The sequence below is a fragment of the Cyprinodon tularosa genome, unplaced genomic scaffold (genome assembly GCF_016077235.1).
Source record: "Cyprinodon tularosa strain WSP-4 unplaced genomic scaffold, ASM1607723v1 ctg106, whole genome shotgun sequence".
NCBI classification, from domain to species: domain Eukaryota; kingdom Metazoa; phylum Chordata; class Actinopteri; order Cyprinodontiformes; family Cyprinodontidae; genus Cyprinodon; species Cyprinodon tularosa.
The window spans coordinates 1,534,935-1,679,113 of record NW_024037849.1 but is presented as its reverse complement, the minus strand read 5'-3'; the positions used below and the strand labels follow the sequence as shown (position 1 = coordinate 1,679,113).

Sequence of the window (144,179 nt, the reverse complement as noted above, 5' to 3'; positions counted from 1 at the left end):
AGGCACAAAGAGTGTCAGAGGCAGCAGAGATACAATCCATGTCAATCCAGGTCTTGCTATCTCTGTGAGGAGCCTTTTTGGTTGTGTTGTCATGATCTTGGCACTGATGACTGGCTTAATTGCTCATTCCATTCATCTGTCTAACGCTGCTGGGTTGCTCATTGCCTCTCATCTGATCGACCTGCTCCTGTCTCTCTTTAAGGGGCTTGGTTCCAGTAATCTGGGCCAGATTATCCTTGTTCTCTCTAGCCAGTGGTTAGAGTGTTTTATAGAGTTCCTTGGTGTTTTTTATTTCCTAATCCTGACCTGTTTTGCCTCTCAACCACTGAGCCTGCCAGTTCCTGCCTGATCTCAGTGGTGAGAGGGTTTTTAGCATTGCCTTAGTGTTTCTGATTACCTGCTCCTGTTTTACCTCTAAACCTCTGACCCTGCCTGTTCCCGTCTGAACGGTTTGCCTGACCAGACTTCGGACTCCTGGACCTCTGAACCTGCCTGTTCCTGTTCTGATCGGTTTGCCTGACCTGGCTTTGTACTCTTGCATGATCTTCGGGGATGAAGCATCTGGGACACAATGAGTAGCGCCCTCCGCATCTTGTTGGCAGCCCACTGGCTGGATCCTACCTCGTTCTCAGGCTTCGGACTGAACTTGTAAACCGGGGTTAGTCACTCACGTCGATAATCTCACTCCTTTACATTTACATGGTAACTAACCTGTGTTTTCCTCTCTCCAGAGTTTCCTACCTCAGACACCCTAGCCTCTGCTACTGAAGATCTGCAGGAGAGTGTTGGCCTAGTGGTTTAGAGCAGTGCACTTGTGTTTTGAGAAGGTTGCAAGTACCCAGTTTGATTCCCACAGCCTCCACTTTGGCTTCCTGAGGAAAACTGTTAACCCCACACTGCCCCTGGGCACCACACAATGGCAGCCCACTGGTCCAGAGGGAGATGGGTCTAAATGCAGAGAGTCCCATTGTGGGACAATAAAGGGATTTACATTACATTGAAATGAACGCCTTTAGACAAAGTCTTGACAAATGTAGGCTTAATGATCTCCTCTTGCTCTAACGAAACAACAACATTTTGAGGTTTTTTTTTTATACATATAATCATGTAGGTAAGTTTAACCAATGAAAGGCACAGATTTGGTCTTTAATGACTGAGGATCTAGCCAGTTTCTCTGAACAAAAATTAGAATGTTTAGGCAAAGAGGGACGATGAATGCTCTGCAGGTAAAAGTTCATCCTGCAACTGGCCACCCCTCACCCTTCGGTTGTGTTCTAGTACACCTATCAACCATGTGATAATGTGTAATCACCTTGAGGATGTCCATGCAAACTTTGACAGAATATGGACAACTATAATAGAAGAATTACTATATGGCTTCCTTTAAATAATGGCTTTCTTTTTCCCCATTGTTCAAATTTGACAGGTTTTGTTTAACAAAGAGATCTCTTATCAAAAGAGGGCCAGAGCTATGTCTGGATATTTTTCCAACATTATAAAAACTATCAGGGGACCCTTAACCTTTGGGATAAATGTAAGCAAATCAGCAGTCATAAAAAAATGATTTGCCAAAACCTTGAAGATATGAAGCCACAGGTTATTGTCTATACAAAGAAATTATTTATTGCGTAACGATAAGACAGAAATAGATATCAGGTGTCTCTGACTGTGTGAATGTAGGTTTTACAAACTAATCAATGCCATTCAAGTCTCAAAACAGAATTTGTTCAGATCAGATTAACTGTGCAAAACACAGCAGTTACAATGCTGACATGTGTTTGTATTTAACAGGCCTGGATGGGCGGTTAGAGGGATTCCATGGAAAACAATGGCAGCTGAAGCTATTCAAATTGACTAGGGAAGTCTAGGCTGAGTCAGAGACGAGACCAGAGTGTAGAAACAGCCAGAGATGGAAAACAAGGGAGGGAGGGTGTACCTGTAACCAGGGATCAGATAGTGACAGTGGTGCAGCATGACCCACACACTGACCTTAGTGGACAGCTACTCCACGTCACCAGTCAGGAAACAGTGGGAGGAGGCTGCTGTGTAATGGTCCTGGGAGGAAACACACCAAGATTTCAGCTTCTTTCTGGTTAGGAAGCTCCCTCAAGGCTCTGCTTTGAGATGATAAATTATTTGATTGGTGGTGGTGGTGAAGATTAGATGATTGTGTTCACATTAAAAAAACCAAACCGAACGAAAAAACATAAATTACTCCAAGTAATTATTCATACATTCCCAGGTCACTTTATCGGTTAACTCATTAATTTGCTTGTTTGCACAGATTATTAATTTCCCAATTAGATGCTGGATAGAAAATATAAGGTATTTAGATTTGATGAAGACTTTTGGGAGGTGAGAGCAACCCTCAAAATAGAGGAAAAAGTGGGGATTTCAGTCACTTTGAATCCGACACGTTTCTTCCTCTCTCACTTTCAGCTGAAATATTCAGACGGTGGGATAACAACAATCTCCATGCTGTCATGAGTGAGCACCTCTGACTGGTGGTGGTGATATATTTACTGTAGGCGGGGGGAATCTAAATTGAACCCTTCTGGTCCATAAAAAAAAAAAAACAAACTAAGCATATGCCACAGCAGACTAGAGAACTGTTGCTGACCACATTATATTCCAGCCAGATGATGCACCTTCCAGTTTAAATACCTTCAGGCTCAACCTTAGGATGCCTTGATCTCATCCCCTGGCCTCCTCTGTCATAATATCTCAGCTCATTTGGGATGCGTTCAAATTGGAGATTCACTTGATAAATGTGCAGTTTAGAAATCAGCAGCTGTCTGATGCTATCGTGTAAACACAAACAAAACCTGGCTTTCTTGCTCTGTGCTAACATGCTATTCCTAATATATATAGGTAGGTATTTTAGCATTGGGTTAATTTAATCAAGCATCTAGCTGTATCTCTTTTTTTTTGTTTGTTTGTTTTACCATCATCATGTAGTCCATCTTTATCATCTGTAAATAAACAGAGCTTGTGAACTCAATGAACCCTTTATAGCCAGAGTATTTAGTAACTCTGCTGGAGAAGTTACGGCTTTTGCACTGTTATAGTCTGACCTCATTATTCGATTTGGGAAAAAATGCACACTTGTTCATACTGATATGATGCTATTTGTATTTTTTTTTTTTAGCCTGTCATTATTACTGACACTGTGTGTTTTAGTTTTGGTGAATATGATCTGAAAAAAAGGAAAACCGCAGACAAGGTCCTGGTTTTGCACACAAACCTGGCCATTAAATTTGATTCTGATTCTAATTAACTCCCCATGAGTCCCTACAGCAGGTTCTGGTCTTGCCCTATTTTATCAAATATGACATAAAAAGCTCATGAGAGAAAGATTGCAAAAGGTTTCCTGATCAAATTCTGACACCTGAGGGAATTTTAGCGCTAGGATCAGATTTAAATCCTTTGATCATTTAAATTAAAACTAAATGTTTTCTTTATAATTAAAACCTCAAATATCAAGAATAGAAATAAAAAAAATATTACATATTTGAACAAGCATGTTGCCTATTAAATCTAAGTAAAGTGTGTTGTAAAAACCACAACTTAATCGCTGTGCCCTTCTATCAAGACATTATTGAGCATGCTAAAATGGACAACGATGCAAAAATGTTTTTTAAATAAATATATTTATTAATTTGAGTTGTTAGTGAGAAAATATTCCAATGAAATTATTTATGTTTAAAATTGAAAAAAGCAACAACATTATCTTATTTCCAGCGCAAAATATATAATTACTTTATTTTGATTACAAAATAAAAATTCTATTGGCAGATAATATATTTGAACTACTCAATTTTAATACAAATACACTTATTTTAAGAACTAAAGCATCTAAATTCTCTCCAGAAATTAGATATTCCACAGAACCTTGTCTCTATCTTGTTGGCTTTTGTATTTCATGCTTGCTGGATACAATTCATAGTAAAGACTGGATGGTGAGAATTTACAGATGGACAGTGGAAAGGAAACCTCAGGATGTCCTGGAAACATAAAACGTAATGCATAATGTAATTAGTGCCAATGATCTGACAGTCTGTCCAGGGATTAATGCCCTGTATTTTCTCATTTAAGTGAGAGAAGAGATTTTTATCCCGGATGGATGAGTCAGATTCCAAGGCCAGAACTGTGTGTCAGCCACACCTTCCGTGTAACAGCAGTTAGGAGAGGTGTTTACATGTATGCCAAAGTACCAGTACAGAGCTGTAGAGTTGTGATTTCAGAATTTGATATATTGCATTTTGCTGTTTATATGATCACATCAAAAATTTTATTTGCAGAAAACAAAATGCAACTGTATATCTGTGTGCATGTAACAATGTTCATCCATTTTTTTGACAGTATTGAAAATCAATAGCTGATTTATTTCAGGAATGGGGGGCTGGATAGTATTAACATTATTTTTGTTGGTATTTCATTAACTTTTTTTATATTAACCTTCAGTCCTGTGGAAGCAGCTTTTCTCATTAAACCCAGAAAATCATGTTTCCTGTTTCTTATGCAGCCAGCTGGCCATCAGACATCTTGATCAGCTGACTCTGCAGCGTTTAACACGTGGACATAATGTAGATGATCTCTTCACTGTTGCTTTGTGTCTGCATATGGAGTTAGATTCATTCTGGTCTGATGGGAGAAACTCTTTCCTTTCTGCATCCAATTGGCTCTTTAAGCTCTGATTTAGAGTAGCAGCTTTTGTTCACATTGTAAAATGAAAGCAAACATATCCAAATTACATTAAGATTATATTTGTGTTTGTCTTCGTGGAGTTTGCGTCAAGAGCAATGTGGAAAATTGTGTCCAAAGCAAAGTTCATAGATGTGCCTTACAGCAAAAGTCTTCCTATTTCATGATTAAGACAACAAAGCAAAAACGGGAGGCATTATTGATAATGTTTTTTTAGGGCACCAGAGGGACATTTTCTGCATATTTTGTTGTACTCTGAGTTTGACCTAATAGTTTTGACACTTCACAGGCACTAAATGTTGCATCATGAACTCTGTGCTACATTAATTAACTGTGTTGTTTTGCTTGTTTTGATCTCTTCTTTTAATGTAAAAAAAAAGTCTGACTTGTAAAACAATATTAACATAACTTTTCATTTTCTGCAGAGGTCAAATTGATCTCAGTCTGATAACAAATCTCAGAAATGCAGTAAATATTAAAGTCTGACTATATTAAACTGATTAAAGTCTGCTTATATAGTGTGTTTTTCCAGCTTTGACTGTTACTTCATGTTTGCTGGAAGGATGTCACCCCCCTTCTCCCTACCTGGAAGAGCTCAGGTGTGGTCAGGATATGTTCCCCTGTTCCCCTGTTTCTGGAAAGCAGACAGGCGTGTTTTGTGTTTTGTAAGGAGGAAGAAGCTGCTAGTCCTTTGTCAGCTTCCTATATATACACAATGGACAATACCACATGTTGGATTGTGTCCTCATTTATTATCTCTAACTATTGATGGTTTCTAGTTATGTAACATCAAAGTAACTGGAGAGTTTACAGGAATTCACATTCTTCCAAGTTACCCTGCTGCAATTTATAATTACAAACTTCCACCTTCCTGCTAATATTTCTTTAAATGTTATGAGAGCAGCTCAAATTATAATGTTTTTGACTATATAAAAAATGGAAAGCATCAATCTATACTGTAGCTGCGCCAAAATAGTCAGTTACTTTGTATTCATAAGAGTCTCTCATATCTGTGACTATTTTAATCAGCAGCTTATGTGGCCACAAATGTCTAAAGCTGGCTTCTTCTTTTGTTTCCATTTTTGGTTAATTCTCCACTTCTGCACTCAGGCCAGGACTGCAATTAGGCTCGTGCAGGAGTCGTGCCCTCCTTTTCCTCAGACGTGTTTTTTCCGTTGTCCTGGAACACATTTGGTTATGAAGGCAGCAGATATTTTTCTAAAATCTCTGCTGGTATTTTCTGCATTAATGGTTCCTTCACACTAATGGATATAACACAAGCCCATACTGTGATAAAACCTCCGACCACTACAGGGTCATACAGATTCACCATTCATTGATGCTGCTTTTCTTTCCTCTCAAGGCAGGTTTATTTGTCCATCATATTTAAATACCAAGGTTGTTCAAAGTGCTGTACTGTAAATGGACAGGATATAAATAATGAAGAAGTAATAGAGGAAAGGATATTGATGTGGTATTATAAAGGAAAAAAACTGAAGTTGGACTATAATCAACAGAAACAGATGGAGTTTTTTGCTTATGTTTAAACACTACTGTCAAATGAAGCTCTAAATAAATATGACATGACCTCGAAATAACCAACTTTTACAATCTTCAGGGAGTTTGTTTCAGATAATGGAAGCATTAACTAAATATTGTTTCTGCATCTTCATAATTTCTTCTTCTTGGTTAAATTTCTTCCAAATCTCTATGAGGATATTGACCCGTTCAACCTTTGCTGGTCTTCCTACTGAACGGTCCATCTCAAGCCTGCAGACCCAGAGAAGCGTAGGGGTAGCACTGTCAAGATGGGTGCTTCCTAGATGGGGTGGCTCATGGGGATGAAATGACACTTTGTGCATAGTATTCATGAATTAATCGTTTTATGACATAGTTAAAAGCTTGAATAATTGATTTTGCATGATGTAGGCGTTTTTAATAACAACTGCTTTTGTTGTAAGCATCACAAAATAATCTGTTTACAGCTCCAGTTTGAAGTACTTCCTTATATGGGTATTTCCTGTCCTTAAGATGACTCATCATAGAGAAAGCTCCCAGACGATGACACCATCTGTCACATCTGGATCTGTGACTAAAAGTGTTTGTTTGCCAAGTTCATCACTCCACATCTACAAACCTTCGGCTGTTTTGATTTCCCTATGTTCTTACCTTATGACATTCACGTCATTTGTTACAGGTTGAGACACAGAGTTGGATAATAATACTATTCTTTCTGAGCAGAAAGTTTTACATACTGCAATGCATCCTGTGCTCTGTAAAGACAGATACCTTGATTAGGCAAAACAGGAAGAAACATGGACCCTAAAGTCCAAGAGGGATGCAGGGCTGCTATACTCAGGACTTCCTGTTGTCTCCCACCAACCAGCAGGTGCAATATGGAGATATGTGCTAGAATTTTAGAATGCAGACTCCTCATTATGAAGAACCCCTTTCTCATCTTGATGTATCTTAGGGATCAATGTCTGATTCTCTGAACCTGACGTGTGGTATTGGAGAATTTCTGTACAACAGCTTTTGGTCTGCTTCTCCAGCACACCGCTGAAATCCTTTAACAGCAATGATTTAACTCCTGACAACTCTAGTTAAGTAGTATTCATTTGATTCTTATATTTTGGAGAAATAATGCATCCAAATGCTTTAGGATTGTACAACTGAAGTACTGGAGCTGGCAACCTCTACTCTGAAGTGATTGTTCTGACTACTGAAGGAAAGATAGAGGAAACAGAACTACTCCAGGCAGCCTTAGTCTGGAAAGAACAAGTTGTTCGTTTGAAAGTTAAACAAACCAGTATGAATTTTGAAGTTAGTTACATGGATTCAACACCACAGAAGATTTGAAAAGATAGAAATTGAAATTTACTGATCTCACAATCGAGAAATTCACCTCTGCATTTAACCCATCCCCTTGAGGAGCAGTAGGCTGCCATTCAGCAGTGCCCGAGGAGCAGTGTGTGGGTTAAGGGTCTTGCTCAGAGACCCAGAGTGCCAGCGGTGGGGATCAAACCGGGGATGTGCAACCTTCTCAAAGCAAAAGCGCACTGCTCTAACCACTTGGCCAAGACTCCCGTGCTATTGACAAAGCATGTTATTTTCTGTATCTTCAACTACATAGAAATCTGTATCTAAACATCTTTGTTCGTACCATATCTTCAAATTTAAACAGCATGTAGCTTTGTGAACAGTGATGTGCTGCAGATGAGGCAAAATTCTGAACCCTTACCCATGTGGTTTTCCTAGAAATCCCTCAGCTGAGCCCCAACGCATAAACCAAAGCACACACTCACTGTATGCCTTCCTCCTGCCTCCCTGCAAGCTGAAAGCCTGGGCTTTATTCTAAACAGAAAACCTCACTCCATGCACACACTTCTAGGAACCAAATCTGAGGTTTTGACTCTGGAGTTTTAGGGAGGACTGGTACTCCTCCCAGCTACAGCAGCCTCAATATGGGTCTAAATACACTACAGCCTCAAAAATCACAGAAACAGACAAAAGACACCTTTACAGTTGTTCCCCTGGGATTGCTTTCCAAACACATTCCACACATGCTTAATCAGGCTGAGATATGAGAATTCTGCAGGGTAGGCCCAGTTTCAACTATAGACTGTTCATTTGTAGAAAGTTCTCTGTTACACCTAAAGAGGTTGAATTTCCTTATGAATAGCTTTATGTCTTTCAAATTCCCATTTATTTAAATTCACCTAATTTATAGCGCCCACCCATAGCACATTGAATCCATGCATTGATGCAATTTCCCCATCCTAAACCACTAAAAGGAAGCGGAGGGTGAAAACAGTTACTTTTAAATAGACTGAGGGTCGGGCTGTCCTGTGCATAAATCTGTGGCAAAATGGACAAATCAAAGAAAAAAGGGGCTACTATGGAACCCAAAAGCTCTGCACCACATGCAGTATCAAAAACTAGGATTCAGCAAAGAAAAACTGCAAGGATGCATCAGCATCAAGAAGATCATTTGCAGGATTTTAATTTCTGCTTTGCTTTATAGCTCAGAGTCAAGTGAGTGGAATGAGAAAAGAAAACAAATTTTGGCTTGATAGATGCTACTTTTAAAAGTTGTCAGAATGCGTACTTTGCCTCTAAGAAAACAGGTTTCTGCACAGCGTCGTTGACTGAGACAATTTTACCTGCATCCATCTTATCACTATAGCCACCTTATCCCTCTGTGGCTATAGTGATAACGTTTAAGGCTTTGTATTGGTGATGCAGTAAAGTTGCCAAGGTAATAGTGGCATCAGTAGTAAAACAAGCACCCTGAAGTTTTCCACAATCAATAACTAAAAGTTTCTTGTTGGATACCCTCTGTGTGAGGCCCGTGTTAAGGTCTTTTTTTGTCATGAAACAGGAGAGGAAAAAGAAAATTATGAAAAGCAGTTTAATTTGCAGAAAACAGGAGAAATGACTCATGGAAACTAAACTGTACTTCTGCACTGTTGATGTTAACAGCAGCACTGTTGGTTTGTGCTCTTAGATAACCCATTTGATTAGCTGAGCTGGATGGTGTGTGGGATGGCGTTGCCTAACAACGGGACTCCCTCCACCTCTGTTTGTTTTAAGAGGGAAGCAGCTCAGCACGGGCGGTGTTACGGCTGACCTGGGAGCAGCTCCATAAGGCGGGGATCTGCAGGATAAAGGCAGCTCTGTGGGGGCGTCGCTCTGCTGAACAGCCTCACTGAGACTGAAACAGTGACCAACTGTTGTTGGCATCGAAATGAAGGGGGCGTCATGTGATCCCAGAACATGCATGTTATCCTCCGTGTGAACACAGAGCTGTGTGTTACAGTAATGAGGCTAATGGATTGGGAGTCACATGGTCTCGTGACTCTGACTGACATTGAGGACTCTGTCTTTGTTCCCAAGATTGAGATGTGTGATGTGGGATATTTCTGACTGGCCAAACTACTCCTTGGCCTTACTTTTATCTCAAAGGTCAAAAAATAACACGTCCACTCACCACGGGTCATAAACACTCGAGACACACTCAGTAAAGAGGGTTTGTTTTAGATTCAAATTGAACTTAAAGGACTTTTAATAGACTTTTGTCAGGCTTATTGCACTGATTTTGTGTCTTAAGGGTTTCAGCGGTGAATAAATCTCTAAGTGACATGATGTGAATATTAATAAAATAAGATAAACACTACCACTACTTTCTCTGAATAAATATATGTAAATTAAGCCTAGTCGTTATAACTCTCTGTTTTTATATTGACAATTATACTCCGTGCAATTGTTCTTTAAAAAAACAAAAATAATACAAAACATTTCAGTGAAAAGAAACAAGTAATTTCCTGCCAACTTTAATAAAAAACATCAGAAATTTAATTTCTTTTTCTCTTTCAAAGTTTATGGTCGAATATAATTCGCTCACCATAAAATATAACATTTTAATTATTTTGCAAATGCTGTTAAAGAGAATTAACATTAACTTACTAAGTTAGATATTTGCACTTTTCCTCACTTTTTAGTTTTAGCTAGCTTAATTTTTCCAAATGAAAGATAGACAACTTTAAAGTAGCCCTTCAAATGTTGAAGTGATCAAGCAATGATGATACTCTGCTTCTGAATGAAAGAAAGTTTTTGCCAGACCGCTGCAGAAAGTCAATGCTCATTTCCAGTTCTGTTACATCTGAAATATTTTTCATTTAGTTAGATCACATGCTTTTTCTGTTTAGTTACATTCAGGTCTTAGGTTGACTTCATACTGGCTACGCTCAGATAAACATCATCCAATGCAAAACATGAGGTGCAGTAATGCATGCTGGATGCATACTGTATGGGATCTGCTCACGCATTCACACAGCCTATCCTCTTATTTTGAAATGTACCGGACATTTAGACGTCTGTGCAGCATGCAATTCAGCAAACAGCACCTTAAAGCCATATTTTTAGTGGATGTACAGATCATATTTGGGGTGGAGGATGTAAAACTGTTAACATCTACCATGTGCAAAATTATAATTGTTTTAAATCTGAAAATCAACTGCAGCTGAAGGTTAGTCGTCTTTTTGAAAACTGATGAAGGGCAGGCGCAAACTAACATGAAAAACTTTTCGTGGCTTTTGTGGCTACAAAGAAGGCAATGAAACAGTGGCAGACGGTAGAGAGAGTAAACATATTTGGATCACCAGAAATAACAATAGTAGATTAATAATAAAAAAAAAATACCTCTATGGAGGATGGCACAAATTAATGCACCTGGATGGCTCCAAAATGATCAAAAATGAATAAAAGAAAAAGAAGAGACCTTTGAAGATCGCCCGCAACACGACAATGTATTACATGTGCAAAAAAACATTTAGTGACAGTTATTTGGAGTCTTTGCGATTAGGCCAAAAGTGTACTTAGACACAGTAGGAGCTAAAAAAAAACAATTAAAAATTAAAGAGCCATATTTTAAGCTAAATGTTTAAAAAAAAATTATTTTTTAGATTGTCATTACACTGTTACAAGTGCAGATCAACAAAATGATCTCTCGGTATTTAACCCATCCCCTTGGGGAACAGTGGGCTGCCATTGTGTGGCACCTGGAGAGCAGTGTGGGGTTAAGGGTCATGCTCAGGAACCCAGAGTGTCAGTAGGAGTGAGTGGGCCTTGAACTCAGAACCTCTGGGTGCAAAGCACAATGCCCTAACCACACTGCCAAACTTCCCTATATTCAAGTACCCTACTGTGTTTTAGCCTTTACCTGGCAGTAAGTTAGCAAGAAACACATCTAAATTTAATTTTCACAAACAAACTTGATAAACCAAAGTCATAGAAAAAGAATAGTAGACAAATAAAAAGTGGTCGTTGGATCAACATTAGGAGTAGAGAATATTTTCTCTTTAAAGCCACCAAAGGGTCATTTCTACCCGTTTCCTCACCTGTTCCCAAATTGTGTCTACATGCCTTGATCAATGATTAATTAGGCTTTAGGTGAAACTCCAACAAAAAATATTTTCATAATGGTGCAGCTGAAAACAAATGACTAACACATTTCTTTCTGAATGAAATCCTTATATATGCGAGAAGAATTTATTTGAAGTCAAGAAGTCAATAATTTGTAGAAACAACTTTAGATGCTGATACATCTGCGGGACCTTTGTTTCTACCCCTTTTTGCCTAGATGTATAGATTACCTGTCCTGCTGGAAGGTGGACCTCCACCCCAGTTTTAAGTCTTTTGTAGCCTTTAACAGGAGTTTTGACCCGGTCTGTGCTCCATCAATATTTCCTTCAACTCTCAAAAGCTTCTCTGTCCCTGCTGAACATAAGCATCCCCACTGCATGATGTTATCACAAACATGCTTTACTGTCTGTTGATGTTTTACTGCTTAAGTGTTCAAAGCTTCAGGGTGTTATGACGAACTGTTATTTTTCCAGATAACACAAATGCAGGAATGCTCATCTGAAGGAACCCTGTTGATTAAAAAGGCATGTTTTCTTTAATAAAAATAATCAACAGTCGCTTTTAGTAATTTTCTGTTGACATTGGTCAGTACACAGACATCTGGCCAAATCCTTCAGGTAAACATTTACCGGCAACATTATTCAGATTGAAACTGAGGGGAGTTTACTGGATCTAGGTGTCAAAGTAATTTCTGTTTTTCATCTCTGTCACTCTGAAAACAAACCGTCAGAATTATTCGTGAAAAATTTGGTTGTTTTCTCATTTTTACTTGTGATGGGGACATTTGAAGTAAAGTGGTCATGAAAGTCATCTGACTGGACCTTCAGTGGGTTGAATGTTAAGATCTGATGACCCCACCATGAAATTGTGACACATGCATGTTGGCGGACAATTGGGGTTTCTGCATCAGCTCTGAGTCAGGAGCCGATGGGTCGACGGAATAGGACACAGAGCTGGTATTACGTAATTTATGTGATTGGTTAGTCACGGTGTCACATGCAGCATCATCAATGTCGTCCTCTGTGTGTCTCTGTGTCTATGAAAGTAGACAAAGGGCTGTCGGGACCAATTACCCCCTGCTTCTCCCCCCTGTGGCTGTTTTTAGGACCATGGAGTTTCAGATTCAGCTCCAAGTCTCTATTCAGAGCTAAAAATGGAGGCAAATTGGTCATGGATTATAAACAAAAAATCACTCAGAGAATACAAGTGAAACAAATAGCTTTAATGAATGCTGTCTTGAACAGCAGAACTACAAAAGAATGAAGCTTTGTCAAATTCTAAATTTACAGATCCAACATCATAAAAACAATGTTCTCTTAAATAAACCAAAGGACAAAAAATGTATTTATATTATTACAGTGAGAACTACATAAAAAAGGGAAACAGCTTGCTTTAAAAAGGGGAACTTGATTGATTGTAAAAACTGCTCGTAAAAAACACATTAAATGACAGGAAAAGAAAAAAAAACATACCAGCTTCAAACTTAGAAATATTTTTCTCTGTTAAAGTTCAGTACAAATAAATGTTTTCTTTATAACATGTAACTTGAAATTGAATTGATGACCCAAAACAGAAAGTTGCGCAGAGAAGCATCTTTTTAAACTGACTCTAACAATCTCTCTAATTCATTGAGAAACTCATTAAGGGGATTAACGAGTGGCGTCCCTCAGAGGGTGTGTGAGTGTGTTAATGAGCTCCAACATCTGCTCTGTGTGTATCTTTGTGTGTGTTTGGCTTGTTTCAGTGTTTGCTTTTAAACATATTGAATCTGAATTTATTGTCTCAGTGTGTCAAAGACCTTATAATGGCTTGATAAAGATGTTTTAAAATAATTTTCAAGAGAAATAAGGGAGAATGGCTTTTCTTTTTGAATAAATGTATTACTAAATAAAGTTGTTTTTGTTATCGTTGTTAGAGTCTGATGGGGGGTTGATGTCTTTTTCTTGAGTTTGTATTTTGATTTCTGTGTTTCATACGGGGCTGTACGTGGGTAGCACTGTTGCCTTGCAGCAAGGAGGTTCTGGGTTCAAATCGTGCCCCTGGGTTTCTCTGCAGGGAGTTGAAATGTTCTCCTCGTGCATGCGTGGGTTCTTTCTGGGTACTCTGCCTTCCTCCCATGTTCCAAAAACATGACTCTTAGGTTAATTGGGGTCTTTAAATTCTCCTACGGTGCAACAGACTGGTGACCTGTCCAAGGTGTACCCTGCCTCTTGCCCATAGTCTGCCGGAAATAGGCACTTGTCCCACTCTGACCCTTGCAGGACTAAACAGGAGAACAAGGATGGATGGATTTTGCAAACATTCAACACCTTTTTCTAATTTTTTTTCTTGCACTTATCATTATTGTTCATGTTTTGGTCATCTAATCAGTCTCCTCATCATCTTAGCTTTGTTCTCCACACAGCTAACAGAGATTTTGATGGCTGTTCTCATCTGCTTTGCATGTCACAGGTCTCACCTTAAAGCTCCATGGTGTGTATATAGTATTACAGTTAAGTATCTGGGAAAAAGCCCAAAGTAAAGTTCTGAAATTAAATTAAGGAAAGTACCATTACAATGAATCTAATCTGAACTTTGAAACAAAAGTTCTAGATAAAAGCAATGAAATCCTTTTAGGATGAAAAATCTAAAAGAAATGTCCAACTTAAGCCTTTTCTGGAGAAAAACTGTACCTGTCCAGTTTTGTCTGTTGCTGTGGTAACAAAGTAGAGTAGATAGAAATAGAGGAAAATGTAGAACCAGTGGCTCTGACCTTCATAACTTAAAAGGGTTAATCAGCTGTTAATATTGTTGTTGTTGTTGTTTTTCTTTTTTGACAAAAAAGCTAATTTTCTACTAGATCTAAATTAAATGGCTTATCACCAATCCTGTTTTACCAGCACTTTGTTTTGGATTTTTATTGGTACTTAGAGGTTTGTGTGACAGACTTGGGTGGAGTTTATTTTGGAATCACACCCTGGAAAATATTTCATTGTGACTCAAACTGTCAAAAGTGCCCCTTTTAGCCTGACAGCATACAGAATGAGCAGAATAACAACTGGGCTCAGAACCAGAAACACTTTTTTTCTGTATTTGACTAAGTCAGAGACCACTAAGCATTCTTCCACTAGACGGACCCATTCCTACCCTCCCACGCAGCAGACCAGGGAATCCCAAACAACTCTCTGTTGCCATGGGAGACGCCTCCCTGCTGCTGCTGCTGTGGTAACCCTAAGGTGAGTTTTTTCACACATGTGTAGTATGTTGCGAGTTTTTCCTCTGGCAGTTATAAACAGAAAGCAATTCTCTGTGGCCTGTAACTGACAACTTCAACCTTAATTTGAATTTGACTGAGTTAATTGCTTTAAAGCAGGAGCGCCAGTGCTCTAAAACTGGGCCTAATTAAACTGGCTGGACATAAACAAACACCTCTGGTTGCTGCAGTGACCCCAGTGGTCTGTTCCATGAGCTGAGCCTTCCAGAGTTACTGTTGCTAAGCCTGTCAAACACACCACTGCATCCTGGGAGCATAGCTGGTCAAAATAACAGGAGAAACCTTTCTAATCCTAAATCCTTGTAAAAAAAAATATAAAAAGAGAGAGAGTCTCCAATATGCATTACTCATAAGCTGCTGCTTTCTTTGGAAACTATTGTTTCTATTGAATAGAAGGTCATCAAAGCAGAAAACGGGAGACTAACGTCACCTCTGTGTAGCTGAGAGGGGGGCTTTCCTTTGTTTTTTGGCCTGTTCTCCCAGCAAGGAACCATAAAAGGAAAGACGTTTCTGGCAGGGAGGCCGCTGTGCTTCTGGAAAGTGTGCCTCAGATAACATGGTGTTTTACTGGAACTGTCCACAGTGAGGAGAAAGAGAGAGAAAGATACTGAAACCGATAGGGAGCAGATGAGCTCAAACAATCCAGGAATGTTAGGAATGTCAGGAACGATTCAGAGGGTTCAGAATTCCCCTTAGTCACCATTCAAACAGGAAAAAAAACTTCTATAATACGTGAATGCATGATTTAACAGGGATGGATTTGTCTTCAACCTGCTCATATGTAAAAGTTTTAATAACATCCTTACAGTATGTTATTTGATTTAACATCCCCACAATAGTACTGCCCTTAACTACTAAAATAAAAAAGGCCCTGATGGATACCAAATTCATTTCAAATGTTGATGTTGCACACCTTGCAAGGAAAAGTATTGAGTGAAATTGGTTTTCAGAAATGCCTTATTTATGGATAACATATATTTGCAATTATTTCTCGGATTTTGGTTCATATGTATATACTGTAAAAAGGAACATAACATTAGTCAGGATGTACCAGCTCTGTACCGTAATTGTTGCATTTCCCTTTATGGCTATACGGCATTGATACCAGTCATTGTAGGAGACATTGGAGTAAATTAACCTTAATGTAATGTTCAAAACTCCAATGTGACATGATTAGTGCTTCAAAGGATGGGTGGAATGTGGTCATAAGGGGCAGAACATGGTCAGCAACGGGAACCCGGGCAGGATTTATACAAAATGTAACTGTTACCAGGGCCCTTACCACTAGAGTGATAGAGTGATACCTTGGATGGTCTCCTGCTGCTGTAGCACATCCTCTTCTGTAGGTTTTATGCATTTTGGATTCAGTGTTATTCAAGATAACTTGGCTGAGACAAGATATGATTTAAACTACAGTTTTCTTTGTATAATGCAAGTCTATCCAACTCTCTACTGAACTCTGACTTCAACAATATATTCCCAGTTTATGGAACTTTCACTCATTGAATAGATATTTATTTGGCACTATTCTGATGGATCATCTTTATCGTGCCTAGATACTAAGATATGCTGAATTTCTGCCATGCAACTGAAAATGTATTACTTGTGTTAACAAGCAATTGAAACATGAATTGAATGGATGTACAAATATATTTTCATGAAAACCTGCCTGATATCAGCTTTTATAGCATTTTTCTTTCTTCTTTAAACATTATATACATGCGGTGAGTGTTAGCTTAGTGTTTAGAGCAGTGCGTTTGTGCTCTGAGAAGGTTGCAAGTACCCGGTTCAATCCCCACAGCCTCCACTCCGGGTTCCTGAGCAAGACCCTTAATCCCACACTGCTGCTGGCGCCACACAATGGCAGCCCACTGCCGACCAAGAGGATGGATTAAGTGCAGAGATACATTTCTCCAATCTGAGATCAATACATTTCAATTATTATTATTGAAATAAGATAACTGTTAAGCATTAGTAACTGGCGGAAGAAGAACCAAATCTAAGCAGTTTCAAGATTTTTTTTACGTATCTGTACTTTTAAACAAAAAGAAAAATTAGTAACTATAATATTGTAGACTGCTGTATGAAAGACAGCCATGCTGTTTTATAGTTAACCTGTGCTAAAACCTTTTTTCATGTCTGGAAAGCTCAATCATCAGGATTCTTCTGCTATGTTTATTATTGAGAAGAGCAATGGTCTTATCCTAAATAAAAGCATCAATTATTGTTTCAGGAAAAAAACTTGGCTTTTTCTTTAGTTCTTGATGTTTTATCTGTGATTTATTTTTACTTCCTTTTAAAGGCTTGGCCAGATTATCTTAATGTTTGTTATTATTTTTTCATGTCTGATGAGAAAGAATGATTTTTTTTATCTTAGTGAATAATAAAATATTCCATGTCATTCTGCACATATAAACTATGACAAATGTGTATACTGCACAGTCTTCATACCAGGATTTAATGATTTACCTTATTGAACCTTGTGTTTTGTTCCTGAGTGTCTTAAAACATATTTGTGATTCCAAAACCTAAATATACTCGCATAGGTACGGCAACAATGACATAACATGCTGGGACGGAACATTCACTGGATTCGGTTCAAACAAAACAAACAGGCCTGAAGGAAACAATGCAAGAACACGAACGAAAGTCAAAGTCTCCTCCTCGCTTCATGAACTTTCCTCCACTTTCCCTACCTGTACCGCTGCCTCTCTGTGTTCTACTGAAACACTAACCTGAGGACGGGTTGTCCCGGAAAACCGTCACATGTCATCTCACAGGAATCCAGAGCTGCAAGCTGATCTGAGAGCAGCTGGCAGGATGCCCAACTACAGCTATCAGGTCCCACAGGAAGAGGCAAGGACACCAGCAGATGCCATCGAGCTGCTTCCCCTGACACCAGGCTTTAAGCAGTCATTCCACTACATACCAGAGCTTTCCTCTTATAAAACGCATCTACTGATAAGCTTACTTTTTTTGGGAATTTGATGCAAAATTTCAGAAGCTGACAGATTTCAGCTTTAAGGACGCTGTTGCTTTCGTATAACTATTGAACCATTTAAGAATAGTCTAAAACCTGTTAACCTCAAATGATTGGTTATTTGGTCTTATTAAAGGTGCTGTTTACCAAAGTAAATTGCAATGGGGTTTTGCAGAAGATGCTTGTTCATAATGTTCTCCAAATAATTCTTCTTTGTGAAATCATTTACAGAGGTCCGAACACTGAAGGACTTAATCTTCCTTAGGAAGTACAGTCTGTTCTGTTCATTCTTGTAGATGGCTTTACAGTTGTGTCTTCAGTCAAGTTTGTTGTCCAGGTGAAGACTGAGGTATTTATACTCCTCTACAAACTCCACTTTTTTTCCCATTGATGCTAAAAGAATTTATCTTGTTCCTGTTTCTTCTGAAATCTATACAATCATGACTAACACCCTGTACTCAGCTTTTTGTTTATTTCTGATGCACTCAGCGACTGCAGTCACTTGAGTATTTCTGCAGATGACAGGACTCTTCTGCTGGACATTGGATGTGAACAGAGTACCTGACCCTTGGGATGCATGCACAATAGCATGTTATTTCTCTTTTTCACTGGTAGAAAAACCTGTTTAAACCTGAGAGGAATCGGCTGTTTTAGTGGCAGTGGGAAAAGCTCACTGATCCATGTCTACCGGGGTCAAACGAGTCGGCAAGCGACCCTTGCCTTGGCTTTGATCGGCATGCTGTGGGAATGCCAGAACTGGGTTGACACTCTGAATTCTGTGATGACTTTGGGTGCAACATACAGACGTCAAAACACTGCACCAGTCGTGTCTAATCTAACAAGCCAAAAGAACTCTGCCGAAACCACTGTTTATATTCGATAACCATGGTGCAGCGCTGGTAAGAGGGATTCAGACAGATAATAGAGTGAAACAATAAAGCACACTTACTACGCCCTGGCTCGTTAACATGTTGCACTCGATTGTTTATTTTCCTGATTTCTGATACACTGGTCAAAGTGTCAAACAGCATCAACGCTAACCCAGCGGGACCAGACACACAGCCGTGGGGTGACAGAGAGACCACACCGTTTGCTAGCAGGGTCAGACCCAGCTTTTTTGCCAATGGGACAGAAGCAAAATGTCAATTGTATGCAGGTTGAAAAAGATGCGTAAACCCAGTATTTTCAAGTTGAAAAAGGCTTTAGGGACTCGAGCCTTGTTTCACAAACGGTGACAGTTTGTCAGATAGTCTTTGATCCAGGTGATTGTTGTTTCCTGAGTTTTCTGGAGTTTCTCACAAAGTTATTTAGGCTAAATTGTGATAAATGCACTGGGGTTTCCCAAGAACATGGTGCTGTCTGTCTTGCCTAAATTACAGTGGATTTGTGGAGGTGTATATTAGCATTTTTAACTCCAACTCCACAGTGACATGCAAACTGCAGAGGATGCAGAGATGAAAACAAATCTGCTGTTACTTATATCTTCATAGCACTCAGAAAGGTAGTGCTTCTGCCAAGGCTTAACCACTGTAACCTTTCACTAGAGTTTAAACAAAATATGCATTAATGCATACAAATAATTTGAAAGAATAACTCTGAAAGGGTATCACTTTTGTTTGTTTCTTTTTTGCTTCTTCTTTCTAAAATCCTCTTTACATGTAAATAACAGCTCCAGCAGCCTTACACGGTGTTGCATCAGAGTAGGAATTTTTCCACAGAAACCCTCCACCCTCTCTTTAGAATTCATAACCGTTAAGATTAAGCCCACTCCCAGTCAGTGTGGGATTTTTTCCCGCCTCTCTGTCTATAGTCCGTTATTTTCTCTCTCACTAGTCAACAGACTATTCTCTCTGCAGCTCAGAGCTGCCTGTTACTCTCTGAAGAAAAAAAAAACAGTTTTCTCTGGAGCTGGGCCGTTTTCCTGTATACTCCTGTTGCATCACTAGCAGGGAGGAGTTGCTCTCACCTCTTACATGAGATCGGTGTGGAGCCAAAACATGTGATCCTGCGGGCCTCTCTGTTCTGACAAACAACAACCAGTCTGTACAGATTTTGTACTTCTCAGGTCAGAGAGAGTGGAACGTTAAAGTTGAAACCAGGCTGCATTTTGGACATACTCCTAAGCAGCCAGAGGGTGTTTTTGTTAGCAAATGTGCTGCCTCGGACAAAATGCTAAACAAAAATTGCATAACAATGTTTTGCAGGTGCAGCACAACTATATATATCAAATATGCAGCAATATATCTCCAGCAGTCTATAGCTGAATGGAGGGTTACACCCTGGATCACCAGTGCATTGCAGATAATATGCAAACCTGATTTTTAGCGTTCTGCAGTGAAGTAAAAAATATAGGGTTTAAAAAGGGTTTCATAAGGGTTAACCCCTTGGCTTCCTTCTGGTATGCAATTACATATTTCCTTTTCATCAGCTCATTGGAGTTTAGCAGAAAATATGGTGTGATTAATTATTGCACTAATAATGATTGCCTAATATGCTCATCTGATTTTTGGCAGTAATTTAACACAATAAGAAAACCTCTATGTTTATGCAGATTGAATAAATCTCTTCATGTGAATGAAAGCTACAGATCCAAGTACTTTTGCCAGTTTTGCAGCATTCTTTTTTAACCCTCAATTTTTTAGCTTATTTTTTTCCCTGAACTAGACAAAATTGGTTCAGATATGTTTTTGGTTTCTAAAATTCTTTTGCATCAAAACAGAAAAAAAACATACATTCATTCTGTCTGCAGGAATCTAGGATTAAGATATCACAGGTTGGGTTTAGTGCTTTTAACTGTGAAACCTCCGGTCTTGTATTCAAAAAGTTTCTCAGGGAGCTCTTTGCCTGAAAATTCCTGGCAAGGAGACCCAGCTTACAAATGGCTCAGACAGTTGCTGAGGGCATCTCTAAGCAAGGAGGGAGCTGAAATGCTTAACTTAGTCTGACACTGTCTTCTAAGAGATGTGATGATTAATACAAAAAAAAAGAAACAAATACAAAAAATCACAATCACATTCACTCCTAGTTGTAAATGGAAAAAAAATCAACCAATTTTAAAACTCAGACATGGATTAAGAAGTTTTGATTATAAAATTAAACAGCATCAAAATGTGTCAATCCTTTTTTCTTTTCACATTTATTCTCCATGTAGATAATATTCTCCATCTAGTTAATATTAATGGGATCATCCTCAGAAAATCATTTTACTGTAATTGGCTTCTTGCATATAACATTCTGATTTGGCAAAACAAGCAACATAAAATGAAAAAAAAAAGGTAGGAAAACTGAAGTGGACAGAGGAGCAGCCCTTCTGTCTTTGCGGGAGGAGAATAAAGGTGTGTTGAAAAGTCATTTTGTTCAGAGTGGGAATACAAGGAGATGATATCTACATCACCATGTAAATCAGCACCTCTTTTACATCTGCAGCTCCAATATAAATTAAATGTAACTGAATTAAGTTTGTCCAACTATTTGTTACCAGTTGAAACAATTAATTTATGCTGGATCTGCATTCTCTTTTTAGAGTGTATGTAGCCTCTATTATATGTATAATATTGTTCTTTAGCTTGACTGTATTTAAGTATATATTTTATTGGCTTTCCCAAAGTTTCTTAATGTTTATCCTTGAGAATATTTTAAAGTTTGCAATTCTATTATAATTTGGCAGTAAGATATTGTGCTTTGTGAATAACTTTTGTGATATCAAAGCTAAAATTCGAACCTCCGATTTGCTCTTACTCCATCTCTGTTCCGACCAGCTTCACTTTGCACTCCTCCACCGTCTCAGTTTTTATATTATGTCAGCTCCACTTTGCTCCCCTGCGATGTGAAGCTCAAAGAAGTTCCAAACAGCCCAAATCATGCATTCAAAGCCTGTATGTAGCGCGGAAGTCATACCACAACAACTCCTCCCATGGATTTTAAAAATGCTTAAAACCTCACATTTTGTCTTTGGGGCATCCAGGTATGTAGAGTTGCAAGTCAATTGCCTGCAGAGATGCTATTTGTTGCTTATATTAGCGCTGAGTGTTTAATCGTTAGAGTTTGATTATCCACGTTGATATGCTGCCCAGTAATTTATATACTGTGGGGTTTTGATAAATTCCACTATAGTGAGGAGTTTCAGTCAAAATAACCATCTTAGTAAATCATTTGGAAAATCTGGATGATGTCATCATTCAGTTTCCTGTTGGAGCTATGTGATTTCAGGATGTTTACTGCACTCCTGCTGCAGCATGCGAACAAAAAAAAATTTATTGTTTTGTCGTGCAGCGTAACTCACAGCTGGGCAGAACACAGCAGATTTTTTTTTTTTTTTTTTTTTATCAGTAAGAGCTATTTTTAGTCTCAGGATTTAGGAATGAGGAAAGTAATACATTAATTTGTGTTTTATCTGATATTTTTGGTGAGCTAGTTCCCTGAATTACCTCCAAATCGAATCACCAGCCTTTCCCTCATCTATCCCAAACTCCAAATATACTAATGTCTAATCCAGAGTATTTAGGAAATCACAAATAATATCTCAGAAATCTTGAAATATGTCTACTCCAGTTCCATCTCCCATGATTTTTGTGCCACCATCTCCATAACATCCATGATAGCAGGTCTCGTTACCATCTTATAAACCACCTCTTCACCTCCATCCACCATCTGTCTTGCCTCTATTACCTGTCTCCTGCAATATTCATTAATTTGGTGACAGCCCATCAGCTCTGTTTCTAACCTGCTAGTTTTGTGCTTTATATTAGAAAAAAGAAACAATGACAATGGCCTCTGTGTAATTTAACCTCAACTCTTTTTAACCAGCTCATTAATCTCATCAGATATCACAATGTCATCTGCAAACATCATATCTGCAGGAACTCCTCCCAGACCTATTCTGCATGTATTCCTGCTGTAAAAGGGAAGGTTTACAGAAAGGGATGAAGAAAAAAAGACTGATGCCTGATGGGATCAAACCTTAAACACATTTGTCACTGCTACTTCACACCTCAACTTTTATACATGTTGTATAGCACTTCGTTATATGAGGGCAAACAATGTTGATTCAATTTGAAGAAAATCAGTGAAGATAATAGAAATATTTAAAATAATGATTTTGTCTTTGTTTGGTTTAAGGTTGTGCATTTCTAGTTTGTTGTGTGTGTGTTTGTGGTTGTGTATGTCTTGCTGAAAAAAAATATTTCAATGATATTGAAGGAGGCCAAAGAAAGAGGAGCTTCCGTATCCACTTTCAATGAGTAGGAGCCTCACATACTTCTCTTCCACACCGATTTCCTCTGTTCTGCGGCTTTTTTCTTAATTCCCTAACATATAAGCTTTTTAGATCAACCCAAGTGAAATGCATCTGTTTCACCTGACAAAATTTGAAAACAAGATGACATAATTTGACTTAAAGCTGCTCATTTGTAGTGATTTTGTAGTACATATGTCATTGTTCCACAGGTAATCCTTCATACGTTATTATAAACTGCAAATTAATCACCTGGCATTCTGATAAACGAGAACTTTTACACACGTATGTTTCAAGGACAGAATCGCATTCTTCTGTAATGTGTTCTTTTGTTTCTTACAACCTAAACTGTGTTCCCATAGAACACACAGTGCTTTCATTTGTAAATGATAATGCCCTGCGGCACCCACATGTGCATGCACGTCATGTGCCTGGTGAAGGCACTGGGTGTTCTGTGCAATTTATCAGAAGCTAAGTTATACAAGTACTTTAGACCGCAAAATTAAACTGCAATAAATTCATGATGGACTCATCTAGAGGTGGTTCAATACTTTTGAAAACTTATGAACATAGACAAAATGTGCTCTGTGGACCAAAGTCAGAAAACATGAAAAGTAAAAAAAAAAGTATCAAAGTGCAGCAAGTTTAATCCTGCTTCCTTATAACTGAGGATAACAACCCTATTGTAAGAATTACAGAAACCCTGAGAAAAAGATGAGCTGGACAGGCACGGTTATAATCTTGTACTTTTAATTTATATATTTTATTTTTTACATACTGTGGTATCTAAATAAAGTGTGATTATGAAATAAGTAGTAGAAAACCAAAGAAAAATTATTTGTATGTGCACAATAAACAAATTAATCTACTTTGGACAGCGATGCATCTGAAGATTTATTCTTTAATATAGTTGGGATTGAATGATTTTGACGAATATAAGTTCAAACTGATCCTGATTCTGTTCCCTTGAGAAGCATCACTGCTGCTGACTTAGTCTGTGTCTGCAGAGATTTGCAGACAAGCGGCAGCTGGCGAACCGAGGACCAGCTAGCAGACTCTGATAGGACATTGGAGGGGCGAAGGGTGGGAGTCTGAATTTGGGGACGCCCAATTAGGAACCAATCATGTGTTTTTAATTAAGCTGCCTGCATCAGTGTGCAGAAGACAGCTTGCAGAGCGAAGAGTGGATTCTATAGATTGTTTGTGCTCATGCTTCATTGTGTTGGTGCCACCTTTCTCTCCAGCTCTGAGCAACAACTCCAACTTACAGAGGAAGATGCTCTAGAGCTTTTTTTTGTTTTTAGCCTTTCACTCGTTTGGCCATCTGCTACCAACAGCAGCTCAGCTGTAAATTGTCCTTCCCCTTAGATGATTCGTTATCCTATAGACAGAACAAAATTAGAGAGGTAAAAGACCTCATATTAACAATATTATCCTTTAAAGTTTTACTCACTTTACTTGATTGACACATATCGGGAGACTGTGTTTTTCTTTTTGTTATGGAAAACAGTCTTCCATATAAAGATTCATATAACTGTTTTTGATCATTAACAGCAGCTGTGTTTCCATTATAATGGGATCAAAACTATGTTGATATTCTGCTAATTTCGAAAATGCAAATTTTTTCCGTTATGATTTTTCCATTAAAAAATAAAAACTATTAAAAGTCACAACTCTACATTTTTTCAGGCAATAGCTCTTGAAAACACCATGGAGGCAGTGGGAGTAAACACGAGATATATCCATGTTTCAGCCACGGTTCTAGTGCTCATCGTCACAATCTAAATATATAAAATTCTCCTCATAAACCCAGATGTGCCAACCATCATCCTACAATGTCTTTGTCTTTTTAACAGGCATTAAAGTTCAGCTGCAGGTCAAGTGGCTCGTGTGATGTGAAAACTGTGTTTCCATTGCAGAGCCAGTAAGACCAAGACGTGACTGAGGAGAAATGACTGTTAAGCGCAAACAGGTTCATAAGAAACTATGGCGTCACAAATCCAAGTGATTTATACATTATGTAGATTATGGCTTAAAATGTCAAAGCTTAACAGTATTATTAGTGTGTCAACCTGACACCTCTAAGGTTAGTGAAGAACAGGCTTGAAGCAATGCATAGGAACGCTGCAGAATTTCCAACTAAACACTGATACCATAATTTCTGTTAGCACCAGGATGTTCCTGAGAAGATCTAATAGGTTTCTGCTTGTTTTTACTTCCACTGACAAGGATCTCACACACTAGTTTCAGAGAATACCACGGTTATCTTTTTTTGCGTGTCTTGATTGGGTTGCATACAATTTTTTCCCAAGGGAAAGCTTCCAGGCGAAGATCTAAATAGAAGATCTTCAGCAAGTAAATGTTTTGTTATTTCTGTTGTCGTATAACACGTTCAACTATACTTCTGTATAATTTTCTTCATTTTGTTTCAGCTCTGCTTTAATTTTTTATATATTTTTTACACTGCCTGCTAACTCAACTTAATTTTTTTATTTTTATTTTTTATGTTTTTCTCTGTTAGTTTACTTTACTAAATTCTTAGTAAATTCTTATGTCAACATTTTTCTTGATGTATGCATAACACATTATAACATATTGGTAATGGAGTAAGAAAGTTGTTTAATATGGGGGAGCTGTTATTCCAGCCACTAACAGCCATTATTCTAGCTAAAATAAAAACAGAAAACAGGAGGCAGATAAAGAGGAGTCATACCCAAACACACAGTATTAACCTATTTGGCTGTGATTCACATTAAACCTGAAGCAGTATTCAAAGTAACATCATTTCAGTATTTTAATATCTCACATAAAAAATTTGTTAAAAAATTATCTCTTCAACAAAGAAAGTGAAATCAGAATATCTTAAAGCTACGGTAAAGGATCATTAAAATTTTTATCTTTGCAGAGAAAAAAAAATGCTAAAATGTTGTATACTTTCGAGCTCTACTAATGGATATTTTACTAGATAATTAAAGAGAAACAGGAAGCACTTTGTTGGAATGAGCTGGTGAAGATTCCCAGTCATCCAGGTCATAGTCATTCCAGTGTATTGTTTTTTAAACTTTTACGGAATTTGTTGGAATGACTGTCCAACTTCCCTGAAAAACAAGGATTGTTGTGCAAATGTGGATATGTGGAACTGAACCGGTATGTAACCTCTGCTCAACCCAGCCATGGTATCTGATGAAACCATCCCCCTCCTCATCCACGACGTCGTGACATCCAGAGGTCGATGTTTAGGCTGCCGACAGCTTCCTTTTTACTCTTCCTGAGCAAACAAGAAGTGATTACTCCCTTCATGAAGACAGAAACTAAAGACCCTCATCACCTAAAGCTAAGAAACTCTGCATTTATCATCAGTGTGTTGACTTAAGTTCCTTTATTGATTGTTTCTAAGTATTAATGTAGGGCAAAAGAGTTTTTTCTAAATCCCGTGAGACATCAAACGTCTTCCAGCTCTGTCTCATGTCTTTATTTCTTCCCGTCTTTGTCCTGATAAGAACTGAGCTCCATGATCTTTGCTCACACTCCTTCCAGACATTTATTGTTATCCTGATGTGAACAGAGACAACATTAGCCTGCAGCCTTCCTCACACTGAATCAGCTCATACAATAGTCTTTTGTCCAAGAAACAGTAGACATTTCCTCTTCTCCTTCATCGTTTGCACTCTGCAGGACAAATGTGCCTATAGAACAGGACTCAGTGGAATAAAAGTTGAAAATCCTCAAGGGACACAATGTCCCTCTGCATTATTTAATCATTTTAGCCTAAAACAATTTAATTCATTAACAATCACAACAATGTTTTATCCCTATATTAACTCATAGGATGGATTGGTTCTTCTGACATATCACAGGTACATGGAGAGGGTGTTGATATGCACCAAGCATTAATAGCAATATTATGAGCAGAAACAATCATTGGAAGGACTGGATCGAATATTCAAAGCGAAAACATGGACAAAGGAAATGCTTTCATTGTTCTAGGGTTTTTGCTGGTTCTCATTTTGAAGATTTTTTGGGGTAATAAAGATAAAACAAAATAGGTCTTTTGCAGCCAAATTTTGCCTAAGGACACTAAACTGAAAACGCATGCAAAGAAAAAACAGAGAATCTTCCTTGTATAATCTTACTTGCAAATCTGCAGGAGCGTTATGTTCTCTGACCTCAGTTTCCGATTTGGTTTTCTTCTCCATGACAAAATTATCCTGAGAAAGACCTGTGTTTGCATATATTTGCATGGAAACCACAGGGTGTGGGCATCTGGGTAGGTCCTGTAAAATCAAGTGCGAGAGTAGAAACACCTACGGTTAAAATGAAGCAGATTAAGGAAGCTGTATATGATCGAGGATTTTTTATTTTATTTCTGTGTATCCTCTGGGTTTTGTAATCTCCTCTTTTTGTGTTTGAAATTTTAAGCATTCTTGCACACAAACCCTGTGAGGCCTTGTGCCCGAATACTCTTGGAAGACTCCAGCGTCTGGGAATAAATGCTTGCATGTGACGTTCTCCAGGATCTGGATCAGTGTCTGTTTACAGCTAGACCGGTTCAGACTGTCCATTTACGTCTGTGCAAGCCCCAGAGCGAGTTCTGCTGCTGGTTTCTGGAAGGTCAGACCGACTAACAAGGACTGGCAAAGTCATGACAAACATTTCCACACACAAAACAAGTCAGACCGTCAACAGGCTTCTGCTGATGTCACACCTCCATCCCTGCTGAGATCATCACACCTATGGAGGTGTTCCCTTACACTTGGGCTGCAGGCAGCACTCCTTTCTTTCTTTTTCTTTACAAGTTTTATTTTAAGTAGAATAAATGAGTACTTTTTCTGAATTATGTTGTTACTTGTTACTCAAATTTTTTTTATGTTTATTCCAGTATTATTTAGAACAGCAGACAAAAGGTCCAAAGAAACTTTGTGGGATCTGCAAACATCCAAAGCTCAGGTTGGATGATAATGTAAAGATTTTGCTATTGTTTCACAGAAGCCACCACATTTCTGTTTGAGTTGATTTCATGTGGTCAAGTGGCATTAAACATAGATGATGTGCTCAAAAACTGGCACATGGTTGGTTAAAGGCCTCCTATGACACAGTTGCATTTTCTGTAAAATATCAAGAGGAATAAAAATGAATAGAGAAAAAAACCTGAGTATAATGTGCAGTAGAAGACTGTGAGTCTTCATCTGAATTTGCACACTTACGCCACTCTTACAAATGCAGCCCCTGTAAAAGAATGTCAAGAATAAAGCTAGTGTTTTCTTTTGCATGAACAGAAAGCCTGATCAGAGTTGAAGATGGGTCGTGCTGAAAAGAGGCAACATTGTGGAAGAAAACACACAAAAGACTGAAAATGACTTTAGACTGGATAGAAGTTTACCTTTTCTTAGGATAACACCTCTACATTAGCAGCCAGAGCTACAACGCTTTATATCTAAGCATATCTAAGTATATGTCCAAATGACTCAATCAAAGTCTAGTTAGACTTGAGAATGGATGGATGGATCCTCCCGAACTTAGAATCAGTAGCAATTCTTTTCATCCAGTCTAACTAAGATCTTTACAAAGAAAATTGTAAAATTGTCTGCATGTACAGACCTAGTAGAGACATTCACTAAAACATTTGCAGCTGTTGGTCCTAGAGCAAATGGTCTCTCTAAAAACTATTGACTCAGGAGGACTGAACACAGATGCATGGGACCTTTTTTTATTCATTTATGCAAACGTTTCACATTTCTGTGCCAACTAATAAATATAAACAGTTTTCTGTTGCAACTCTATGTCTTATTTGTGCCCCCTTTATTGATCAAGATGAACTATAATATCATCTGGCTTTTATGACAGCCTGCAGACCACAAGCTCCAGAAAGCCTTGAAAACTGTGCTTAAACATACAAAGGATAATAAAACACAAGAAACACTAACTCATTTAATGATGAATTGTGGGGTGAAACTTTTGCACACGCCTGTCCTTACATATGTGTTTTTAATCAAAAAAAGAGTATTGTAAGTCCTTGTACGTGGAGCAGCTGCTATAGATAATAACAGCCTGTTGCTGACGCCGTGGAAAGTTAAAAATAGAAACAAACGTCTGTTCCGTCTGTGTGGCTAAAAATAAGACTGCAAATATTTGTCAAGCCTGAGGATGTAGAGTACTGAGCTAACGTGCTAATGATGGGAGGGAGCCCTTTAGGACCTCTGACTCATGAATGCCTTCATACTGCCGTGTCTTATTGAGCCCAGCCTGCGAGCTGCAGACAGACAATACAAAAGAAGATTGCAAGTGAGGACATCTGAAAGGTCAGAAGTTAGGAAATGGTACATGGAAAGGGTTGGTAATTCTGTTGAGGCTTCCCTGAATTTTAAAGCTGAATTTGCATGGTGGTGTTAAAAAACTATAATAACCCAAAGTTCATATAGAAATATATGATCAATATGTAGTGCATAAATTCAAATGTGGGGAAAGGAAAATTTCTAATCATATCTACAGTCATGGCAAAAGGCTTTGCTTCTGGGTATTTCTGGGTGGGGATCAAACCACTTTATTAACCTTATTAATCCTTATCAGCCATCCTGCAAAAATTGAGGATTTCTACACTTTACTGCTATGTGTGTTAACACAACGCTGAACTGAAAAGAAATAAGCAATACCATCATTATAATAGCAAGGTTTGAGAATTTCTATTTTATTGTCATTACTGTCACGAGTACAGAGCCACGAAATTCATTCTCTTCATTTAACCCATCCCCTTGAGGAGCAGACGGCTGCCATTGTGCAGTGCCAGGGGAGCAGAGTGGGGTTAAGGATCTTGCTCAGGGATTGCTTGGATTCCAAGTGCAAAGCCCCAACCACTATGCCACCACCCCAGGATTTTCCAAGCTGATGTCCAAGGCAGTAGTTAATTTGTTTCAAAACAAATGGAAACACCCCAAACACACATTTCCTTTCTTTTTTTTCACAAGTTTGCTTAAAATTAGAATTTTAGTTTAATGGAAACAGAAAGTGAGAAAAACATGGTGACAGGTAGCTGACTGCTCAGAGTTTGCAAAAGCTGCTCAGAACAGCAAAACAGAAGAGCACCACAACTCAAAGATCTGCAGGGGTGTAAAGGGCATTATGCTTGACGCATATACAAACTGCATGGAAATTTATATTTTGTTCGGCTTTCCCCTTATTCTACCAGGCCCTTTTGGAGGGGGGTGTATGATAATATTCAGCATACACAGCAAGCTGACAACACCACACTACAAGAGGAAGTAGAAAACACAATTCTTTTCAAAACCTCTTCATGATATTCAGGAGAGACAGTCATTTTTTTTCCACTAATCTTTCCACATAGTGGTGAAATGTATGGGCTACACCATGGGATGTCTATAGATGCTCATATTTACGAACCCTCACCAGTAGGAGCTGCTGCTCACTTGTCATGTTTTCTGCGCATAGTTACACATTTTCCTAGGTGCACGGTAAGGAAATTCTGACTGCACGGATGCCTCGGGGTGTAAGCTGAAAAGTACGAAATTTGTGACCTTATGGACATGTCAAGCATAAACCAAGCTTAAGGACAATCAACTATCTCAGTCACTGTTGACTTACATTACAGTAAAATGAGCCCTTTGAATTTACCAATTCTGTCAGGTAGCAGTCAGCTTGGAGTGCCGGGTATCAAACTGAAGCTAAAGGTCTTGTTTAGGGACCCAGAATGGCAGGCTGTGGCGATTGAATCAGCTACTTGCAGCATTCTCAATAATCAAGCACTCTGTCTTGGCAGGCTATAGGCACTTACAGCAATAATAAGTATGCTGGACTAACTTTCCAATATACAGTGGCGGCTGGTCAAAAGAGAGCGCTAGGGCACTGCCCCACCCACCCAATGACCTTGATTAAGAAATTCTATTATAGAATAAAAATATTTCTAAATATATTGATATATATTTTTTAGATGTGCAAGATTGATATTTAATCTGTAATAACGGGTAAAGCTGTTTCATTCGTTGTCATATTGGAGATGTATTTCCGGCCTGGGGCGCAAAAAAGTTTGACGCTAGACTCTTGTTACAAGTTGTACATGCACAGTAGCTCCTTTGCAATACAGAAGTATAGAAGAGCTTGGGGCACAACTGAGCCGCGCTCTGAGTTGACAGAAACTGACGTCACAGTCGTAGAGCGGCTGATTGATAGGTTGAGTTGCGGAAGTGACGTCTCTTAAAGCAAACTTACCAAGAGAAGCTGGAGGTAAAAGTCTTTGAACCTGATCAGTCGAACATCAAATTTGAAACACACACACTTTTTCTTTCTCCAAGACCTGGTTTAGTTACAAAGCTTGGTTAAGTGCATGCAGCAAGGCTAACACTTTATTCTGTTTTCCCTACCTCCCTTTTTGAAACATCAGGATCTGACCCAGCATGGCTAACGACTGGTAAGACTGATTTAAATCACTTTTTAGAAAAGGCAAAGAAGCATGAATCTAGGATTCACATGGAAAATAATATAATATAGTGTACGGTTTTAGGTGTTTTTTAATCTGCATAGTTGCTCTAAAATAAACACATTCTCAGAAAATCAATAGTTTTTATATATTAAAAAGATTATATAAAGCTGAATAATAGCCATTATTAAACTGGTACATTATTTCTTTTATGTTTGCGACACAATATCTAAGCAAAAACAATGCGTTGTTTTGGGCTACTTTATAAAAACTCGAACTTAATACTAATTGTGACATTTTAATTTGAAAAAGCTTCCTGGATGGGAAACGAGACATTTTTAAACTTGGAAACAGAGTCCAATGGATTGGGGTTTTTTTTACTCTTATGGAATCACAGTACTGGACCATGCAAAACACAGATTTCCCTTCACAAAGCCTCAGAATGAAAACATTTTTGTACAAAAAGTAAACAGAGTAAACATCACCAGTTAGATATTTTCCACTGTGGCAACAAAAGGACAACCACTTGACTTTTAATGTTCCAGCCTCGTTGACAAAGTTAGTCACAAGAACCTCCAAACTGTTTGTGTGTGCAGTATTTTATGTAAATGTACCTTAAGTCATTGTCATGTAACTTTGTGACAGCCAGGTGCATGTGATTCTATCACCGTAAAAGTAATAGGGGTAAAAGTAATAGGGGAGGTTTCAGGTATATTTACTAAACAAAAGGTCTTGTTTAGAATCATGGTTTGAATTAACTTTAGGTTATGGTAATGAATACACTGATAATGGTCAGGATTAGTGTTAATGCACTCACTATAAAGTCCCATTATTGGTAGAAATCCAAACTTGTGTAAACATGTGAGGTTACTTGTGTGAGGCAGTTCTTGTTGTCATTTCGCTTGAGTTGTCAGATCAGGTGTAAGAATTTCCTGCTAACCTTTGACCTCCTATTAAACATTAACTATCAGACCACCACCACCACCGGTGACCTCAGCTCCAGCCTGGCATGTAGGGAGATCAACAGGATGTCATGAGGAGCGCAGAGGTCACATGCCAGAGAATTGAGAGCATTTTTTCTTGTTGTGCTGTCTCTTTGCGTTTCACTGATAACATTTCAATCAGAGCAAGGAAATGTTTGTGTTAATATTTGTTTTGAATACACATATAATTTCAATCAAAGATTAAATATTTGTTACATTAAAATAAAAGAAATAAAAAGTTTTTCTATGAGTGGACATCCTAGAAAAGTGGAAACATGCAATTATGGTCACCAGTACAATAAGGATAGGTCCTTTAATTTGCAAATAAAAGTTTAGTAAAATACATAACCAATAAGATACACAATTATTTTCATAACTGACTGATACCATGTATGTCACACACACACACATCACAGAAAATGAATCATAGAAAATCTAAAGCCTGCTAAATTTCTTTGCGGGATCTAAACGGGACTTGCTCGGCTCCTTGTCTGCTGCTGTTATGGTTGCCTAGATGGACTCCACTCACTTGCACTGCTCTCTGTCACCAGCATAATATTTCATCACATACTCAGAAGGTAAGCTGAGGGACTAGAGTGGGAAAAAATAAAGAATTTGTCAGACTGTTGGCTGGTGTTTAATAGCACACATTGAGCTCACCATGGTAAAGGTGTCAACGGGACAAAAATACTGCAGACACAAAAGAAAGGAGAATCCAAAGCATCAGTCATTTTTACCCCACAAACTCCTGAGACTAATATGTTCTAAAATATTAAGACCAATGTGGTGCTATTGATTGTGCACATGGAATTAATGATAATTCAATTCATTCAATTCATTAACCCATATAAATGACAATTTAAATAGTAAATCATGCCAACAGGCTGGCAGTAAATAATACAAACAAACAAGATTGGCTAAGATAGGTACGTTTTTAAACATTTGCAAGTTTTAAATAATTTTTTGTGTCTTTTGTTTATTTTAAGTCTGAATAATGATCTTTTTGAGAAATCCGTTTTCATAAATCACTTAAAAATAAAAGGAATTACCAACAAATGTTTATACCATGGAGGAGGAAGATGAGTTCACTGTTTTTTTGTAGTTCTCATTGACCAATTAGTTCACAGCATATTGTGTAGAGAAGTTTAATATTTAGAGTATATATTAAATGTTCTTTATTACACACAAATATATCACTTTAAACAGCTAGTGCTACAGTCATGTTGTCATACAATATGTCTTTAAGTAGTTAATTATGCAATGACTAATTTATGCGCATATGGGAGTTTATTAGAATGTTCTAATTGTTTGCTATATTACTTTATATCCAGCTATGTTTTACAACAGATTTTCCTTTGCTAATGAAGAATTCTTGGCTTTATTTGGACAAACGGATTTCTTGATCACCCATTTCCTGTAAACCGTTGCATAAAATATAACGCAGACTCCTTAAATAACATTAAGTAGAAAGATGAGTTTCATACTGTTTGAAGAAAACTTTTTATTTTGTTTTGTTTCAAATCATGAGAGGCACTGTTGCACTGCTTAGCTTAACTACATGTATTAATTAGATTACCAATAGGGGAGCACTATATCTCTCTTAGACTTCACCTATATACTATCTCATGAACCCAGCCTTCTGCAGCTCAGCCTTTGCTTAATGACAGCAGCCACACAGCAAGCTTCTGTTTCTTCAAGTTTTCCTGGTTGAACATTAAAGTGAGCAAAAACTAAAAATAACCTCTTAGAGACCACCAAGCACCACCACATGAGCCCCCACCCGTCCCAGTAGACCTCCCCTCCCCACACACTACTACAGCTCCCCGAACTCAACTCAAAAAACTCACTTCAGCCCCTTTAAGTTAAGCCAGGCCCACCACAGACAACTCCCTGCATGCTGCTACCATGCTACAGGGTGGGTATCATACCGCAACATATCACAGCAGACCCATTCCCTCAAGGAAACCTCAGAGCATAAAAATAAACAGTTTTAACACTTGATAATCCAGTTACAACTCAGCCATTAAACTCACTCAATGCACAAGAGCATCAATTTATTCAACTTCACTGCATTTACTACTAAGCTACTGTTACATTTCATGTCCTTGATAGATTTTAATAGTATCCATGATGGCACAATGTAAAGCTGTGTTTTATTAACATTTGTAATCAAGTAAAAAGGTTGAAAAAGTTCTTCTGAAAGAAAAACAATTTCAAAACGCATTCCGTCTTGGATATTGAGGTAACTTTTAACATTCTGTCCCCTGCTTCACAGTTTTTTTATTTGCATTCAGGATTCTTCATTTGTAAAGCATATTATGTTGCATTTCAATTCTCCTTACCTTACAGGGCTCACATGGTAACCAACCAACGCTTACTGCACATAGAGAGTTCAGTGGGGATGGCTTCCGGTTCCTCCATTTATTTATTGTCTACACCAGGGATGGACAACCACAGCCCTTAATGGCCTTTGTCCTACAACCTTTATATACGTCCTTGATTCAACACACTGAACCAAACAGGTGAATTACCCCCTCAGTACTTTGCCAAGTTTTCATGAGCTAATCATTTAATTCTCCGATCTGCAGGACTAATCAAATAATTACTTAAGGCGTTGCGTGGGAAGGGGGCTAGAATGTTAGCTTAAGGCTGGGCTCACTTTTGCAATTGAGTTACATTTGATTTGTCTATAAGTTAAAATGATGTTCCTATCTCACATTAAGGGTGGAGAATATATAAGCCTCAATTTTGACATCAAAGTAACAAGAGGTTAAAAACAGTGTCATTTTTATATGCAATGCTATCAGAGCAGTAAAAAATAAGGCAAGTTGAGCTATGAGATTTTCCCCTTTTTAAGTTAAGTTTGGTGGACAGATCAGATGAAAGCGGCAGGCTGCTGGATTGCGTGTAAACAACTGCAACGATTTTGCATGCAGAGGAGTTACGCAGCCCCACAGTTCATTAGAACTAAAACATACACAGAGCGTGTTGTGAAAGCACACATGATGAGGCGTGTTAGAGCAATGAAAAAAAAAAAGTGCAGATAGCGTGCAAAAATGAGCAGCTCATTAGAAAAGAGAAGCCACAATAAGCTACAGCTGCAGGATCCTGGGTCCACCACTGTTCCCTGGTCCCTTAAACCAGAAAATGTTCCTGCCTTAACCTTAAAACCACGTCTCAACCTACAACCATCCCACAGGAGGTCAGACCATATCTCTTCCTCCTCTTAAGGTTATATAGGTACATAAGTCCTAACAGAGATATAGATACACATGCACAGGCCTAGAGTGACTCATCTATGTTTCATCAATCAGTCTGCAGAGCAAACAGACACTCTCCATTCAAAAGTTTAATCCAAAAGCTCCCTCTGTGGATTTCAAGCTTCGCCCTGCAGCCAACAGACGTAAATACCCCACCACACTGAACCACCGACCCACACATTCACGCAAACACACAATCATAACCGAATCCTGACTCAGGACCAATCCGCACTGCTCTAAATAGCCCCAGTCTAAATGTCAGACCAGTCTGACGCCAACTGCAGAGCTGAGAGACCGTCAGGGAAAAAAACAGGACCAGAACGGAGGATGCTGCTGCTGCATCTTCACGCCTGCAAGCTGTAAGAGCCAGGAAAGAGATAATGTCAGAGAAGAGCTCAAATAAGCTGAAGTTCACATGAATCATGCAAATATATTATGCTTTAATCCATTTTGTGTCTTTATGCACTCCTTCTGAAAATATTGAAGATCTCCAAATGAATAAACTACTTCTGTTAATTCCCGTGACACATGCAGCACAGCCAAGGTGTTTTTACAGCATTTTCTCAAAATCTTGTGCTATGAATCTGTGCAAAGGTTATTATAATCACTTGTGTTGCTACTAAGAAATTATACTTTATCAGATTGATTTCAGGCTTAAATTTGATGGGTGACAAATATGACGATGAGATGGACTTCCTGCTTTGTGTTTAATTTTTCCTTGATTCTTTAGCAATACAGACCCTAAAACAATCTGTTGTAGTTATATGGTGTTGTTAACATTTTACCTAATTGATCGATTATTTTAGAAAACATGCAATTAGCCATGCAGAAACATGACACCCGTGATTCATGTAAGAATTAATTCTAAAACATCCATCTCCTTTATTGCCCTCCACATCAGACCTAACTATAACCACCAAATATGAATATTCATCCTCATTACATCTATTGTCTAAATCAGGGGTCACTGTTAGTTAACTTTTAGTGGGTGAATAACAATGTAGGTAAAAAAAAAATGCAATCCACATTTCCTATTGGATAAATGGCCATAGTATTTGGATTTGATCCAGTAAGGAAGTAATATTAAATTATTAACATCTGTTGAACTTTATCACAAACCTTTCACTTCACAGCTAGTAGCTTATTTGTTTTTATGGGACTGATCAACTTAAGAAAGTACATGATTTTAACTGGGAGTAAAACTATGCATATGTACAAGTAAAAATCTAAAATATATATAAAATTTAACGTTTTTATCTGTACACCTTAATAAAATTAAGAGCCACTGATTGTCTTCAGAAGTAGCATTATTACCTCATATTTGCCTAATTATTGAACAAGGGAGGAAGATGTAGAGAAGTTAAGTTCTAAAACAATATCCCAATGTTTGAACGCCCCACATAGCTCTGTTGACAGGCCTGACTCTCAGCCATGTACGCCTCAAATATTAGCTCTATAGAATACCAGAACAATGATAGTGTTGAAAGTAAGCCATCAAAAGTCCTATTTGCACAAACTATAGGATACCTCAAACATCTTAAAGAAGCTGATCTGTACATATGACAGTAAGATGCAAAACACTATTTTTTTTAAAAATAAAGTTGCATATTATTTGGAACATACCCCTAATGGTGAAAAATAATGGTGGCACTTTCATGTGTGGGGGATGCTCTTCTTTCGGAGGGATGGGGAAGCAATCCTAGAGTTTATGGGAAGACTGATGAAAAAAGGCTGAAAGATTGGAAGAGGTTCAGCATCAACCAAATAATGCATTCATTGTGAGGAACTAGAGTCCACATGCAAGGCAGCTACAAACATATACCTGAAGATGCATGCTGTTGCAGCTGCTCTAAAAGGAAGTTTAACACCCTTAATTTCTTAGAAAAAAAAACTAGAAGGAATGATTCACATTTAAACTTCCTCATATGGGGGTAAATAAATGAACTCCCAAACCCTTTTGGCTGCACTTTAAAGTTAAGAGAGTAGGTGAACATTATGGGTTCAACACAACATTTTAAAACCATCATTAGGAAATTATAATGTTCTAATATTATGTAGGTTATGTTCAGAGAAAAAGTTGTGTTGTGTTCAGGTAACCTTCACCTAAGCTGCAGGTGAAGACTGCACTAATGACTGTCTTCTTCATGAGCTGCAGTCTGGCGCTGAGTCAGACCTTCGTTTCCCACATGGGCCCACCCAACAATGTCTGCAACAAAACACATGTCTGAGTTGCTGAGAGGCTTCACTCACCCAGAGCTGCAAAACAGCTATTAAGAGGTTTGTGGTTTTACTGCAAATTAGCCAGAATAGGAGTAGTAACAACAAAGTGATGTCCATTGGCTGAAAGATGTTTTAGCAGATCCCTTCATTTTTAGTACATGTCATTGGTCACTAAGCAAAAGAAAAGATGATGCAAGGTCAGGCTCCTGACAGGTCCACTGACTTTTTTAAATTCTTTGTCTTTTTTATGTGCTAATTGATTATTAGAAACTAAAAAAAACGTTTTTTTGTTAATTTAATGTTAATTTATTTGCTTTAAATGGCAAGCTGCCAGCTTGATCTGTGTGTATCTGGCTGCTGTGTTAAACGAAGACAGCTGATGATGGGTGTGCATTCAGCAGACTGGGAGTTCTGGGAGGTCGGGACCTCTGCAGCCTCTCTGTTGTATATGACTGTTTCACACCTCTTCAGGTAAACGATCCACAATTGTGGGTCCAAACAGAGGTCAGAACCCCTGCAAACAGACCCTCCATGGGTCCTGAGGACATGGAGATTTGCTGTGGCCCCCCATAAGCCCCACACACAGACTCCTCCAGATCTGCACAAATATCTCAACCTAAAGATAAACCAAAACAATCCAAGCTCATGGTGAAAGAGTCGAATTAAAGCAGTTTTTGTCTTAATTTGCGCAAGTTCATGAGTTTAACAACTTCATGAAAGCAACATTTTACCTACATTTTTATTCAATAATGTTTAATTATATTAGATTTAAAAGGTGTTTCTGAGACTTTTAAATCTGTCCTGCTTTAAGTAACTTTCTTTTTGTACAACAGGCATTTAGTGCATTAAGAAATATCAATAAAAACTCCACAAATGTTTAAACATGTCATTATTCATGGGGTTATTGGGAGGTAAAGTGTGTCCCAGGGTCGACACCTCTGTGTTTGCAGTTTCTCAGGCACGTGAGGTGTGAATTTTTCCTGGAGCGGGGTCTACAGATGGAGAGAGAGATCAGCCGGGTCAGCTGGAAGACCCATTATCCAGGATCAGGGGTTTGTCTTCTGCAAAACATGAGAACAGTCCGATGTCTGTCCTGAGAACTATTCAGCTGACGACGTGGAGGATGCAGATATAAAACACCAGCATAGAGCAGACATGTGAAGTCGGGTAAAAAGACTCAGCAGCAGGCACCAGTGGAAACAGACATTGGCTCAGACGTCAGATTTTCATGGGAACAAGTGAAAAACGTCCATAATTACAGCAAACCGCTGCAAGAGAGACTAAACACAGTTCAAATAAAAGCCTGAGTTTGGTGCTGCTGAAGGTTCTCGACAGTCTGAGCGTGCAGACTCTCACACAAACACAATGACAACAAATATAGAAAACCTGCAGGAACGCTGTGAGACAGAGACAGGAGGTTTAGGGACGCTTCACCAGCTGCTGCTTTCTGCTGGGAGGAGGGGTCAGACATCTTAGCCTGTGTCCCCCATGACCCCCCTCTGGAAACCTCACTTGCTCTGACCTCTTCTAAAACACATGCAGGAGAAACACATCTATCTCTATAAGTCTACACTGCAAAAAATAGAAATCTCAATAAGTTATTTTTTCTTAAAATAAGTGTGTTTTTCCTTGATTTGAGGAGGTAAGTAAGACACTTTGCCAATGGAACAAGACAATTTCCTTTTAAAATAAGAAAAAACTATTTTATCGTCTTATTTCAAGTAAATCTTATCTAACTATCTTATTTTAAGAGTAAAAATACTCATTCCATTGGCAAATCATCTTATTTACCTGCTCAAATTAAGGCTAAATATACTTAACTTAAGCCATTTTTTACTTATTTCTGGATTGTTTTTGCAGTGTACAAAGTTTTTTCTAATCTAATTTCCCTCCGTGTGATTGAACAAAATAGTTTTCATGGGAGGAGACCAGGTTTTCCTTACGAATGTGGCCCTAATTCCAACATTGGTATATTCAAATATTTAGGAAAAAAGTTTACTGACAGATAAATAAGTTTTTTTCCCTTGGGCATCAATAGTTTGACAAGGAATTGATGTTTAATGTCTGCTGAAGAGAAGGACGCTTGTGAATCATTTCCTGTATTTTTCAACATGCAGATAACTGGTGGCCATGCAGGACGTAGGAAATTACTTCATCTTCAACCCTTAAAACCTTATCTAGTCAGATAAACTATGGGCTCAAGGGAAGGTTCTCTACCAAGAGTGGACTTTACCAAAACTCAGCCAAAGTGAGAGCCTTGTCTGCCATCAAGCATGAACTTAATTATCTTAGGGGTAGTTTATCTAAAATTGGAAACAGTTAATTTTTTTGCAAACAAATCACTCAACATGTCTCCAGTGGACTCAAAAAAATGACCTATCGTTGCCCTATCATCTTCAGTCAACGCATAACAAATATTTATACATTTTCAAAAATATTTTGACCCCTTAAATGCTGACTTTAGTGATTATTGTTTAAATAAAGGTATAATTTTTCCCAGTCTAAAATATAATTAAAATTATGACTGGTTCTGATCAGTTTGTTCGTCTTCAAAAGTCATGTAAAAATCTAACCTAAGAGATGTAAGAGAGAGATTTAGGTTGAAAAAGAGCAAACAAAGAAGGAATGCAAATATAGATTGTATTTAAGTAACCCAAAATGAAGAAGAGAAACAAATCCACAGAAAAGCTAAAGTGAGCATATATGCTCCTAAAAAAGCAAAAAGCATGTAGTGCAGAAAATAAGTGCAACTAATGAATAAACCAATACAGATGTGATGGTGTGTTGCATGATCAACACAATAATAAACAATATTTACCTTTTTAAATAGTTGCAAGATTAAAAAAAAATGCATAAATGCAAAAATATAATTTCATTAAAAAGGAGTAAAAGATTGAAGTTTTAAACTGCTGCTGTTCTGACTTCCTGACTTACTGTACCAAGCTGTGCTGTGGCTCTGATTCCCATAGTTGACTCATATTCTTTTATGTTTTATCACTGTGCTACAGCTAATAACATTTTATCTACCTCTAACCTTAAACCTCAAACATAAAAAGTATGTTCCTGGGGGTATTTCTTATTTGTTATATCTTTTAGCAGCACGAAGGAGCTTTGTAATATGGCTAATATGATGGATGGATGGATGGATGGATGGATGGATGGATGGATGGATGGATGGATGGATGGATGGATGGATGGATGGATGGATGGATGGATGGATGGATGGATGGATGGATGGATGGATGGATGGATGGATGGATATATTTGTGCATGCAAAGCTTCCATGTAAGACTTTACTAATTTAATCTTCAACAACACCAAAGAGGGTTTCAGTCCCAAATAAAACAAAAATCTTGCTTTGCTTTCTGTAGAAGTCTTTATCTTAGTATCTTTTCAGACTAGGGGAGTGTTAGCCGAGTGGTTAAAGCAGTGCGCTTGTGCTCTGAGAAGGTTGCAAGTACCTAGTTTGATCCCCACAGCCTGCACTCTGGGTCCCTTAGCAAAGACCCTTAAGCCAACACTGCTTCCTGGGCGCCGCACAGTGGCAGCCCGCTGCTCCCCAAGGGGATGGGTCAAATGCAGAGGTAAGATTAATAAAGTTCCATTATTATTATTAGACTTCCTTGTCTTTATTCTTTTAAACATCTTTCAGTAAGATTTTGTAGCAATCAGTGGCACCCTGACCCTCACTTTTGTCAACATCTGTATTCAGGCATATAGTCTGATTTTCACCTATGCACTGATGCAGACCGTCCTGAGCTGTCAGTGTTGTCACATGTCTTGTGCATTCCTCTCATACCTCTCCAGCTACTCCGGACACAGGAATGCACTGCAGGGCCGACACCCAGGAAGCCATGAGGCAGCAGGCGGGAGCAGCAGCTCTGTGTCCTGCCAGGAACAGAGAATCCATTTATGGAGAAGGTCCGATGCTTGATGAGCCATGCAGACTAAGATGTGGAAAGTGTGTTTGACATTTGGTTTGCTACAGCAGCCTGAGAGGAGACACAGTTTAACAGCCCTGCAGGGAGACGTAAGGAAATCTGCTGACAGACACATAGACCGAGTCTAAGACAGAAAAAACTAGAGGGAAAACTCTGCAGACTAGAGATTAAAATATCTGCAAAAGCAAATGATTCCTGGGAGAAGTCTGCTGGTGGAGACACCTCTCAGACGCCTGAATCACTGTCTGTAAATGCAGTGTAGGAGTCAGACTGTGTGAATCCGGTCTGCAGAGTCTGTGTGGTCCCCCTCCGGTTTCTGCAGAGACGGATTAAGTCTGGAGTTTGGGTTTACCACACGTCTGGAGCCAGAGAAGCTTGATTTAAGCACAGACGGGCGGAGTCATTGTGGAGCTGAGCTGGAACAAACGACCGCATCTCTGTGCGATAGGCTCAGAGCTTAATAAAACTGTTTCTTTTTCCATCAGAGGTAGTTGATTCATTTCAGCTCTTATTGGTTTAAGGGGTACCCCTAGCATTTTCACTCAAACCGAAAACTTCGAGACAGAAAACCTTTAGAAATGAAATTCCCCTGGGCTTTCATAGGTCAGTAAACCTTGCCGGCATATTCTTTGAAAAAATAATCTTTATACAAACACCCTCCTAAGTATGTAATTATTACAATAAAAGTAAGAATATTTCACTTTTAAAAAGATACTCAATTTCTGTAGAAATGGCAAGGTTTATTCATCACTCCTCACCAAGCAGTTAATTCTTAGCTCTTTTGCGTCGAGTTTTGCATCTGATTTGCATAAAGAATTGCATCAAACCATCTGAGGTGGTGCAATACTGGGGAGGCCAGCACACTATCACTCCACCTCTTGTGTAAACTTTCTGCACTGACTGACCTTTACCTTTAAAAGGAAATATTTGTTTTTCCCCTCAGATGGAAGTTTCTTGGTGAATTATTCCAGGGCTTATTTAAAACCTGTTATTTGACACAGACACCTTGTTAATATATTCCAGCTGAAGGTAACAGGAACAAGAATTGATGATAAATTGAACATTATTCATAGTAAAACTAAATTTTGCATTTAAGCATTGCAGAGTTGTTTCTATTGGGTAAAAAAGTTATAGTACAAGTCAACTTATGGACATGTCCTCTGTTGAAGAATTTTGTCTTCTCCAAGAAACTTCTTCAGTCTGGGGCGTTTGTGGTAAAGCGGTGCTTTGGCCTAGTGGATCAAGTATTAATTGTATAGTACAACCATTTTTATATGGTATTTGTCTACCCTGCTTTCATTGGACAATAGGAGGCGTACATCCTGGACAATTCCCCAGTCCATCACAGTGCTGCAAAGAGAAACAGGACACACATTTATTTATGCTTTAGAATCAGTGGTGACTGCTGCTCTCTAGAACAGTGGAGGCTCAATGATGTTAATTAAATCGAAACGTCATGTATTGCATTACCAAATGTTGAAACACATAAAATTGTACAACTGGTGAAAAAAACAGTTGTGAAGAGCTCTGAAATAATTAACTCCAGAAACTACGGATAGTACAGCACAACATGCTGTTCTGACTAAATTATATTTTTTCCTCTCTTGTCTCTGTCTCATTAGGACAACCTCTCCTCTGTCTGGCGACTATCAGTCAAACATCATTTAGCGTGTTGTACCAATTATTTAGTTAAAAATTAGGATCGAGCGGCCATTTTAACGACCCGCCCCTGTTCTATAGAACCATAAGAGGTTTAACTTAACTGGAATCAATGGATTTTTACTTGTTATCCATTTAGGGCCCTACTTCCTCGCTGGTTGCTTCAGTGCACAGAAGCACAAACTTCGACAGGGATAGAGATTGACAGGGTGCCTCACAGCGGAGGGGAGATTGCTTCCATGAACGAGCTCAGCTGATTAATGTGCAATTTACTTGCACATTGTAGTGCACATTTAGACAATTTATTTCCATATTTACAGGGGAGGTTTAGTATCCCTAGTATTCAATGAGAAATTGCCACTATTTTGAACCCATGCATTCATAGAAAAACATGAGTACTCCAGAGGTAGTCAACAGCAAGACTCAGACCCAAGACCTGCTGCAATGGTGCAAACCAGTGCAAGTAAACCTCACACCCTCTGCATTGATTTTAAGTACACCCAACTTTGGGACTTGTTCTGAAATCTGAACTTTTTTGTGATTATTTTGAGATAGTTACACTTTTGTTATATAGTTTGAAGTTAGTTTGATTAGCCCTGATTGGCCTTCTTTCTCTTCCTTTTCTTTCATGCTAAATACAATAATAAAATGTATTGTATGTCAAGTAAAGTAACAAACATTGTATTTAAACAAATTGTTACTTCTTTCAACCTATCAGCGACATGCATAACAATGTATATGTATTTGCAAGATGGCTAATCATGGCAGCATATTTTTTGGCCGTAAAGACGTAAATTGATGGCTGCATCTGTTTGGCGAGACCTTTGTCGTTGAAAAAACAGCAATATGCAGATGTAGTGTCAAAGGTATTGCAATACTTGGCATGCTACCTGTCTGATGTGGGATTTTTGAGCCACCCAGGTATTTCATGTTGCATTAAGAACAATGAAATGCTGTCACTACCTGTTCATTTGGAATTGTGATACTATGATTCTCAAACACAAATGACCAAAGAGAATTCAGTCCTTGATGCACTTCAAAAGACCTCTCAAAAGCCTGCAAAGATCATCCATGATCATGCTTTTGTTTGTGTTTAACAAACACCTCTCTATAGCATCACACACACCTTGTATGCTGCAGTCATCATTGTATTCATCTTGTTCTTTTTATTCCTGTAAGCATTCTTAAAAATTAATTTGATTTTGATTCAGATGTGTTCTTATTCTGGTGTTCAAAACACTTCAAAGTTACAACAGTAACGCCTTCTTGAAAAGGTGCAGGGTAACTTTGTAGGTCCCAATCCATTATGTAAATATAAAGGAAGAAAAAAATAATAAATCTCAAAGATGAAAGAAAAAAAATCTTAAGAAGAAAAAGCAGAAAAAAAGGTTTTGTTTCCTTGTTTTCATGTTTGTTCTACAAAAATGAAGAAGAGGTGGAAACATTGACTCATTCTCTCTGTTGTTGTTTCTGCAGTGACATACAGCTGCTAAAAATGAAAACTGAATGCAAATTTTGTCACCGCCTTCCATTTTACATATTGATGACACAGAAGCCCGAAATATTCAGATAAACAGCAGACATGTGCACAAAAAAGGACTTCCCTTTTCCCCTTCCCAGAGTGATTTATAATAAATCAGGATTTCCTGAAAACAACCCAGTCAGAAAGTTTTTCTCTGACTCAGGTTTATAGTGAGAGTTCAGCAAGAACCAATGAGTCAGAGGGGGTGGAGGTGGGGGGACAGCACAGAAACAACAGAGAGAGGAACAGCACAGAAACAACACAGAACCAGACAGGATCTCTGCTTTAATCATACACACCGTCTTCCTTTGCCGTCTGGACAACAGAACAACACGAGACCCAAAGGAGGACGTGACTCTCGGCAGTCGATGTAAACAGCTCATTTCTAACATCTGGCCAGACGGCAGATGTTCTCTGCCAGACGGTTACACAACTACTCAAATTTTCTTCAACAGAAAAAGTTATTTAATGATTCCAGAAGACAAATCATTGCTAAGATTTTAAGCTGGAGTTTTGTTGAAAACAGAAAAATAAAGCACAGTCCATGACTTAGAGGAAGGGAAGTCAGACATTGTGGACAAAATAGTATAACTGAAGAGTAAACTAAACATCAAATCTGCTCTCCAAGATTTTTAAGCATGAAACATTTTTTTCATGCAACTTGAAAAAGTCTGTTAAACACTACCTCTGTAACAATCTGTACACTACAGCTTTCTCCAACAGCAATGTAGTAAACACATATCTCTCATTAGCCAATGCAAAGACGCCCTGCAGCTAGAGGCAGGATTTCAGAAAGTAGGTTTCATGGCGTTAGAATTAGAATGCTCTGATATTTTCAGATGATTAAACTGAAAAATCTAATTATCTTATTTGTTTGCAAGATTAAAGCTGAAGTTACCCTCTTAAGAAAGAGCTTTGACAATCATCAGATAAATGCATATAGCAGAACTGAATAAGTTTGAAATCCACCTAACATCTTTTAGTGAAAAAGCGGTTCATGCAAAGAATTGTTTTTTTTAAGTAATGCCCAAGTCTAGCACCATATTTAAAAAGGGAAATGCCTTACCTCTGCAGAATCTAACCTCATTTTTTGTTTTTAAGCATTCTGCAATCTGAGTGCAGGTTGATGTATATCCTTGCATTTTGAAGATGATGTGCTTCTCAAGCCACGACTAAATAAGTGTACTAAAACAGTTTGCGGCAATTAGGGAAAAACATTGGAAAGGGAATCAGCCCCTCTCTCTAAGGACCATGGTTCTCAACCAGGGTAACTGTTGGATTTTCTTTTCACAAAAGATCATGACATTATCTTGCAACCATGCAGGCAATATTTCAATCTGTCAATTGAAGAAATAGCAGTGCCAAAAAAATTAAAGATATTAATTTACCAGAGATGGGGGATCTGGAGTCAACAAGTCATCTCTATGTCATGTATTTATTCTACCCAGCCACTGAACCAGGTGAGTCCAATCTGCACATGTTAATTCACTCTGCAGATTGGACTCACTTGGTTCAGTGGTTGGGTAGAACAAATACATGATATAGAGATGACTTGTTGGCTCCACATCTCCCATCTCTATAATTTACAAATTTAACACTAACTGGAGATGAGATTAGAACAAGGGAGTAGATTCTGGAATCAAGCAGCTGAAGCAAGCAGTTTGCCACTCTATTGAGTTCGCTGGACTATGACTCACAGCAAAGATGAAGAACTCAGGTACAAATGCTGGTACTTTGCATAGCCGGTCCAAATTGCATTGCTCCCCCAATATATTCTGCCCCCTACAAGTCTCTCTGTTTGGGTTTTCTAGGCAAGTCCCACAGACAGCGCCCCAGGTCAGACTCAGAACTTGATGAATGCTATATATGATAGTACTAGTCCAGGCATATACTGTGGTCCAAAAAAATAACCTGGAGAATGCCTTTTGGGAATGTGTAGTATTCCCTCCTGCACCCGTTGAACCTTAAACCTGATCTCAGGTCACCTAAAGACAATGATAGATGGATGAATAGTATATTGCTGATTCAAAGTCATGGCATCTCTTATACTACAGCATTGCTTTCGCACTAGAGAGATCATGGAAATACATCAGGTGGAGGAACACTGCAGTATTTTGCATAAGGAGTGCATATTATTGTGCTGGACAGCTGAGTTTCTATTGATGATCATCATTTCACATTTGCAGAGACTTTATTAGAAGTATTACATTTCTAATAATGCTTTCACTTTAAGTATAGTTTGGGGTTTTTGTTTATTAAGTTCAATTTGTCTTTTTACACATTTTCTGTTCATTTCTAAAAGAAACATGGAGTAATGCACCACAATAAACCATATATATTAGTAAAAAGAAAAAATGGAAGAATAGAAATATGTTATCATTCTTTTCTTCAAATGTTTCATAAAAGAAATTTAAGCGACAATGACTGCATCAGTTTATAATCAATCAGTGTTTCTTCCACCAAGACATTTTAACTCCATTAAATAGTTCGAGCATTAATGTCTCATGTTGCTTCCCATAATTCTCCTGGAGCTGAGCTTAAAAACAAAATCATGGCAGCCACAATATTTCACAGTAGAAATAATTAAAAACCCACTGGAGCAGTTGACTTCTTGTGACATTTCATTCCTGCATCACTCATTTGTCTCTTAAAAGTTACTGAAAAATAAAGCAGAGAATGATTCAGAGCAGAGAGATGTAAATCCATCAGTCAACACTCTGAGTCAGCGTCCGTGTGAGAAAGTGATATATTTTGTCTGCTCAGCTCAAACATGCCGCCCTGACTCAGTCTTAACCTGCCTTCTCTCACTATAGACTTCATAAAAGGTTTGCTTACAAGTTTAAAGGGTGTGAAGTGATGGTGGGGGGTGGATGAGCTGGTACAGGTGGCGGGAATTGAGTCTTTGATCTTTACTTTTAAGAGACAAAAGGGGGAGACACTAGTACAAGAAATGGACGTGATGTTGCTGCTCTAAGAAGTTGCACTGTGCTTAAGTTCTAATGTAAAATCCAATAATTAGAAATATCATGTTAAAGAGGTTCAAGTACTGTATAAAGAAATCTTGTGTTCAAGACTTCCAGCAGCATCATGTGGATGATCTTTCAGGCATTTTAGGAGTGTCAAGGTTTGTGTGGAGATTTTAGAGGACCCAAATGCAGAAATGAGGAGGCAGGGATGAGTTTTGCAGATTTAATTGAATTCCCAAAGGCAACAGAAGCAGAGCCCAAAAAACAAAAATTCTGAAAAATCCAAGAAAAGCCAGAGAAAAACACATGCAGGAAGCCAAGTAACAACAAAGCAAGTAAACAACAAGAAACCAGCAATGAGGAACTGAAGAGGAGGTGTATATATGGGGAACAGAACAAAGAATGGACTAATGAGCTGATATGGAGCAGGTGTGGATGGAACTAACTTGAAGGAATCCAATAAGTGGAAAGGAAACCGGCACAAGGGGTAAACAGAGAGTAACTCAAAAATAAAACACTGCCAAAAAACAACTACAATGACACAAAATTACAAAGAAACTAAAAATAAACAGAGGGCAGAACCCTGACATGGAGGTGATCAGGTTAAATCAAAGGAAAACATGCAATCATTGGGTTTGCTTTGGTCGAAAGCAACTAAGATTGATCATTTCATCATTACAAATATATGTCTAGAACGCAATGCATGGGAAAAGGACTTTTTCTGTCCAATCATATCCAAAGTAAAAGTGTCTTTTTTCAAGACTATTGTAATTTAAAGAAAACTGCGTCTGTTTGATTAATTTAAACAAAGTTTCTCAACAACAAACACCCCTGAGTATATTTTAAAGCAAAGGATGGATCCAATATATCAAAAAAGTAGATAGATACTGATCATGTTTTAAATATTTCTTATAGGGCTATTAATCAGGATTTCCTAAGATATGAATTTGACCAATTTATACTTATCTTACTGTAAGGTTTTAGAGGTCTTTTTGGCTTGCTATGATTTTGAATTTTATACATAGAGTTTCAAATAAATACAAGTCAGGTGAGTGACAGGGCCCTTGGTTTCTTTTACAACTTTTCAGGATATTAGTGGTTTTATCTCTGGGATTTGATGCAATCTCATCGCATTCATCCTAAAATAAAAATCTCTCAGCATATTCATTATTACAATTGATCTTTCTTACAGATTTATATTTATATATAATCCCAATCAGTATTGGCACTGGTAGGAGACCTCACACCATGATTTTGTCAGCTGCAAATTTCCTATTTGACGTTATTCTTTTTGGATGTCAACATGAAATGTTCTCGTATGAGCAGACCTGGTTGTCTACCTGACATTACAGAGGCTTTCCAATCATTTATTTTATTTGTTCTCGACTCTCGTTCAAGTACTTTTTAAATACCTCTTAAATGAGGATGTTTTATGGTGAAATCATGTTTTATCCTCTTACAGAGTATGGTTCTACTGGCACTCCCTTGAACCTTTAGAGGTTTAGCAATGTAGCTGTAACAATTACCATAAGCATGTTTTGCAACACTTAGAGCTTTTTTGTGAATGTTTTTTTTTTTTTTATATACTCTGTGCAATACTTTGATAATAAAAAATCCTTTTAAAACCATTACTTCACTTTAATTGTAGTCTTTTTATGTATTAAGTGCTCTATAAATATAATCTATATAAATCCAGTTGTTTTGCCGAAAACGTAATTTTTGTGTGCATTACTTTGGTTGATTATGACAAGTGCTGTGTATTTATATCAGTGACTCCAATAAAAAATATCTAAGCAGAGGAAAACTGTCAGGGTTTGGTGGAGGTTTTGGAGGTCCGCTGGTGGCTGCAGTCCTCTCAACTTCAGAAATAGTTTTTTTAATTAAACATTAAATCGGTAAATGGACCATATACTGATGCTTTAAAGTATATCAAATGATCTTAAAATGTTCCTTTATTGAACAACAGCAACAGAAAAGAGAACTTTTAACTTTCAACAGAGCGCTTCACTGAAAGCTGCTTCTGCCGCAGTGCATGCTACTGTTCAATAGTTGTTGCCATCTTCCTTGTTGTGCTTTCGCCAGCATCTCACAGCTTTGTCGTCACACCCTCAGGACCCCGCCTGCTTTGCATCCAAAAATTCAAAGCACATCTCTGTGTTGTGATCTGCCCGCCAGTTCTAGGGCCTGGGGCATTGATTGAGGCTAGACCAAACTCGCAGGCAAAGATTATTTTGGCTGCTGGCGGGTGGGGCTAGTTTAGGCGATTAAACCGGTGTATTATTTTTTTTAGGTTTGTGACACAAAATTGGACTGTGTTTCTGGATAAGGCAGGAGCGGGTGAGGGATGGAAAAGACCCATCAGAGTGTTAGCTGGAGGCAAAACAAACCAACTACTGGAGGTGGCCAATACAAACCTGCACAGAGTCAGCTACACAAGGAGCTCAAATTAGTATATAGTTTTGTTGTTAATAAGATAGTTACGACCAGTTTGACCATCAAGTAAACACTGCTGCACTCACAACCTTAAGTATGCAACAGCCCAATTATCAAATCACCTGTAGGTGTGCAGGCTGCTCCCTCCAGCACTGATTCTCTGAAGAGATAGATCACACAGTGGGACTCAAACTCACATTCACAGGCCAGGGTATGTTAGGATGTACAGGGAGATCTAGGTCACTAACCCTTGCACCAGCCCTTGATGGCTCCCTCTCTGTGTGTCAGTGTGTAAATGCAGGATTTTTACTGTGCATAGATGTTTAAATGACTGACTGACTGGAAAAGAATGAGCAATACAAATTCATTCTATTTACTGTTTTCTATGTGACTTGAAAATCAAGTTCAATCCCTTTTTGTAAAACTGAATTGACACCCAGATTTATGCTAAATGTTCCTCTTTGTGTTGAACATTAAAAGGGAGACTTTGCTTGCATTTGTCTGGTCTCTCCAGGAGCATTTACACAGAAAGGGTGCAGGGTATTTTGGGAAGTCTGGAGATGGCACCAGTTTGGGAATTGGACTGCAACAGATTAATTTAGGTGAGTCTAAGTTTGGCAAATGCAGACAACATGAAGAAAAAACTCAGCTATTAAAACACAGCACATGTGTCTCAGGAGAGAAACTTGGCCCAAAATAAAAGCCTAATATGGATTTTACTCATCAAGCTCCCCTTCACTGAGGTGCAGCTCCACTTTGTTCTCACTTCCATCCAAACCACAGGCTTTGATGTGAGTCCTCACAGTCTCAAACATCACAGGAAGTCTTTCCTGGTCGGCCTCTTTCTGTTTCCTCCTCTCATTTCCTTCCAGCAGCCCGTCCCTCTGCCTGCAGCTGGCTGAGCAGAGTCACGCAGGGGTTTGAAAAAGACGCTGAAGGCTGACGGTGAGTCAGCTGCAGATTCAAAGTGATGAAAGAAGCATTAAGAGTTTGCTAAAAGCTCAGAGGCTCATCAGAGAGGAGACAGAGGGATGAGGGGGCCTTTTATTGTGGCAGTATGAACATCAGCAAGTAATTCCTGCCACGCGCCCCGCCACTAAATGCTGATCGACTCACACACATGGTTAGTCAAGTCACAGAAATCACTGCTCCCTGATGAGACCTGCTGACTGATGTGGCACCAGCCAAAACCACATCCATGGCATCTATAAACAAAGAGGTACAATCTGAAGGCTACAACCATCTGTAAACCACTACTCTCTGCTGCATAAAACACTCTGTTCTGTTCTTTTGTTTAACTCAAAGTTGTACTACTACAGGGTTTCCATACTCACTCGGACTTGAAAAGCCCGTCTATAAAATACCAACATGTTGTGTACTTGTAAATACATGTATTAGCTTTGTGTTGTTTCTTTTTTCCTTTAAAAACAATTCAGGCTTTGCAGGCTTGTCTGTGTATTTTTCCTGGATAGAGCCCTTGAAGCCTTGCTGGTGCCAGAGTTGCGGAAGAGTTATTGTGTTTTGCTGTTTTTCTCTTTCAGTAGAAATAAATCCAGCTCCAGGGCTTCTGTATTTGGCCGTGTGTCTTTCCTGAATGATGTCTCTGACATTTAATTTCGCTTTTACCCAAAATACTTTTTTTTCTTCTTCTCATATAATTATACTCAATGAATAATGTTGTCATCGTCTATATCTTTTACTGAAAGAGCCATTAACAGAGCACTTGTTTTGTTGCTGGTTTCTTTTGCATTTTTTCCTTAGAAAGTGGCCCTAATGCAGTCCTGTCTTTATCTAAACCCCATTGCTGTAAAAGCATTACCAACCCCATGGTTGCCATTTAATATGTGCTTTGCCCTTTTTGTTCTGAGAAAAAGACCACTGACTCAAATAGCAATCATTCATTAAAATATTAACGTTGCTAATAATTATTTTGTGTTTTTTTTTCTTTTATAGAAGATACCCCTGTCTCAGTAATGCTTTATTTTCTTGCATATTTTGTTAATGGAGCCATTACTGCAATTACTTCTTTAATTCACAACTTCTCCACAGCTGCTAATGACAAGTAAACCATTCATTCCAAGGCCACTATTCTGATAAAATGACTCGCTACAACTTTGCAAGTTGATTGGATGATGCATGCAATGCAAAATTGACTATTTTTGGATAAATAATGAAGAACACACATCATTTCAAGGCTAATCCAATTCAGATCCAGTTGTAAACTGGATAATCTAGATGGTTTGTTTATGCTATACAAACAAAATGAACTGATAAACTGATATGGGCAGTTTGGAACATTACTTGAAGCAATTAAACAGCCTGAAACACTAGATATGTTATATGTAATCGAGTACGGCTTCAGTGTTATGAGATAACTGTAAGGTGGATTTCTGCACTGCTGCAGAGATAAAACAAGGAATGGTCCAGAGGAAGTTTTTTTTCATGAAAGCTTGTTCTTTTTTTTCCCTCTAGCAGCTCTAGCATATCCAGCTCTGTCTTGGTAGTAACACTATCCCAACCAGGGCTTCAGCTAGTGTTGTTTTAGTCTACTGATTTAACATACAAACAATTAACAATCAAAGTCATTGTGCATTCATGTAAACATCAGGGAACACACTTAAACAACAGTAGGCAACAGGTACCAGCAGTGCAAGCATATTTGGTGGAAAAACCCTTTTAGATGTGCAATTACATGCAGTTGTAAGCGTTCTCTCCCTGGGAGTCCTAAGAAAACAACAGCACTGTTAGGAATAAAATTTGCTGCAACAGCTTTGCATACCTGCAGGCTCAAAGGCGACAGAAGGTTTTACAGCATGTTGACTTCTTGTAAAAAGAAGGAAGATAGCAGTAGGTGGTGTGCATGATGAAAAATAGTACGGTAACACTTACTGATGTGGTGGCCACATCTATTCAGGCTGAGGTGTAAACAAAAAGCTTCATCAAATTACTTTCAAAACAACAATCAGAAAGACAAAAAACAATATCACCAAGTATTGGAGCAACTCTTTTTGTATTTACTCATGTAGTTTAGTTTACTTTTTGCAATTCTGGAAAAGTGGTAAAAGAGCAAATGAGAGAACACACTTCCTCTGCTTCTGCATGTGATTAATCTTAACAATGGTGCTGCTGGTTGGTTTTATTGATAGACAGTTTATGCAAAGCAGCTGCTTCCACTTTACATGCATGTGCATATAAAAAACCCAGAACAAGGAAATAACTACAAATCAATTTAAAAAATTATGAAATATTAGATTAAAAAGGCTTCAGCCAATATTAGCGGCTGGAGCATTTAAGCAGTTATTGTTACAGAACCTAAAGCAAACACAACCTATTGCACAGTCATACTTTTTATATCTGGAAAACTTCCTGATGGATGCAGAACTCCTGAAAGTTCAGATAACTGTGGATGTTGTACTTTTCCCTTCCTTGTTTACTGCAACATTTTCACATTGCTTTTACAGATGCATATATAGGCTCCTATACTAGGAAGGAACACTGATAAACCGCTTTGTATATATATGCAAGCTTGACTTCCAAGAAAGAGGAAGAACATACACGTTACAGCTTCTACATCTGGCTTCACTTTTCTCCTCAGTTTGGGTCAGTTGTAAGAAACCCACACAGACTTCCCCAGGCTGCCATCAAGATGACTGAAATGGGTAGAAGAAAAAAGGAAGAAGGGAGTCAGGCAGTTTTCTTATTATTCTCAAGGGTTTTTTTTCTTCTCATTGAGGTTTTTTCTAAGCTGTTCATTTTACATCTTGAACTTTGTTACTTACAACATGTGACCATTGTCCTTAATATGGAAGTCTTTAATGTTGGTCAGCAGGTTAACATAAAATATCAGCTTGAGGGTTTACGGGCTCTTCGCTGCAGGGACATTAGTCTCACCACAGAGAGCACCAGATAGCACCAGTGTCACATACTCACCTGACTGAAGGACATTTAGCCTATAGCTCTGTTTGCTGACATGTGTCCTTCATTCACATTCACATATTCTGCTCTTTGATCAGAGCTTCCCTGCTGACCAGTGATATTTACTGCAGTCACCTGTCCAACCTTAGGGATCCATCAGAAGAAAAAAACAACTATTTAGCTTCAAATGGCAAAGGTTAAATTGGTTTTATTTCATTATTCTTCAAAACAACCATTTAACATGTAAGCCATGGTTCTGCAAGCTGTTAAATCATGGGGTGCACTTAGTTTTCTTATAAGCAAATGATTTATGACACAAACACTGATTATGTTAAATTTTGCATAAACTGTATAACTCATATTGAAAATAAAAGGAACATTCAGTGAGTTTGTGATCTTTTTTAAGCAGTTTCTTTTGTTAATTAAATTTTGAAAGGTGTTCATAAACCTGCTGTGTTTTAAATCTATGGTCATTAAGTATTGTGTTTAATTACTTTTAAAGTTCAAAGGGTTATGCCAAAAAGAAATTAATCATATGATGTAGGATCACCACCATGTAGCTGCAATTTAAGGGTACCCAACTATAATATGTGTTTGTATAACATTGTGCTATTAATCAGACTGTCTGAAGAGGCTGTAAAAGACCCAATAGGTGTAGTAGAACATTTCCTTGGCAAGTGTTTATTCCAGAGTGTGGATTTCCTCCTGATTGGATTACGGCTCGTGATGTTCATGCAGGATCCTGCGGAGCTGACACCTCGGTTCTACTGATAAGCTTCTTCCATAGCCGGTTTTCTGCTGCAGATTGGCCAGGCCCCAGTCTCCTTTGCATATTGTCTTCAAGCACCTGGAGGGTTACTGGAGGTGGGGGCAAAGATACAGGACCCCCTGCTCTGAGGGGGTTTTGTTTCTGCTGCTCAAATTTGCATAATGAGACAAACTGATACTAAGAAAGTCTGAGTGAGAACTTCACTGACTGTAAGGCTGTTTTCTAATAAAAAGGTACATAATCATTCTTAAACACGGTTTGACTCAGTTAGGGTTGTTTCTAAGTTAAAGCAGCCCCTTGAGACTCTTTCAGAAATACTTTACAACTATTCAAATGGTGAGGACTTAAAAAACAAAGAAGATCCCAGAAATGATTAAAACCAGCTCAAATCTCATTTCTCTCTTTAGGTATTAGTATACACTGTCACACTAAGTCCTTTAACACATCTTAAAACTTATTGTAAAAGCCTTTGTTAGTTCTGATTCTGAACTCTACAGTAAAGACATTAAAACTGAGATAGCATCAAAACCATTACCAAGATATTTAAAAATAAAATCTTCAAGATATAAAATAATGTTCACCTTGTGACAGGAGCAGTGCAACTATAAATTATACATTTATTTCTCACAAGGGAAAGAAACTAAGTGATTAATGATTATTTTTATTTACCAGATTGTTTCTCAACATTTCACACCTCATACACCATCTCTGAAAATAAAGAAAATTGAAACAACAGCTGCAAGCTTCTGAAGCCATTGGACTTACAAAACCTCTTGTCAAACTCTGGATATCTGTGCTACCTGTTTGTTTTCATATCCTGCCGTGTATCTTTCGCCGCTTCCTGACATGTTGAGCAACCTGTGCATGGGGTAATGGCATCAAGCTTTAATGTTGAAATCAGATTAAATTATCTAAGAAAAATGCAACTGACATGCTAATTCACATTATCACCTGCTAAATTACATGCTAACTATCCATAAGCATATTTTTTCAGCCAGTTAATTCTGATCTTCTAGCTGTAAACAAATAAGCAGCTTAATATTTTGTGATCAAAAAAGGTTATGCGAATACAAGTTTTTGTAAACACGTCAGCAAACCTGCTATGTCTACAATCAATTGATTGAATGCTCTCTGAACGTGATCTCTTTACATTGGATTATATATTGGCAGTGAAATTACATCATTATCTTTATGAATTATAAAGTTCTGTTTTTTAATTGTGTCTCTATGAGACGTCAAATGTATATAACCCACATGTTACCCATATTGAATAAAACTGAAGACTCCAGTTCACCTGAGGATTTCCAAGTGTAGGGTAAAAAAAATAAAGCTGTTAAACATCAATTCACTTTAAAAAAAAAAAAAAAAACACATTTATTTGTTAGATCATTTCTTCATGAAAATTTTTGGGTTTGAGATTTTTTTTGCCATAAAAACTCATCATCTTTTGATCAATCAGTGTAAGAAGCTGTTTAATTGATCTGATCAATTAAACAGAGGATGAGGCTTTACTAACTCCTCCAAACTCATATCCCCACATATGACAATATCTCATACCAGTATCTCCGTACTGTTTTTTGCATTAATATATAGTTGTGAACTTCTACATTATCACGACATCCTCAGTAGTGAAAAAATAAATCTAAAATTGAACTATATTTATTTCAATACTCCCTAGAAACTGCATTGTTTTACTAACAGCTGGATCATAAAATAATACATTATTGGTATAAATGACCTCTAAACATGGCCAACTAAGTAGACGGTTAAAATCTGGGGTAGAAAATGGGATTCCAGGTACTCCATGGCAGTTTCCATTCATCTGGTCTTTCCAGTACTGGACTTGGATTTGCTCTGGTTTCTAATGCCGCTGAGAGAAACCAGCACCAACAGGAGGGAGGGGACACTGGCTTTGACATCAAACGGTGGTTTTGGATGGGTGGGTGGGGTTAGATGTGTGGTGGGCGGGTGGGGGTTACCTCAGAACATGGCCTGTAATTGTGGGCTGGTGGATGCAGAGAAAGGAGGCCCTGTGATGGTGTTTAGATGAAGCTGTTGAGGAGCTCTGACCCGTTTCTCCTTAAAATGTTAAATCCGAAGTGGCTTCTGTTTATTTGGCCTCTTAGATCATCTCAAACGCCCAGAGGATACCTTAAGATTTTAATGCTCTTTGTCTTCAGACTGTTATTATCTATGATTGGATGCGCAGAAGCTTTTTGCTCCCATCCCATAACAATCACCCTCTTTATACGTTTCGGTTTCTCTTTGACCCATTTCAAATTCAAAACTGTTGTTTTCAGACTAACTAACCTCAGCTCCTTGGTTTGGAAAGCAGAGGAAGGTGGTGGGGGTGGGGTGGGGTATCCTGTGGCAGAACGGGTGGGGTGACACCAGGCTCAGTAAATTTAGCCTCAGCTGGGATAAAAATAACTGGTGGTATCCAGAGGCGATATTTATAGTTCAATCATAGGAAAAGCCTCTCTGAAAACAGCTTGCCTCAGTCGGCACATAGATGCACATTTGAATGAAACATACACACTTTACAAAAATCCAAGGTCTACAAAAGCCTGTTCTAACAAATGTTTGTTTATTTAAAAACACTTGCAAACTTAATTGCACATACAAAGTTTATCTACTAACTTGTAGCTCAGATCATTGCATTTGTAGAAGCTGCAATCTATTTACTGTGTTTGCCTCCATGGATAAGCATATGCTGATCATCAAATGGTATAAGATAATTAGCAGAGAATATGGAAATGTACATACCTAACTTCCACAATGCAGTTTATCAAATGAAAAAAGTATTCTAGCTGCAGTTTCAATATCATTAGTTAACTTCAAATAGTTTAGGTGCAATCTCTTACCTAAAAACGTCTGTGATTATTTGGTTTAGGAGGAGGTGCAAAAACATGATACCAAGAGTCTTGCTTATGCTGCCCACATAAGCTTCATATTTGAGTCTCAATATGCTATTTTTCTACAATTTATTCTTTACACAAAGAATTTAGCATTCTCATTTGGGATCAGCAGATCAAGGCCCTTGAGAGTCAGTGCTTTTAGTTTTAATGCAGTAAATTAGATCTCAACATTTGCTGTTCTTTATTTTCCTAGAATATACCCTTTCTCATTGCAACAAGGGTAATACACTGAATATAAAGAAATATCTTAAAACACTATTGAGTCTCAAATGTTCAGACGGTCTCCAGATTGAAGACATTTGCAAATGAAAATCAGTTAAATGACCAGAAACAATGTTAATCAAGAAGAGTTGGAGGGGATTTAAGTGGTTCCCCCTCTACAGAACAGGAAATCATAAATATATTCAAAGAATGGCAAATGCGCTGCCGTAGGTTGGATAAGTTATGAGTAAGTTTTGTGTAGGTAATGAGCACAGTGGCTGGCAGAAGTCATACAGCAAGTACCAGTGTATGCTCATACCTAGACTTAAACTTAGATTTAGACAACATTTATTATACAAAAAATGTGTACAAAATGATATTCATTTTGTAAAGCTCTTATGACAGTTTGATGCAGAGTCTGTGACATGAGTTAGAGTTTTTTCAGCATTCAGCTGTTCAATGGTGAAGAAGCTGTTTTGGAATCTGCTGGACCTGTATTGAATGTTCTCCCTGCTCCTGAGGGCAGCAGGGAGAACAGCCCATATGCCAATACGTGGGCCATAAGTTACAGGTATGTTATGTGATACTGTATAATACAGTATAAGGCTACTGTATTAAGCCATACAGGCTGCATTTTGGTATTAAAGGAGGTTCACAGGAGGAAACCATCAGTACTCCTGCAAACTTCACAGCGAGCAGACGTTCCACAAGAGATGGAGGATCCGGCAAAGCTGGGACAGGAATAGATACTAGCTGTCTTCCAAAATCAGCATGATCTCATCAGTTTCACTCTGTTCCAGTTGTAGGGTGAGCGTGAAGGTGAGTGGGATGGATCGTCCCTGCTTTCACGCCCAAAGCCAAGACCAACAAACTTCGTCGTTGACATGAAGCTGAATCTGCTGCGACTGCAAACCTTCTTTCCTTCTCTCTTTCTACCTTTCTTTCTTTTATTTTTGGCAGGCGGTAAACAGCAGCTAGGTTAATACCATGACTGCGAAGTTTAGAGAAATCTTCTTGTGCTTTTTATGCAGGACGGGCACCTCTGGGCACATTGATGCTCACTCAAGACACTGACTTGTGACATATCATGGGAATTACACTGCTGTGCGTTATGCATAAGTGTCCTTGGACATAAGTTTTGGTCTCATTATGAATACGCTATATATACATCAACAATTGAAAAACTACATAGAAAGCTCAGCATATGTCAGTGTTTTAGAAGATTCTAGGACATCAGGCATACGCTGGTTAAATCGGCAAGGTGGGACGTTAGCAACAAGAATACAGTCACCAACAATGTGTTAAAGCTTGAAACAAATAGGCAGCAGATTACATTTGGTGTCACCCTTGTCCTAAAGAATAAAGCTAAATTCAGACAGGTCCCTTAAATTAAATAAAGACAGACTAGAATAATGCTGGTTCTACAATGAGTCTCGTCTTCAACAGTGACATTCAAATGATGGGATCAGAATTTGCCACACTAAAACATTTAACTATTAATCAATTCTGCAACCAATGATTCAAGTTGGTGATGATGGTGGGATGGTGCATGTGAAAATAAGATTCTCACAGATTCTCATCTTTATACCATGGAGTTGGTATCTTTTTACATTTTATTTCATTTCTTCTTTTTCATTTTTTTCATATAGTTTTTCTGAACAAAAGCACAAGAAACACCTTGTTCCCATTAGAACCAGCTGCAATGGCAAAACCTTTGTGAATATTGATGCTGGACATGTGGTGAATACTCAGCTGACATATTTGCAGAAACCTGCAATGGTTTCAGTTAACATGGATTTCTTAAGATTTCTGAGAAATTGTTCTTACACCTTATTGAACCTGCACTATAAAGAATGAAAGCAGCTGTAAAGAGAAAAGACGACCGAGTCGATTAACAGCTAGATCTTTCTAATGCTGGTACCGTGAGTCAGTGTTTTTATAATACAGTATCGTTTCTGTTACAAACACAATCGGCTGGGTAGGTATGTTTAGAAAAATATGCACTTTGGACAGTGAAAGAGTGGGGTTTAGTCAGCAAAGGTTTTTGGTTCTGGACCTCCAAATCCATCAGTAATGAAGAACAGCATTGTCCAGCATCGGAGGAACAACAGGTGAAGCTGTTGTTTAGCACGACCTGGAGGAAAGGAAATGAGAACCTCTGGTCTAGAATAGGGGTGTAAATAATAATCGTTTTGTATCGATGCATCGATCCAAAAGCCGACGATCCGATGCATCGACACGTCCGCAAGATAATCGATTAATGTTTTTTTTTTTTCCCTCCGGTCTATTTTTATCCATTTGCTCCTGGGCGTAATTCTTCCTCCCGTGCTGCGGTGGCGCTAAACCTATTTTCCCCTCCTACCTCGCTTCCTGGTTATACTCTTACAGCAGTGTGTTGCAGCAAGCTTCACACAGACATTTTTAAATTATGCTCAGTATTGAAGCGTGGTCTGGGCTACACGCTGTGGGTCTAGATACGGCCGAGGCGATGAGGAAGTGGGGGCGAGTTTAGTCCGACGACGGAGGGACAATGGGGCAAAAAGAGCGGAGATTCAGCTGGAAAAAGGCTCCCAGCGTTCTCGCGCACCTCGCTCTTCTAGCGGGTCAAACTTCACGAGTTGTTTTCCGCAATTTCGGTCATAAAAACAAAACTAGCCGACCTCCTGTCTGGTGCACTGTTTGCGGTCAGCTACAATCTGGGAGAGGTGCAGCGGAGCGTCTCTCAAGGGGCGGTGACGTCAACACTCTGGAGCCTTCTTCTTCTTCTTTTTTTTAATGGCGGTTGGCAAACAACTTATAGCTGCATTACCGCCACCTTCCAGAATGGAGTATGGACCAGACAAACTATTATATTCTCCCTAAAATACCCGTTCTTCTTAGAAAATTAAAAATACCCCCAAAAACTACATCCCCAGATGACCTTTGAAACAATTCCCTTATATGTAGTTTATTTTTATTCCTGTCTAACTCTCTACACAACATCTCTCTTTCCTGAATATATTTATTACATTCTAAAAAAATATGTTGGACAGTTTCTCTGGAGCCGAGGTATTGCATTGAACTCATTACACTGATATTGTGCAGTATTTTTGCAGTATTTTTTGATGCAACTTTTCTACTTCTGTTATTTGCTGTTGTTTCTAAAGAAAATGCATAATGATATTACAGCTTTCATTGATTTATTTCAAACTTGAAACTTTGTTTAGCCTGTAAGGTGTAAAAAAAAAATAAAAATAAATAATAATAAAAAAAAAATTAACCGATTAATCGATTAATCGAATCGAATCGTGGTGTATTCTTAAGTATCGAAAATAATCGAATCGTTGGATCAGGAAATCGATACTGAATCGAATCGCCATGATGGATGTGATTTACACCCCTAGTCTAGAACATCCATCACAGTACAGGCTTCCAAATAGGACCTTTAACCCCACCTCCAAAAAGACACAGGATCTCCAGGAGACATTGAGGATCTTTTTGTCTAAAACATACATTTTCAGGCATTTTATACGTGTATGATATTTCCAGATTGCACTTCAGTATCATCAGATTATTGTTGGAGGAAGTTACAGCATGAGGAACATCAGCATCCAACCTGTAATCATCCATTCTCAGCAGCAGGAGTCGTTTCACATTTACACAATGGCATTAACATTAATCCAGAAAAGTCCAGGAGAGCAAAAGGATTATAGCTTTTCCAAGGATGTCTGCAAATATTTCAGCAAGCGAACACAAAAGCATGTTGTGTATGTTTGCATGGTCAAGCTCTTTCATATATAGGCCTGAAATATTAAACTATCTACAACCTAAAATCTCCTATCCTTAAACTAATATCTACTAATAGCTGAAAGGATTGGGCCCAAAACCCAAGATGACTGCTCTTTCCAGACTGTTTCAGCTTGACCCAGCTTTGCTTTAACATTGTTCCAGTCTGGACTCGATTTAAAAAAAGGAGAGGACATTAATCTTCTATCATGTATTTTTCATTTGAGTGTTTTATTTTAAAAAGTCCCTGTGATTTGAAAGATGGAATATAAATACAATCCATTGACCTATTTATATGGCTGATGAAGAGGAGGGTGAGGCTGCAAGGCTGTCCTTAACAGAGATTGTAGGAGGGTATAGAAACCCGACCTGAAAAATGAGACAAAATAACACCTAAAAATCTTCATCCCTTGTTATCCTCAGTGCCACTCTGTAATTTAGGTGTCGTGAGGATGAATGAAAACAGTACAAAGTGGGAAAATCCTGAAATACTCCGACTAAATATAACTCCTCCAGGCAGTGGACTCAGTTTAAAAGAAAACAAGAATGGAGGTGGGAGAAAAACAACAGACGGAGAGCTGCGGTGGAAGAGCAAATGGGAACTTTTTCCTTCCATCACATTCATCCCGCCTGGAAAAACTGATCCTGAGTCTGAGCCGATGTCTGGCTGAGACATGGGGACAAAAGATTCCTGAGGAGGGTTTTATTTGAAACCTGTAGGGAACTCTGTGGCCACATACTCAAAGCACCAAATTATAAATAGTATCAGATCGGTCTGTTTCTGGTTTGAATCCAACTCACGCAGGATAAACAGCTCGTATCAGAGAGGCTAAGTAACCATGTAAACAATGTGTCCACTGTCCTGTCAGCATGGCAACAGCAAACATGGCACATTTTTTATTACCTGCTGCCGAGCATTACTACTGACACACCTGCAGCTCGATTAGGAGAAATAATCCTTGGATTGTTTGCCATCTTCATCTCTACCTGTGGATCAGATAACCGTGTGTAAAGATGCTGATTCCATAAGGCTGCCAAGTCCATAAATCTGATGAGTGCATGAAGCTGAAAAGTTCACGAATTTCTAAAGTCCATGAAGCTAATAAGTGAGTGACACTGCTGAGTGCATGTCACTGCCAAGTCCATGACGTTGCAAGTCCTTAAAGCTGCTGAGTCCAAATGACTGGTCTTTAAAGCTGTCCAGTCCACAAAGGTGTAAAGTTTGTGAAGCTATTGCTTCCGTGAAGCTGAAAAGACCACAACACTGATCTGAAGTTGTCAAAGCCATGACACAAGTCCCTAAATTATGAATACTTAAAGCTGCAGAGCCAATGAATCTGACAGCTCCTTAAAGCACAAGAATTCATGAAGCTGAAGAGGCTTCAAAGCTTAGGATAGGTTGAAGCTGATGAATCTATGCAACTGCTCAGAGGTTTACAAACCTTTACAAGAAAGAAAAACCTTTGCAAAAAAAAAAAAAAATCTGGTGATTTTATGTTGTCTTACCAATTAATGGTTTAAATGATTAATAGGCACCCAGTCAAATACCCATTTAGAGAACAGCAGTTTTTAATTCTCCTCTTAACAAGGGTACAAATATATTCCAGCTGGAATTAGATCTGGACTGAAGTCAGCCAAATGTACTTACTTTAAGGAAACAAAGTAATGCTTTAGGATGTAATAGAAATGGTTTGGTCTAAAATATCAAATTCACCTGTGTTTTTATGGAGAGTTCATGTTTGACTTCCTCCCTGTTAAACATAGCTTCAGGGTGTATTTTTGGTTGCAGCAGGTTCTTTCACCTTACCCAGTAATGCCATGGATTCTATGAAAAGCTTTTGTTTGTAAAGCTACAAATGACTGGATGTAAATAAAATCTGAAGAATGGAACAATAGAAAAGAGAGTTTATGATTCAAATTTCAATTTGTACCTGTTTGGTATATTAAGGTTGAGAGCATTTTATGGTTTCAAAGCTTCGAGCTCTGAGTCTCCTTCTTGTCTTCAGCCAGATCAAATGTCTTCTAATATGAATCCCTATCGTCTTGGTAGCTCTGGTCCTGCACCTCCTGATGCAGCCATTCTCTACAGATGGGAGTGATGATCTTAAGCAGCATTCTACAGCTCAGAGTGTATAACACTCCTGAAGCTTTTGCACATTTTATCAAGTTTATGTCAGGGTTTTGTTGAGGTTTTCAGGACTCATTTGCAGAGACACGGAGGCAGAGGTGATTTCTTGTACTTTTAATCAAGTGTTCACAAGCAACTGAGACAGGAGTCCAAAAATCCAACATAAAAATATAAAACAAAAAAGAACCATGGAGACATCAGGGAAAACATGCACGAGGAGCCGGGGAAAGACAAGGAACCAGGACTGAGGAACTGCAAAGGGAGAGTATTTATGACTGACTGAACAAAAGCAGGACTTACGAGCTGATTGGGAGCAGGTGTGAAGGGAGGAATCTAGAAGGGAGCTAGGGAAAATGACCAACACAAGAGGGCGACAAAAAACAACAACAAAGAACTCAAATAAATCCAGAAAACACAACAGGAATTAAACCAATAAAACTACAAAAAATTGAGTAAAGAAAAACTGAATACTCAAAAGAAAATTTAACAGAACCATGACTGTGACAGTTGGAATCACCAACTTGTATCCCTGTTGTTGCCATTCTGGAGTGAAAATGGAAAAAGTTCCAGAGGCATTTATATCTTCCCAACTTTAAAAGAGTCACCAGCCACTGCAGAGTGAGCTACAAGTCTTTTGAATATGTCTCCATGTGTTTACCAGCTTTGCATATCTAGGAAGTCTGGACTTTGGCTAGGCCATTTTAAGACATGAGCACGCTTTGATCTAAACCATTCCACAGAAAATAATAACTTTAACAGGGCTCTTTGATGGTGCTCAAAGCACCTTAATTCAAAATAAGTTATCCATATGTTGGAGTTCACAGATATTTTTGAACTACAGTGGACTGACTGATTCTGGACTGAACAAAAAAAAAAAGCCTATCAAACTTTTCAGCTTGTGATTTTTGCGTTTCCCGTGAGGTCAGAATTAAGAGGAAAAGAGTGGTAAAAGCTTTGAAATGGAAACCTATCAGCCTGATAGAGACTGCGACAGGAAAGAGTTTAGCAAGAGGTTTGAGTGAAAGTGAACTTTTTTCTGTACTGCCAGTAAATCCCCCCACAGTGATATAACCACTCCAAAGCAAAAATCTTAGCTTCTACTCTTGTGAGGACCGCTGTCTGCAGAGTGCATGACCCTGAGCTGAAGTACACTCCATCAGAGCTGTTAAAGAATACCTTGCAGCTCTGAGGATCTGCCACAGTCCTCATGAGGTCTAAGGCTCAAATCAGTCCTCACACAAAACTCTGTAGATTTTGTGTTGAAACTTGTACATCCAGGAAGTGGTTTTATTTCTGGTTAGTGTACTAGCTGCTGCAGGGTAGAACAACATAGAATATTTGGCAGGATGCAAACACTGTTTAATCATTAATAAGAAACTGGACAACAACCCAGACAGATAATTTAAGGTAAACTCCTGGATCTTTTTTAAAAGCCATCAGGAGATGAGGTTGCATGCCTGCTTGAAGGGGGTTTAGATTATGGTCTGCAGCAGGTTTTCTATTGAAACTAATGCCATTTCTCAGATTTGCAAATCGTCACATGATACCTGGTACACCTTTATTGTTTCTAGACGGATCCATAGATATTAGATATTTTGGCCTTAAACATATTCTGCAGGGGGATATTCAGTTTTTAGTGTGAAACTGTCCAACACAGCTGAATTTACAACAGAAAAAAAAGACTAAAATTACTTAAAAATCAGCAATACCCGACAATAAACCAATTAGATGAGCGCCTGTAATTCCAAACTAATTTCATCTGGACTTGCGTGGACCGTTGCCAGGCTTATTGGGACATAAATGGATTTTTGCAGAACTGTTGCCATTTTGTACGCATGTGCCCAAGTCACATTCAAATTTAAAGTATCTCTGAGACAAACAGCTTAGACATAAAAATGGTAACACCATATTTAGAATTATACAGTTACCAGGAAAAACCAGTGGCGATAGAAAATGTAGACCTGAGTCCACCCCAGGGTTCAACAGCCTGCACCTTTATAGCTGTCATACCTTTCTGTCATAAACCGTTTCTCTGCAGGTTTTAATCAATCTATCATAGCAATGTGGAGTCATTTTTTAACCTTTCTGCTTTACAATCATTCTTCAGGCCATTAGATTCAGCACAGATTAATTTAGTTCCAACCAAAGCTTTTTAATTGGTCTGAAATCTGGACATGGACTATACCATTGCTTTGTTTGGGATCCTCCTTTGTATTCAAAGGGGATAACAGCCTGTTTAGCGACTGCAAGGCGCCCATATCATCAGCCATCCACCACTGTGCTATTTTTTTGGTGTGTGGTGTGCAATGTTTGGTCTCTATGGTTTCCTGAGTTTCAAGGACATTGTTCAAGAAATTGTGTGGTTTATCAGGTGTAACTCATGCAGCTTAGACACATTCTGCTTCAATTGTTATAAAGAAGCTGTGCTCAGTCTTTGCTCATTTTAGCCACCCTGCTGTCGAAAAGCAGCAGTTGCCTCAAAAAGGCCCATTTCTATTCTCCTACTGCCTTGTCATATGTAAAGGCAAAGCTTTATGTTTCAGAGCATCTTTGCTCAAATAGTGGCGCAGACATAGATGGTGATCAGTTTATAAATGCATCAGATCAGCTATTACTGATTATTAGTTTTTATATAGTATCCTATAGAAGCTGGATGTGCAGTATCCAATCAGCTCTTCTTTATGTTAGGTCTTTTTTCCTGTAAATAAACAGTGACATTGCGTATTAAATGCATTCAATGTGCATCAACAGCCAGCTCTCAGGGTTCAAAGCCTTGTTTTCTGTTTATGTTTAAGCAGCAGCGTCAGAGAGGAAGTTCGAGATCAGGACCTGCTGTGGTGTTAAGTCCGAAGTCTAATCTGAGGCGACCTGTGTCTGCAGTTTCCTTCTAGCAGTGTGCCTGTCACGCTGACGTCTGATCGTTGCAGTGGATGAGAATGCAGAAAAAAAAAACATAAACCATAAATATTTTTTTTAATGCTGGATTTATTGACCAGTTTTTTTTTTTCTTGAACGACCCTTAGTTGTTATATCAGGGTCAGGTTACAAGAGTGGAAAGAAGAGGATGAAAACACAGCTAATCTACTGAACAAAAACATTATTATTTCCTATAAGCCAAAATATAACACAGGTTAAAAACAGGAAAGAAATGACACAAAGAAAGAGAATGTGCAGTAACATTCCTGACATTCCTAACAAGGAGCACCAGCCGCAGATTTTATGAGTCAAATTGAGATTCTAAGTTAAATGAAAACTGACGAACACATCAGACAAGTTTGAATTCTTTAAAAACTCCCAGAGGAACAAGATTGAACCTTCATCTGTGAAAGAAGGAGCAAAATGGTGTGTTCTTGATCCAAAACACAACAAACACACCTTCCACCCACAAACCACCGCCTGATCCGACATCTGACAGCCGAGCGGCACTTTGTGCTTTCATCCCGTGGGCTTTTTAATGTGGAAGAAGAAAGGAAAGCAAGGCTCAGTGGTGAGAGGTTGATCTCTCTGTCTCAGTTCAACAACTTCATCAGCAAAGCAACAGCTAGTAAAGGACTGATCTAAAGGGAATCAGCAACAGATGCCACCCACAGCAAAACTGACGTATGACACACAGAGATAAATGAGCAAATGTACAAATTAACAAGAAACAGAGAGATCCATAAAAAAAACTCTAATTTGCTAAAATGAACCCACAAGACAAAGAAAAAGAATCATTGCCAGAAAACAGCCCAATTCAATGAAAGACAAAGAGCTTTGATCAACTGAGGTGTCTGAATGACAAAACGAGACTAAATAGAGTTCAGTTTTGTTCATCCAGGAGTAGTAAATTCAGCAAACTCATTTATTTCTTTGATAGAAAACATCTAACCAGTCAGTCTGTATGATGGGATTGAAATGCCTGTGAAATTCCTTGATGTGACGTCTCTTTTAAGTTTATATACTGAATTGAGTTAAAATTACTTCAAATTGTTAAAGATAGCAAAAAATTACCAATAAATTAGAATAAGAAGCAAAAGGGAAAATAGAAACAGGGAAAGAAATAAAAACTAAACAATAGACAAAACCAGGTCAGTAATATAGACAAATACACTAAAGCGTGTATTCAAGATAGTAAGCTCATTTTTAGCTAAGAATAGAATAGAATAGAATATGATTTTAGTGGGAGGGTCAAATTGAAAATCACACAGAGAAAATAAGACAAATTCATCCATCCATTATCTTACACACTTGTCCCAATTTGGGTGACAAGAGGTGCTGGTGCCTATCTCCAGCAGTCAATGGGCAAGAGGCAGGGTATACCCTGGACAGGTCGCCAGTCCATTGCAAGGCAACACAGAGTCAAACAACCATTCAGGACAATTTAGAGAAGCCAATTAACCCAACGGTCATGTTTTTGCACTGTTGGAGGAAGCCAGAGGACCAAGAGAGAGAGAACATGCAAACTCCATGCAGAAAGACTCTGGGCCGGGAATCATACCCAGAACTTTCTTGCTGCAAGGCAGCAGTGCTACCCACTGTGCCACTGAGCAGCTCATAAGACAAATCAAATACAGATTTTCTAGTAAAGTTACCAATACTGTTAAAAAAAAAACTATGAAAGAAATATTTTGCAGATTTAAGTTGATAGACAAATACAGCAGAATCTAATGATGCAAACAGGGTTTTTTTGTGTTTTTGTTAGAAAAAGAAGAAGGGAAAAACAAAAAAACAATTATCCAATAAAAATGGAGGTGGTAAAGATGTATTAGTATAAGGGTCCCTGTTTTATCCTCCCCCTGAGGGAGCAGTGTGCTGCACACCCAGAAACTGGGGTTCAGGGTCTTGCACAAAGACCCAAACTGACAATCTGAGTATCAAACCAGCAACATTTTTGGCCTCCCCAAGACTTAAACTCCCTGCCCCTAAACCCCCATAACAATTAAGCCACTACTATAACCACTATAACTATTAAGCCACTACTATAGCCACTATAACTATTAGGCTACCACTAAAACACCATAAAGATACTTACAGAGATAAGAAAAAACCTTTGAGGTCAACATAGAAAAACTACACAAATGATGCTCCTTAATAAATTGGTTTAATGCTTCAACCCAGAAAAAAATTAACCGAGCAGATGTTTTTATGGTATTTTAACAGGCGAAGATCAAATCAGTAGGAACCCATGGACTCTTTGTGTTTCAATTCTAAACCATGCAAACAACATCATATTGATATTATAGATTGCTCTTTATTTTTCTCTCTTTGAGTCACACAATCTGACAAGGATTGGCTACAAATAAACGATTAATCACAAAAGGTCCTAAAAGGCCGAAAACAGACGCAACAAACAAGCAGATAACGACCAGAAAGGCACAAAAAAAAGGGAGACATGCTTAATGTTTCAGACTGCATCATTGTTTTCTTATGTAACTGGAGACTTAGATATTTTCAGAGTTTTTTGTACGTTACAATCGTTCTGATACTACAGAAATATGTGCCTCTCCACTGGTTATTCATCAGTTTAGATCCTCTTCCCTCAGGTCTCTTCCTACATGTGACTCATCTTCCACATTTCCAGAAGCACCCTTACATGGTCAGTGACGCAGCAGCAGGATCTCCCTACGTAACGGGCGACACTACGCTACGCTCCCTAACAAAACACTGTTCACAGCTCCCACTGGCTAGATTGGCATCCAATCAGCAGGATCTATCTGTTTCCACAGTAATGTGACGCATGGAGAGCAGAGAGCCTCATCGCTGCTGATAGACGCTGCCTCTGCTGAACAGAAATAGCTGCAGGAGTGACACACTGCTCCTTTTTTCATCACCTCAGCCCAAAATAAAGCTGCTATTCTAGAGAGTGTGCAATCTGGTGAAAACATTTAGAGGGGTGGTCTCCGTCATGGAGGCCGTATTCTATCATCACTAGAAAGAAATTAAAAGAAAACCTAGAGTAGGTTCTGATCAAGTCACTAGCTCCTAAAATGACCCACTTTATTGAGCTGACTCATGAGGGAATACAATTTTTTACCTGACTCTATCATACGCAACATTTCTATCTTAAATGCTTTTCTTGTCCTCAAGTTGATATGATCAAAGAACAGGGTGAAAACAAATCCTCAGTTTGGAGAAAAAAGATTTAAATCTAGGATAAAGATGAGACACAACTTCAAGTACATTCTTATGACCCAACTTTTTTTCAGCCTGAACCATGTGGTCTTTTGCAACTGTTTCTGGCAAATGGAGTGCACCTTTGTTGTTTTTTACTGATGCAAATTGAACTGCTTAGCAGTTTGCATATTCCTTTCATCCTTCTTCTGCACGAACAGACTCACTGGTTGCACTGCAAGCATAGGTCAACTGGAAATATTGTTCCATAGGGCAAACTAATAAACAAATTATATGAATCAGGGGGGAATGGGATGTAATGGGAAAACACTGGACGCCCAAACACAGGAGTCCTACTGTGGACTAGCTGTTGCTCGTCTTATAGTGTTGACAGGATACCATGGCGATTTAAAACCAATGCAGTAGAGGACCGATCAAGAGTGAACAGCTTTCTGAATCAAGCCTTAATCGTGGAACATGTTAACAGTTAAGGATCAAGTAACAAAAAAGCACAAAAGCCAGAACCTGGTTCAAAGAGTTCAATGTCAAGTTTTTATAGCGAAGCCAGCGTCAACAAAAGTTAAGACCAACAACACTGAAGACTCTAATTATAGCAAACTCACTGTGAATTAACTGACAAGTTTAAACTGAGACATCTGATCAAGCACCATGTTATTAAAAGCAGGTTTAAAGTTGAGCCCAAGAAGGTATCATTCAAGTCCCAATGTGCTGACAAGATTTAAATGCCGAGACAAATGCAAAATCTGCTCTTACAACAGGAAGTCTTGTAACTCCTCTTTTATTCAGAAATTCAGTTTCACTCCCACTTCAACATGTTGAGCTCTACAGGGGTTGAAAGGCTGTTTGCATGACAAGTGTGTTAGACCCGAGACAGAACAAAGAGACACAAACTTCCACCATTTATGATTATGTTTTTGTTAAAGAACATTCATTGATAAAGAGAACATGCAAAGTTTCTGGAAAAGACTTAAGCTTAGACTCAGAGCGGAGACTCCCCAAACAAAGGCTTCTATTATTGACATAAAGTCATAAATTACAGCCACAATCAGACTAGAAATAAGGTCAAAAACAAACGTGCTCTTTCAGGTCTGCTGCATAAAGCCTTGAACCAGTAGGGACAGAGCCTTTTGCTGAGATGCACTCTGGCTTTGAGATCACCTCCCTTTGGAAGTGTATAATCTGGATTTTTTTTTTTTTTTATGGACTAACAACGCACTATTTTTATTCCTGGGTTCTTGTTCTCTTGTGTATTCTTGATGGTTTTTTAGTACTCTGAGATCCCTGTGAATAAAAACTTCTTTATAAATAAAATGTGTAATTTTTTTTATCTTCACTTAAACATTCCAAAGCCAACAATAACTTACTAGATAAGAAATACAAGTCATTAACTATGTTTAAATTCTATGTGTAGGTTGTCTCCAGGAAATCTGCCTGCCTCCAGTGACCCAAAGATATGCATGTTGGGTTAACTGGGTACGTTGTGTGAGTGTGTCCATGCATGCATGTGTCTATCTGTGCCTCCTGTGATGGATGGGTGACCTGTCCAGGGCTCTCTCTCAGTGACCTCTGGAGATTGGCACCACCCCAACCCTGGTGATACTGCAAGTAAACCTGTTGCAGCTTTGAAAAGACCTTCAGAAGGAATGTTCCCAACCACATAATTTGCACATTTTGAGCTGATTACAAGAGTGCAGAAAGTAGTGGTGATTAGAAGTATTGAAATGCAGTAAATGCAGTATGGGAGGCACACACCCTGGGAGACACACACACACCGTCAAATCATTTAAGGTGCGTAAAGTGATTAGTGCAGGCTGGTACATTCTTTCTATCACATCAGAGACACTGTGTCTGTCTAAACTATAGTCACATGACCTCTGTTCTGCCGTCACTCACATCCCTGATGCAGGGTTTAGTTCCTCCGCCTCATTGTGCGTACAGGGTGTGAGCAGCTTGCCTTTCACAGCATGTCCCTGTCCCTGCGTTAGCTGTTGTACACTATTTACTCTGTAACCAGGCAAAACACTCTTTGCAAATCTTGTATCAGCATAACCAATCCTAAAGGTTTACAGCATTTACAAAGAGTTCAGCATGCATAATTCCTGCTCAGGTTTGGCTTGAAAGTAGTTATTGCTGCAGATTTTTTTTAGGTGCTACCAAAGAGAGCAATGCATTTAGTCAAAGGGGGAAAAAATGTCAATGGCCTCAGAAAAACTTTGCACTTAATGTTTACCTGCATTGACAATAAGCAGAGTCAAATAGACACGAGGGAATTCATAGAAGAGACCTCATTTACAGAAAGAAACAAGAGCGAGGTAGTTGTTAAGGTTTTACAACACCTGTCAGTAAGGCTTTCAATAGCTTTCAATAGTGAAACTTCACCTCTCAAAGTGTGAAGATGAGAAATGTCTCAATATTAAGCCTCACCATTGATATCTCAGGTTTAAGTTGTCAGAGAGGCTTCATCATAAAATATCCGTGACGAGTGGGAAAAGAAAGAAAAAACTCCTCTGCAAATGGGCTAGATAACTACGTCAGGAGGTGGCAACGTCATCCGGATGCAGCATAACACACCTTTCTGTAAAAGATTATTGTTCAAGAGATCAGTTGCTAAAAGATTAGTTTGTTTTTTTAATTATCAAAGGAAACTGTGAGGTTTTATACTGGTGCTCTAGTTGCAGAGTTAAAGTTAAAGTTAAATTCTGATGTTAATTGCAGTCAAGTTCATTCACTGACTGAACTCTTCAGGTTTTACCCTAAAGGTACAATAACCATGCAGTCTAGAAAAATCAGAGTAAGAATTTGCATGAACATGTAGCTCAAATTAGAACAGATATTTTCCCAGCATTTTTTTTTCCTGTACTACTGGTTTAAGAGCACTCACTACATTTTTTGTTTGCAGTAAGTATAAGCTATTGATTATCATTTAGAAAAGTCTGGCATTGGAGTGTGCAGTGAACAAAAAAGAAAATATGTGGATGCCAAGAATAGAGCTGTGGGGTCTGCCTTGTGTATCAATCCCAGTATCAGTGACAGGTGATGGGAAAGCTGCAGCACCTCCCAAGAATTCCCTACTCTATCAGTGAGCTTCATGTCACAGAAAGAAACTTGTATGTCAGTCCAACCATGGAGAACTTAATTTTTTTCAGTAAAATCAATGTTAAGAATAAATGGCCTTAGAGTTTTCTTTTACAGCAAATAGCATATTGACACCATATGTTTACACTTGTGAGGCATATTATTTTAAAGAAAACATTATGTTGTTTCCAAACTCCTCCCTCCCAAAATTTAGTGAGGCCACACTGCTCCCCCCCACTAATATCCCAAAGGGCAGCTCTTTTCCTCTGCATTACTTCATCACTCAGGCCCCCTGTATTAGATATAAGCTGAGGCATCTTAGACAATTTTCTGCAAACAAGAGCAAACCTAAAAAACTTTACCGGTAAATGTCTTTCATTTTTAGTTGACTTTTATGTAATAATTTTAGAGTTTTATTGTGGATGATCTTTTAATCTTTTAATTTTTTTAATGTCGTGTTTGAAACAATTAAGTTCTCACATTTGCATGCCATCGTTTGCCATGTCAGTCTTAAATCTAATCTACATGCAAACTTGGCTTAAATCATTATAGACTTTTTGGAAAAGTGTATAATTGTATGATGAAGCAAAGATCCTGTTTTAGACAAAGTGTGTTTAACCTAATAAAAACTAGAACTTAGCATCATGATTAAAATTGTAAGGTCCATTTACTATCTAAACCTAAGTGGTGACGGGGCCGGGATTGTATTAAAATAGGCTTCCATGGGGTCCCCCAGTACAAACTGCTCATGCAAGAAGCCAAGTGTAGTTCAGAACTTTAGAAATACTTCTTTATTTACTGTATGGTTCAAATATTTATATCCAAATACAGTCATGGAAAAAATAGAGTTTAAATAGAGCACAACTCTACTCTGCTTGATTTAGATCTAGATTTTAAAAAGTAACTGATAGGTGCTGATTATATAACAATATCAGTAAGTATCTCTACAAAGGCAGACATTTGGTCACATGCTTCTCTGTCTCACAGAGTTTGTTAACACAAAGCCAAGGTGGAAAGACATCAGCAATGACCTAAGAGTGGCGGCTTTTACTGCCATTATCTGAAGGGCGGGTCACACCGCTTCTGTTTGACTCTGTCTTTGTGATCTTTTTTCCCGTCGCTCTGGCTGGCTGCGTAAAGGATCTACGCATATCTAGTGACTCACAATTTGTGCAGGACTGTGCTGCATTTTCAGTTCTGTTGCACATACTGATACAATGTCTGGAATTTGACTGGATTTAATTGTGGAAAGTCAAAAATATTATCAAAAGGGAGCTTTCCTTAAATGTAAAGCAAATGTTATTGACGCAGAGCTGCGCTGCCTGTCAGTCAAACTACAAATGTCAAGTTCTACATCAAGACAGTGGCACGGGAAGGGGGGTGCTGCGGGGGCTGCAGCCTCCCTCGTCATAGCATCAGCCCCCCATGGTGGAGGGCTGTGGAGTAACATAATATTGTACTTAAAAACATGAAATTATTTATGTATTTATTTTTTTAAAGACTGTGTTTGATATGGGATTAAAATGATGGGCTGTGTATAAGATATAAACTAATGATTCATTATTTTAATATTTCATAAAAAACTAGGCTACTCCCCCGGAAGCTTCCGCCACCTCACATTCATTTAGGCATGGCTAGCAATAGGCAGCAGAAACGTATTTCTGACTATTTCGAGGTAAGAAATGGTTTTAATTCCCCTATACTGCCGCAATTAGCGTTATTTATGTGCCTATTTGTCGTAGTCCTGTGGCTGAAGAAGTCTACGCTAGAATAAGGCTGCATATCACTAAATATTATGTCTATATTAAGCTATTTAGTGATAAAATATGAAATTAGTTAATTTTTTTTTGTGTGTGTGTTTTTTGTTTCAGATATGAAATCATTCCCCCATATCCATAGTCGAATGGACTTTCAAGACGTTCAATGCTCAGTTTAGGCGATATTTAGGCCATGTTTTATTCAAGTATTCCTGATCCTGTTGATTGGGAGCTGTTGTTTGTTTTGAATGATTAAAAGAGAAGAAATAAAGTTTAAAATGTTCATGCTTTGTTCCGATGCATTTTAAATGCCAGTTTTCGGCGACAAATGTAGGCCTACAATATTATGTTAAAAACATCAGCCACAGCCCTCAACATAATGACGTCATGTGTTTTCCAACCCAGCCATCAGCCCCCCTCGCTTGAAACAGCTTCCAGCGCGCCTGCATCAAGATTAACCTACACACGATGCTCTTAAACAAAAAAAAACATAGAAATACTCATCTTAATTAAGAATCTACAACCTGTTGGGCCATGAGGTGTATTTAGTTTATCCATAATGTATAACATTATGTTTCCAATTTAGACCATTCTGAATTATGTTGAAAGACATAAGATTTTTTATTTTTATCTAAACTAAGATTGCTGCAGGATTTTAAAAGAAAATTATAGTTTTTTATTTTTATTTTGTTATCATAACAGATACAGGCAACAGCTATTTTTACTTTTTGTGAAGCTGTTCTTCACCTGCAGGACTTTGTTATATTTTCATAAGAGTTGTTTGCTCCATTGGCCTGAGCCGGGAAGGGCCAGCGCACAAAGCTAACAGTGCTGGCGAATTCCCATCACATCCAAACAGGATGTGACATCACAATGTGACATCATGGACAGAGGTTGATGCTGTTTGTGCACATTGAGCTTCAGTTCACAGCAGAGCAGCTTTCACAAAGGCACACAGTGGGAGGAACTCTGCGTTCTTCTTCTTTACAGAAACATTTGACCCCAGCAGAATGACCTCAGGAGCAGATATGAGCTGGAGAGGTGATAAACGTTCTGTTCTCTGTTGCTTTATATATCAAACTCTGAGAGAATTGCAAAATAGATAGACTTAGCTACCACAACAGATAAAAACACTTTTAATATGTCTTTGCAAAACTCAGCTGCATGATGGGATCTGGTGTTTAATTACGCTACCTGAACGATTAACATCTTATACAGTGGATTAATGAACAAATAAATACAATTTCAACCAAAATGAAGAAACCAAGCGACAGGTTTTCCAGAGCAAGGCAACTTTTTGTTGCTGGTTCAATGCCAACAAGACAGAGAAGAGCTGCAAGCTGTGAAAGCTTCACCATAGAAACTGAGACAGAGGGCAGATGTCCACCAACGGACTCCTCCATGTTTTCATCCATTTTTATCCTGCAAAGATCAGGAGAGAACCAGAAAGATTTATTTAGTAATTCTTTGGTTCATATTGAGAAGGTAGAGGACTGGGTTTCTCTGTCAACATTCCAGTTCATAAAACCCATGCAGAACTATTAATCCTCCCTTAAAACTATCATTTTGAAATTAACAGGCGCTAGAAGAGGATTGATGGGAACATTTTAAATAGTATAAATAGCTTGAAATAATAAGAATATAAGCCAGGGCAAGACAACTGTTATGTTTACATTATCATTGATTTTGTGTTAAGTTAATTACAAACAAAATCTTAAATTTTACATCCGAACAATCAGCAACTCCTTTAATATATTCTTAGTTCTTATTGCATATATCTTAAGAGTGATTTCTGAAGCTGGATGTTCTCTAAGCACTTAAAAGATTTTACCGTATAAATGCATCAGGATAAACCAGTCATAAAGAAATGACCTCATGGTTGACGTATGAAAGAGTAAGTCACGTTCACTGTGTAGCTCCCACGTCAGACGTTGTATCACATCTCCTGTGGCTCCGATCTTTGCAGCAACATCACATGCCGTTCTGTGAATAGGGCTACAGAAAGCTGTGACCTGATGGCATCCGCATCATGGAACATTTTTCAAGCTGAAACATTCTGGGTTAAGAATGCGAAAATAATCATCAATGGGGCATTACGCTCTCAATTTTGACTGGGGGAGGTCAGATTATGTCTGACCCCTTAAGTTACACACCATTTTATAAAATCTAGTTGAGCCAAATGTCTTAAAAAAAAAATCATCCAATCCGTCAATGCTGTTAATGTTTGTGTAATTCGGTCTCAAAACAAAAAAAGCTGTTCTGTGTTGGACTGGGAATTTTGATAAAGAATTTTGTGGTGAGATGCACGTAGTTACAAACCTGACAGGACATGGCCGTCCATCAAAACTGACAGCATCATAGATGGGAAGCATTAATCAGCAAAGCTGTACATTTGCCCAGCACCAGAATTGGGCTCAGCTGGGAAAATCTTTAGTTATGTGGTTCTATGATGGCTCCTCCCTCATTTCTGAAAGCTCACATGTTCTCAGAAGGTGGGAGACTTGTATGGCGATTAATGGCCAGCTGGAGGCAGCTTGAAAAGGTGATTGTCTCTGCAGCCACATCACATAACAGTTTTATAAAAAAGAAAGCGTCGACCTCCATAATCTGAAAGGGTCCATGTGAATAAAACTCATTGTTAGCAGAACCTTTTGGAAATTAAACTGTGAAACTCACATTAAAGATCTCCTTCTTTTAACACCGCAACACAAACTGATTATTTTACACTCTGGCCTTAAAGAGTGGTTCTGTTTGCATAAAAGCAGAAATGCCTTCATCCATGTCTTGTTTTATTTATTTGTTTCATGATGTCGCTAAACCTCAACGACATCATGTAATATTTGCTAATGTGTTTTGATTTGTTTTATCATCCCCTCTGAAATAAATGATGCAATGTCCTTAAATAATTTAGAAATAAATACCACTGGGGATACTTAGGGGCTCTGTGATTTCACAACAGCTCTTGAATAGGTGGTAGTTTTTTTTATTATTGTAAATTGGTTTCATTAGCAGCCATCGATAGCCATGATGATAAGTGGCTTCAGCTCATTATGATGAGATTAATGTCCAGCTGTGAACATGTTGAAAACCTGTTTGGATTAATAGCAACAAAAACACTGAGCAAACGCTGATAAGGCATAACTTTATGACCGCTGACTTGTGTGTTAGGAAACACTTCTAAATTTTCCATCATGCCATTCATCAGAACAGATTCTTTGTAAAAGATTTACCAGGACTGAATCAGAAGAGATAGATAACTTCATAGGAGGAATTTCAAAATGGCATTTTTTGTGGGTTTTTTATAGTTTATAATTAGTTTTTATCAAAAAGTAAAAGAAGGAAGAGTGGGGAATCACAGATGAGCTTATAGATGTGTAGAAAACCAACAGGCAACCCATCCATCAACTTTGCCTTATCCTTTTATAGTTGCAAGGCATATATCCTGGAGCCATTGGGAAAGAGACAGGGTACATCTCAGGATGTCTTTCAGTCCATCACAGTCCAATTTAGTATAACCACTTACCAAAACAGTCCTGTTTTTGGAGTTTATAGAAAAACCAAGTGATAACAGGGAGAGCATTTAAACTCCATGCAGAAAGGTTCAGCATATCACTGCAGATTGGGATTTGGCTTGGTTACAAACCAGTCAGGACACCCATGCCGGCCATAATGTTTTGTCTTATCAGTGTATGACTCAAGAGTTGCAAGAGTTTAATCGGTTTTAGTGGTACGGAGAAAAATCCAGTGTGGTTGCATTCTCCTCAAATGATGTGAATAACTGCAATTTGTAGATTATGCCTTGGCAAAAAAAAGCCTGTGGTGCTGAAAGGAACGAACAGTAAAGCTACTGAGGAAACTAGTGTCAGCGTTGAACCAGGGGAACCGTACACGAGCTCAAAGGATGATGACTAACCTTTTGTGAGGGTTTGTCATCTGCACTCATTTGTGTCTTTTCGGCTACTCCCATATTCAGGGGTCGCCAAGGCGGGTCACTAAAACTAGCTCTCTGACTTAGTTTTTACAACTGATGAATATCCTGGCAACCAGGATTCAAACAAGAATTTAAAGTCAAGGACTTTAATAGGCACAGCATCTGCACTTTTTTAATCTCTGTCTATTAAGCTGGTAGACCACAAAAAAAACTATAAAGACTGCAAATACATAAGTCAGGGAAAGGATAAATTTGCATCAATCTTTTGAGTCTCACTGTCAGTGAGGATGGAGATACTTGGAGAACAATGTAACATCTGGGAGGGTTCTGTCAAAAACCACTGGTCAGTTGTTTTGGACTCTAAGATTGAGATAAAGCAGATTGTCCTGGTGTATTTTAAAGAAAAAAAAGGTTTGTCTAGGTCCATATGTTTGAGAAAATATACTCAAAGATGCAATTAACTAAAAAAAAGTTCTGGAAAATAATTAAATGTCCAGGGCTCAATAAAAAAAAAATTAATTGTAAAGTGATTTCCTCAAAGCCATGACTTAAATTTTTTTAATATATCTATTGCTGCACTGAAGAAGGCATAGTGTACAGCTCCATATGTGACTTATTTCAGGATTAAAAAGTAGTCTATAATCTAAAAAAACATTTTACTAGATTAATAACCATGTTTTACATACAGTCATATTTAATTTTTAAGTTGGGGGTGTTGAGAACATGATTCAATCAGACACTTTCAGTCTATATGTCAGAAACTGAGAGTTACCACTGCTAGTAAAGGTGATTGTAATAAGTCAGAAATGTGGTTATTATTTGGTATAAAAAGGTTGATCAGAGGGATAGACTGGCCCACCATATGCTGTTAATCGGCTCAATACGTATTTCTCTAAAACCTGGATGAACCACTCAAGAATCTGAAATGTACTCATCAACAATTTATTTATCAAACAGATCAAGTCTTTACATTTTCACTTTTCACTGATTAGTCTGAACATCAAAAACACACAGACATGTAGTTCACTTGTCTGAAAGTGATGATAGTTGAAGATGAAGTCCTGAGCATGCGCACAGGTGAGCTGAACACCTGGAGCACCTGCAGCTCATTTCCCGTCTCCACGTGCAACTCTGCACTCTATTCACTCATCAGTTCAGTCATTTTCAGTGTCTCGTTAAAAAAACAGCCTCCTCCTTCTCTGCAGCTGCACCAGCACGTTTCGGCTTTCAGAGCCGACCATCTCACGCGCTGTCCCAGACCGGATCAGATCAGTCAATCCATTCACGCAGCAGGAAGCGCTCCCGCATTTCGGCCGGGGGTCCCGCGGCCTTTCTCAAACGCCGTTACTCCTCCTTTTTCCAGGAGGACGGGTCGTTTCGGGTTATTCCAACTTCTTCTCACCGCCCCAAGGCGGTTTGGTTCGGTTCGGCACGATCCCGATTCAGTCAGCCGTCCTGCAACTCCAGGCAAGGCACCCACTGATTCCTGCAGCGGCTCTCTTCACAGAAGCTGCTGACGTCCTGCAGGGCCTGGCACTGCAGCGGCTGCACCGGAGGATTCTGCAGAAACAAAAACTACTGTTAGACTCCTGCATATAACATGATATCCGGTCCATATTGTCGAAGGGTTTCATGCATGCAGCAGAGAGGGGGTGCGTACTTACAGTGACCAGGATGCAGTGCAGGTCCCGGGGCTCGTTGCCGTTTTTGTCCTCGGTGTCCTCCCCAAGCAGCTGAGACAGCCGTCTCATGCCGGACACCCGCAGGATGTTGATGTCATTGTCGCAGCAGAAAGCCTGAAGCAGCGTGAAGTGGATCTGCAAGGCAACGTCGTCCTCATCCTCCTCATCGGTGGCGAGGAGGCACAGAACCACGCTGTCTGGATCACTGCAAAGCAAAGAGGAGGACTACAGTTAGAGTCAGCGCCGATGCACAACTATTTCAAAAATTAAAGGAATCTAGAACCAACTTGAGAAAAAAACTCATTCTACTTACACATTCATGAGTTTGGCGGACTCGTAGACTCCCGCAGTGAGGCAGTCCTGCCGCTGCGCTGCAACCAGCAACTCCTCCAGAGCCTGACTCACCGTCTCCATCCTGCAGAGACACGAAGGTGGTTAGAAATGTGACCGAAACTGTCGGAGCACAAAATACCTGCTGAGGATTTTTGCCGAATGCTCTAAAGCTTACCAAAGGTCTATGCAATTAAATGATCATACAAGAATTAGCTGCTAAACTCTGTGCGTAATTACGCATCGCTCATAACCAGGACACTTACTTTTTCTCTGTGCTGTTGGTTCCAACGACCTCCTCCAAAGTCATGTTGAAATCAGAATAATATTCCACCAGCTCCAGGATAGAAAGATAAATCCACAGCGCTCGTTATGAGGCGGCTGTCCTGTTAGATTCCAAAAGTCCAAACAAATCGGTAGCCAAGATCCGAACCAAAGTCCTTCCAGTATTCGTTGAGGATCGGTTTGTGATAAATGTCCGTGCAGCTTGTGTTCTCAGTGAATAAAGAGGCGATCTGCCTCTGACAGCCGAAACTCTTCTATTTATACCTCCTAGTTTAGCGGGCGTCACCGCGCCTAGCCGATCGCTCTGTGATTGGTCAATCGAGCCCCGATGGTGGACTCTCATTGGCTGAGCTAGTCACAGATACCGGTTATCCCACGTGGGTGGTTTCGGAGAATCCCCCGCATTTTCACCCTCCTCTTCCTGCCCTCTCTCTCTCTCTCTGTTTCTCTGCTTGTTTACGGAGTTTTTTTTTTCTTCCTGGGTAGAGGAATTTCCAGATCTTCCTCCTCCCTTCCTACAAACCTGTCCTTGCTGCAAAATCCTCCCAAAAGCTCAAATAAATCAGTCTATGAGCACATGCATATACCTAATGCCATACATGTAGATATGTTATATGGACCTTGATGAGTCCAGGGACCCAGAGAGGGGAAGCTGGAGCAGGTGACCTACCCCGTGGTGCAGCACGAGCCCTCCGGGTTGTATAACGGGCTGCTGTTGCCGCGGGTTGTGCAACAGTTAAAAATACAGAATGGAAAAAGACGCTGTGTGATAAACACGGACAAGTCAGCAGGGCGTTTTGTTTCTCGGGTGTTTGGGTTCTCCCCTGCTGGTGCAGGACGCATTCTGTTCTGGAAGCTTCAGGGCCCTGCACGATGATCCAGGACGTTTGGACCCTGATTAGGTTTAGCTTTACAGGCTGCAGCGTGCAGAACAGAAGCGTTTATTAAATGTTTATTACCATGCACTGTATTGCTTTCGTCTCACATGCATGTTTTCAAGCGATTTGCTGGCTCTTACATCAACTTCAGCAGGTGACAATAAAAAAATAGAGTAAACGCGTCTCATGATCCCCCCTAGCGGCGGAAAGATGGTACTGACACAATGTAGGACATGTCTCTGCAGAACCTGTTAATGCTGGGGGAGTCCCGGGCTTGGAAAGGGGGATTTGTGGAGAGTTTCAAGGGTCACGATAAACTGAAACTGTTTAATGCTCTTTGACATTTTGGGTGAGTTTGTACAAGAATAGAAACTGAAAATGCTTCAGGAAGTAACTAAAATCCTCTAGGTGGAAATTCAATAGGGGGATACTGAACAGGAGGCATTTCAGGTTTGTTTTTAACTACAAGAAACCAAAAGTATAAAAGTAAAAAAGAGTGGTATGAATATGAAGCTTAAGCAAAAGCATAAGGATAAAACATCATTTTAGTTTATATAATTTAATTCCACGGTGTCGTAACGGACTAGAAGACCCTTTATGCAAGAAGTTTTATGAAAAGCCTGTGACTTTATCTAAGTTTTAAATATGATAGTTTTCGGAAATGGATTTAAAAAAAAAATCTATCAATGGGCTTAGATAAATGTGAAAAAATATTGATTAAGATAAAAAAAAAGGTTAATATATTTAAGGCAGTTCTTACAAAACAAAGAACAACTTTGTTAGTTTGTAAACGTAGGCATAAAAGCAATAAAGAAAATTTAAAAATGGATAAATCGAGGATGCATTAGAAGATTATTCAATATAGTTATTTTCCTGATGAGTCATCATGAGTCATCCATGATGCAAAAGCAAATAGCCTATTCATCTTGTAGAGCAGATTTTTGCTACACAAAATTAAACATCTACACATTTGAAAAGTGTTTTTTTATTTTTTTTTATTATTTGTCTTTTTGTTTTGATAAATCCCCTGTTTGAGGATGAACATTATGAAAGAAGGTGAGCTATGTCTCTGCAAATGAATCTCTGCTATGGCATTATAAATTATGCAACACCACCACCTGCTGGTTGGATTTAAAACTTCAAAACTAATAGAACATCTGTTCATTTTACTGTTTATTCAAGAACTCAAGAAGACATATAATGGGTAGAGTGAGTTAAGATATTTATTCAGTAATTAAACTGTGGGTATTTTTTTTTAAACTTACACTGAAAGAAGTGTAAAAATTTTAAAAGAATAATTAATTATTAAATGATGTATCCTAACAAAGTATTTCAATATAACTACAGCTTTATAGCGGAATATTTTCACTTTCTTTTTTGGGAGATTTTAATTCAGATAAAGAAACTTTCACTTGGACTATCACCTTTATTTGTTTTATTTTTGAGAGGGGGGTGATACAGATTCAATTACTACATGTGTTGCCTAAACACTCAGACTAATGCCCTCACATGATAAATCTAAGTTTCAATAGTTAGCATCGGATTTATTGTTTGAAGCAGTAATATCATCAGCTTGATGAGGCTCATTAGCAGCCCTTCAGAGTTGTAATTAAAGAAAAAAAATCAGATCACATGGCTGCTACCCAGCTGATGACTTCACTATGATCTGAATGAGTCTCTTTTATCTACTTTCACTGGAACAATCTGAGGTTTAAGGAACATCAGGGTTTGATTAAAGAACCTTTTCTTGGGATTAAAAAGCCTCTGCTTTAAAATCACATCTGAAAGAACCCACATTTGTCTTGTTTGAGAGTTTAGCATTTAGTAAATACATTTAATCATTTTAAAAGACTTCTCAATTAACAAGATTAAAAAATATATTCAACAAGTTTATTACCGAAATTGCCATTTAATCATCTTCCAAATTAAAAAGAAAAATTAGGGACAGACACTCAAAAGTGTTGATCAATCTGGGACCAGTAAGTGTGGGATCTTGAGATCGTTTTCAGACATCCAATAACAATAACAAAAAACAATGGAGGTATATTTATTTAGCATCTTTCATAGACAATAGAATATAGAAGAACACCAAAAACAGTAAAATGTATAAAACTAATAATCTGACTTTTGTTACTGTTATTCACTTAACTTAAAAATCATTAAACAAATAAGGGACTCCCATCTATTCCATTGTCCATCTGAGAGAAAGAACCGAGATGCTTTGGAACCCTTGTTTAAATGTTTTTAAAAGTTTCACTCCTCTATTTGATCTGTATAAATTAAGCCCCTACAGAAGTTAGCATCTGATTAGATGCATCACGCCTTCTGATACTGAATGAAAGAAACAGAAACAAGAAGAGGTTCAACAAAAACCCTAAACCCCAAGCGGTATTTCCAGATTTCTAAGCAGGAATGCATGAATGTTGCTTGAAAACCGTGATGTCAAAGATAACGTTTTAAAATCTGTGTTGGTCGTTGCTTGCTCTCAGGCTTGCTTTCCAAAAATCCTTTAAGTTCTTAAAATTACTTAATAACATTATACTCTCAAAAAGGATATGTACTGTAAATCCCTTGTGCTGTGGATTTGAGGCACACTGTTCTATATGTTTGTAGCTCAAACTATTTAAATGAATGTTTATTCTAACCTTATCCCAGGAGTTTAGTAAGTTTATTCCCACTTAAAACTATTCCACCAGAATACGGATGGCCCCCTTCATTAAACGTGTGAAGCCTCCTGCTGGTTATTCCTCTGCAGGCTTCAGTCTGCTGGTTTTCCTGCAGCTCCTCGGCTCATTTACAAGTGATTTCCTTTACTTCTCCCCTCCACAGTGTGGGGTTTGCTTAAAGTCTGTTAAACTGCCTGCCAGAATACACAGTCTGTTTTATTCTACCAGGTGTTGCTTATTCTGCTCTCCAAAAAAATGTGGGTCTCTTTCTTTTTTATTTGAATCCACAATAAAACAAATGACAGATAAAACAAAAAGAAAAAACACAAACAGAATTTGGCAATTTTTGCTGGGGAGTTGCGGCCTAGTTGTTAGGGCGTCGTGCTTGGAATCCAGAGGTTGTGAGTTCGAGCCCCACGCCCACAGACTGCCACTCTGGGTCCCTGAGCAAAGAGCCTTAACCCCACACTGCTCCCTGAGTGCCGCACAATGGCAGCCCTCTGCTTCCCCAAGAGGATGGGTTAAATGCAGAGAGTTTGTTTGTTGTTACAGTGTAATAAAAGCTGGAAAAAAATCAGTTAATTTACACTTCTCCTTTGGTTTTGTATTCTAACAACTGTAGAAAATTAAGCACAAAGGGGTTCTATTGGATCACTTAAATGCACTTTTTAGCTAAATAATAAAAAAGAGAACACATAATATCCTTAATAACTATAATTATTACAGATTTAAATATTGTTCAACAAGCTGTTAAGTCTAATGAATGAGTAAAAGAGTATCCTAATCCAATAAAGGTAATGAAAGACTTTCTTGGTAGTGGCAATGGCCTTTCCAGCAAATTGCTCTAATGCCCTAGTCAAAGTCCAGACAGCTAATTGAAGATACTGCTGTAAGACAGTCTCCCAAAGCTCAATGTGAATCCATTTACATATTACATGCTTTCTATTATGCCTTTATACTCAACCTTTAGTATGTTACTGTGATTTAGTTTTCTATGTTTTTACTTTTCTTATATACCTTTCATGTACATCACTTTATCACAAACATGCCTTTTTTTACAGACTACATTTCAATGTACATATATCTCTCTTAAAATGATGTTTTATATCTTTTAAAAATGCTTCAAAATTTTCTTAATCTCTAAGGGTAATTTCTTAAATTGTACATTTTCTAGTATTTATTTATTCTTTTAATGTTTGTGTTTAAAGTATGTATTTTAGGCCAGAGGTCCCAATAAAATATTGCAACAGTTTTATGATGACAAAACTCTTGATTCTTCAGTGAGGTATTAAAGTAAATGTGGATTGGAGATTGTGCCAAAATTTTACCAAAACAATGTGAGAACATGATAAAGATTGAAAATGCTGATTAGTAGTTTTCACATCCAGTTTCAACACTTTTTTTTCAATTTTTCTTTTTTGCACTTTTGCACTGGAGATTAAACTGATTATTTTATTCAAATTATAAAACTCCAAGTAAAGGGAGCACTTATCTATGATTTCATATCTAGATAAATAAATAAATAAAAGTTAGTTCTTCTTCAACCTGCTGTCCAAAAACTAATGTGCACTGTGTTGTAAAGGGCATGAGGGCATGAAGTCGTCCTTCAACCAAAATAACTTTATTTTTTCCCTGTTGTGGGGGGAAATGGAGCCGAATGCCAAGCTGATTGGAAAGCGGCATTATTTTGAATTTAGCAGTGAGCATATGCTGATTTGTGAATAGACTGGAATGGCGAAGAAAGTTGGGGGAGTGCAGTTTGCTAGAAACTCTTCATGATGGAAGTTTATTAATAGCTGTAAAAACCAAAGAACAGAGAAACAAAGTCATTCAGATAGAAAACATATATAAAAAGAATGTGAAAGAAAAGAAATTTGTTGGGAGAAAACAAAATAACAAAAGATGAGAATACAGGGATTCTAAAGGATGAAGATTTGGAGAAACTAAAAGAGCGTTTCAGACATAGAAGTTTACAAAGGTACAAGATTTTTGAAAGATTTAGATGGAAAAGGAATTCCCAGCATGATAGTCATGCTGAAATTTAAAGCAGAAAAACTCCCAGACAAGATATACATTGGATTCTTCTGCTTTTATAGTTAGGCCCTTCATACCTCCTCTAATAAGATGCTTCAAATGTCAGATTGTCAGGCAGAATTCATAAAGAAGTAACAGATGGAAAGATCATGCTGTTTAAAGCTTATGTGATCAACTGCACAGACCAAGTAAAACACAAAACGGGGGGGGGGAAATTAAGATTATTGTTAAAAGTGCAGAGAATTTTTTGGAATAAAGGATGTAACATTAGAGCATATGAATAAAACATTTGGAAGGGGAGAAGGGAAACCTGGAACAACAGGGGATATAAGGCTGTATGATCATTTTACAATGGAACGCAAGCAGTTTAATAGCTAACAGCCAAGAGTTTAAAGGCTTAATAACAACACTGCAGTCTAATGTGTGTTTTATCATTTGGTCTTCCTGTCAATTTTTGTGTCAATCAGAGAGCAGCGAGAACATTAGCTGGCAGGACTAACAGAGAAAAAAATAAAATAAAACAAAAATTTATGTTGAGGCTGAAAGGCTGCTTGCTAAGCCTCGGGCTACCATCGACCCGGCAGACCTCCCAGCAGTCTCTCATCCACCAATCCTGAACCAGTCCTCCACTGCTGCTGTGCAGGACAATCAGCCTGTGATGATTCACAATCACACAGTAGAAGAGTACCAGGAGATTTATCAGGAAGTGGTCGATGACATGCTGAGGTAAATTTATATTTATGTTGGAAGTTGGGACCTCAACACTTAGACTTAAAGAATCTAAAACTATTAAAGCCATGCCATTCTGTTGTCATTTTTGAAATGTCTGCTTTTCACAGGTATAAAAGTGGTCAAAGACGTCCTTACAGTCTCAACCTAGGCCGTGTTATAAAGCAAAAGCTCTGGAAGAGGATGAAGAAGCCTTCAATTGCAATGTCAGCTAGCCAAAATGCCCTGATTCATGTAGAGATCACCTATGGCAGCAGAAAAAAATAATTCTTCTAAAAATCTAGGATGATTAAAATAAAAGTTCCAAGACAAAAACTGAGAAAAACACTGAAAAACAAAACAACAACTTTGTAAATACACTATATTGCCAAAAGTATTTGCTCACCTGCCTTGACTCACATATGAGCTTAAGTGACATCCCGTTCCTAATCCATAGGGTTCAATATGACGTCGGTCCACCCTTTGCAGCTAGAACAGCTTCAACTCTTCTGGGAAGGCTGTCCACAAGGTTTAGGAGTGTGTTTATGGGAATTTTTGACCATTCTTCCAGAAGCGCATTTGTGAGGTCGCACACTGATGTTGGACGAGAAGGCCTGGCTCTCAGTCTCCGCTCTAATTCATCCCAAAGGTGTTCTATCGGGTTGAGGTCAGGACTCTGTGCAGGCCAGTCAAGTTCATCCACACCAGACTCTGTCATCCATGTCTTTATGGACCTTGCTTTGTGCACTGGTGCACAGTCATGTTGGAAGAGGAAGGGGCCAGCTCCAAACTGTTCCCACAAAGTTGGGAGCATGGAATTGTCCAAAATGTCTTGGTATGCTGAAGCATTCAGAGTTCCTTTCACTGGAACTAAGGGGCCAAGCCCAGCTCCTGAAAAACAACCCCACACCATAATCCCCCCTCCACCAAACTTTACACTTGGCACAATGCAGTCAGACAAGTACCGTTCTCCTGGCAACCGCCAAACCCAGACCCGTCCATCAGATTGCCAGATGGAGAAGCGCGATTCGTCACTCCAGAGAACGCGTCTCCACTGCTCTAGAGTCCAGTGGCGGCGTGCTTTACACCACCGCATCCGACGCTTTGCATTGCACTTGGTGATGTATGGCTTGGATGCAGCTGCTCGACCATGGAAACCCATTCCATGAAGCTCTCTGCGCACTGTTCTTGAGCTAATCTGAAGGCCACATGAAGTTTGGAGGTCTGTAGTGATTGACTCTGCAGAAAGTTGGCGACCTCTTCGCACTATGCGCGTCAGCATCCGCTGACCCCGCTCCGTCAGTTTACGTGGCCTACCACTTCGTGGCTGAGTTGCTGTCGTTCCCAAACACTTCCATTTTCTTATAATACAGCTGACAGTTGACTGTGGAATATTTAGGAGCGAGGAAATTTCACGACTGGATTTGTTGCACAGGTGGCATCCTATCACAGTTCCACGCTGGAATTCACTGAGCTCCTGAGAGCGACCCATTCTTTCACAAATGTTTGTAAAAACAGTCTGCATGCCTAGGTGCTTGAATTTATACACCTGTGGCCATGGAAGTGATTGGAACACCTGATTCCAATAATTTGGATGGGTGAGCAAATACTTTTGGCAATATAGTGTATTTCCTTAATGTGAACAAAAAACCACATGATGTGTCCTTTTGGGTTTCTAAACCAAGTCAAATTATGCAATGATTGTCCTTCCATAGTCAGTTTGAGGTGCTAATAGTGCTAACAGGCTATTAGCCTTTATATCAAAATATACAAACAGCTAATTTAAAAGATGCAAAGGATTCCATAGTTGCTATGGTTCCTCTTCAGGTGCATCATCGCACTATTTAAAAACCAACTGAAATTCATCGCTAAAGACCCATTTTCCCAGACTTCACTCTGCGAAAGCACCTTTTTCGACTGACTTCTTGATCTCTAAGAAGAATTAGAGTCTCCAAGAACCTCACCAACTTTGAATTTGAAGCTCTGAACATGAAAGAAGTGAGAAATGAGTTTTCTAACACTCTGCATGGTTTTCTGTGTAATTTATTGGATAAAATGTTACAAATCTTAAAAGTTGAATGATGGTTAAACTACATACTATTAATGAAACATGTCTAAAGTCAGAGTAAATGTGTTACTACATGGTAAGGAAATAGAGAATTGAGCAAATATACTGATATAAAGTAAACTGGTCACAATTTTTTAAGATGAGATCTGATTTTAACTAAGGCTGGGCAAGTTAACTCGTTATTATCACGTTAACTTATCAATCAATTAACGCCGACAATTATTTTATCTCGTATTAACGCAGTTTTTATTATTTCTTTTATTACTGTAAAATTTTGTTGCTCCCAGGCTTTTATTTGGTAAAACTAAAAGTACCGGAACCGGAAGTACAGGAAGCGAAAAAGAAAAGAAATTGGCGGATAAACAAACCAACAAACATGGAGAAGGGTACGGCACTTTTACATGGCCGTTTTCATTTTAAAGTTCTTTCAGACGGCGCAGTCGACAGAAGCAAAGTTATTTGTAATCACTGCAAAGTTGAATTGTCTTATCACCGGAGTACTTCGAGTCTAAAATATCACCTAAATGCAAAACACACAGTTGATACCAGCAAATCATTTAACGAGACAGACAGTGGCGCGAGGCTTCAGCAGACTACGTTAGATGCAACGTGTGGGAGAAGTATAAACAAAGGCAGGAGAAGCTAACAAAGGCTGATTAGTATATTTACAGACCATTTCCCTGCATAGTAAATCCCAGCAGTGAAGTTTTTTTGTGCTTCATCTCACTCTACTAGACTGGTTATGCTGCTCCCTGATAAAAAAATTTTTTTTTCTGCTGTTACCTCAGAAATTGCCTGTTTTAATGTTATGATTGTGACTCAGGATTTTGTGAGCAGTTTTTATTTAACTGCTATTGTATAAACAAAATGCTGATGTTAAATGTTGCAGAACAAATGTTATGGCACTTCCTTTAATATGGCAGAACATTTAAAATAAAATTGTGCTATACACTACTTTTGAATTCATTATTGTTTTTTTGCGTATAAAAATGTGATTAATCGCAATTAATCAGGGAAATCATGAGATTAATCGCAATTAAAACTTTTAATCGTTGACCAGCCCTAATTTTAACATTTTTTATCTATAATCCTGCTGAAATAAGAAGCTTCCAACTGTTACTTTAAAGTATTTCTGTGAAAAAAAATAAAATTAATATAAATTAAATAGCTATTCTTTCAACAATCTATTTTAAAGTGTTTGCTGCTTCACTTTGACAGTTGATAGTTGGCGAAAACTTCAGAAACAATATTTTTAACACGATGTAGCTCCTTGATGTCCACTAAGATCTAAGTGGGCTGATAGTTTCAAGGCTCTGAAGCCTGCAGTTGGTCTGTATTTATGTCAATCATGTGATGCATGTTGTAAAACTACCAGCAAAACAGGTTCATAAAACCTAAATGAGATTTTAACTCTTTTGTCAAAAGCCTGGATTTCTTCGTTTTGTTTTGTTTTTTTAACTTAAATTTTTTTGAATAGTTTACAAAAATCTCCAAGAAAAGTAGAGTAAATGTTTATAATAAAGATTACATCAGCCTGTAAATTGAACACAGAAGAACGAAAGATGGTAGAACAACCTCTAATGAAAACTGTTTTGTGATTTTAAATATTCAAAGGAAATGGGAAAATAGATATTAATGTGCTGTAATGTTGAAGGTGTATTTATATTTTCTGGGTTTTGTATAGAAATAAGCTCACTTTGATCAAATCAAATTAGATTTTGAGCAGGAAATAATCAAATGTCATCAGTATAATGTTAATAAAACCTTCTGTTTTAGCTGTTTTAGTTTATCATTGATTTCAATTAAAATTAGATGCCATCTTCAGCATCTGTAGACATCGATAGTGTTACATAATATATTTTTACATTGCTTGAAATTTTTTATTTTTTTTTTGTTTCTTATTTCTGCTATTTAGAATTAATCTCACATTATTTAACATACACAGCCTCAGTCTAATGTGTGTTTTATCATGTGGTCTTCCTGTCAATTTTTGTTTCAATCAGAGAGCAGCGAGAACTTTAGCGGGCAGGACTAAAAGAAAATGTCCATGCTGTCAAAATGAGCAGGTAAAATCTAATTCTCATTTTAAAACACATGAAAAAAAAAATACTATTGATACATTTAACATAAGAATAAATCTTTGGAAAAGAAGCAGATTCTGTGATGAAGTAAATATCCCAGGAGACAACTTAGATGATCTGCTGTGTGGTTTTAGTGAAATGAACCTCTAAGTAGGTTCTACTCCAAACTTTCTTATCTTCTCCAGACCACTGAAGTTTCTAGAAAACGCCATCGCTCTCCTGACTCTGCCAGTCCTGCCCAGAAGAGGAGGCGTTCAAAGGCAGCCAGTCCCTACCAACCTCTGGTTGCCATCTCAGCTCCTGCCCAATGCACCACTGAGGCTGAAAGGCTGCTTGCTAAGCCTCGGGCTACCATCGACCCAGCAGACCTCCCAGCAGTCTCTCCTCTGCCAATCCTGAACCAGTCCTCCACTGCTGCTGTGCAGGACAATCAGCCTGTGATGATTCACAATCACACAGTAGAAGAGTACCAGGAGATTTATCAGGAAGTGGTCGATGACATGCTGAGGTAAATTTATATTTATGTTGGAAGTTGGGACCTCAACACCTAGTCTTAAAGAATCTAAAACTATTAAAGCCATGCCGTTCTGTTGTCATTTTTGAAATGTCTGCTTTTCACAGGTACAAAAGTGGTCAAAGACGTCCTTACAGTCTCAACCTAGGCCGTGTTATAAAGCAAAAGCTCTGGGAGAGGATGAAGAAGCCTTCAATTACAATGTCAGCTAGCCAAAATGCCCTGATTAATGTAGAGATCACCTACGGCAGCAGGGAAAATCCTCCTCTTTACATCTTGGATTAATTAAAATAAAAGTTCCAAGACAGACAATGAGAAAAACACTGAAAAACAAAACAACAACTTTGTAAATAGTTCTTTAAGAGTTCAGGCTAATTCTTCATAACTTAAATCAAACCTATCTGGATCGAAAAAAACAGAGTCAAAACAACCTGATGAGTTGACCTCCACCTCAAGCCTCCATCTGCAGTGTTTAAACCAGCCTGCAAAACCTCCACCTCAACCTCCGTTTGCAGACAATAAACCAGCCTGCAAAACCTCCACCTCAACCTCCATCTGCAGAGATAAAACCAGCCTGCAAAACCCCCACCTCAATCTCCGTCTGCAGACAATAAACCAGCCTGCAAAACCCCCACCTCAATCTCCGTCTGCAGACGATAAAACCAGCCTGCAAAACCTCCACCTCAACCTCCATGTGCAGTTTAAACCAGCCTGCAAAACTTCCACATCACTCTCTATCTGCAGAGATTAAACCAGCCTGCAAAACCTCCACCTCAACCTCCTTTTGCAGAGCTTAAACCAGCCTGCAAAACCTCAACCTTACGCTCCATATGCAGAGATTAAACCTGCCTGCAAAACCTCCACCTCAACCTCCATCTGCAGTGCTTAAACAAGCCTGCAAAACCTCTAGCTTACTCTCCATATATATATATATATATAGATTAAACCAGCCTGCAAAACCTACACCTTAATCTCCATCTGCAAAAGGTAAACCAGCCTGGAGAACCTCTACATCACTCTCCATCTGCAGAGATTAAACCAGCTTTCAAAGCCGCCACCTCAACCTCCATCTGAAGGGATTCAACCAGCCTGCAAGACCTCCACCTCAACCTCGATCTGAACAGTTAAAGTAGCCTGCAAGACCTCGACCTCAACTTCCATCGTTAGAGTTTAAACCAGCCTGCAAAACCTCCACCTCAACCTTCATCTGCAGAGATTAAACCTGCCTCCAAAACCTCCACCCTAATCTTCATCTCTGGAGTTCAAATCTACCTGCAAAACCTCCACCACAGTCTCCATTATGGGGTAAGATTACTATCAAAATAATTTTGTAGATAAAAGTACAATTATGTGCATATTAGACAGAAGTTTTGCACTACAGAAATTTGTAAACTCATAATAATTAAAATCTCCTCCGAAACATACAAATACAGTTTAAATATGTATGACTTTATTAACTAATAAACAGAAACTTCCAGTTTAAAGTTGTGCTTTGTTTTTTTTTTTTGTATCTTTGAAAATAAAAATTCACAACAGTGGCCTTACGTTTCAGGTTTCCCAGGCTGGTTACCGGAGCACAGAGTGTGACGATATGATCCTCTCATGCCGACTATATGTTCAACTTTGGAGCACCAAGATGACGCACTGGGAAGCTACGGAGCAAAGCCAGGTAAAATGTTTCATAAAGGTAACTTGTACTGTGGGTCCCTGTACTTTTGTTATTTGATTTTCATTTTAAACACAGTTTTTTGATAAAGTGATAATATGCTGGTGAAGATTCTCAGTCATCCAGGCCATAGTCATTCCAAAACAGTAAAAAAAAAACATCCACTGAACTTTATTTCCAAGTTTGAAGAAGTTTTGCTTCCCATCCAGGAAGCTTTTTTGAATTGAAAAAGCTTCCTGGATGGGAAGCAAAACATCTTCAAATTTGGACACAAAGTACAGTGGATTGTTGTTGTTTTTTTGTTTTTTTTTTAACTTTTCTGGATTATAATAGACCAGAATACAAAATCCCTTTATTCTCCCACAACGGGGAAATTGTGGTGTTGCAGCAGCAAACTGTTATAGCAAAAGTGGTTACACCATGTGGACCTTAGAAAAGTGTATAAAAATAACTCAATAAGTTACAGAGTTAAGAAAATAAACAAATAAAATAATCAATTGTAAAGTGTTTTACAATATAAATACTGTGTATCTGGCAAATAAATAATCAATATACGGCTTTGGACATTTTTACAGTAATGGACTTCAGAGACAATATTTTTAACACGATGTAGCTCCTTGATGTCCACTAAGTGTTGGCATGTATGTGGAAAGATCAAAGTGGGCTGATAGTTTCAAGGCTCTGAAGCCTGCAGTTGGTCTGTATTTATGTCAATCATGTGATGCATGTTGTAAAACTACCAGCAGAACAGGTTCATAAAACCTAAATGAGATTTTAACTCTTTAGTCAAAAGCCTGGATTCCCTCGTTTTTTTGTTTTGTTTTTTAACTTCAATTTTTTGAATAGTTTACAAAAATCTCCCAGAAAAGTAGAGTAAATGTTTATAATAAAGATTACATCAGCCTGTAAATTGAACACAGAAGAACGTAGAACCTCTAATGAAAACTGTTTTGTGATTTTAAATATTCAAAGGAAATGGGAAAATAGATATTAATGTGCTGTAATGTTGAAGGTGTATTTATATTTTCTGGGTTTTGTATAGAAATAAGCTCACTTTGATCAAATCAAATTAGATTTTGAGCAGGAAATAATCAAATGTCATCAGTATAATGTTAATAAAACCTTCTGTTTTAGCTGTTTTAGTTTATCATTGATTTCAATTAAAAATTAGATGCCATCTTCAGCATCTGTAGACATCGATAGTGTTACATAATATATTTTTACATTGCTTGAAATTTTTTTTTTTGTTTCTTATTTCTGCTATTTAGAATTAATCTCACATTATTTAACATACACAGCCTCAGTCTAATGTGTGTTTTATCATGTGGTCTTCCTGTCAATTTTTGTTTCAATCAGAGAGCAGCGAGAACTTGAGCGGGCAGGACTAAAAGAAAATGTCCATGCTGTCAAAATGAGCAGGTAAAATCTAATTCTCATTTTAAAACACATGAAAAAAAAATACTATTGATACATTTAACATAAGAATAAATCTTTGGAAAAGAAGCAGATTCTGTGATGAAGTAAATATCCCAGGAGACAACTTAGATGATCTGCTGTGTGGTTTTAGTGAAATGAACTGCTAAGTAGGTTCTACTCCAAACTTTCTTATCTTCTCCAGACCACTAAAGTTTCTAGAAAACGCCATCGCTCTCCTGACTCTGCCAGTCCTGCCCAGAAGAGGAGGCGTTCAAAGGCAGCCAGTCCCTACCAACCTCTGGTTGCCATCTCAGCTCCTGCCCAATGCACCACTGAGGCTGAAAGGCTGCTTGCTAAGCCTCGGGCTACCATCGACCCAGCAGACCTCCCAGCAGTCTCTCCTCTGCCAATCCTGAACCAGTCCTCCACTGCTGCTGTGCAGGACAATCAGCCTGTGATGATTCACAATCACACAGTAGAAGAGTACCAGGAGATTTATCAGGAAGTGGTCGATGACATGCTGAGGTAAATTTATATTTATATTGGAAGTTGGGACCTCAACACTTAGTCTTAAAGAATCTAAAACTATTAAAGCCATGCTGTTCTGTTGTCATTTTTGAAATTTCTGCTTTTCACAGGTACAAAAGTGGTCAAAGACGTCCTTACAGTCTCAACCTAGGCCGTGTTATAAAGCAAAAGCTCTGGGAGAGGATGAAGAAGCCTTCAATTACAATGTCAGCTAGCCAAAATGCCCTGATTAATGTAGAGATCACCTATGGCAGCAGGGAAAATCCTCCTTTTTACATCTTGGATTAATTAAAATAAAAGTTCCAAGACAGACACTCAGAAAAACACTGAAAAACAAAACAACAACTTTGTAAATAGTTCTTTAAGAGTTCAGGCTAATTCTTCATACCTTAAATCAAAGCTGTCTGGATAAAAAAAAAATCTTTCCTGGAACAGAGTCAAAACAACCCGATGAGTTGACCTCCACCTCAACCTCCATCTACAGAGATAAAAACAGCCTGTAAAACGTCCACCTCACTCTCCATCTGCAGAGATTAAAACAGCCTGCAAAACCTCTGACTCAAACTCTTTCTACAGACAATAAACCAGCCTGCAAAACCTCCACCTCAACCTCCATCTGCAGAGCTTAAACCAGCCTGCAAAACCTCTCCCTTACTCTCCATCTGCAAAGATTAGAACAGCCTGCAAATCCTCCACCTCAACCTCCGTCTGCAGAGATTAAACCAGCTTTCAAAACCGCCATCTCAACCTCCATCTGAATAGATTCAACCAGCCTGCAAGACCTCCACCTCAACTTCCATCTTCAGAGTTTAAACCAGCCTGAAAAACCTCCACCTTAACCTTCATCTGCAGAGTTTAAACAAGCCTGCAAAACCTCCACCTTAACCTTCATCTGCAGAGTTTAAACCAGCCTGCAAAACCTTCACCTCAACCTTCATCTGCAGAGTTTAAACCTGCCTGCAAAACCTCGACCCTACGCTCCCTATGCAGAGATTAAACCAGCCTGCAAAACCTCCACCCCAACCTCCATATGCAGAGATTAAACCAGCCTGCAAAACCTCCACCTCAATCTCCATCTGCAGACGATAAACCAGCCTGCAAAACCTCAACCTCCATCTGCAGACGATAAACCAGCCTGCAAAACCTCCACCTCAACCTCCATCCGCAGAGTTTAAACAAGCCTGCAAAACCTCCACCTCAACCTTCATCTGCAGAGATTAAACCAGCCTGCCAAACCTCCACCTAAACCTCCATCTGCAGTGCTTAAACCAGCCTGCAAAACCTCTAGCTTACTCTCCATATATATAGATTAAACCAGCCTGCAAAACCTACACCTTAATCTCCATCTGCAAAAGGTAAACCAGCTTGAAAAAACTCCACCTTACTCTCCATCTGCAGAGTTTAAACCAGCCTGCAAAACCTCTACATCACTCTCCATCTGCAGAGATTAGAACAGCCTGCAAATCCTCCATCTCAACCTCCATCTGAAGGGATTCAACCAGCCTGCAAGACCTCCACCTCAACCTCGATCTGAACAGTTTAAAGTAGCCTGCAAGACCTCGACCTCAACTTCCATCGTTAGAGTTTAAACCAGCCTGCAAAACCTCCACCTCAACCTTCATCTGCAGAGATTAAACCTGCCTCCAAAACCTCCACCCTAATCTTCATCTCTGGAGTTCAACTCTACCTGCAAAACCTCCACCACACTCGCCATTATGGGGTAAGATTACTACCAAAATAATTTTGTACATACAAGTACAATTATGTGCATATTAGACAGAAGTTGTGCACTACAGAAATTTGTAAACTCATAATAATTAAAATCTCCTCCGAAACATACAAATACAGTTTAAATATGTATGACTTTATTAACTAATAAACAGAAACTTCCAGTTTAAAGTTGTGCTTTGTTTTTTTTTGTATCTTTGAAAATAAAAATTCACAACAATGGCCTTATGTTTCAGGTTTCCCAGGCTGGTTACCGGAGCACAGAGTGTGACGATATGATCCTCTCATGCCGACTATATGTTCAACTTTGGAGCACCAAGATGACGCACTGGGAAGCTACGGAGCAAAGCCAGGTAAAATGTTTCATAAAGGTAACTTGTACTGTGGGTCCCTGTACTTTTGTTATTTGATTTTCATTTTAAACACAGTTTTTTGATAAAGTGATAATATGCTGGTGAAGATTCTCAGTCATCCAGGCCATAGTCATTCCAAAACAGTAAAAAAAAAACATCCACTGAACTTTATTTCCAAGTTTGAAGAAGTTTTGCATCCCATCCAGGAAGCTTTTTTGAATTGAAAAAGCTTCCTGGAGCAAAACGTCTTCTTTGGACACAAAGTACAGTGGTTTGTTTTTTTTTTTTTTTTTTTTTTACTTTTCTGGAATATAATAGACCAGAATACAAAATCCCTTTATTCTCCCACAACGCGGAAATTGTGTTGTTGCAGCAGCAAACGGTTATAGCAAAAGTGGTTACACCATGTGGACCTTAGAAAAGTGTATAAAAATAACTCAATAAGTTACAGAGTTAAGAAAATAAACAAATAAAATACTCAATTGTAAAGTGTTTTACAATATAAATACTGTGTATCTGGGGAATAAATAATCAATATACGGCTTTGGACATTTTTACAGTAATGGACTTCAGAGACAATATTTTTTCACACGATGTAGCTCCTTGATGTCCACTAAGTGTTGGCATGTATGTGGAAAGATCAGAGTGGGCTGATAGTTTGAAGCCTGCAGTTGGTCTGTATTTATATCAATCATGTGATGCATGTTGTAAAACTACCAGCAGAACAGGTTTATAAAACCTGGATGATATTTGAACAATTTTGTCGATAGCCTGGAATCTCCAATTTTATTTTATTTTTGTCTTCCATTTTTTGAATAGTTTATGTTGGGATCCAGAGGTTTGTCAACCTTTCTCCACCAGAGGGAGCCTGAGACCTTCCTCCTGAGGGCATGAGTCGACTTCTGCACACCTGTTCTCTATCTTCTCATTTGGAACAGAGGTTGAAAGAGTACAAAAATTTGTAAATTGGGTAAAAGCATCTTTACTCTGCCTAAATTCTACTCAGAGTAAAAGTAAGTAAGTAAAAGTACGAAATTACTTCATTTAAAATGTAATTTGTGTAAAAGTTACTTAGTTAATTTGAGTTATTTAATGCAAAAAAAGGATGAGTCATGAATCGAATTGAGCACAAGGTGTTTTAATCAATTTCAAGGCGTATTTCAGTGGACATCCACACTTGCAAAAGATCACCTGGGCTAAGGAACATACTTTCTCACAGCACAAGGACAATCACAACCTGTACCATAAAGTGCAAACAATTTTCTATCCTAATGTCCAACAGATAACACCATGATAGGAATAAAGAAATTTAAACTACATTTTAAAGTATTCCAAATGCAGACAAAATTAATTGCCCAATAGATACCAGAAATCAAACTTAAATGCAACAGGATCCCACTGTTATTAAATAAAATGCCACATGATCCCACTGTTCACAATAAAACAAAATTAAAAACAAGGATCAAACAATTTAAAAGAAAGTGCTCACAGGATATGACTTCAAAATACAGTGTCCCACAAAACTGCCCCAAATCTACAACTGTATACCGGTAAAGCTCTTGTTCAATTTCAGCAGCAAATGATTTTCAAAGGTTTTTGCTGTGAGTCTTGCTCTCTTTGCTGTAAATTTATCGCCACATTAAGAAAACATCAATACCTGTAATGCTTGTATTCCCAGCTCAATCAAACTTTGGATACTCCGAACTAGCTGATTCTAAGCAAGTGCTAACAAGCCAAAAGCTCGCTTATACATAAATAATAAATAAACCGTTTGGGATGTCGGAGATAAAAACACACGCGCTAACTTACCGCCACATGTTTTTGTAAATTGGATGTTGATGTTTTAAAAGCCGAAAGCTCTGTTTTGCTGGCCAGGCACATGTTGCACTGCATTATCACATTGTTACCTTTTGTGCATTTGAAAACAAATAATCCTTCCAAATATGGCCAAGGGTTTTTCTGGCTTTTGTCTCAAGAATATGTTTCCTCTTCAGGCCTTTCCTCATCCATACTCCCTACGTTGTGATTAGCAACTACCATCTTCCAAAGCGCAGATCTGGATTATGAGACAATACAAAGGGTAATTGCAAGACAGGGCCACGCATTAAGTTTCAGTTCCATGATACGGGTTTAAATTTCCGGCCGCATTTAATTTTTTTAACATTTGATCTTTTTCCTGATTCTGAATCCCCTTGTCTCTGTGTTTTCTGCTACTCAGATCCTGAATAATCTGGAGATCAACCAACCTACAAGACAGAACCCTCGCTGCCTGGAGCCTTACCTGTCTGCCCTCCACCGCCGCCTCTGACCTCATCCCTCAACCTGCCGACCGGCCTCTAGACCCTCAAGGTCCCCCCCCCCCACCGGTTTGAAGCACCCCCCAAAAAGGTATTAATCCTAAACTACCACCAAACAGCAAGTTTCCGTGATCCAGACTAATCATTTCTGTCCTCCCCTAGTTGCCCCCTGAGATCAGCCTGATGAACCAAGGAATCCATAAATCTTTGTCTGAATTAATTGTTAATATATCTCACTTTTGTATTTCCTGTCTCTGGAGTGTTTTCTGCAAGTGGGTTTGGAGACTCGACCCCAACATGACAGTTTACAAAAATCTCCTTGAAAAGTAGAGTAAATGTTTATAATAAAGATTACATCAGCCTGTAAATTGAACCCAGAAGAACGAAAGATGGTAGAAGAACCTTTAATGAAAACTGTTTTGTGATTTTATATATTCAAAGGAAATGGGAAAATATATTAATGTACTGTAATGTTGAAGGTGTATTTATATTTTCTGGCTTTTGTAAAGAAATAATCCAAGCTCACTTTGATCAAATCAAATTAGGTTTTGAGCAGGAAATAATCAAATGTCATCAGCATAATGTAAAAAATACCCTTCTGTTTTAACTGTTTTAGTTTATCATTGATTTAAAATAAAATTTAGATGCCATCTTCAGTATCGTTAGACATCAATTGTGTTACATAATATATGTTTACATTGCTTAAAAGTTTTTTTGTTTTTTTTTCTTATTTCTGCTTTTAGAATTAAACTCACATTATTTAACATACACAGCAATAAAGTAGACATAATTTGTATTGAGGAAACATTGCTTAAATCTCATCTAGATTTTATATTGAAAGAATGTAAGAAGAGATTGAGAAGAGGGTAGGGAAGGAGGACTTATATTTATAAAAGAAGGAATCAAATATAGTTTGTTAACAAAACGGTCAGATTTGGAATAAATATTCCTAGAAATCTGGGTTGGAAATAACATTAAAGTTATAATTTTTTATAACCAAGGGAAAAGATTGTCTGCTGAATCATTGGACAACCATTTAGAAGAAATGTTAATTTGCTGTGGTGATTTGAATTGACATATTATTTGATAGGTATAATGGTGACAATGGAATAATAATTAAAGAAGTTATGGATGACAAAAATTGAGTGTGTATAAATAATGGGAATAGCAGAAGGATTGATGTAAATAAAGATCAGTAGATATTACACTAGTTTCAAGTTATTTATCAAGTTTCTAGTTCATGACATGTCATTAATAAAAAACAACAAACAAATAAGCAGTGATCATTACCCAATAACAATACATCAGGATTTAGGAACACAATATTACAATCATGTAGGTTAACAAAAATGCTTAGAATTCATCTTCAAAAACACCTTTAGAAACCTTAAACACCATTCAACATCAAGCAATTAGAATTATTACTGGAGATATTAAAACAACATCTACAGCATATTTATTGGTAGAAACTGGAGAGCCACAATTAGGTATAAGAAGGGATCAGTTAGCCTTGATACTGGATACATTAAAACACATTTAAAATAAAGTTTAATTCATGTAATTTTTAAATTTATTTAAATATAGTTTTGAAAGGACTGTAAATGATAATAAATCTATCTAAAATGAAAGCTTATACATATATATATATATATATATATATATATATATATATATATATATATATATATATATATATATATATATATATATATATATATATATATATATTGGAGTTATTCCAGCAAAATTCATTACCTGATAGTTCCTTAAAATTAAAATTTTGATCGATTTTGTTTGACATCATTTTTTAAAATGTTGTTTCAGTCCAAATATACGGAAGAGGGTTAGGGCCACTGAAAAATCATAAAAAGTTAACTGATTTTTAAATTTTATTTCAGTATAATATGAAGAAAAAAGTCAGAATTCTGACTTTAATTTCAGAATTCTGACTTTTTTTAAGTGTTATGACTTTAATCTCAGGATTCTGACTTTTTTCTCAGAATTCTGACTTTAATCTCAGATTTCTGAATAAGAATTCAGAATTTTGGATCTTAATGTAGATGGGCACCATGAAGGAAGAGAGGGAGCACTCCGCTTCACTGACAAAGATGTGAGTTGTTTGGGAGGGCCAGTAACACACTGGTGAAAAATGACGAAATTAGGCAACTTTTTACGCGTCAGAATTCTGAGAAAAAAAGTCAGAAATCTTAGATTAAAGTCAGAATTCTGAGAAAAAAGTCTGAATTCTGAGATTAAAGTCAGAATTCTGAGAAAAAAAGTCAGAAATCTTAGATTAAAGTCAGAAATGTTAGATTAAAGTCAGAAATGTTAGATTAAAGTCAGAACTCTGAGATTAAAGTCAGAATTCTGAGGGAAAAAAAGTCTGAATTCTGAGATTACAGTCAGAATTCTGACTTCTTTCCCATATTAAACTGAAATAATGTTTAAAAATCAGTTAACTCTTTTTTTTTCCAGTGGCCCTAATCATCTTCCGTACTCTTCTGCACAAATAGTGTTGGCGGTAATGCATAGTGTTGTACGGCGTAGTGTTGTTTACCAACCGCCAAATAAAATTCCACAAAGAAGAGAGGAGACGAAGAAGAAGGTCTACAAACCGAGGTGACGATTGTTTGGTTCTGACGAATGGCCGCCATGACAGAAAGCTGCGTTCCTCACGATGATATCGAATCGGTCCGCATTTTTAACTCAATTCAACATATTAAGACAAAAACTTGAAACATTAGAAACCGACAAATAACCGAAAGTGTTGAACTGTTAGCTCTATATTTAGCCGAGAAGCTAACATACAGCTGAGCAGTTGACAAGAAAAAAAACATGGCGACCGTTTATGGGATAATCTTTTTTTTTTTTTTTTTTATGTTGCTGCTTTGTTTAGGTGGTTAACTTCAGGTGTTTTGGGAGTTCTTAGATGTCAAAAATGGCTGCTAGCGGATTTTCTCTCTGTACAGGTTCCTTTCCTGGAGGCGGTGACTGACACTGACGTGAGGCCGGGGGAAGATCTTGAAACATTGGAGGTTTGGCTCTGCTCTTGGCTTTTTACACACTAAAGCCGTAACAAAAGTAGTTTAAAAACATGTAAGATCCTAAATGTTTTTTTTTCTTCTGTTAACACGTTTAATCGCTGTAATTTTTTTTTTTTTTTTTTTTTTTGCTTACATTAGTGTAGCACAGTTTGGCCTGGAGGAGATCAACCTACTGAATTACTGAAGCCCAGGATGCTTCATTAATAGTCTTCAAGATAACTTTGCTGTTCTCATCATCCCTCAATGAAAGCTATTAAAAGCTTTTGATTTAGATCAAGAGAGTGTACCCAGCAAAGCAGGATGGGACCATGGTCATTACTGTTTGTATTGGTTCTGTTAGGCTTGGGCTAAACCAAACTATAAATATATTTACATATAAGGATAATTTGGGAGGGAGGCGCTTTTATTTTGCCAAACTTTATTGGTAATTTTGAAAATAATAATCCTTAAAGGAGCAGCCTATAGAAGCTGAAGCTCTGGTGGAGACAGAAAGAGGAGAGAAGCAGGAGGAAGTGGAGCTGGACATTCAGACAGCCTGTCCTCCTATAAAGGATGATTCCGCCACTGCGGAAGCAAAGGTAATGATTGTAAGAAAACACCCTTCATTTGAGACACAGTTAATCATGAAGGTCTGATTTCACAGTGATTCTAATTTCTTCTTTGAAAGTCTGGAAATCGTAGACATCCAAAAAGAAAAATGTTTTGAATTTTTTTTTACAATTTGTTAAACATTTCTGAATTTGAAACGAGTATGTAGATTCTTCCCACATACAGAGAAATATCTTCTCTTTTATTCTTGAACTATTTAAAAGATGTATTTCTTGTTTTTTCTATGTCCTATCAGTGATCTAGTGTTTCTGCTAAATATATAATTTCAATAGATTGATAAATAAAAGGGACATTTTAAACAGACCTAGTCCAAAGTATGTCTATTTCTACACCTTTATTTTTAACTTTTATTTGTTATTTTTTTCTCGATTAGTCAGCAGTTTCTTGTATCAATATTTGGAATCATCTTTCTGTGCACTTGTATGCATTTATATAATATTGAATCAAACACTTTTCGGGACGGTCATGTGTTTCCCTTGGATCAAACGCCCCAAATGGCTGTGTGTTACGACAACAGATGAAAGTGTGATTTGGAGCTTAAGTCATGGTCAAACGGGTAACTCCGCACATCTGAGATACATTAACAACAACCACCATGCTTTCAGCTAGTAATGTGTACTGAAAAAATAAAACTTGTATGCCCTGTTTTTCTCCCAGAAACTTGCCGAAAATGTTAAAAATTTCACAAGCGGCAGATGCTGGAGTTGGGGAAAAAAACGGAACAGTTGTTGCTCGATGTGCCACATCAACCTATCAGAGAAGCTGATCTGGGTGATGGCAGGGAGATGGACAGCACTGCTGAAGCAGAGCACTATTGTCACTCCTCTGAAATGTTGAAAACTTAAAGCAAATTATATTCGCTTTTGTTATTCTGGTGCCTACAGTTTGTACCATATACCAGAAGAACACCGTCTACTTCCAGTCTCCAAGAGCAGTAGCGGAAAGTCCCCCAAGAGGCTATCAGGCCTGAGGCAGCTGTTGGGGATTCCCAGTGACGATGCACTTTTGCTATGTGGGGGTCTATGAGCGAAATAATATTTTAAGGCAGGATCGTAATCTTGATGAACTAACTGCACAGGCGATGTTTTCAGGTAGACATTCTCGTATAAAAATATATTAAAACCAGCTTAATCAGCTTATCACAGCAAATATAGCAAAGAGCGTCTGACCTTAATCTGTACAAGCATCAAAAATGAAGAAACAGGCACTTTTTTGCGGCTCAAATAGTGGTTTGAATGTACCATTACACTTTCTGATTGTTTGAATTAACCTATGAAACATAAGATTGTACATAAAATGATCTCAGGTCTTCCTATGAAGTTTCCACCTCTAGTCATGTGCACATGCTTCCCATAATCAGGACAATAGTAGTGTTGTAACCAAGATAAAAAGGTTAGCTGCATACCACCTCAAAATGCAGAAAATGGCGCTTCAGAGAAGATACCCCCGGACGCCACACAAAGCCTAAAGATGTAATACACCAAGGGTTACACCCTATGAAATATTCACCGCTAAAATCCTGACATCCACTCTAAATTTTGCGCATTTTTATCCATTTTAAATTGGTGACTTAAGTTATAAAAAAAGTATATTTTTATATTTTGTAATAACTTTTCTTGATGTAAGATTTTTTTTTCCCAATTATTCAATACAGCTGGCACAATAAATTGCTAAAATATAATACTGTACTTTTTTTTTTTTCTTAACTCTGCATGTTGTTACAAATGTTTAGCCCTTCGTGTTATGGAAATATCCACTTGAAACAAGTTAAAACTCTGTTTTTTTTTTAGAAAATGTCTGATTATCAGTTAATTTTCCGTTCATTGATAAGATCAGTCAACTTTAGATGAATGAATTAATCCATGACTTGCATTCCAGGTTTTAATGTATTAATATTTCAATATGTTCAAAATTCTGGTTTGTATTTCAGAACTGGAAGCCTGGTTCCCGCTGCCGGGCAGTTTATTCAGAAGACGGATTGGTTTATCCTGCTGTGATTCTGTGGATTAAGGATCAGCGCTGCCGTGTTCGCTACGATGAATACAACAACGAGGAGGAAATGGATGTCAGCAGCCTGTTGCATCCCAACGAGCTTCATGGGCCGTGCAGAGCAGCTGGTGCAACCAAGGTTAAGATGATATTGGGGGGGAGGTTATTTAAAACATTAAAGTTCATGTTGAAGGACCTTTTACAGTCAAAAATGCAGAATTTCCAGGTAACTGGGGGTTTCTCTGTATAATATCTTTTGCGCTTTATCTTACTTAGGGCTGTGCAATACGACCTCAAATTAGGGCTGGGCGATATGGAAAAAAAACTATATCACGATATGGATTATTTTATATCACGATAACGATATATATCACGATAACGATATATATCACGATATGCCACAACTGATGTTGCATTTTATGTTTTCATAGTCCGTCAGATGGACAGGGTTGAAAAAAATCTTTCATTGACTATTTTTTACCCATCATCTTGTTTCCTAATATGAGAATCCCAACCTCAAACCAAGAACACCAGTTATGCAATTTGCGGCCATGACAGTGAACAGTATAGAATCTTGGCTAAAAAAAGTTAAGATAAAATAAAAAAGTTTATCACGATAGAAAAAATAGAGGAGAAAGGTCACGATAGACATGTTTCTCTCGTCCTCACGATATATATCGCCATATCGCCCAGCTCTACCTCAAATAAATATCATAATAAATTGACAGTTTTATCTCGATAACAATAAATGCTCTGACTTGTCTATCTAAAATAAAGGCATGTGCAGGAAATGCAACTGATTTATGTTAGGCTATGTGTCAGAAGCAAAAATTGTCCTTTAGCACTTCTTCACTAGTCTCATCCACCATTCTCTTGGTTTATGCATCTGACTGGATCGGTGGAGTCACGTTATTAGACACACTGCCGTGTCGTAATAGGGAAGGAAATACCAGCCACCTTCCAACACAGACAAAACAGCAGCATTAAGTTTATTTATTTTACCCACATGCGAAAATTGTCTCCTGTTAAAGTGGTGAATGACGGTAACGGTAAAAATCTGGTTTATCGCCAAGTTCTAAGCTTGTATATGTCTGATTTTCTATAACAAGGATTTGTTACAAAACATTTACAAACTATTTGTTGGTCCTGCAGGGTTACAGCTTGAGGGTCAACCCAGGCAGCAGTAAATCGGACTGGAAAAGAAGCAGGAGGGATGAAAGCAAGGGAGACCGAGGAGGAGAGAGGGAGACAACAGTAAGAGATGATTCAAACTTCAGCAGGGTTTGCGTCTTTTAAAGTTTTGGTTCTGATGACCGGGATCTCCATAACAGAAACGGCGTTAGCTTCTATATAAACTGTATCTAGATCTACTGTTTTAAAGGTTTTATTTGGTACTTTGCTAGGTAAAGATTGAAAAAGGAAACGGAATCTGGGAAGCACATAGATTCTTTTTGACTTAAACCTCACCAATCAATCTCAGGGTTAAAATATCCCATCTGGCAAAGTCCACTTTTAATTTAGTTATGAATTTTTCCTATAATTTGCCTTAAATAAATTTGCATTCTTTGGTGTGATAGTAACACCCAGGTATTTAAAACCTACAGTGGCTAATTAAAGGTGTGAGATTATATTAAATTCTACAGGCCAGTTTCCAGTCAGCATCATTGCCTCAGACTCATTTTGAGCTTTTTATAGCCAGGTATTTCAACATAAGACCGGAGGGCTATCATCAAGACCAGGATAGAAGCAAAGAGATCTGACAAAAATAAGATGTCATCTGGAAATAATGCAACTATATGAATATGTCCACGCTGGTGCGTTATCCTTTGATCTGAGAATTTAATCTGTTCCAGAGGTTCAGAGCTAAGTGCAAATAAAAATGGCGAAAAAACATCACCGTAATATGTTCCCCTTCCTATATTAATTCCTACACTAAATCCTATATATTTTTAGGTCTTCTGGAGGTATAGCCAGTCTACTCTATCAAATGCCTTTTCAGCATAAATTCCAAGAAGCATTAAGGTAGTATTTCTTGTGATTGCAATTGAATGTAAATTTAGAAAATATATTTTTACCTTGGTTTGCAGAAATAAATCCTCTCTAGCCAGGGTTGACAAAATAAGATGTTTTTTTTTTTACTTGCTTTAAGTTTCTTTCAATCAAGCCTTATTATAAAACATTTTCTACTTCACCATAAATATGAATTTACGGCTTTCGCCAGTGTTTTATTGTGTTCTCTGCAAAGCTAACCTATTTATTCCTACGTGGTTTTTCTGTTCTGTTGGCCTTTCCATGTTGTTGTGTTGTGGTCTATCAGTGCTAATGAATGGTAATGTGAAAAACTTGATTATTCGTTTCACTTTGATATTTTTTAAACCTATAAGTTGGAGTAGGATAAGTCTCACTATTGTTGCCCTTGGATATTTTTAGATGAAAAAGGGAGCTGGCAATCAGAGTAAAATAGACGAGGAAGCAGCAGAGAAGAGGAATTTCGCAAACTTTTTCCCACCTTTCACTCCTCCTCGCATTGGCTCCATGGTAAATTTCATATTTTGTTTGACAAACCAAATGTAAAACCACATTTGTTTTGTTCTTTTTAGTTTGTTGTTTTTCTAATGTCACTAAAGAGAGATTCTGTTTATTTCTTTTATTTATTTAGAAAATGTAAATATATTTTAACATTTTTCAAAAATGTATTAAGTTTAAAGATTTTTGAGTTTAGGGGTAATTGGGCTCAGGTTTTCTGGTTTAAATCCCAGAGGTTGCTGCTCTAGCAAGTCCCTCAGCCCGGTAATGGTAGTGGCCAACTGCCTTGTAATTGATGTGTCAGATGCAGAGAACAAATTTCATTGGAATGTTAAATGTTGCTTGAAAAAACTAATGATGATCCTTAAACAACTTGAATGATTTAATTAGAATAACATGTTTCATATATTAGGACATTTCAGAAAGCATAGAGTAATTCAGACTGCTTTAAAGGGATGAAGGGACAGAGACGAAATAAATGTTAAAAATAATTAATATATAAGCTCTGGTTTGTTAAAAGCAATGAACTAAAAACTTTTTAATATAGATCTAGAACATGATAGACATGCATGTTAACTGCTTTTAGCCATAGAATTTTAGCAATGTAAGGAGTTTTTTCAAAAGCTAAGTAGCATAGAAGCTAAATGCTGCTTCTCCTGGGAGCACAGAATAATCAGGTCTCTGAAGGCTACGTTAACTAGATGTCTTGAATTGTGGGGGACTGCGCAGCATTTTTCCCTTCTTTCCACTTGTACCATAAATGGAAACAATATCCCAGCTTTGACTGGGTTACATTCTAAAAAGTAAAAAAAAAAAGGTAAATAATAATTTGATTACAGTTGCTGTTAAATTTAAAAAGCAAAGCTACAGTCATTGTCACAGAGCTATGCAATTTTTAGTTAAAATGGCTAGATGGGGCCTTAGTGATGACTAAAATGCACACATAATACGAAACAGAACAGGGAGGATTTTATTATATACAAAATATATGTTTAAAGAAAAGAAAATTCAGGGATAACAAAAACTGCAAAAAGGTCTAATTGAGGCAGCTAAACAGGATTCTTGGAAAACTTTTGTGAAGTTTGCAGACGTTATTTTTCCAATTTCATACTGAGGGGAACGCAATGTAAAACAAACACTGTTAAAGGGAGTCGCATGATGGATGCACAGCAGAAAAAGCGGCTTGTATTACCACTTGTTCCTCTTCATATGCATCCTTGTTATCCCACTTTTGGCCTCTAACATAAAGTTTAGACCCAAAACCATCCAGGCATTTTTTCCTGTCAGGATTTGGATGTGTTTTTGTATGAGCTGCAGCTGTTTGATTATTTTTTATAACATACAGTCGTATAGATACACAAAACTAGAAGTGGTTCCATCAGAATGTGGTTTCTGGATTATGTTGTTTCTTCTTCAGTGGTGTTTGATGGTCAGGAGGTTCTCAGATTATTGGGAACTGTTTGGTTATGATGTTTGCAGATTTAGAACATCCTGTTCCAATGCTAAGATGTTGATCACATTTTGTATTAACCGTTTATTTTTCTAATGGTTACCATCAGTGCCTAACTGTTTCAACTTTATTTTATGTTTAGTTGCATTTTTTGTAAGGAATTCTGGTGTGTAGTGATCTGTCAGTGACTCAGCACACTCGTCTCTCTCTTTAGGACCCACTGTCCTCCATCCCTTCTCCTCCTCCTTGGACGTTTTTTGAGAACGATAAAGGCGATTGTCTGGATGTCAATGCCATCACAAACATGTTGATGATGTGGTACATGTGTGGCTTCCATACTGGCTCCTACCTGGTCAGTAAAACATTGTCTCTGATCTGCAGCCTGTTATTTATAATCTGTTAACAACCTGAATCAGATCGGGGATGGGTCCAAAATGATCCAAAATCGTCCAAAGGGGCGAATGATTTTCCCACCAGTTTAAAGTAAACTTTTTGTACGATGGTTATTAATTTTATACTCATGTGTTTGTGTTTCAGGCTCAGCAGAAATCTAAATCCTCCTCTAAAGACTAACTAAAAGATCACCCCTGAAAATGCATGAAGACTGAGGTAAAGACAGACTTTAAAGTTTAAGAATTGCTGCCATCTAGTGGTTAAATTGCAGATAGCATCCACTTATGTGTTTCACCATAGTTACCAGCATATTGGGACTTAAAGGAATAGTACACCCAAAACATGATTAGCCTTCATTTTCTACTCACCCCCATGCTGAACAACACTCTGGAGTACTTTTTTGATATCTCAAATGCATCTGGAGATCTGGGAGGCTTCTTGCTGTCTGCTGACATTCAAATAATGGAGGTCCATAGCGCCCGAGGCAGAAAGGTCCATAAAAGTCCACAAAAAACGTGTCAATATTCCTCCATACTGCTCGTCCAATGTATTCCAAGTGTCCTGAGTGGGTAGCGTCCATAATTTACTCGAAACGAAGTCATTTAGAATGTTTTTAGAGCCTAAACAGTAGTGTATAGGATTTCCTAAAAGCGCGTTCACGAGTCTACGGAAACCGCGGCAGACCAAACCAGATAAAGTGCGCATTCAGCGTCTTCTCTGCCAATAATGCAAGCGTAGAAGAAGAAATGTGCTGTTTACCTGTGCAAAGAAAGAAACAACGAAAGAAAAATGTCTGAGGACTTCAGTGTTGAGGAAGAGCATGAGTTCTTTGCCGAGCTGAATGCGCACTTTCGTCTGGTTTGGTCTGCCGCGGTTTCCGTAGACTCGTAAACGCGCTTTTAGGAAATCCTATACACTACTGTTTAGGCTCTAAAAACATTCTAAATGACTTCGTTTCGAGTAAATTATGGAAGCTACCCACTCAGGACACTTGGAATACATTGGACGAGCAGTATGGAGGAATAATGACACGTTTTTTGTGGACCTTTATGGACCTTTCTGCCTTGGGCGCCATAGACCTCCATTATTTGAATGTCAGCAGACAGCAAGAAGCCTCCCAGATCTCCAGATGCATTTGAGATATCAAAAAAGTACTCCAGGGTGTTGTTCAGCATGGGGGTGAGTAGAAAATGAAGGCTAATCATGTTTTGGGTGTACTATTCCTTTAAGGTGGTGCTGTTTTGGATTCTCCTCATCAGTTTGTTATTCACCAACAGTAACAACATACGTGTAACTAAACTCTAAAGTCTGTGGAAGTATACATGGTGCATCCAAAAATAGTTTTAAAAAAAGTTAAAGAAAACATGGTGAAAAACATGGAGCACCTTGTGAGCCACTGAGTATATTAAACTGGCAAGTATGTTTGCAATAGGCTCTTTCCCAGTTAAATTAGAGGGTTAACACAGGTTTTTCAAACATAGGTCGACCAGATAACGATTGGCATTTGGCTCCCCTCCCATTTTTTATTTTTGTAACCCAGTTCGCTTGCCAAGGCATTTGACCCAGGTCTATGCGGGTCAATTAGTTGTTCTCCCTGCTACTGAAAACCGATTGTTCCCGGGTTTAATTGGGTTTTTTCTGCCAGTGGAAAACGGGTACATGTAATCTATATTTATTCATCTTTTTAAGTCATATTAGGTTTTCTCTAAGCCAAATTTTCAATGTAGATGTTGGCTTTGGAAGGTGAAGGTAGAAAAATAAGTAGCATATATAAACAGTAGAGATGTTTACATGAATATAGGTGTTTGGAGTAAAGGGCTGATGGGAATATCATGCAGAAGCTCCAATTCTGATCAGATTAAGTGTAAGTTGAATTTTATTCAATACAAGAGTGATACTTTATGCCAAAGAGCTTCTATCTGAACACTTTCTACCATGTCATTCTGATTGGTGCAGATTTACCTAACTGCACCTGTTGGAAGAAGAGCAGGGCTGTACTTTGAGGCAGCACAGAGCTGTGAGGGATGCTAATCTTCTTTTATGTAATCCAGGGACAGCTACAGTGTGAGTAGCTGAGCCTGTAGCTTTAATATGGAAAGCAAAGCCTCAGGCTGGGTCCAAATGTCCACCCTACCCATTGTATAGAGCACAGTATAGTGGTTATGCAGTTTAAATGTGTGTCCGAACAAAAGCATTATGGGGGCAAGAAAGATGGCACAAACACCATGTGGGGAGCCAGAGTCATGTGGCCTATGGGGAGCGAAAAATGGTGAACATCTGTTTGAATGGCCTGTTAACTGAGTTCCCTATAAAGTCCACTATATATTTCCCGCTCTATATAGTGATTGAGGGATTTAGGGGTTAGGGCAGATGTTCGGGCACAGCCTAAGTTGCCCTCAGCACCCAACACTGGTCAATTCTGGGCTCTCAGGTGAGTCAGAACTAGCTCAGTTTTGTGTTTAGTTTCTTTTTGGTTAACTTTTACTCTACAGTTACTCTCCATTAATGAGGGGACCCCTCATGCACGTAAAAAGTTGCCTAATTCCATCATTTTCCACCAATGTGTCACTGGCCCTCTCAAACAAAAGCTGAGTGCTCCGACATCTCTTCTTTCACGGTACCCATCTACATTAAGATCCAAAATTTTGAGAAAACATTAACATCTCATGTTAAACTGACATAAACTTTAAAAATCAGTTAACTTTTTTTTTTTCCAGTGGCCCTAATCTTCTTCCGTAGAAATGGAGCTAACTATCAGTCAATTTTTATTCCAGATCATGAGGCACAAAACATAGAAAATGTCAATACTGATAAATACTTTAGTGCTTCTGTCTTTTTGAGGGACTCTGTCTTTTATTCTGCTTCTCTGAAGTTGAAAGAAACTGTCTAGGATGAGAGATTTAACAACCAACTGAACTGTACACGACTTCCTCCCAAACCTCTGCGCTTAATCATGTTGTCTGCTCTGATCTCTTGCATCATATCAAATCTAATACCTTCTCCAACAGATGCAGTATGACCTATTGTCCTTACAGGAAGTTTTATTTTGAAAGTTAACTGTTTGCTTCCTCATATTCTGAAAAGATCCTGATTTTTTTTTCTGTCTTGTTGATGAGCTAATTGGATCAAACAGGAATCCTAGTGTGGCAAAAACCTGCTTCAGAAAGATCGTGTTTCCTGAGGAATTCAGAGTTCATGGGTTGAAATATCTCTGCTTTGTTTCATTTTCTTTAGGGTCGGGGAGAAAAGGCAACAGTTTGTTGTTCTGGCTTTTCGTTTGGACCTTTTTGGAACAAAGAAGCACTTTTTTTTATTTTTTTTATTTTTTTGTGGTTTAAACATTATTTGATGCTTTGGGGAAAAAACAATCTTTGGAAATTGTATAGGTTAGTTGTTTTGTTCAAGGTTATTAAACACTTTTTTTTTTTTTTTTTTCATTGTAAATTACATGAGGCTTTGAAAGGAAATTAGATTAAAATTTTAGTAAAGCTAAAATCATTTGTTGAAGAGAAATAGTTGTGTATGTATTACAGATTCATGCATTTTCATTGTATTCGGATATTAAATCCTGTTTATTGAAGGACCTGGGTTAAATCTGTGTCTTATTTCTGCTCCACGCTGATCTTCCTCAGCATTGATTCTCCTGCTGTCTGATGCATGTTGACTTCATCGTGCAAAGATTAAAGCATTGGGTGCTTTGACGTAAATGGTGACACAGAGAGACCCTGATGATCTGCAGCTCTTCCTGTCAGTCTGCTTACTATAAAGGAACATCCTGTCTAAATTCTTACAAGGGTACCTCAGGCTCCAAGAGCTTAGTAAAATGTTGATTTGTTTCCTTGCAATTTATGCACATTTATCACTTGTCAAAAGATTTGTGGCTATAATCAGAACAGATCAGATTTACCAAAGTATCTGCAAAGTTATAAACTCTTAGATTTAATCATCTCCACTTTTGTCACGGTCTTAAGTTTAAGTCATGGAGGTAAAGGGGTGGATGTTTTTAACACACTTCAAAAATGTCTTTATACATTACAGTCTATGATCACACTTAGGGCTTTATCTATTTTTAAGTGTGTTTTTTTTGTTTGTTTTTTTTAAAGTAAACATTTCGAAAGTCTTATTTCTGAGGACTTTTATAAACTTAGCCAAAGAAATATTCTAAGTTTGTTCAGGCATCTGTATTTACAGTCTTTCTGGGGCTTTTATTTTGTTAATATTGATTGAGGTCTGAGAGTCTTAAATAAAACTTTTCACAAATTTGCAGTAATAAGACCTGAGAGAGGAGGGCAAACACCAAAAAAGCCAGAATAAGGTTTATGTTCTTGACCCAAGTTCAGCATATGAAAACTTTTCATGTGGATTTTAATGTTTGGCTCATTTTTTTCTATAGTTTTTTCTCAGTTTTGCATATAGATGCTATAAGTTATGTTAGGGAAGAGCAACCGCAGCTTTGAGCATTAAAATCAGAGATTTCTGTGGACAGCTGTTGGTTCAGCATAAATCATGGTTAACTGGGCTTTTACTTAGATATTAACGTTTTTGAAGGGACTGGGCAGCAAAACAAGTTAGGTCAGAAAATGTTTCATGTTGGACAAAAGGTGAAAATCTTCCCCTCACTTCCTGTTTGATGGAGCAGAGCTCCTATCCTCTGCCGACCTCAAAGGTGAGCTGCCTGATTGCCTCGTTATCAAAGTAAATATTGCCGGTGTGATGTCAGAGCTGCTCATATTCAGTATAAACTCTCCAGACTGAGGCTCAGCCTCCCATGTCCAGCAGAAAGAGAAAAGATCCACTAACTTCACAACCTTCAACCCCTATTGCCGTCGTGTCCAAGTCCGTCAGCACCATGGTCAGCGGCAGGATGCTGCTCCTCAGTGCGTCTTGCTGGATGCTGGTGGCTTTAGGAAGCTGCAATGAGCTGATAGAGGAGCGATCACCTGAATATGATGTCATCAAGACTGAAGAGGAGAAGGAGCTGGTGAGTCGACACCTCGGTTATTGTTTGTGTGCACAATGTTAGCCAGACAAATGCTGAATGGATGGATGCCAAGCCCTAATGATCCTCTTTATAGACTGGTTTGTTGTAGTTTCGATCTGTCCTGTTGTGTGTGTTAGCCAAACCACATGGTAATGGATGAGCCCAGGACACACTGACTGATTGCCGCGTAGAAAATAACCAGCAGTTCCTGAGTTTCTACAGGAATTACTGCTGGGCCTTCTTCAGAACAGTGTTTATGAGTGAGGATCATCTTGGATCCCTGTCCCTGAGTGGTTCCTAGAACCACAAGTGATCCACAGGATTCACACTGTTGTTGGTGAAGGAAGGGAGGGTGGGGTGTGTGTAAGCTCAGCATCATATCCACAGTCCTCCATGTATTACACTTCAGATGGTTGTGACTGAACCAGTGTACCGGTTGGTCACTGTCCCAGATCCGACCAAGGACATAATGTCGTCTGATAACTGGAGCCGTTTCAGACTGGTTACTGAGGTGCAGTGTTTGATGTACATAGATGCAATATTAGGTCTCATTTTCAGATCTAGGAGCTGAGATTGTCTTTAGTAACTCAGTTTGTTTAAGATGGGCTTTTTGAAATCTGGGGTTTCTAAAGAGATCTGTCTGTTTTCTCATGTAGAAAGTTATCCTTAGGATGTGTCTATCACGTTAGATAACCGTGCCATTTAAGTTCTGTTTCTGATTCCTGGTTGAAGTGAATTCCAGCACTTAGTGAAGTCTGTTGCTGTTCCTGCCTCAGATCGAAGCCCTGCAGGAAGTTCTGGAAAAGCTGAGGAACAAACAGCTGCCATCCACTGAGAAGAAACTGGGCTGGCTTCCACCTGTAAGCTCCATCTCGCCTGACTTTTTTATCCAGCCCCAACAATATTAGGGTTTACATTTGATCAACACTGGGCTTCAGATGTTTCATTGCCATAATAACACAGGAACCATTTCTCATTCCATTTAGTCTTCATGCATCATTTGAGATGTTGGATGGTTTTGTGAGTTTTGTATTGCTTTTTTCTGTCCATCTGCCAGTGTGATGCAGGTGAGCAGTGTGCGGTGCGTAAAGGGGCCAGGATTGGGAAGCTGTGTGGATGTCCCAGAGGAACCTTCTGCAACTTCAATGTCCTCAAGTGTGTATAGAGTTTAGATATAAACACTGTGTAGAACATACAGAAGATACTCTTTTGAAATAACTTTTTTTTAATTTTATTCATAAGCTTTAAAAAGTTGCTTAATGTGAGGAAAGGAATCAACTTTGAATTAACTATGGCTAACCTCAGACTCGAAAGGATGTCAATATTTGGAGAGTCACACCTTGATTCCATGTAAAATAACCCTGATATATTGTTTTACATTGTTTACATTACACTGTTTAGTTTTATTTTGTTTTGTTGTATTTTTTTAGATGCTATTCCAAATCACAAAAAAACTTGTGTTAAATAAAAAATATTTTTAAATCTGGTTCTTGTATATATCCTCTCCATCTATGAATAGTACCTCAGTAAGAGGCAGGCTAGTGTGTGAGAGATATTAATGAATGCTAAATGTATCACTGAGCTGGTTCATAATCAGAGATGGAGTTTGTTTCCGTTCGGTTGGTAAGCTGTAACTTTAGGCAATAATGTCTGCCTTAAATTCACCGGTTCAAGTTGGAGAAAAGCTAAAGGCAGTGATTCAGATCATACCAGGTATTTTATACTGTAGGAGAGGATGATTAAAACTTGGTGTCTTTCACAAACTGAACTGACAGAGGCACCAATGGCATAATCTTTTACGCTATTCAAATTTAATGTCTATCAAAAAAGCTTAGGCTGGCTTTTCAATACAATAGTTTGGGAAAAACGTCTGAATCACTCGAAACAGCATTAAAGGTACTTTAATGGCCCAGTCAAAGATGTTGCAGAGGGACCTAAAGGAAGCTGTTGCGAAACGGCTTCCTTTAGGTGTCGCCTGTAAACTCTAAGTTCGAAGATGGAGTTGGGTATAATTATCCTTATCGTTTCAGAATAAAAGCACCACCATTGAGCACCTCTGCTGCAGCTTTGAGATATCTCCCTTAAACACTCAGGAATCGTTTGGTTTTTACTCAGCTGTTATCCCGTGTTCTCTTTACCTTAGAGCTGGGAAGCCAGAATGATGTGACCTGAGGTGATGGCATTAGTTTCTCACATGTTCCTATGGCCACTAAGGCCATTGTTAAAACAATCACAAAAGCACTTTATTATGCAGGATTAGGCACGTAAAGTTACAAATTCCTGGCTTTATACACTAATGGGTAGTATGACTGACTAAATGTTTCATACATTTGAAACTGCTGCTAAAAACGGTTAAATTGAACTACTGTTGATTTAAATTGCAGCTTATTTGTGTTTTGTATATGAATATTTGGTTTGGTCTTGTTGCTCAAAACTTCTGACGTAATTCTAACTTTCAAAGTTGTTTCTGGTTAAAATCTACCACACTGGGGTCTGAAATTCCTACTTTTTAATACAGATTGCTTAATGTTGGCGAAGGGAAATTTGACTGGACTGGACTTGTGCACTATTAGTCTAACAGGAAAGTAAATGTATACTTATTTCCTCGATGTTTTAGGTGTTTCTCTGCTTAAACACATTAGACCTCCTGATTAACAGCCTTCTGCAGTTGTGCTAAGGACGTTCTTACAGTCATCCAAAAAGTTAAGGACTGGACATGATGACCAGGTGTTAGACACACTGAATGCAGCCTGTCAATGCCTGTTTACATGGAAGTCTGGTTTGTAGAAGCACAGGAACTTTAGAGCCCTTAAAGACTCCCCGAGGGCACCCCAGGTTTATATCTTCTTGTTAGACTTTAAAAATAAAATATTTGTTTTTGCTTTAGTTGATTGTCTGAAAAAAGAAAACATATATTTTTTTTTTTACAAATTCCTCAGGTTTTATTTATTGAAATGAGTACATCCAACCTGAGCCATATTTCAAACCAGAATCTGAGAACCTCTAGAAGTTGAAACGCAAGATTTCTGCAGTGATAAAAACTTTCAAACAGCAATTGTGGCGATAAAACAAAGCTCACAGACATTTAGCGGAGACACTGACAGCAAAAATAAATCCATTTGTGGTCGCTCTAAGCCTGATTAAAGCCATAACAGAAAATAAAAGCAATGGTGTAAAAAGTTCTGCCAGTTTTGATCCTTTGATCTGAACTGAGGCGCTGCGATGGGAAGAAGAGCAAAGCTTTGAGAGGCCAACATCAAGCATTGCAGATGTGGAGTTAAAACAAGGAAACAAAGTCAATATCCAAGCATCCATCATGTGACAGTGTCTCCATGGCGACCCTGTTGTGCAGACAGGAAGTATGTACAGCAGTCATGTTGGTCCAGGCTCGGCTTCCTCCTGAACCGTTGGGCTTGCTGTATGTCTGACCCACCTCCACACCAAACTCCTAAAATGCAAATAAAAATGAAAATTCTTTTAAACCATAAAATCTATAATGTTTGTCAGAATGAAGGCAAAGTGAGTAGATACACATTCAATCTTTGGTTCAAGAATAACAGCTTATTCATATAGATGTGGGCTTTTCATTCATGGAATAAATAAAGCTCACAGCAGTGGTGACCGGTTCCTATAAAGGCAGAAAGAAAACTTTTTAAGGGCTTTGTTTGTGTCATCTGCAGAAGAAAAGGCGAGTTGTGTCCTGATGTCCTCAATTAATCATCCTGATTTAAATCATATGTAGGTCTTATTTCACCTAAAGTCACTCTGCTCTATGAATAAACATATTTGAGTACCTTTACCCAAAAATCCAGGAACAATTTGCTATTCATCTCCAGCATTGGTGGAAAGATACACATGTAAAGTGGCTTTAGAATGAGATTTATATTTTAGACTCATGGTCAGGAATCTTACCCCCAGCACCAGTTTTTACACATTCACCAGGGAACCTTTATATACAAATTCAGGCATAAAGGTTTAAAGTTTTTTTGTTTTTTTATTTTTTATGAAAGAGTTGCAATCAAACTAGGATACTTTCTGAGGACTAGAGTGACAGGAATGCGTTGGGCCTGGAACACATTAATTTTAACGATCAGGTTGATTTGTTTTTAAATAATTAAGCATTTAAAACATTTAGTTTATTCAATTTATATTCAGTCTGAACAAACTGAACAGAGAATCCACATATCCTAAGTGACACTTCTTTGAGGTGACAAAAACAGTTTCACAGCTTGCTCTGCTCAATGCTTAATGCTCTGCCACCACGTAAGAGCCTAGAATTACAGTAGCTGCTTTAACCAAAGCTTTAGAATTAGGAAATATTCCACCAAATGAGGTGATGAGGAGTTGGCAATAAGAGGGGTTTCATAATCCAGCAAAAATGTCCTTCAGCTGTAGGAAGTCTGGTCGAAGCAGCTGATTAAAACTCTCTACACAATCAAGTAGTCAGTGTGTGAAATATCTTCTAAAATAACTTTTGCCATTTAGATTGTTCCTCCCGTTAAAAAAAAATGTCCAAACGCAGAAAATGTTGGGCTACCACGACCCCTTACCCCCATGGTTATTTGATTGTGAGGAAATATTTGTGCTGAACCAATAATTTGGGTCATGAGTTGACTTTGGTATAATTTTAAGGGTCAGAAGCTAAATAGTTTGGGAACCTTTGATTTAGACCAGGACTGACTTTATAAGGGATTTTGTAAATTGATGCAGTGAGATCATTCATCCACCAGATGGGGCTCTAACTCTTCAAATCCTGCTTTAATCTGATGAACATCAAAGCTCCCTACAGTATCATATTTGCTAAAAGCTGTCATATGGCTGTAATATTAATTTGCTCTTAAAACATTAAATTCATATTCATTCAATATCATTCATATATTCCATTTTCCCACCTAGTGCAATAACTGTATATATATAAATTCAAATATCAATCCACAGAAATACCCATTTAAACAACCTGTGCAATAACCCTTTATAATAATCCTACTATAAAAATAAGAAAAAGCTGTCATCTGTGGATGCACTGTATATACTGTATATATCTCATGCACCCTTATTTCCACCTTTGGCACATTCTTCTCTTTTTTTGTCCATTTAAGCTGGTGTAATGAGTGAATTTCTTCACTGTGAGATCAATTAAATCAATCAATCTATCAATGTTCATCTAAAATCCAGGAAGAGGTGAACTTGTGATGCATTCTGATGTGTTTGAGCCTCCAGGAGTGATTTAGCATCATGCATGTGGGATTATCACACATCTGGTACTTACAAGTTAGCAGATGCAGAGCTGCACAAATAAGTAGCATCAGGGCAGGAATACCAGTGAGGGGAGCGTTGGAAGGTGATGACTCAATGGGTTCTACTTGTTTGTTCCCCTGCGGAGCTTCGGATTGAGCAGCTTTACACTTTTCACTGTTGGAACCCAAACAGAAACCCAATCAGAGCAAAAGCCTCAACCAGCAATGGTTTGAAACTGGAAGCTGCTGACTGAAGAGTGGACTCACAACTGTAGCTTCACGTACTGCTGTTCTACATTGCAGGCTTTGGTCTGACTCTGAGCTGCTAACATCTGGCTTTCAGCTGCTGCCTTCAGGCTATAACAGGACTCTGTCTGATGGACAGCACGGGTCAGGTTCAGCTCCAAGACCTCAACCTTCTCTGAGGATACACAAGAAAAAGAGTAGTTAATACCAGGAACACACAAGCAGACATTTTACATCACATTTCTCCGTTATGGAACCAGCAGGATAAAGAAATGACACCTTCCCTATATCTTTGAGATCACTGGCTGCATTCTGATAAGTGTTAGTGGTTCCAGCAGTCATTAGAAACTCTCAGAAACATCTAGTAGTTGACTCTAAATATTGAACTTTCACTTTTTTCACTTTCCCTTAGTTTTAACAGAAGCGTTTGGGTATTAAAGTGACACACAATGTGAAATAGGCTGCTTGATATAAAATTTTAGAAAAAAACGGTTACTGTATATAAATGTATATACGGTATATGTAAAACAGCCAGATTGATACCATGTAAAATTCAAATTTTTTGTTTGTGATTTCACAAATTAGTTCATCTTACTTTCAAGGTAAGTGGCTTGGTTGCTCTCATTTTGAAAGTCCTTATTTTGACCATCTAAGGAACCATTGGATGCTTTTGAATCAGGTAAGACCAACTATTTCTTAGTTGTTTTTTTTTAGTCCAAAGCCAGAGTTTTGAACTATTATCATGCACATGAAAACATTTATGATTTCATGCATTCTTCCAAGGTTCCTGGATCTGTAGAGGAGAAACTCACTATCCTGGCCAGCTAGACGGACTCAGTACTGTCTGATCTACCAACACAGTGCGGATGCCAGGCCCATAATGCAACATCCCTTTTCTGTAACCGTAACAGTCAAAATTGCAGCTGCAACCAAGAAACCGTTATCATGACTAAACCTATCTGGATGAGTTGTTGCTGTAAAGTTGATTCTTGTTTTTTATAGATGAAAGCCTATAGTTCCTGTTAAAATTGCAGTAGCTGCCATTAGGTCCTCACTTTTTAGAGAGAGTTCCCTGATAGGTGCTAAGGTTTCCTTCTAAGCTCAGTCAGATGGTCATTTATACTCAACCAGGTTATTTGGATGTTTTCTTTCTATTTAAATGATCTCTCCTTCCTATTGTTAACAGAGCCATTGCATGGGCAGTGCATACTGTCCAACCACTGAATATCAAAGAGCAGGGCCTCAATGATGTCAAGTTGGCACAGGGTCCTGCATCAGCCTTGCTTTTTGCATCATGTTTGTGCATAATGAGCCAGGCCTGCAAATTATATAACAATGCAATTCATTTTCTACAGTAAGGGAAATCTTGACCATCATGTAACTTGAAGTAGTGGTTACAGTAAATGTTGCTTTAGGTATTCTATGTATGATATTTAGGGTTCAAATCATATAAAAATCTCTGAGGTCAGTTTGGATATCCAATATTAACACTGCTATGTTTGCTAATAACTGATATTCTATACTATATTTTTCTTCCTTTTGACAAAACAACCGCTGGTATTTCTTCTCTGCTTTAGTTAAACACCCAGCTATCATCACTGTCACAGAACCAAACACATGGCCATCCCCCACCCCACCTAACCTATAAACAAAAACAAAAACATGGAAACACCCATCAGTTATTATTACCCTAATTGTACTTATGAGATTAATACTGAGACATTAACATCCTTAATATTGACATTTTTATTTTTTAATGAAATGAAATTTATTCGAACATGATACAAAATGATAAAAAATAAAATAGTGCACAGTAACAAGAAGGGCATAAAAAAAGAATGGGGTAGGAAGAAGTGAAAACTTATTAACTCCTACCCGATGCTAGAACTAACCATAAAAAAAGACATTAATAGTTGTCTAAGTCTAAGAAAATCTAATCTTAAGAATATAATATCGATTTGGTTCTTTAGGTATTAAGTAGAACTGGGTTCCACTTTATTATCAGAAACATCAGATTATATAAAGGCTATGGTTCGATCTGGAGTTATCACCAGTTATGTCAGGAATGATGCATCCTGCCAGGGTGCATGTTTTCACTCCTTTGGCTGGAGTTTTTTTTTCTTTCTTTTTCATATATTTGTGCAGATTCTGGGTCACTTTCAGAATTGGTGAGATCACTAAGTTCCTAAGTGCTGACCGGCTCATGTGGTTCTGAAGCAGCATAGATTCTGTTAGCAGTTTGAGGTGTTAATTCAGAACTTAAAACTGAACTAAACTCAAATTTATGGTTCTTTAAACTTAACTCTGTCTGGATGTCTTGCCTTGTGTTTGTGTATAAACTGTATGACTCCATTCTCCCAGACTGATGGGTTCACATAAAGCAGAGATTAATTCCTAAACACAATGTTCCTTTCATATCTCTACTTTACAGGAATTTATCACTTCCCTCCAAACGCAGCAGGCAGGATACCACGTTTATTAAGAATCTGTTCCCACTTCCACAAAACTTCTAAACTGCTCCTGGAGGACATTAGTCATACAGCAAATTACAACAAAACCATCTGTTTTTACATTTCATCAGACAGTGCAGAAACTCTTTAATGCTTTGTATCCTTTTTTATCAGCACTTATTAAAACATAACATGCCATCTTTAAAATCTATTACGCATAAACATTCTTAAAGAGTAAACAAGCAAATGCTGCTTTATCAATAAAAGTCTACAATATGGTACAACTAAAAGCTCTTAAGACAGGAAATACTGAACTAAAATCTGACAGTCTATTCAATTCAATTCAGTTCAGTTTATTTATATTGCGCCAATTCACAACACATGTCATCTCAAGGCACTTTACAGTTCAACCAGATCATGCAGTCAAATTGATTCAAAGTTTTCTATCTAAGGAAAACCAGTTGATTGGACTCATTGATTTGAAGCAATCCCTCACACTAAGCATGCTTGTATCGACAGTGGAAAGGAAAAACTCCCTTTTAACAGGAAGAAACCTCCAACAGAACCAGGCTCAGTGTGAGCGGCCATCTGCCGAGGCCGACTGGGGTTCAAGGACACAGAAGCAGAGATACTGAAAGAAGCAAAGATACAAAAGGCGACTGTAAACTAGCTCCTTAGATGGCCCCGTCGAGGAAACACACAGCAAGGCAGATGAGCTCCGAGCCAACTCCCATGCCAGAGGATGAAAGAGAGCACATCCACCCAGTCACAGTCAGAGAAACAGGACTACACTGAAAAACAGGCCCAGCTTCAACATCTATAAACAAAGGTGTTGATGGCAGCAGGCTGATATTTCTCAATTTAGAAATTGTGATTTATCTAATGACAGTGGTAATAGAAAGGTTTACATCAAATCCTAATAAAAGATGGAACCCAATCCACTTGTTCTGGTAAATCGTCTTTAGAACTGTAGCTTTGGATATCTCTTTGTAGAAGAACCTAGAGCTAACAAAGAAGCATCCAGAGGGATATTTTATTTAACATTCAGCACCTCAGCATGAAGACCCTGACATAAAATGAATGATGTTGTGAAATAAAAAAACAATCTTGTATTATTTTCTCACACTTTAACCTCTGATTTTTAAAACTCTAGTAAATATTATTCTGTGAAACCTTTGATCACAGGTGTTCACAGAGCAAACTCATCCAGAAGCTGAGCAGCAGGAGGTGATGAATTCATCTACATGTATAAATTAAACATACAAGGGGATTTAAGAAACCAGCTTTAGGTGAGCTAATGGGAGTTTGTTAGAACTAGATTTTTTTTTCCTCTGACATGAAGTGACCTCAGAAACCTAAAAGAAGAGTAAGGAAAGAGGGGTGGATCACAGCGGCATGAAAACCCAATTTGGATTCTGTGACATGTGGCACTGTGGTGTTGGACCGCTCCCTCTGAGGCCTTAGCAAGTTCCTGCGAGGCTAACTTCATCACAGGGAAACCCACATTCCACAGTGCTGACCGAGTCCAGCTGACTGACCGGGGAAGAGCTTCCTGGACTGCAGCAGGTTTGAACCAGAAACCTGCAGAAACAACAGCTCTGGAGCTGAAACAGGGTGAATAGATCCAGTCACAGCGGCCTGGAGTCACATTCACAGGCAACTTTGATCACAGTTCATAAGTTGAATGGAACAGGAGAGTACAATCTCACTGAACACATTCAAATATTCATGCCTGAATCACTAAAGTATAAAAATCACCCATATCTCCACAGAACTTCCAGCTTATAAGGATTCTTGATGCATTTAATAGCTTCAAAAGGTGTAGAATCCTTCTGAAATTTCTGGTTATTCATGGTTTATGGATTTAATGCTTATCCCAGGTGTGTGTTTTCTGGAAGGATCATCACAAAAAGAAATCTTGAAGTCCAAACCACCTCTGAGGCTATTTTTTTAGGATCAGAGAGTATTGTTTAGAGCCCAACTTGGGCTGGCTGTCTTTGTGGGCATTTGGAGGTATGGTTTTGTTTCACGAATTGCCCTAAGAAATGTTCCAGCCTCTTCTGAACCAGAACCACAGTTTCATGCTTTTAGAAGGTGAGTATCATTCTGGCATTCAAGCTTTCCAATGTTTGCTGAAGGTCAGAGTATGAAAACACCAAAAGAACCACAACATAAACCTACAACCCTGAGATTTCCAAACCAGATTCTTCTGCTTTAGTCTCCTCAACGGATAAATTCCAAACATCCTGAGCTTATTGGTGAAAAGCCCACTAGATATAATATGAGAAATGCAAATTTTGTGAAATACTACGGCTAATTTAAAGAATATAATATTATTATCAGGGTTGACAGTAAATAACCAGCTTTTATGGACTGATCCTTCTCATTGCCATAATTGCTTTGATCATGTAAATGTTGCTTTCACCCACATCTGTGAAGTTTGGATTTATTCTTCTGCACTACACTTTGATTAGCTGTTTCGTTTTAATTAAAGCTTTTATTGTAGTTTTTAGGGTAAAATAATTATCTCTAATTCTCCTGCTTCTTGATTAATTTAGTCTTTTCTCTTAAACAGATCTAGGTTTCTTTTCTGGCAACTCAGAATGAACACATGAACCATCGGGGTCTCTGGGATTTATATTTTTAGCTCAAATGGTTCAATTTATGTTCATGTTTTGATTACATGACTCAAAAAGAGACTTTAAACACACTCTTCTATTAAGCCATCCAGTTGGTTCATATTTATTTACTCTGACTCACTGGTCACCAGGGTAACTGGGGGGCCGGGAGACGCAGCTATGAATACCAGTGGAGAAAGTCTCCTTTCATGGAAGTGATGGAGTTTTTCCTACAGTTTTACCTTTCTGCAGGTTTAGCTCCTCTGTGAGGTTCGCTTCACTCTGCTGCAGCAGCCTGACGTCATCCTGCAGAGCACTGATGTTTTCAGCTAGCATGATCTGCAGGACAAAACAAACATAACCCCAAAAGGAGGAAAAAACATATTATAGGGAGCAATGAAGAATAAAAACAAAGTCATGATGATGCTATGATAAATGTGAGTTGCTACTAAAGATAAGAACCTTTGACAAACTGCATTAACAGTTTGTTACAAGGGTTTCCTCTTTTGGGAAACATAAACAAATATACAACATGGAGTAAAAAGGAGGAACCCAGTCTCTTTTAAAAAACAAACAAAAAAAAACTAAAAAGGTCATATAGACCAAGAATTTCGACAAGTTCCAGTTGTGCTCTGCATGTAACAGCAAGTTCCTTTATACCCATTATGCCTGGATCATGCAGCAGGCTTTCAAAAGAATATGTAATCTGGCTGAAATTTCCTAAAACCCTCTATAATACTGTTATATTCTGATGACATGACATTTGGCCCATTGTTCCTAAAAAAGGTGTCTGCTTAAAAACTTTAAGTTGAACACCTGTTGTGTTGCATAGTATTGGCTGCATAATGCTCTGAGGCTACTCTTCAGGGGTTTTGTTTTTTTTGCCAAATATACCGAATCATATCTGACCCTAAATATTCAGTTTGTTAAAAAGCTAAAGAAGAAGGCTTTTGTAGACATTTCCTCTAGTTACCATAACTCACTCCTGATACCATTGCTTTACTTTGTTTCTGAAGGTTTTAACATTATTATATAGTATCATATGCAATAGAGATCAACCTAGTCTCTGCTGCATTTGTGCACTGATCTTATACTGTAAGCTTCAAATCTGCAAGAAGATAGAAATATGAAATGAATGAATGTTTTTAAATGACTAAATTGTCCTTTCTGAACTAAACTCATGCCTTTCACCAAGAAAGTTTATTTAATTAATCTCAGGAGTGACATTAACAGTGCAAATGTTTAGTGTTTGCCATCTGGCTCATGGCAACCTGTTTAGTGGTTGCCATGAGCCAGATGACAGAAATTATACACAGACAAATGCAGATAAATGCCATCTTTCCTTAATAACTGAACATGTTCAGACTACCATGGCAGAGTCATACTTTCTTATTGCATCATCTGTAAAAGCAGAACCATCTACAGAGTCTAAACTGCTCTCCCACATCTGAAGAGCCATTGTTATTTGCCAGGCATAGATGTAACAATCCAAACAGTTTGGTTTCTAAGAAGCTAATTTAGAAGAAGGCTTATGATTGTTCCCTCTATAACTAAGATAGAGAGCTTTGAAAGTGAGAAACACCATTTTACGTATGTAATACAAACAGTGAAGATCTTTACTGTTAAAGAAACAACAGCCTGATGCGAAATTCATTTATTTATTAAAGTATTTGGAAGATTGCTAAGATTTAAAGCTTCATGTGCAGGGGTTGATTCTTCTGCAGGAAGCCAGCAAGTAACTCATGGGGGTTCTGCAGCTGAACCAGTTCAAAGCAGCATCATTACTCCAATAAAAACATCCACCCCAATAAATGCTTGATGGTCCCTCTGTTTTTTTAACCTTCTGCACAAGATCACAGTGCAGAGAAATAGTAGTTTTAACACAAATTATTGTGTTTATCCCTGAAAACTGTTGTTCATATGTATAAAGTCAATGTGATGGGGGGTTAGGGGGGAACAAGTGTTTACATCTTTATGGAAAAAAGACCTTCAGCATTATGCATGTTGCTTGCAGAACAGGTCAGTTTGACATGCAATTACATCTGTGTTTAAGCCTAACATTACTAATGTTAACCCTACTTTCATCGAAAAAACAACCTTAATGCCTCCTTTCTTACTTTAGAATGAACAAAATCAGGCAAGGCCCCTAACTATGGAGACTATCAGTGATTCTGAATACCGTAAATCCCCTAATATGGGCCCGGGCGTTTATTTCACTCAAGTGCATCGCGGTCCAGGCCTTTATTGGAAAGAGGCCAGAATTAGAGACAGGCCTCTATTGCTATTTGAGCAAAACAGACTACCAGTGGAATGAATAAAAATGAGATTTTGTGTCTATTTGAACCTATAAAACACTAGGTTCATTTATTGAAAAAGTACAGTTACCATGTCTCGCTTGGTTTGAAGTAAAAAAAGAGAAGAAAAATCCTCCAATTCTGTTTAATCCTCCTCCTCAGTTTCCTCCTCCTCTTCATGTCTCCCTTTAATCTCCTCATCACTCGCGCTCCTCCTCATGTTCTGCTGCGTGTCTGTTCTCTTCCTCGCGCAGACGGGCAGCAGTCAGGGCCTGTCGTCCAGCAGCGCAGGGCTGTGGTACTTGTATGTTACTACCACAAGTATAATGTTGAGGTATGCCCAGAAAAAACGTTTATAGCCCCGGCCTGTATTAGAGACCGGCCATTATTTACCTCCTCTGACAGCGAGACCGGCCAATGTTAGAGTCCCGGCCGCTAATAGAATACAGGCCAATATTTTCTTGTGTCGCTGTGTGAGATACCCTACAGACAAGAGATGGTGGTGGATTTGTAGACAGCTTACAGCAGACAGAAAAAAGATTACATTTTATTTTTTCTATTTTTTCTCTCAGTCATCGTACGAGGAGAAATAGCTTTAAAAGTAAAAGTATTGATTGTATCAAGCATCCTTTTAAAGGTTAGTATAAAGTAAGTTCCTATAATTCCTGATAGACATAGAAGGGAAATTGGTAAATGAGAATTTCTTTCTTTTTCGGTTCGTGTTAGTGAATTGCCTGGACATCACTCCCTTTCTCTACTAAGCAGTTTTACTTTATTTAAACCATAAAGTAAAAGCTCTTTATATACTGCTTTGTATCTCTAAATAGCTAGGTTAATAAACACTATTTCAGATTATTCAATTTAAATTTAACTCTTCAGCATCTAAAGCAGGTGTTTTCCTGTGATCCAATTAAGATAAAAGCAGGTTTTAGATGCAAACACCGATGCTGGTCATGCTCACTCTATATTTTGCTCACTATGACAGCCGAGATCCTGGTTGCTTAAAATGATTACAACCTTTACAATAATCTGATCTGTTTAAGGTGTTAAGTCCTATGATTATTCTCATCAAATATATTCAAAAGATTACTTTCCTTTAAAAAAGCACATGCCAAGTTTTTGAAGTGCACTGAGAATGAAGGATGGGTTTCCTGATTCCAAAGGTTTCTGCTTTTCTGTCAAATCAAGTAAAACAATAAAAAAAATGGTATCGGAAACCTTTTAACCTCCTGGATTATGCAGACCTTTTATGAATGAATGCTTCAACCAAATATATTCAATCCTTAACAGTTTTTAATCACTGTGCTGTAAGGTTTGTGACAGGTGATAGACATCTTTCACATTATTGTGAATTGTGTGCAAAAGCTGATTGTCTCCTTTAAACGTACGGACATCACTTTATGATCCTGATTTATAGAACTCCACTTGGATTGGCTCCAGTCAGTCTCTCCTATATCATTCTATTACCACCTATTCTTAACGCTCTAACAACATCTTTATTTTGCAGGATCCAGTTTCAAACAGAAAAAGCAAAGCAGGTATTCAGTGTTATGGCTCCTGTAACACGGAATCAGGTCCAGTCTGAACTTCAGACATCGCATTTTATTTCAATAGATTTATTTTGAGCTACTATTAAAGACAAGCAATAGTATTCATTTAATCTTTGTCGTTTTTAAACTGTTTTATAGTTTGCTTTACACTTGTGCATATTGTTTAATTTCTTTTACTTTTAAGTTACAAGATATCCAGGTTTTATTCCCAGGTTCCTTATCCACATTAGATGTGGATCTAAATGGGGTTTTACCTAGTTAAATAAAGAAGAAGAAAAAATCTGACTATAACAAAAAATCGTGTGAATAAACTTCATATAAAGCTTAATATTGGCTCATTTTCACCTTACAAGCAACGTGTTTGCATGCACCAAAACACATTATGTTTCACATCTTTCATGCATCCGGTTTATATCGAAGCTCAGCAGGAAGTGAAGTAAAGGAAGCTCCACTTTCCTGCCAATGTCTGCAAACAGTAGCTGTTCACAAACCACAGCTGGGTCGCCCTAACTAACTGATACACGCCCTGTGGTTTCTACTCGGCTTTAATCAACACTTTGACCCAAAGTAGGACAAATAATAATCAGTATTTTTAATCATAGGTCTACAGACATTAAAGCACAGATGAGCATATGTGGAGAAAACTGACATGACAAAATCGGGGCCAAACATACAACTCCAAGCAAATATTTTGGATTATTATAAAGCAAAACATGTAAGTGTGTCCCTTTCTTCTGCAGGTCCAACTGTGGCTTCAAATGTCTCACCCAGTCTAAATATTTAACAGCTGAGCCAATAAAGGGGGCAGTGTTGATGGTGACAGATCACTCACCTCCTCAACAAAGCATTTCATAAAGCTGATAAATGATGAGCTCAACAACTTCAACTACATGATGCAGGTTGATTGTGATCACAGGAAGCTCTCAGGAAGTAGAACCCTGATTGCGATGTTTTTTGTGCTTCACTGATGTGAATCAATGTTGTCCTTTTTTCTCAGGAAAGATGAATGTGCTGATGGGTATAAAATAAAATAATAATATAACTTTATTTAAGAAAAAATGTACTTAATAAATCAACACCAGCACACGTTTTTTAAATGCATTTGTATTATTCACACATTTAAGTTACGGGATCCATGGTTGTGATAATGAATGAGTCACCGACTACAGAGGGATGAAGAGCCACTGACATCTTGACTGTCTGGCTGATTCTTATGGTTTTATAAAAAAAAAAAAAGCAGCTTTAAACAATAAACAAAAACATCCAAATTCCTTTTAGATGACCACACACAGACCAACAGACATTAGAAGCTGCTGCAGGTGAAAATTTAAGAAAAGCTAAAGTTTTAGCACTTTGGAAATTTAGGAAACTTTCTAACAAACTTCAAAGAAGACAAATATACTCTGGACTCTGGGGATTTTTTAATCTTTAACTCTTATAGTGCTTCTAATTTTAAAGAACATATATGAGCTTTAGATCAAAAATTTATTTTCAGATCTCTATAATTTTTTGGTCTACATGTTTTGTAGTACAGTTCATTTTATTGTTGTTTTTTCATACAGTGATGCAAGTTAGTGCAGCATGGTTGTGCAGTTTGTAGCACTGTTGACTTGCAGCGAGAAAGTTCTGGTTTTGATTCCCTGCATGGAGTTTGCATGTTCTCTTCATGTATGAGTGGGTTCTCTCGGGGCACTCTGGCTTCCTCCCACAGTCCAACAACATGTGTTAGATAAATTGGTTAATCTAAGTTGTCCTTAGGTGTGTCTAGGTGTGCATGGATGGATGGATGATGCAGGTTAATTTAGAATTTTTTTTCTCCTAATTTAGTTAATCATAATTTTAAAACTATTTTTTAAAATGTTCTTCATACTATCTTATTTAAACTAGTTTTAACACTGGAGCCTTTCTGTTACAAGATAGGAATAAGAAATTTGCAAGGAGCAAATGTTTTTCCAAATTATTATTTATAAAAGGATGTGTTAATAACTTTATAAAAGCAGCTTTAGGTTTGTCAGAGGCCAACCCCTGCAGGGACATTAGAGCTCCAATGGTTCTGTTTGAATGAGAATCAGTTTATCTGACTTTGAACATTCTCATCTGTGGCTTGTTGAATCTGCAGAGACTTTCAGATCCAGCTTTGACTTTTCAACCACACAAATATCAAGAATATTTTAAGCTGAAGTACAGAAAAACGTAGCATTACTCTTCAGTGTTTTCATTAATTTAATATATTCTCTTTCAAAAATATTCATGTTTATCCAGAATCCACAGTAATGCTGGCAACAGTGCTTGAGGTTTTCCAAATCCTGAAATATTTTACAAGGTTAGTGGGAGGGGAGAAGCCTGAGAGGGAAAAACTTAGCAGTAAGGAAGAGGTGAAGAAAAGGAGGAAGAAGAGGAGTGACTCACTAAGAACCACAAAAGCAGGAGGCAAGCACTCACTTTTTCCAGCCAACTCTTCAGAGGATCTGTAGCTGGAAAAGCTGGGAGCAGAAAGTCCAAGAACAAGAGGGAAAATGGAGTCTCCCAGTGGTGGAAAAAACAGGGAGTGGGACGTCCTGCATGGTTTCTATCACAACTCTGAAATACGCAAAAAAGCTGATGAACCTACTGTTTCTGCAGATCTGATTTATAATTCTCCGCTTTAAACACTGCTTCCAGAGGAGTATGGTTTTCATTTTACCAGTTAGGTTGAGAAAAATAGATGCATTGGCAGCAAATCGATCTTTAAATTGAAACCAGTTGTGTCACATTCATTTGAAGGGTTCATTTGAATACAATTTGTTGAGGCTCTCAGAGCATCACAAATCAGCACTGAGACGTTTCTTCACAGTTGGATAGAAAGAGTTTGGATTAAACATCAATCTAAAACACTCAAAACAAACCTTAAAGAGTGAAAAAAGAGCTGAAAGACCACCATAAATAAATGAATAGATCAAAGCTTTTGTTGCTTCATTCTCACATCATTCAAAACGGTGCAACCCAATGCTAGTTAGGTGGAAGATCAGTTTCTGCTGATCAGACTGTCATATGTTGGAAGTTGCTGCTCCTCGATTGTGGGAAAACTGAGCTGCAAACACATTTCTTCTTCACAATAACAACATGAGGCACTGAAATAATCAAGTTTGTCTTATGAGACAAAGCTGTAGTAGATTCACATCAGCTGATTAAAACAAAAACAAAAACAAGCGACCACTTCCAGAACCATGGAAACCATTGAGACTAAGTAGTAAATAGACTCTATTTCAGGGTTTTCATATCACAGCAGGTTTATTATCCAGCTTATAGAAACACATTTGGCAGCAAATGTCCTTCAATGTCTGACTTTATCAGTCATTCACCTGCTTGTAGAAAAAGTTTAGCCTTAGGTTAAAGCAGCTTAGTATGCAAAGTGATTGACGATTGTCATTCAATAGGCATCTTAATGATTTCTGCAGAAATGAGAACAGTCACAGCATAACAATCACCCGATCTGTTCTGATCAGCCCTGTTCTCACTACACAGAGCATTCCTAACTGTCATGCCAGTCAAACACCATTTGTAAGAAGTAAGAGACTAGCAGTACTACCAACAGATGCAGCCACCAAAATAACCCTACCAAGACCTAAAATTCAATGGCTTCATTCTCAAAGCTTGGCCTAGCAGGTGTAAATCCGCCTGAGTGAATGCTTTAGGCAGAGCACACAAGAAGGAGCTTAATTGACGCTTTGGATTTTTCCTACAACAGGACCCAGTTCGGACTGAGCTTCAGAAATCATGTTGATGGTAGGATGATTTACTCTGGTATGCAGAGCAGTTCCTGGTAAGCCCCATAGCTGGAATATTTCCTGGTGATTGCACCATAAGCTCCAATCATCAGCCCTCCACCACTATGCCTTACAGCTGAGATTAGGTGTCTCTGCTCATGTGCTGTGTTTGGCTTTCACCAAACGTGGACCAGGCCACTTTGACCTAACATCTCTACTTTAGATAGGTTTGCAAATCTAGACAAACCTTTGCTGTCATATGAGTATCAGAGAGGACAGCCTTTCCCCTTCTACTCCTTAAGGCTAGTATAAAACAACTTATGAATGACAGGCATCAAATAATTTGGAGGGGATCTCCTAACCCCTCTCAGACTGACCAGAAGGAACAATTTCTTGAAAAATGTTATTCAATTAATAAAAAACAGGCTTTTTAGTAACCTTTATTTTATTATATTAGGAAATATGTTAATAGGAAAGAGGATTCACACATTTGAATTGCAAAAGCTTCCTGGAGAGGTGGCGAAACATCTTCAAACTTTGGAAACCAAGTCCAGTGGATTTTTTGAACTTTTACAGAATGACTATGACCTGGATGACTGAGAATCTTCATCAGCATAGGAAAGAGGATTACACGAGAGGGGGTTGACATTCAGCAAAAGTCAGCAGGGCAAGCCTCAAACTTGCCATAGCCAATATAAGGGTCATGCACTCTACTACCACACCATAGCAACACCCCAAGGTAAGTGATTTTAAAGGACTCCTTTTAAAGGACTAGAGGCGTCTAGTACATAAATAGTTATATTTACCTCAGTACTATTAAAAAATAAAACTACAAAACACTGGTACTTTTTCTGCTCTGTACTTTGAAGTACAGTATGACAACTATGAGTACATTTGCTTCTAGTCAAGCTAATGTCATAATCCAGAAAGTTTCTTTATCTAAGCCATTGCTTTACTACTTTAATCTCACACCTCATTTTAGTTCTTGTCATTTTATATGTTTGGCCCCGTCTAGTTCAAGTACTCAGTTACCTTGCTTTTAGCTTGTTTGTCTAAACCAGACTTGAGGTTGATAGAAAGAGCTCAGGATGTAGAAGGAAAGTAATGCAATTCTGTTGGTTGTTTTGCAACCAAAACCACAAGTTTCAATGAACTTTATATCAGGAGGAAATCAGTGCACCTCAGGCAAAAATACGGACTGGCAAAAAACAAACAAAAGCGAAACCTAAAAGTTGATTATCCATCTAAACGGAGCAGAAATTATTAACATTTATACCTGTTTTTAATAAACTGGTACTTGATTTATTACATTTGCAATAATTGTGGCTCCATCCATTTAAACCTAATAAATGAAAGAAAAAAGTTAGCAGTAAGGGTTGTAGCATTGGTTTTTCACTGCAATTGGGTAAAAATGCAAAACTTGCTGAGGTACATTCCATTTTCATCAGTGCAGACAGAGCCTCTGCATGGCCTGGCTAGCATGACATTGATATACAGCAGAATTTCTCATCCCTTCACTCTAAGGTGCTTCAATTCCTTAGATTTATGTGCAGTTTTATCTCTAATATGCATTGTTATATACTTTTCTCTGTGCTTTCTTTTTCTTTTTTTCTTTTTTTCTTTTTTTTTGCTCTTTTCATGTACAGCACTTTGAATTGTGCTTCTAATGATACGCCTTACAGAAAAAGCAACTTGAGGTTGCTTGAACTCTAACGTAACCCTTGATGTCAGTAGAGTCTGTGGTTCAAACAGCTACCTATATGGCCATGGACAACACCTTTCTTTTTTATTTTTCAAAGTGTCATATATATGGCACTACATATATAAGCAAAGGCCATTTTAAATGTTATTGTACAAATTATGCTGTTGATTCAGACTTTGGGAAAAAAAAACTGAGACAAGGCAAAAAAAAAAAAAGAGACAAGGCATAAAAACATACTGCTTTATAATGGAGGTGAAAATCTGATCTTTTCTTGTTTATCTGCTTTTACACTGTTTGCATGTGTGAAAGAAAAGGACCAACAACCTAATCAAAAATGTCCGGGATGCTGAATTAAATATAAATGATAAGGAGAAATAGTCTAAATAAAAGAGTCAATGTCTTTAAGAAAATCCAGCCAAGTATTAAGACCGATTTTTTAAGATTACTAGAAAGCTTCACTGCTTTAAATAAATATAAAGAAAATGTAAAGAAATGAAAACTGGAACTTAAGATTGTGGTTAGGTTTAACACAGCTCTGAGGTAGTAGTAATAATTCCTATTTCATCCAAATCAGAGTGTTTGTTTCTGCGTTTTGACAGATTGAAGTAAATCAGCACTTACATTATTCTGCTGGCACTCTTCCAGCGTGGCATTGGTAGCGTTAAGGTGTCCCAGCAGCAGCAGGATCTCCCTTTTCAATTTGTCCTTCTCCTCCCTGGCCTCCAGCACCTTCTCCTCCAGGGCTGCCTTGTCTTTGCCATACACCACCTTGGCCCCCTCCAGCTTCTCTGTCATCTCCTTCAGCTCTCTGCGGCACTGGGCTGAGCCCTTCAGGTCTGGTGAAGTAGCCCACACCACCAAGATGATGATGGCGATGAGGGACCAGATGGTCAGCAGCCCAATTACCACTTTCTGGACTTTGTTGGATTTTTTTGACTGGGTTGCCATGAGTGCACACCTGAGACAGGAGGTAGAGAAGACGAGGATCAACAGCTGCTCTCTTTGAGTCCCTCAGGTCTGACTGAGCTGGAGTTTCCCTTCAGAGCAGGCAAGGACAGGACAGGGAGGAGCTCTCACACTGGGGCACAAGAGGAAAACACCTCTTGTCCTGCCCCCGCCTCACCAGCTCCTGCCCCCATTCAGTGCCGCACCCCAAAACCTCACCCTTTTCCCGCCCCTGCGTGTTATCAACCCCAGAGGGGAAACAGTTTTCAACGGTACACTTACAACATCAGCATTAGATATACACACACAAAAGAGCTTTGCTTGTGGGTGTTTGTACATGGGTGTGTATGTGTGTGTGGGGTGTGTGTGTGGGGGTGTATGTGTGTGTGTTTGGGGGGGTGGCTGGGGTGTGTGTACACAGGACACTGACGCTTTCTGTTTCTATTTCCCACTCGTTCAGGCCTTGAACCTGCATGAACTCTGCATCACATTCCAGAGGAAGAAATGAAACTTAGAGACGAACAGAAACAGAGACATGGCGATGCAGCTCTCCGTGTTTCCTGAACTGCAGCCAGCGGCTGCACAACACTGCCAACCAACCTCTGCCACAGAGTACCACACAACCCTCAGCTAGGGATGGAGGTGGAGCTCTAGTGCCTTGTGGAAATAGCCAGACTGCATCCCTTAAAAAATGTCTCATTTGTTCCAGCACCTTTGAGGGAGTTCCTGATTCATCCAGCCTAGCCTGATCTAACTGCCACACCAAGCATGGATGGAGATCCCTGAGAAAACCGAACAACAAGACAGATTCTGGTTCTCTGATGGTTTACATTATTTTTCAATCCAGTCCAGAGTGTTTCAAAGCTAAGTTTGCTCAACTTCAGACTGAAAACGCTGATTCATCCAAAAAGTGATGCAATTCCCTGCGAAGATTAATTGGAGAAATATGAACTGCAAACTGAACAGAGACGTTAACATAGTGGTTGCAGCCATCAGCAGGAAACAGTTTGTCATTTCATTGCTTTCCAGCTACAATCAGGGAATTTTAAACAAATAAAATGTGTTGCTGACTTTTTCAGATCCATTCGCTTGTCCAAACAAGAGTTATGTGTATTCAGCTGAGGTCAGAGGTGAACTGTTAATGTTTCCGTTTTTAGAATCAGAAAACAGCAGGATGAGGTGTAACAGTTTAAATTTGAAATGAAGCATATCTCTCTCTCTCTCTCTCTCTCTCTCTCTCTCTCTCTCCATATATATATAGCCTATATATGTATATATATATTTTTATATATTATTGAAGAATATATAAATATATTATTGAAGATTATATGAATTTATCAATGATTAATCTATACTTAAGGTAACTGCAAGCACAAATAGTTTAATTTCTTTCTTTTAGCTGACCACTGTTTTTGCATTGAAATGTTATGAGATGGATTTTAAATGTAAATGCTTGTGGAAAAATATTAATTTTAATTTTTTGAATAATAATTTTCAAAGTGGTCAACATGGAGTATCATTCCAAAATGATTACGTTTGGCATCACCATATTTTACTGTACCCTGCTTGTAAACCTACTTCACTGCAGGTGTGAAATGCACAGAAAGCAAACAGTCATACTTGGACAGATTAAAATAGTGTGGGTGTGTGTGGGTGTGTGTGTGAGTGTGTGTGTGTGTGTGTGTGTGTGTGTGTGTGTGTGTGTGTGTGTGTGTGTGTGTGTGTGTGTGTGTGTGTGGTCTTGCTTTGCCTACAATGTGAGGGAAGTATTTTGAAAAATATCCTACATGCGAGGACTTACAGGTACATATGGTGACATTCAACTGGTCCCTATATGGTAAAGTTCTGCTCTTTGATTTGGGGTTAGGTTTAGGACTAGGGTGTAAATTCAGTTTAGGTTAGGATTAGGTACATCTTAGTCATAGTTAGGGTTAGGGTAAGGGTAGGAGTAAGGTTCTGGGTTAGGCCATATAAAATGAATGCAAGTCAATGAAATGTCCCCAAATATTATCAAGCTGGATGTGTGTGTGTGGGTGTGTGTGTGTGTGTGTGTGTGTGTGTGTCACTTGTCCATTAAAACATTATGTCCAGTAAATATTATCAGCTTTCACTCAGGCAATACAAGCGTAACCCACAACTCAGCCTTGTTAGAAGTACCACGATTCAAATAATAAATTGGAAATGTCTAAACTAAATATTTGCTATCTATTTACTGCCTTACTTAATGTGACAAAAAATACTTTGTTTAAAACCAGTACAATTTTTTAGCTGCAGTATAACACCAAATATGAGTGGCTCAGGATGGCTCAGGGCATGGATGAAATGTTGATTTCAAAAGAGGGGCGGGGGACGCAAGTACTTTATAATATGGCTAACTTCAATGTGTCTGTCCATCCAATCACAGACCCGATTCAGTGGAGTATCAGATGTCTGTAAAGTGAGTTTCTCAGGAATGACAGCGGCGAGAGCCAATCACACAAGAAAAGACGGTGGGCCAATCAGGAGCATGTGGGCGGTCTAAAGTGAAAGTGGGCTTCAGCTTGAGCTGCGGATTTCTGCTTGGTCCTTGTGCTCGACGAAAAGTCTGTGTACTGTAGGTAATATTGTTTTTAGACAGTAAAAGTTGCAGGAGAACAAAACGGTCATCTGAAAAAGGGCAGGGGACATGTCCCCCCTGTCCCCCCTCAAAATTACATCCATGGCTCAGAAGTTTGGTCGGAAGCGTGTAGCATTTGTATCTTAGCTACTGTACTTTTACTTCACTTTCATTTTTTTGCACTCCTCCCACCTCTGGTACCCCGGTAGCAGGGGAGCCTCATTTATCTTAAAAACAAAAACAATACAACCGCACAAAAGTGGCACTCAAACAGTAGACCACTTTGGTTCAGTTTGAAGCTAACATGGGGGGTTGGTGACCTCTGGATAACCTAGAAAATTATCTTTAACATCTCTGAAACAAAAACAGCAGAAATTACTTTAACTGCACAAACCTGCACTGATGAAGCACTAACCATTCAGTCTATTAGACAAGTTTTTTTATTTTTTTTTACGTGGCTGAGATGTCAGCTTCACACAACTCAGCTGCACTAATGGTCACTGAATTGTGCACATGGAACATTCAATGCACTTGTTTAGTTTTATATAAGCCGGTGGTGAATGAAAACATTCAACAGCTATGCACCTATGGAGCATAATATATGCTCAAGGTTCACATTTGTTTTTTCCTGATGCCATATAATAAACACTTAAGAATTAATCTATACTGTTTTTACAGCAGTAGATGCTGCAGAAGTTAAGCATAAAGTGAAAATCCATGATGTCATGAAAAATAATTAATTCAGGTTTTCAAAAAAAGGAAGAGGAACCACAGAGGAAATAGTAGTAATTTGTAACCCAGTTGTCCTTTCTAAATAGTGGGACAGACTGTAGTGTGTGTTAATCTGTTTCATTAATATCCACAGAAATAATGCCGCTGCTAGGGTTAACCTACATTTAATCAGTGAGAGAAATATTTAGCAAGATATTCATACATTTATATACATTAGCAGCTATCTTTCCTCTGTCTGTTCTTTTGTACCATTAAAAAAACAAATTAAACATTTTGACACAAATTCAAATAAAACATTTTATTATATAATGTAAAAACGAAACAAAAACAAAGATGTACATACAACATTCTGCTTAAAGTATTTATAAGTTGCTACCAATTGCAGTATTGTGCTATGAACTACAGAAAGACTGTTTCACCCTATCTATGTTAGAAATAAATGATAATATACTATATAATAAGTAAGAAATAATGATATTAACTACATTTAAATAAATGTTTCGATGCTATATGATTTTTTTTTGTTTTTATGTCCAAAAGATTGGAGGCAGAGCAATGATGGAGGTACACACCACCCCCTGCTGTGGAATCATAGAATCTACATGTATTATCTAGTCAAGGCAGGAAAATATTTCTTGGAGTATATGTCAGCATTAGTTAGAATCACCCTGATTTTCAAGTGCAGTGACAGCAAATTTTTCCTTTCCAGCAGTTTTTTTTTTGTTTACAGTTTTATTAGGGAATCAGACTACAGGTAGTTTATTAGATAGTTAAATCCACTTCAGGTTCTTTAACAGCACCAATTCACAATAATGCTATGCCTGGCAAACTTCCACTGTACTTCTGTGAATTCCTCTCTATTAGCTATGGTATATATTCACTATGTTCCTCAAAGTGGTTGCTTTTATATCTGTGTTGCAATGCAACCGAATTCGGAAAAACAGTTTTTTCTTATTCAGCACATAGGGACTGGAATAATCTACAGAAAGAGCTAAAGTTAAAACCCTTATCTCCATTATTTAAATTAAAACTAATGTAAAAAAAATTTTGATGGAGACATGCTCTAGTTTTTTTCTTCACATTCTTTTACAGCGAAAATATAACTTATCATGTATGCATAGCTTTGTTGCAATTTAGTTGCTACCTTGGTCAGGTCTCTCGTGTAAAAGAGATTCGGACTGTCAATAGGACATCCTGGTAAAAAAGGTAAAAAAAAAAAAAAAGACCCTTAAATCCTTCTTCTCGATCAAGAAAATGTAACAGCTAAAGGTAAATTGAATTAGACAGTCAATTCTAAAGCAATCCCTCATAACTGCGCTAGTATGCGGTGACAGCAGAAGATAATCACAGCCTTTCACAGTTATAAACATTCAGCAGAACATTGGACAGTGTGAGCAAACTGGAGGTTTACAGTAAAAAAAACAGCAGATGCAGAAAGAAGCACCAATGGAGAAGTCCTTTCTATGTGAAAAAAGAGTAAATGAGGGCAGTATCTCTATTGGAGGTTTCATCGGTCTAAGCAAAATAAGTCCCGAGCAGTTTGTTAAAACAATGGGATGAAAATTACTATATAAAGTTTGATTAAAGGCAGCAGTAGCTCCTTCTCTGGCTTTGGCATGGAGTTTGATGGGCCTATATATTAAGAGACATGGCCATCTGTGTCATCTATAGAGAAAAACGATCAAATCAGTGCCTGCAGTAGTTTTACCTTGGCACCCTCCTCTAGCATGGTGACTATCAAACATGGAAAAACAAAAACAAAAAAGTACACCTTACGATAAAGCTTAACTGCAAAGAATAAGTTGGAAGTAGTAGGAAAACGAAAGTGGTACTTAGGTCCTCCAGCAGCCTAAGCATATAGCAGTATAACTACTGAGATAGTTCAGGAAAACCTGAGCCACTCCAACGGAAAAAAGTTTTAGGCCTAGTCTTAAAATCCGTTGGTATCTGTCTGAAAAACTAAGAGTGGAAGCTAGTTCTACAGGACAGGAGCACTTAAAGGATTTACCTCCCATTACATTTGGAGAACCTTTAAGAACAACCAGAAAACCTGCAGTCGGGGAGCGCTGTAGTCCATCCAGAACACAAAGAAGAATAAGAGTCAATTCAATTCTGTTTATTTATATTACCCCAATTCAGAAAATAATTTTATCTCAATGGATTTTGAAGAGACATTTCAATCAAATTATACAGATTGATTAGACATTTCTTTATTAAGTAAACCAGCTGACTGACTTTGAAGAATTGAGAAAATCACCTTCTAGTTAATCACCTAAGGCTTTAAGTGAAAGGAGCATTAAAATATATAATCTGTATAAAAGGAAACCAAGAAGGAAAACTGAAGAGTAAATTAGTGTTTGGCTAACACTCGTCAGATGTGCTGAAGTTGCATATTAAATCAACTTATGTCTTCCTCTAGCAAAGGCTTGAACTCTTCCTTTGGAACTTACATTTGGGAAAAATGTATCTGCTAACAATTTAAACAGAAAAAACAGGGGGAATAAAATGAATATAATTCAAAACAGTTTAGATCCTGATATTCTAAGAGCTGAAGCTGCAACTGTTAGGTGGAAAAGCAGGTGTTTTACTTTAACAACTGAAGGCAACACATTTCAGGAAATTCTGCAAATGTTTCCAAAAAACTGTCTGCAAAAACAACAGCTGAAGTGTCTGCAGTTAATGCAAAAGGTAACAATGAGGCTTGAACCTGGGAAAACAGAGCCCCCTTTGTTCTGCATGATGTTTATCAAATTCTGTTGTTTTAAATGAAACGCTCTGCTGGGTTGATGAAGAAAAACAGCAGCACGATCAGATCAACTTCCTCACTCAGTCCGATGAAGATGTTGTATGTGCAGCTCTCTGTGATCCTTCTCTTCAATCTCAGAGGTGAGTCTGGTTTTACCAACAAAAATAATTAATATTTCCTTTCCTTTATTTGGATACCAAAGACTTCAAAAGAAAACTGAGCTGTACCATTTTAAGCTGATTTTATGTTTGAAAGTTTTTTGAAAAATAGAACTCATGTAAAATCTGGAAAATAAACAGAAAAGATATTATTTCAGTATTTTTGGTATATCGACCAGTTTTCTCAAAATTAAAAAATCTGTGATACTTATTTTTCAGCTTTAACTTCATATTTAGAAACTGCATAAGATTTAAAGACAAAAATTGCTCAAGATAAAAACATTTTAGTTGCTGCAATTTTTGAAATTTGATGTCTTTAAAATTCTTTTTGTTTGTTTATACAGTAGCCACAGAAAAATGAGCTTCAGTGGTTTTGTGTTTAAGGTTTACAGCAGCAGGCAGCCACCCTGCCGGAATCCACCATCCTGGTTGGAGTCGGGGAGGACGCCGTACTGCAGTGCCCCCTACTGGACAGGTACAACGGAACCACAGCCTCCCCTACAGCTGGCCTGGCCACCCTCAGCTGGTACAGGAAGACAGCAGGTCACAGACCCACACTGCTGCTCAGCCTCAGCCCTGTTAACGGCTCCATCGTGAGGTACGGAGATGGCGTCAGTCCGGATAAAGTCTCTGCTGCAGCCAATGGGTCATTGTTGCTGCGGGGCTCTGAACAAACCGACTCAGCCGTTTATTACTGTGGCATCAGTCATGGCTCTGAGAATGGCAAGAACTGAAAACCACACAACCTGAGAGAGAACCAATGAATGAGTTCTTCAGTCATGAATCAGCCCCATACCAGGCCCAGAGAATCCTTAAGTTAAGAAGACAAAAAGATAAAATATCATATAATGAATGGCTTTAAAACATGTTTTTACAGTTCCTGATAATAAAGTTTGTATTTTATTTTTACTTGCTCCTAGAACATAGTTCTATTTGGGCCAAAATGTCATTCCTTCTTTGTTGCTTAGTCCGGTTTTGATAAAAGGGCTTTTATTTAAACTAGATGAGAAAGAGAGAATCATGCTGGTAACAGGAGGTGAAACTGATCTGTTAAGAAAGGACTGTGGCGTTTTAACCATGTTTACTCTGCTGCAACCTACAAAGAAAGAGGCGAGACATTTTGAATTGGTCTTCTTTTAAATGAGTGAAAATAATTTTTAAGGCTTAATTAGCTGTAGATAAAAGAAAAAGTTGCTTTTTACAGATTTGATTTTAGTAAAGGATTTTTTCTCTGTGTGTCTTTTTTGGCATATTATACACTGACTTTTGTTAGATAGGCTGTCTGTGTGATTCTGTATTATTGTTTTATGAGTGCTGGAGAATCAAAATGGCTCCCTCTTCTAATACTTTAACCTTTTTTACTGTTCTATACCCTAAAGTACATGGTTGAGGTAACAAAAGTCAATAAATAAACATATCGACATATGATTTATCTTGTTTTGAAGGCTCATGATTGATAGTAAAATATAACTATAAATTTAGGAACCATATCTAACCTTGCTTTCCTGTCTGAAATTCTACATGTAATCAAAACACTTACATCTTAAGGACCTTTTTGAAGAGTTTCAGTCAGACTTTAGAGCTCATCGTAGCACCAGACAGGGGATTTACCATTAGAAATACTTGCCTAGGGCCCCAAGTTCCTGGGGGCCCCATAAAACTCTGTTTACATGCATGGTTAATACAATTATTCCTTATTTGTGCACATTAATTATGTTTTTGATAAAAATCCTTTTGCTAAATGCCATCAGAATGCTCATATCAAGTGTGTCTCAGCCCCCATGAAAAACTCTTTCCTTCCTTTTGAGACAGCATGAAAAGTCAGTTAAGTACAAAACATTGAGAGGAAAACAAGAA

At 38.1% G+C, this 144,179-nt stretch overlaps 5 protein-coding genes and 2 long non-coding RNA genes across 8 annotated transcripts; 5 read left to right on the top strand and 2 right to left on the bottom strand.

Moving 5' to 3' along the window:
• Positions 1-80,002: 80,002 nt before the first annotated feature.
• Positions 80,003-81,608, bottom strand: LOC119784722 (growth arrest and DNA damage-inducible protein GADD45 beta-like). The gene is made up of 4 exons (XM_038286926.1): positions 81,355-81,608; positions 81,072-81,173; positions 80,741-80,963; positions 80,003-80,636 (listed from the first exon to the last, which is right to left on the bottom strand). Exons 1-4 carry the CDS (start codon positions 81,396-81,398, stop codon positions 80,523-80,525), a joined length of 483 nt encoding a protein of 160 aa, XP_038142854.1. The 5' UTR covers positions 81,399-81,608; the 3' UTR covers positions 80,003-80,522.
• An 8,449-nt stretch (positions 81,609-90,057) lies between these two features.
• On the top strand, positions 90,058-96,323 carry LOC119784711. The gene is made up of 8 exons (XR_005280968.1): positions 90,058-90,113; positions 91,731-91,793; positions 91,994-92,316; positions 92,430-93,627; positions 93,875-93,991; positions 95,345-95,407; positions 95,607-95,929; positions 96,043-96,323. It is a non-coding gene; the product is annotated as an uncharacterized LOC119784711 (long non-coding RNA).
• Positions 96,324-97,040: 717 nt separating this feature from the next.
• On the top strand, positions 97,041-101,294 carry LOC119784715. 2 transcript variants are annotated; one of them, XR_005280970.1, is made up of 6 exons: positions 97,041-97,287; positions 97,377-97,652; positions 97,897-98,013; positions 98,833-98,962; positions 100,008-100,093; positions 100,232-101,018. It is a non-coding gene; the product is annotated as an uncharacterized LOC119784715 (long non-coding RNA). The 2 variants fall into 2 exon arrangements; XR_005280969.1 differs by having other exon boundaries at positions 97,041-97,652; positions 100,232-101,294.
• Positions 101,295-108,238: 6,944 nt separating this feature from the next.
• Positions 108,239-113,915, top strand: LOC119784183 (survival motor neuron protein-like). The gene is made up of 4 exons (XM_038286130.1): positions 108,239-108,490; positions 110,143-110,280; positions 110,466-110,537; positions 113,556-113,915. The coding sequence occupies exons 1-3, from the start codon at positions 108,383-108,385 to the stop codon at positions 110,499-110,501; spliced, it is 282 nt and encodes a 93-aa protein (XP_038142058.1). The 5' UTR covers positions 108,239-108,382; the 3' UTR covers positions 110,502-110,537; positions 113,556-113,915.
• Positions 113,916-115,084: 1,169 nt separating this feature from the next.
• On the top strand, positions 115,085-116,803 carry LOC119784174 (cocaine- and amphetamine-regulated transcript protein-like). Its single transcript, XM_038286118.1, has 3 exons — positions 115,085-115,302; positions 116,079-116,162; positions 116,360-116,803. Exons 1-3 carry the CDS (start codon positions 115,090-115,092, stop codon positions 116,465-116,467), a joined length of 405 nt encoding a protein of 134 aa, XP_038142046.1. The 5' UTR covers positions 115,085-115,089; the 3' UTR covers positions 116,468-116,803.
• Positions 116,804-118,217: 1,414 nt separating this feature from the next.
• Positions 118,218-136,214, bottom strand: si:ch211-1a19.3. Its single transcript, XM_038286899.1, has 5 exons — positions 135,767-136,214; positions 126,096-126,192; positions 120,807-120,960; positions 120,572-120,714; positions 118,218-118,750 (listed from the first exon to the last, which is right to left on the bottom strand). Coding segments are annotated over exons 1-5 (723 nt in total). The 5' UTR covers positions 136,094-136,214; the 3' UTR covers positions 118,218-118,748.
• Positions 136,215-142,208: 5,994 nt separating this feature from the next.
• On the top strand, positions 142,209-143,739 carry sid1 (secreted immunoglobulin domain 1). The gene is made up of 2 exons (XM_038286106.1): positions 142,209-142,304; positions 142,707-143,739. The coding sequence occupies exons 1-2, from the start codon at positions 142,253-142,255 to the stop codon at positions 143,054-143,056; spliced, it is 402 nt and encodes a 133-aa protein (XP_038142034.1). The 5' UTR covers positions 142,209-142,252; the 3' UTR covers positions 143,057-143,739.
• Positions 143,740-144,179: the final 440 nt, after the last annotated feature.

What these genes read in the sequence shown, in the direction of transcription:
- LOC119784722 (XM_038286926.1), bottom strand. Translation starts at nt 81,398, where the DNA reads ATGACTTTGGAGGAGGTCGTTGGAACCAACAGCACAGAGAAAAA. An exon ending in ACCAACAGCACAGAGAAAAA is followed by an intron (nt 81,174 to 81,354) that starts GTAAGTGTCCTG and finishes GTGTCTCTGCAG; the next exon opens with GATGGAGACGGTGAGTCAGG. An exon ending in TGCACTGCATCCTGGTCACT is followed by an intron (nt 80,637 to 80,740) that starts GTAAGTACGCAC and finishes TTGTTTCTGCAG; the next exon opens with AATCCTCCGGTGCAGCCGCT.
- LOC119784183 (XM_038286130.1), top strand. Translation starts at nt 108,383, where the DNA reads ATGAAAAAGGGAGCTGGCAATCAGAGTAAAATAGACGAGGAAGCAGCA. An exon ending in CTCCTCGCATTGGCTCCATG is followed by an intron (nt 108,491 to 110,142) that starts GTAAATTTCATA and finishes CTCTCTCTTTAG; the next exon opens with GACCCACTGTCCTCCATCCC. An exon ending in TCCATACTGGCTCCTACCTG is followed by an intron (nt 110,281 to 110,465) that starts GTCAGTAAAACA and finishes TTTGTGTTTCAG; the next exon opens with GCTCAGCAGAAATCTAAATC.
- LOC119784174 (XM_038286118.1), top strand. Translation starts at nt 115,090, where the DNA reads ATGTCCAGCAGAAAGAGAAAAGATCCACTAACTTCACAACCTTCAACC. An exon ending in CTGAAGAGGAGAAGGAGCTG is followed by an intron (nt 115,303 to 116,078) that starts GTGAGTCGACAC and finishes TTCCTGCCTCAG; the next exon opens with ATCGAAGCCCTGCAGGAAGT. An exon ending in AACTGGGCTGGCTTCCACCT is followed by an intron (nt 116,163 to 116,359) that starts GTAAGCTCCATC and finishes TCCATCTGCCAG; the next exon opens with TGTGATGCAGGTGAGCAGTG.
- si:ch211-1a19.3 (XM_038286899.1), bottom strand. Translation starts at nt 136,093, where the DNA reads ATGGCAACCCAGTCAAAAAAATCCAACAAAGTCCAGAAAGTGGTAATT. An exon ending in AAGAGTGCCAGCAGAATAAT is followed by an intron (nt 126,193 to 135,766) that starts GTAAGTGCTGAT and finishes TTTGTCCTGCAG; the next exon opens with ATCATGCTAGCTGAAAACAT. An exon ending in CAGTACGTGAAGCTACAGTT is followed by an intron (nt 120,715 to 120,806) that starts GTGAGTCCACTC and finishes GGGTTCCAACAG; the next exon opens with TGAAAAGTGTAAAGCTGCTC.
- sid1 (XM_038286106.1), top strand. Translation starts at nt 142,253, where the DNA reads ATGAAGATGTTGTATGTGCAGCTCTCTGTGATCCTTCTCTTCAATCTC. An exon ending in CCTTCTCTTCAATCTCAGAG is followed by an intron (nt 142,305 to 142,706) that starts GTGAGTCTGGTT and finishes TTTGTGTTTAAG; the next exon opens with GTTTACAGCAGCAGGCAGCC.